We start from the raw sequence: 138,957 nt of genomic DNA on the forward strand, positions 1-138,957 counted from the left end.
TGGACATTTCTATAGCCTTGCTGTAGTTGGGACATTTTCATCGCGTTAGAAATGCAAACTTGCAACTTAATAAATTCCCTCCTTTAAAAGCCGTTGTTTCTGGTATATTACATTCCGGCAGCTGGTAAACCAGAACAGCTCCTCCACTCACCTCCTTGGCCAGGTGCCCTTGTGTACAGAACAATCTATGCGACAGTCTGGAGCATCCCTGCTGCCTTTCCTGAAGCTATTTCCTCCTTCCTTGGTGACAGTCTTTCTGCAAGAGCCCCGTCCTTCAGAGGGGACTCATCAAGGGCCCAGCTGCAGGGGATGAGGCTTATTGGTCCGAGGCTGAGCCAATTCCAGGGTGGCAGGAGTGGTCCCGTGGGCAAGTGGGCATGGGACTCAGCGTGTGGGCACATGGCACCATCTTGGCCAATGAGATAAGACCTGATATGAGCCCAGAACCTGTTTTCTATATTCAGCATGGGGTTGGGGGGAGGGGGCAGGGGTTCCGTGCGTGGATGGGATGGTTGGGGGCGGGGGGCAGGCAAGGCCAGAGGGGAGGATGAGTAGTAGAAGGCGGGAGCCTCACCCCCACCCCACCATCCTTGGACCCTCCATTGGTCGGCATCTACTTGGCCAATGTAACCTAAAGGACCATTTCAAACTTTCTCCCAGCCTCTCCGGCAGCCTCAGGTGAAGTCACTGCTGTGGGTTTCAGTTGCCCCCACTTCCCCCATCGAGGTCACCTGTGGGCTCTGCTCTCAGACTGGAAGCCTCGTAGGGTCGGGACTGGATCTGGGCCACCCGAGACTGTCCCCTGGCACAAAAAGGAAGCCTGGTGAATTTTTGCAACTTTATTATGGAATTTTCAACTGGCACAAAAGTTGATGGAGAAATCCGTGATGCCCCCTGGGCCCATCCTTCAGTTTTCAACACTCTCCCTATCTCATTTCAGCCATACCCCACCCCTGGCTTTCTCATTTAATCTGTACGCACTTCAGTTTGCACCTCGAACGGGTAAGAATATTTTTAAATTCATGTTACATTTATAATAATCTGCTGTTACCATACCTAAAACTCAACAGTAATCCCTGACTATCATATAATACCTGATTATCATATAATACAGATAATCCCTGATTATCATATAATACCTAAACTATAAATGAGAGTTTCTCTGATCGTCTCAACTGTATCTTTTTGTAAATTTTAACCTACCCCCCAACACACACAGTGTACAGGTGGGAATCCCCAGGCTTTCCACCCACAGCTTATATACACGATAGCTTCACGCTCGATAACGGCGAAACTTTTACTGCCTATGTACATGTGCCATGTACTTTTTATTTTAATAACAGCTTTATTGAGATATAAATCCACATCCTACACAATTTACCCATTTAAATGTACAATTCAGTGCTTTTTATTATATTCACAGTTGTACAACCATCACCGCAATCCATTGTAAGACGTTTTCATGCGCTCCCCCTCGCCCCCACATTCCTCCCTCCCCCCACTCCAGCCCCCAGCAATCACCAACCTACTTTCTGTCTCAATGCATTTGTTTATTCTAGAAGTTTCCAATGAATGGAATCACACTATATATGGTCTTTTGATCAGGCGCACTGTTTTAGTCCTCGAGAGGTTGTCTTAGTTGGCCAGGGGGGCTATGACAAATACCACCCAGGGGCAGGCTTAAACCATGGTGATTCTGCCTCTTGCAATTTCTGGGGGCTGGAAGTCCAACAGCAAGGCATGGCTTTCTCCTGCACTCTGTTGCCTTCCAGAAATCCTCCATGGCTTGGTGTTCTCTCTTTCCCGACGTCTGTTTTCTGCTGGCTTCTGCCTTTTACTTCCATGTCCAATTTCCTTTGCTTGTAGGGACCCCAGTCACAGAGCTCCAGCGCTGGGGGACTGTGGGGGGCCTTCCCGGAGTTGCCCACTGGCTTGGTGGGCGCAGGCTTCCCTTTCACCAGCCATGAGGATGGGCCCAGACGGGACCTTCGGGTGACAAGCCCAGTGAGGACACCCCGAATCTCACAAGCACCAGCCGGGCAGAGTGCTGTCACCCTGCTGTGCGCTTCAGGGTGGGCTCAAGCCCCTGGGATGGCTTTGGGGGACACCCACATCCACCGGGGATAGGTTCAGTCCAGGCCCAAGCATCTAGTGGATGCTCTTTTCTTCTGGAAAGATAGCTCTCCCATCATCTTAACGGGATCTGAGGCTTTCAGTGACTTAGAAATGAGAAGCCGAGCTACTGCTGTATTAGGGTGTGGCTGTGCCAACTTTTAACCGATGTGTGCTGGATTGAATCTTGTGGACCCCAGGAAAGCTATGTCTTGTAATCCTCATTCAGCATTGCTGGCTGGGAGCTTTATGATTGTGTCCGTGGAGATGTGACCCACCCAATTGTGGGTGGTAACTTTTGATTAGATAGTTTCCATGGAGATGTGTCTCCACTTAGTCAAGGTGGCGTTGCTTACTGGAGCCCTTTAAGAGAGAACCATTTTGGAAAAAGCTACTGAGCCCACAAAGCCAGAGACCTTTGGAGATGAAAAAGCAAAACGCCCTTGGGGGAGCTTCATGAAAAAAGAAGCCTGGAGGGAAAGCTAGCAGACATCGCCACATGTTCTCCCAGTTGAAAGAGAAACCTCGAATGTCTTGGCCTTCTTGAGCCAAGGTATCTTTCCCTGGATGTCTTAGATTGGACATTTTTATAGACTTGCTTTAATTTGGACAGTTTCACAGTCTTAGAACTGCAAACTAGCAGCTTAATAAATTCCCCTTTTTAAAAGCTGTTCCGTTTCTGGTATATCACATTCTGGCAGCTAGCAAACTAAAACAACCTGTAATTAAGCTTAAGGAACCACATGGGCAGAGCTTCTGGCAGCTTCCCCATGTTCAGTCATGTCACTCTGCTTGTCTCAGTCCTATGGTTCTCCTCCTAAGGGACCCTTGGTTCAATACGCTGAGTAGGGACCATGGCCCTGTACCAGGGCAGCTGGAATCCACTGCTTTCTAACCTGCAGGGGTGCTAAGCTGTGAGTGTTTTCTTCCACTCTGTGGTTGTTCAGGCCATTCAACTAACATGCATGAAGCACCTACTATGTGCTCGGTGCTGTCTGAAGTGCTGGGGTGCAAGATTTTTGTCTTCAGGGACCTCAAAAAGTTCCTTCTTGCTTTCCTTCTGTCCCCTCTGGTGAGGGGCTGTGTGGGGGGGTATCTTTGAGGGACCTGCAGACTTCTGCTTTGGCACCGACATGCCCACTGGGAGCTCAGAATGGACTAGTTGAAGGAATCAGGGCAATCACTTGTCAGGGCCTTGCCAACTTCTGCTTTGGCCCTTGTGAAATGAAAGCTCACTTCTTCGAAGCGAGGCACTTCGAACACAGAGAACAGAGCTGGGCTCCTCTTGGACTCTAAACAGGTCGGATCCAGGAAGTCCTGCTGCCTCTCCATTGGGAGTACAAGCCAGGTGTGGTCCCGGGCACGTCATGAATAATCAAGATGCTCTTATCATGGGATGTATTAGAGATAGGACATATTCCAGGAATCGGGGCAAAGTTCAGCTAATTCTTGATTATACAGCTCCCCACCCGTGGGGACTAAGGCAGTGAGAGAGAGCAGGTTTTTGTCTACCAAGACAAGTCTGTAAGGGACAGCACATCTTAGCCTGGTTCTGGCACCTTGGGGCCTACCTGACCAAAAGGGGAAAAGAAATGTAAGAAAATAAGGTATTAATGGCTAAGAGAGTTCAGATAGAGTCAAGAGGCTATTTGGAAGGCTATTTTTATGCAAGCTTCAGCTAGATATTGCTAATTACCAGAGTTTGCCGAACCCCAACCAAAACCATCCCTGTTAACTCTAAAGAATACTTAGGGCACTGACACTTAACAAAAATTTCACACACTAAGATTACTTTCCAGAAACCTACAACCTCCAGATGGGTTCCTGGGCCAGATAAGTTCTGAAACCCAGGGGGCCAGCCTCTCCAGAACATCAGCTAGTTCCATCCCCCTATCCCATATTACCGACACCCCTTTCCTAATATGAAAATGTTAGAATGGGCAGAGCCCAAACACCCTTAAGAATGAGAGAAGGATCAAAGGAGAAGGAGTTACAACAGAGAAGATAGGATTTTCAAATGAATATGACTGCTGAATCATTACATTGATATCTCTTTTAGTCTCCAATGTCTTGAAGCAGCTAGAAGGAAAAACCTAAAATTGTGGAACTGTAACCCATACCAAACTCTGAAATTTGTTCTATTACTACTTGTTGCAATGTTCTCTGAAATTTATTGCTTTTTTGTATACATGTTATATTTCACAATAAAAAATGTTTAAAAAAATGAAACAGGTGACATTAACTTTTTTAAACGTTTTTTTATTGTGAAAAATAACACGTATACAAAAAAGCAATACATTTCCAAGTACATTTTAACAAGTAGTTATACCACAGATTTTAAAGTTTGGTATGGGTTACAGTTTCACGATTTTTCATTTTTATTTCTAGTTGCTCCAAGACACTGGAGACCAAAAGAAATATCAATATATTGATTCAGCAGTCATACTCATTTGTTAAATCCTATCTTATTATACTCATCTTTCTCTTTTTTCTTTTTTATGAAAAATAACATATATACAAAAAAGCAATAAAGTTAACTTTAATACTGTATTAGTACCCCCCCAAAAGAAATAGCATATCTTCATTTTCAATTAATTAACTTGATTTTTAATGCAATTTTATTGGGATATATTCACATACCATATAACCACCCAAAGTATATAATCAGTGGTTCACAGTATATTGCATAGTTGTGTATCCATCACCACAATCAGTTTTTGAACATTTTCACTGCTCCTAAAAAAATAAAAAGAATGGAAGGAACATGGCGACGTCTAATTTGTTAAAGAACAGCTACTAGGGGAGTAGAAACGATACAGAACAGCTCCCAGAGCCACAACAGAGATAAAAAAGACAGTGTACCCCATCCTGGAACGGCTGACTGTCTGGGAGAACCAGCTCCGGTGAGATCGCCGAGGGGTGTGGGCTTTCCCGGGCGGGGCGGCAAGCGGCCGGAGTCCCTCCCTTCCTCCTTCCCAGGCCAGCTGGCAGAATTGGGCAGGCGGTCCCTTCAAGCCGCGGCGGCTGGCGCCCCCATCACGCGAGGCCCCCCGGACCAACTGAGAGAATTGGATCGGAAATCCCCAGACCGCGGAGAACGGGGACCGGGGGGGCCCCTTCCAAACATGTGACTCCCCGGTCTGGCTGGGAACGGTGCACTCTCCCGGGCTGTGGCGGCTGGCACCCTCCCGCCACGCTTGGCACCCCAGGCCGACTAGGAAATTTGGACGGGCGCTGTCCCGGGCTGTGGCGGCCGGCGACCCTCCCCGCGTTCGGACCCCCGGGCCGGCTGGCACTCTTCCAAGCCGCTTCAGCTGGCGAACCTCCCCCACGGCGAGAGTTTTCCAAAGTTAAAGGACCCACAGCACCTTTTACTGATGGGACCCGCAGACAAACGTGTGTCACGAGCGCCACCTACTGGGCAGGATAAGAAAAACAGAACCCAGAGATTTCACAGAAAAATCTTTCAACCTGTTGGGTCCAACACTCAGGGAAATCTGACTAAATGCCCAGACGCCAGAAGAAGATAATGGATCACGCTCAGAAAATTGAAAATATGGCCCAGTCAAAGGAACAAACCAATAGTTCAAATGAGATACAGGAGCTGAGACAACTAATGCTGAATATACGAACAGAAATGGAAAACCTCTTCACAAACGAAATCGATAAATTGAGGGAGGACATGAAGAAGACATGGGCTGAACAAAAAGAAGAAATAGAAAAACTGAAAAAACAAATCACAGAGCTTATGGAAGTGAAGGATAAAGTAAAAAAGATGGAAAAAACAATGGATACCTACAATGATAGATTTAAAGAGACAGAAGATAGAATTAGTGATTTGGAGGATGGAACATCTGAATTCCAAAAAGAAACAGAAACTATCAGGAAAAGAATGGAAAAATTTGAACAGAGTATCAGGGAACTCAAGGACAATATGAACCGCACAAATATACATGTTGTGGGTGTCCCAGAAGGAGAAGAGAAGGGAAAAGGAGGAGAAAAACTAATGGAAGAAATCATCACTGAAAATTTCCCAACTCTTATGAAAGACCTAAAATTACAGATCCAAGAAGTGCAGCGCACCCCAAAGAGATTAGACCCAAATAGGCGTTCTCCGAGACACTTACTAGTTAGGATGTCAGAGGTCAAAGAGAAAGAGAGGATCTTGAAAGCAGCAAGAGAAAAACAATCCATCACATACAAGGGAAACCCAATAAGACTATGTGTAGATTTCTCAGCAGAAACCATGGAAGCTAGAAGACAGTGGGATGATATATTTAAATTACTAAAAGAGAAAAACTGCCAACCAAGACTCCTATATCCAGCAAAATTGTCCTTCAAAAATGAGGGAGAAATTAAAACATTCTCAGACAAAAAGGCACTGAGAGAATTTGTGACCAAGAGACCAGCTCTGCAAGAAATACTAAAGGGAGCACTAGAGTCAGATACAAAAAGAAAGAAGAGAGAGGTATGGAGAAGAGTGTAGAAAGAAGGAAAGTCAGATATGATATATATAATACAAAAGGAAAAATGTTAGAGGAAAATATTATCCAAACAGTAATAACACTAAATGTTAATGGACCAAATTCCCCAATCAAAAGACATAGACTGGCAGAATGGATTAAAAAACAGGATCCTTCTATATGCTGTCTACAGGAAACACATCTTAGACCCAAAGATAAACATAGGTTGAAAGTGAAAGGTTGGGAAAAGATATTTCATGCAAATAACAACCAGAAAAGAGCAGGAGTGGCTATACTAATATCCAACAAATTAGACTTCAAATGTAAAACAGTTAAAAGAGACAAAGAAGGACACTATATACTAATAAAAGGAACAATTAAACAAGAAGACATAACAATCATAAATATTTACGCACCGAACCAGAATGCCCCAAAATACGTGAGGAATACACTGCAAACACTGAAAAGGGAAATAGACACATATACCATAATAGTTGGAGACTTCAATTCACCACTCTCATCAATGGACAGAACATCTAGACAGAGGATCAATAAAGAAATAGAGAATCTATATAGTAATCTATAAATGAGCTAGACTTAACAGACATTTATAGGACATTACATCCCACAACAGCAGGATACACCTTTTTCTCAAGTGCTCATGGATCATTCTCAAAGATAGACCATATTCTGGGTCACAAAGCAAGTCTTAACAAATTTAAAAAGATTGAAATCATACACAACACTTTCTCGGATCATAAAGGAATGAAGTTGGAAATCAATAATAGGTCAAATGCCAGAAAATTCACAAATACATGGAGGCTCAACAACACACTCTTAAACAACGAGTAGGTCAAAGAAGAAAATTGCAAGAGAAATTAGTAAATACCTCGAGGCGAATGAAAATGAAAACACAACATATCAAAACTTATGGGACGCAGCAAAGGCAGTGCTAAGAGGGAAATTTATTGCCCTAAATGCCTATATCAGAAAAGAAGAAAAGGCAAAAATGCAGGAATTAACTGTCCACTTGGAAGAACTGGAGAAAGAACAGCAAACTAACCCCAAAGCAAGCAAAAGGAAAGAAATAACAAAGATTAGAGCAGAATTAAATGAAATTGAAAACATGAAAACAATAGAGAAAATCAATAAGATCAGAAGTTGGTTCTATGAGAAAATCAATAAGATTGATGGGCCCTTAGCAAGATTGACAAAAAGAAGAAGAGAGAGGATGCAAATAAATAAGATCAGAAATGGAAGAGGAGACATAACTACTGACCTCACAGAAATAAAGGAGGTAATAACAGGATACTATGAACAACTTTACGCTAATAAATACAACAATTTAGATGAAATGGACGGGTTCCTGGAAAGACATGAACAACCAACTTTGACTCAAGAAGAAATAGATGACCCCAACAAACCAATCACAAGTAAAGAAATTGAATTAGTCATTCAAAAGCTTCCTAAAAAGAAAAGTCCAGGACCAGACGGCTTCACATGTGAATTCTATCAAACATTCCAGAAAAAATTAGTACCAACTCTCCTCAAACTCTTCAAAAAAATCGAAGTGGAGGGAAAATTACCTAATTCATCCTATGAAGCCAACATCACCCTCATACCAAAACCAGGCAAAGATATTACAAAAAAAGAAAACTACAGACCAATCTCTGTAATGAATATAGATGCAAAAATCCTCAATAAAATTCTAGCAAATCGTATCCAACAACACATTAAAAGAATTATACATCATGACTAAGTAGGATTCATCCCAGGTATGCAAGGATGGTTCAACATAGGAAAATCAATTAATGTAATACACCATATCAACAAATCAAAGCAGAAAAATCACATGATCATCTCAATTGATGCAGAGAAGGCATTTGACAAGATTCAACATCCTTTCCTGTTGAAAACACTTCAAAAGATAGGAATACAAGGGAACTTCCTTAAAATGATAGAGGGAATATATGAAAAACCCACAGCTAATATCATCCTCAATGGGGAAAAATTGAAAACTTTCCCCCTAAGATCAGGAACAAGACAAGGATGTCCACTATCACCACTATTATTCAACATTGTGTTGGAGGTTCTAGCCAGAGCAATTAGACAAGAAAAAGAAATACAAGGCATCAAAATTGGAAAAGAAGAAGTAAAACTATCACTGTTTGCAGACGATATGATACTATACGTCGAAAACCCGGAAAAATCCACAACAAAACTACTAGAGCAAATAAATGAGTACAGCAAAGTAGCAGGTTCCAAGATCAACATTCAAAAATCTGTAGCATTTCTATACACTAGTAATGAACAAGCTGAGGGGGAAATCAAGAAACGAATCCCGTTTACAATTGCAACTAAAAGAATAAAATACCTAGGAATAAATTTAACTAAAGAGACAAAAAACCTATATAAAGAAAACTACAAAAAACTGTTAAAAGAAATCACAGAAGACCTAAATAGATGGAAGGGCATACCGTGTTCATGGATTGGAAGACTAAATATAGTTAAGATGTCAATCCTACCTAAATTGATTTACAGATTCAATGTAATACCAATCAAAATCCCAACAACTTATTTTTCAGAAATAGAAAAAACAATAAGCAAATTTATCTGGAAGGGCAGGGTGCCCTGAATTGCTAAAAGTATCTTGAGGGAAAAAAACGAAGCTGGAGGTCTCGCGCTGCTGGACTTTAAGGCATATTAAGAAGCCACAGTGGTCAAAACAGCATAGTATTGGCGTAAAGATAGATATATCAACCAATGGAATCGAATAGAGTGCTCTGATATAGACCCTCTCATCTATGGACATTTGATCTTTGATAAGGCAGTCAAGCCAACTCACCTGGGACAGAACAGTCTCTTCAATAAATGGTGCTTAGAGAACTGGATATCCACATGCAAAAGAATGAAAGAAGACCCATATCTCACACCCTATACAAAAGTTAACTCAAAATGGATCAAAGATCTAAACATTAGGTCTAAGACCATAAAACAGTTAGAGGAAAATGTAGGGAGATATCTTATGAAACTTACAATTGGAGGCGTTTTTATGGACCTTAAACCTAAAGCAAGAGCACTGAAGAAGGAAATAAATAAATGGGAGCTCCCCAAAATTAAACACTTTTGTGCATCAAAGAACTTCATCAAGAAAGTAGAAAGACAGCCTACACAATGGGAGACAATATTTGGAAATGACATATCAGATAAAGGTCTAGTATCCAGAATTTATAAAGAGATTGTTCAACTTAACAACAAAAAGACAGCCAACCCAATTACAAAATGGGAAAAAGACTTGAACAGACACCTACCAGAAGAAGAAATACGGATGGCCAAGAGGCACATGAAGAGATGCTCAATGTCCCTGGCCATTAGAGAAATGCAAATCAAAACCACAATGAGATATCATCTCACACCCATCAGAATGGCCATTATCAACAAAACAGAAAATGACAAGTCCTGGAGAGGATGTGGAGAAAGAAGCACACTTATCCACTGTTGGTGGGAATGTCAAATGGTGCAACCACTGTGGAAGGCAGTTTGGCGGTTCCTCAAAAAGCTGAATATAGAATTGCCATACGACCCAGCAATACCATTGCTGGGTATCTACTCAAAGGACTTAAGGGCAAAGACACAAACGGACATTTGCACACCAATGTTTATAGCAGCGTTTACAATTGCAAAGAGATGGAAACAGCCAAAATGTCCATCAACAGAAGAATGGCTAAACAAACTGTGGTATATACATACGATGGAATATTATGCAGCTTTAAGACAGGATAAACTTATGAAGCATGTAATAACATGGATGGACCTAGAGAACATTATGCTGAGTGAGTCCAGCCAAAAACTAAAGGACAAATACTGTGTGGTTCCACTGATGTGAACCGACAGTCGAGAATAAACTTGGAATATGTCATTGGTAACAGAGTCCAGCAGGAGTTAGAAACAGGGTAAGATAATGGGTAATTGGAGCTGAAGGGATACAGACTATGCAACAGGACTAGATACAAAAACTCAAAAATGAACAGCATAATAATACCTAATTGTAAAGTAATCATGTTAAAACACTGAATGAAGCTGCATCTGAGCTATAGGTTTTTTTTTTTTTTACTATTATTATTACTTTTATTTCTTTTCTCTATATTAACTTTCTATATCTTTTTCTGTTGTGTTGCTAGTTCTTCTAAACCGATGCAAATGTACTAAGAAACGATGATCATGCATCTATGTGATGATGTTAAGAATTACTGATTGCATATGTAGAATGGTATGATTTCTAAATGTTGGGTTAATTTCTTTTTTTCTGTTAATTAATAAAAAAAATTTTTAATTAAAAAAATAAAAAGAATGAAAAAAGAAAAGAAAAAGAGCACCCATAATATCCCACACCCCTTATCCCCACTATTACTTATTTTTTTGGTCTTTATTTTCTTACTCATCTGTCCATGCACTGGATGAAAGGAGAGCCAATCACAAGGATTTCACAATCACATGGTCACACCTTAAAAGTCTTTCATCTGAGTAGAATATATGGGATAATAATAATAAATAAATAATAGGAGGAAAAAATGTTAAATTTATTAGATTGAAATGCTAATGATCGGTGAAAGGGAGGGGTAAGGGGTATGGTATGTATGTTTTTTTTCTGTTTTCTTTTTATTTCTTTTTCTGAATTGATGCAAATGTTCTAAGAAATGATCATGATGATGAAAATACAAAAAAAAAAGTCTTGTGTCATCAAGAAACAAGGTACTGGATGACAGTTCAACAGTTTCAGGTTCTGCCCTCTAACTACTCGGATACATCAAAAACTAAAAAAGGGATATCTATATGTTGCATAAGAATAACCTCCAGATGACCTCTTGACTCTTGATTAACTTGGATTTGATGGAGGAAGAGCCCTTGTCTTGCTAAGCTGGCAAGAAACTCAGCTCAGTTACTTCAATGTCAGAGCAAGATGTCAATATGGAATTTATTTTGCGTGGTACTAAATCGCTGGTGGCCTTGGCCGGGTCCCAGCAGGAGATGGGCCACTCGCACTGGCAGCGTGAGGACAGCCCAGCGGGAATGAGAGAGCTGAATGGCCCGTGGGCAGGGGTAGAGAAACAACCAAGGGCCGGTGCAGCTCCCAGGTTCCAGCAACAGTGGGGAGCTGTGCCCATCCCTAGGACTTCAGGGGCACAGAAGGGAGACTAAACAACCTGTTAGGCCTGGAGGACAGGACCCCTCCCCCCCATGTGACCTACCCCTGGGAAGTATTTCAGAAAGCCTCTCCCACCCCATTCCACTCGGAAGCCTGCATTCCCTTCACCCTCCAGCAGTCACCCTCTTGAGGTAACGTCTCATCGCTCAACCTCCACCCTCTGACAGTCACAACCCTGCATAACTAAGGCAGTGTCTGAATTCTGAACTTCACCAATGGAAGGCTGCCAACTCCCAAAAACCCACCGATGAAAATCTGCCTAACCTCTACCCCCAACTCCCTACCCCAAGCCATAAAAACCCTATCCCGGGCCACCTCAAGGCAGCTATTTCTCTCTCTCTTTAAATGCTGCCCAGGCGGCTCTGTTCCTCCCCGAAATAAAACTTTGCCTGAACTTCTTTGCCTCATCTTTGTTGAGTCTCTGCCAAGTTTGCCTTTCACAACCCAAATTCACTCTCCTTCCTCCCTCCAGTTTCTGGACTGTGCTCCCCATTGAGCCTTACTCCAGGGCGACCTGTACGTGCCTTCAGGTCAGCTTCCCAGGATGGAGAGAGGTGAAGAGCAGACCTGGGAGGGGGCAGAAGGAAGGCACCAGCTCGTGGGGATTTTATTTGACCCAGAGCTGCGGTTGCCATTGATTTCTAACTTCTATGTTTCACTCAGGCCCATGGTCCCTCTGGTCCTGCTGGCTTGAACTCCTCTCTGGAGGGATGATTAAGGAAAAGGTCCTGGTTAAGGTCACTCATTTTGAAGAGGAGGAGCTGGGCCAGAGAGAACAGACGCAAGGAAAGGGGAGTGGGCCCAAAGAACTAAAGGGGAGGAGCTGGGAATGGAGGCTAGAAGTCTGTGTCAGGCAGCCTCCAAGATGGCCTGCAAACACCCATACCTCCTGGGGTGCACGGCCTTGTGTAGACCACCCCATACACACAGAGTCCCCCCGTGTTGAATCAGGGCTGTGCAATCAGTACGATATGGCAGAAGTGACAGTGTATGACTTTTAAAGCTGGGTCAAAAAGGGCACTATTGCTTCCCATTTCACCTCTTGGGTTGTTCTTTCTGGAGAAATCTAGCAGCCATATCGTGAGGACACTCAAGCAGCTCCATGGAAGCCTGTGTGGCGAGGGGCTGAGGCCACCCAGCCAACAGCCAACGCCAAGAGCCAGTCATGGATTCAGGTCTTCCAGCCTCGGTCAAGCCTTCGAGTGACAGCAGCCCCAGCCACCACCTGACAGCAGCCTCACTGGAGACTCTGAGTCTGAACCACTCAGTTAAGCTGCTCTCAGACCCAGTGAGAGAGTTGTTAGAAGTAACAAGGCTTTTGCTTCCTGGCTGTTAAAACAAATACCATGCAGCAAGTTGGTTTAAAAATGGGAATTTGTTGGTGCACAGCTTTGAAGCTAGAAGTTCAAAATCAAGGCATCAGGGTGATGCTTTCTCCCTGCAGACTGTGGCATTCTGGGGCTGGCTGCTGGCAATCCTGGGTTCTTGGCTTTTCTGTCACATAGCAACGCCCAAATTTCATTCAGCTTAATAAAGGACTCTGGTACTAGGAGTAAGACATATCCTGATCGAACTGGACCACACCTTAAAACAACCTCATCAAAAGGTGCTACTTGCAATGGGTTCATTGTGATTGGGTTAAGAACACAGTTTTCTGGAGTTCAGAGCTCCAAGCCACCACACTTTTGGGGCAAGTTGTTACACAGCTATAGATAGCCCCCTCCCCTTCTCCCCAACTCCTTCTCCTCAACTTCTTCTCCTTCAAAAGCCTACTTCTGCTTTCTTTAACCTCTTCCAACCCTCAACCCACACTAAGATGACTCTGTCACGGGATTTATGGAAGCAGACTGAGGCCCCGAAATGGCTCTGAGAAGATATAATATATTAACGTATGAAAGAAAAGGTGGTTAACTTCAGAAGTAAGCCAATAAATGGAGATTAAAAGCAGTAAGACATGTGGTTGGGTTTACAACAGAGAAGAGATTAGGTCAAAATGTTTCCTAAACCAGTGCACGGGGGTTCTACGGAAATTTTAAATGATTGTCAATGATTCCACGTTAAGAATTTTTTAATATTCAAAAAGGAACATGAAAGCATTAAAAATACTGGTATTTCCATATTTTAAAATATACTCAACATAGGGAAACCAGCATTGCAATTGCTTAATAAAATTTTTGTCCATATTGAGGTTTCTCAAGGCACATTCGGTCCTGGGGGCTCGGACAGAGCCACACAGGTCACTGCCAAGATGGCTGTGACGCGGGTCTCCATGGCCCCTTGGGGTCAGAAGACTTCCAGAACATGCGGACACGTGTCCAGCAGTCTTGGCTGCTGCAGGGTGAGGCCTGGTGCCAAGGCCTTCCCACATCCCAGGGTGCTGCCTGGCCCCCCGACTCTCTCCCGTCCACACCAGCGAACTCACCCTCCCCACCCACGGTAAATCCCTGACCTTCACCCTCTCCTCCTCCACAATTCCGTTCCCCTCACACTCCTTCAGGACGAAGCCTGTAAACCCAAAGCCTGCATTCTTAGCTGCCAACAAACAACAAACAAAACACTGGTTCCTTTTTACTTGAAGGCAAGAAGGACTTCGTGGCCCAACTTTCCCAGCAAGTGAATGTAAAAGATACTTCTTCTACCTGCTGGTGCTGCAAAGGAGAGGGGACACTGCACCTCCATGTCAGCGGCTCACACTCAGCTCAGGCTGCATGGGTGCTGTCATGGGTGCTGTCGGTGGAGTGCCTGCCGGGGGGTGGGGTGGGTGCTAATGCTGCCCGGGCACCCCCTTCTCAGGTGGCACACTTCCCAGCCGGGAAGCGGCAAAATTGGGCAACAACTCCTGGAGTCGGTGCCCTCCTCCCGCCCGCCCCTCAGGGTGCCAGGCCCAGGCAGGGCCCAGCCGGAGCGTCTCAGGCCGGCCCCAGGTCGGCGGCAATGCCCACCCACTCGGGCAGGAAGGCCGCCTGGGGCCTGAAGACCCTGCGGAAGCGGGAGCCGGGCCGCGTGAAGTTGGCCAGGTAGACGGTGTCGCCGCCCGCCAGGTAGGCGGCCCAGAAGCCAAAGGTGCCGACGGTCACCACGGTGTGGTTGCACTGCGTGAGCAGCGCCAGGTCCCGCGCCGGCGAGCCCTGGCGGCCGTTGCCGGCGAAGGCCACGTCCCCCCGGGAGGCGTCAATGTGCCGGCGACACCAGGCCATGTCGTCGCTGCTGACCACGAAGACGGGCGCGCGGTGGCGGGCCCGGAACCAGCCCAGGGCCTGGCGCAGGTAGCCTGGGCCGGCCAGCACGCCGTCCCACACGCGCGGCATGACGTGGACGTAGTCCCCCCGGCGGACGTGGACACCCACGAAGGTGGCCGGCCGGCTCCCGTTCACCCGCAGGCCCCGCAGGAAGGCCTGGGCCTGCTCCCGCACGTGCTCATGGAGGCTGAACTCCTGGAGGATCTCGGGCCGGAGGTGGTGGTAGAAGGTCCAGGAGCACGGGTAGCCCGTGAGGCGCACGAACTCACCCGGGATGCGGCGGTACTGTTCCTCCATCCAGTCATGCAGGTGGTAGTTCTGCCAGCGGATCCTGCTGGCCACACTGTCGTGCAGGACGGGGAGGCTGATTCGGAAGATGGGAGCCAGCGCGCTGTGCATCCGGGAGGGGATGGAGGCCGGCCGCCCGTGCATCTTGGCCAGCGCGTACAGCGTGGCGTACTCACCCATCTGGTTCCCCAGGCGGCCCTGCGCCTTGACCGTCCACAGGCCCTCGCGGGGGAGGCGATCGGGGACCAGGTCCACGTGGACGGGATGGGCCCAGGGCTCCGGCAGCGGGGCCAGATGCCAGTGGCAGTGGAAGATGACAGACGCCACGAAGACGGCAAAGAGGAAGAAGAGGTTGGAGAGGGAAGGGCGCGTGGCCCAGAATCGCCTGATGGCTGCAGGGAGGACAGAGGGCTTAAGTCAGGGGGAGGGCTGGGAGGAGGCAGGTCTCCTGCCTTCACTCGCCCCACCCCTGAATTACTCATTGGTTCAATCCAGCCAGTCATGTTTCCTGAGCCACATAGGGTAGGTCCCAGAGCAGACATTGGAGCCTTTCCACCTGGGTATGAATCTGAGCTCCCCTTCCCAGTGCTGTGTGACTTCAGGCCAGTTACTTAACCTCTCTGAATGTGAGTGTCTTCACGCATTAAAGAATAATAATTCAGCTGAACCACTGGAAACTGCCAATACTTGGGCACATTTTACCTATGCAAACAGTTTTCTCACAGATTTCAATCTCACAGAATGGCCTGAAGGGGTTGCATGAGGTCTAAACAAGGGAATATTTGAAATGTCCTTAGAGCAGTGCCTGGCAAACTAGGAAGTGATCTGAAAGGGCTGCAAAAAGCACACATCTCCTCCCTGCCAGGTACCATACCAGGGGCAGGAAGCCAGCAGTGAACAAAAGGGACACGAGTCTTTGCCCCGCAGAGCCAACAATCTATTAAGGGGATACAGCACATCCAGCGGCAACCCTGAGCCCCATCTAAACCCCTGAGGCCGATTTAGCGGGGCACCTCCCCACTCTCCATCTCTCCCTCCCCTGGCTCCCTCAGATTTGGCGTTCTGCAGGCCCACCTCAGCTCTCTTCCTTCCATATTCCTGAGCTCCTCACTTTATCAGCTTTGGAAAATCTGGAAACTCTGGGGCCCTCTCCAAATATCACGCGTTTCACATGGGTCCCCGGTGAGGTCAACTAGAGGTCACTCCAGGAGGAGTGTGATGTCATACTCCACCCACTGGGCAGAAAGCAGGGCCAGGCTCGCAGTTTTCGTTTCCCAAACGCCAATTAAATCTACCTCCGAGCCCCTCTTCTCTCTGAGCTGGTGAGAAGTCTGTCCCAATCAATACTATCACGCTGCCTGCCAGACTCAGAAGAGGTCGGGCTTCGACCTCTCGCCACGCTCCCTGCCCCGGCCGAACTGACAGGTGGGCTCCAGAGTTGGGGAGGGCGGGCAGAGTGGGCAGGAGACAAAGGCTTCTTGGGAGAAGGGCCCCGCGCTTGCTTTAATGCGCTGCTGTCCCCACCTTGAAATCCTTAATGAGTTCTGGAAAAGGGACCGCACATTTTCCTTTGCACCGGGCTGCAAACCCCATGGCAGGTCCTGCCGCCACCCTCTGCCTTCTCCATGAGTCTCACGCGCTCCCTCTCCTGGCTGCTCATCAGCCCCAGCGACTGCCAGTCTCTATCTTAACCTACAATCCCATGGAAATCATCAAGGCCTGTGCTTGTGAGGGGCCAACCGCACGCCCGGCACCAGCCCCAGCTCTTACCCTCCAGGCCCACCATTCCCTGTCGGCAATTCTCATAAAGGTCGGCAACAAATCCCAACCCGGAGGAACTCATTTGGGGGCAAAACCTGGCCCTGAACGGACCTGTGGCTTTTTGTGGATTTGGCTTACCTTGATGTGAACATCCATCTGTTTGCTGCAGAAATAACAACACATTTGGTGACAGGATGCTGCACAGAGCTCACCAGGTGTGTTATGTACTATACAGGATATGCAAACATAGATGTTTCTGGAAGGCATGCGGCCCAAAGAGTTTCAGATAAAGAGAGCATGGGCCTGCTTAATTCATTTAGTTCTTATGCTACCCACCCCACCACCACCATGAGGAAGGCACATTTTATCCTCTTTTAACAGGTGAGAAAACTAAGGCACAGAGAGGTTAAACAACATGTTCAAGGTCACACAGCTAGCAGAGAAGTGGAGCCTGGATTTGAATCCACGCAGTGTGACTCAGGAATCTGCTGGGGGTATGCAGTCTCCTCCCAGCATACACTGGCGCTTAGGCTGTCGGCCCAGTGACATGTAGGCTCTGGTCACCTCTGCCCCTTGGGGCCTCTGGGGTCCCACTGTGCTGAACCCTACAGAGCTGTGCCCATGAGGGCAAAGGTCTCCAATACCTAAGGAATCTCCCCCCAAAGTGCCTCCTTCCCAACTTTGGGGAACTGTTTCTTCTCTGGTCTTGCTACTTCCATCCTTACCCTCAGCCCCAGGCGCCTCTCAAGAGGCTCAGGCTTTTAAGAAAAGGTGAGGAAAAATCGCCCCTCCAGAGAACATCAGCTTAAGAAGCTTCTTGTTTCCAAGGGCGAGGGGGGGGGACGAAGCAGTGAGACCTAAACACTATTCCAGAATGTTCTCTGACAGCAACACTGACCTTTGCACTGGCCAGAGCGCCCAGGGGACTCCCCCAGCCCCTCCAGCTCTCAGCCCACATGTACCCTCCTGAGCGAGCCCTCCGGGCCACCCCAGGGGCATGCCCCGTCCCCAGCCCTCCCCATCTTCTTTTGCCCTAAAGCACTTGTCACCCTAACGGTCCACAGTCTTCACCTTTGTTACACTGGTGGACGCTAGGCCGTGAGCCCACCAAGGGTGGGGTCTTGGTGTTTGGAGCCTGTGGGAACTCAGTTAGATACTGGCTGAAGGAATCAGCTCAACGGAGAGTGCACCTTGTCACCCTTTCCCTCAATGCTTTGCAAGTCTGTTTGAACCCACCCCAGGCCTCTTCCCTGCCCGCTGACTCCTGGCCCCTCTGCCAAGCTCTCTGACTCACTCCCTTCTTTCCAGCCCGTGACCCCTGTTCTTGCCCCACCCGCACTGCAGCGGGGCCTCCTCCAGGGTGGCGCCCCCTGAGCCAGGTCCCTGAGCTCTTTCCTCGGCTATGCTCCCCAGACCCAGGCAGACCCAGGGCAGCTGATCCCCACATCCCTGTCGGGCCCAAGCCCATGCAGTGTCACAGTAAATATTGGGGACACTCAAAGCCACAGCAGGTAACGTGGCCTGCCCTCCTGAGGCCTCTGCTTTGCCTGGCGGGAAGTACCTGAAAACATTATTTTCCTAACTCGAAACCACTTCAATATATGAAGGAGTCAAAGGTAACTTGGCATGAAATTTCACAATGGAAACACTGAGGCCTGGTGCAAGATGACCCTTGGGGGGGCTGGCTCTGAGCCAGTCCCCACGCCCCCTGGGGCTCCCTGCTTTCTCCCTCCAGCCGCTGGAGCCACAGAAGTCCCAGTTGCTCCCACCGCCTCCACCTCCTTCCCCACGTTTCAGAAACCAGCCGGCAGCAGGGCGAGGTCTTTGGGTTTCCTGGCAGCTGGATGATCCCTCCAAGTGCAGATTTTGGGGGGCTTGAAAGCGACTGACCTTGAGGCTCATTTACCCCACAGCTGACAGAAGGTTCTGGAGGGCAGAAGGGGCTGGGCTGGGGTCGCTCGACCAGAGGCCGAGCTGCACTCTGAGGGGCGCCTTCCCGCTGACCCCACGGGACTGGACGAGAGCGGGGCTGAGCGGCTCGGCGGGAGCTGCGTGCATGTGAGAGGGCACCCCACCCGGCCCCCACCTCCCTGGCCTCCTACCTTCCTTGAACCTCGGAGGCCCCCCTGCCCGGGGCTGTCCGGCTGCGGGCTCCTTGCAGTCGCTGTGAGGACCCACGGGGTCGACGGCGCTCGCATCCCGGGTGGCGAGGCCGGCGGGGAACCCTGCGGGGAGAGCCGGCTGCAGTTGGTGAGGGGATTGGGGCGGGGTGGGGGTGGGAGCGGGGGTGGTGTAGGATTCTGCGTGCTTGGCGCTCCCGCCCAGAACCCCCACTAGCCTGGGGCTCGAGAACAGCCACTCGCCACTGCAAAGCGCCCAGGACTGCCGGCCGCCGGGCTCGGCAAAGGGGAGGGACACGCGAGGAGCCACGCAGAAGCCTCTTCTTGGGCACAGGTTTGACCAACGTCAGGGACCCAAAGGTTGGGGGCAAGGGGAGCATAAAGAACTGGTTGAACGGAAGCCTGGGTTCCAAGTGGACCCCACGGCACTCGGGGGCAGGGCCCTGATGGACCTTGCCGGATCCCAGGTTGATTCTGCTTCTTAATGTGGGGAGTGTGTGGGGGGCTATGGGGGAAGTTGGGGAGGGATACAGACCCCAGAGAGGCTAAGGGCTGGGGCTGCGGACGTCTGGGTTCCTTAGCATGCAGGGGCCACTTCTGGAACCCCCCCCACTGGCTCCCCACAGTGTTAGGGACCAGAAAGTGGCAGCCCCTGCAAGAGGGGCAGAGGGAGGTGAGGGGTGGTCTTCATTATGGCTGGCGCTGAGGGATGGGGGCAAATGCCCGCCAAAGGAGCACAAAATGGCGCCAGGCTCCCTGGGCGGGTAGCGGGCGCTGCCCCACCTCTTGGCAGGGGGGCGGGGTGTCCACATATGGCAACAGCAGTGGGGACTCAGGGGACGTGAAATCAGGCTCGGGGAGATGTCGTTCTCAGCTCTTAGGGGGACTCGGAACCTGGGAGGTGGGGTCTAGAGAGGCCCAGAGACCCCCAAATCTAGAGGGAGGTCCTCCTTAGGTGGCGCCAACCCAGAAGGGGGAAACTGAGGAGTATTAGAGCCAGGTCCTTCCTAGCTCCTGCCATTCAGGGGGCTTGGACTTCCACGCCCGTCGAGCACTCGGCCCTCTCGCCCTCCTGCTTTCCTGTCTCCCTCTCTTCCCTCATCACCCACCGTCCCCAACATCTGTCGTCCCATCTGCTCTGGGGACCTGAGGATGGGTGGAGAATGGGGGGGCTCTGAGCCGCAGATCCGGGGACCAGGATGGCAGGCTGGAGGTGAGGCGATCAGAAGGTCCTTAGAAAATCGACGCCAGGGCCCCCAGCCCAAGCCCTCTGGCTCCCTGCCCCCACAAGGGTCCTGCGACTTCCCCTTAATCTCCCCATCCCTTTCTTGAGGCGATTCTCTGGGCTTTGCACCTGGGTGGGAAAGGGTTAAGGGTGGAGGGCTGGGGTGGGTGGCAGGGGGCCTGCTCAGCGATAATCCCCCCTCCGTGCCCTGAGTGTGGAGAACACGGTTAGGGCCCCACGTGGGAAAGGGTCTGGTCTCTGATCCCTGGATCCCCGTGGGCCGGGACCGCGGCTCCCGCTTCAGACCCCCTCCCCTCCCTGGGAGCGTGGCCCTGGCCTGTTGCCTCCTGCAGGGCTCTACACCTGCCTGTCCTGTGCCCAGGCCGTGCCACCTGCAACCCTCCGCTCCTGCCCTCTCCTCACTTAGACCTGCATCCCTGCTCTTTCTCTCAGCCGTCTGTGTGTCTGTGCCTCTCTCCCTCCCTTCTGTTTCTTTGTCTGTCTCTCTCAGTCACCCTCTGTCACCACCCTGCCAGCCGTGCTCCCTACCCCCGCCGCCACCAGCCACAGACCCGCTCTCTGGCGGTCCCTCTCGTCCCACCCCATCCCGGCCCACCCCCCTCCCCAGGGCCCCCTGCCCCCTCGACACTGACGGATTGCTCTGGGGTGTTAAGCTACGGATTAGTTCAGGCAAAATTCTCAATTTTGCTTGCGTTCTTTCCCCTTTGGGTTATGTAAACAGTAATTCTCCCCAGATGGAACTATTTTCCTCGCTTAGACACCGGGGAGGGGGCTTGGGCTGGGCTGGGGTGGGGTGGGGTGGAGCGCTGGGGCTCCACAGAGAGCCACGGGAGCAGGTCGGGGGCTGAGGGCTGGGTGCCAGAAGGGGCAGCCTGAGACCCAGCCCGGCCACCTCTGCCCTCTCCAGGTGCCTGCCTCTGCGTGGATCATGCCCCTGACCTTTGCCCTCTTGCTCCTCCTGAGCCAGACTGCTGCGGACCCCTGCTATGACCCTGGGGGTCGTGCCCGCTTCTGCCTCCCGCCAGTGACCCAGCTGGCCGGGGTGGCGGCCTCCTGCCCGCGGGCCTGCACCCTGTCCACGGGAGCAGCCTCCGGCCCTGGGGCCTCCTGCAATGGCAGCCTGGCCCTGGCCCTGGGCGGCCCATTCCTCCTGACGTCCGTCAGCCTGCGCTTCTGCTCCCCGGGACCCCCGGCCCTGGTCCTGTCTGCGGCCTGGGCCACTGCAGGTCCCTGGCGGCCGCTGTGGAGAAGGCCCGCCTGGCCTGGGGCCTTGGGGGGCCCCGAGCGGGTGACCTTCCGCGCCCCGCCAGGCCCGAGGGCCAGCATGGTGGCCAGCCACCTCCGCGTGGAGTTTGGGGGCCGGGCCGGGCCGGCAGCAGCGGGTGTGAGAGGGCGCTGCCAGTGCCACGGCCACGCCGCCCGCTGCGCCGCCCGCGCCCGGCCCCCCCGCTGCCGCTGCCGCCACCACACCACCGGCCCAGGCTGCGAGAGCTGCCGCCCGTCCCACCGCGACTGGCCCTGGCGGCCGGCCACGCCCCAGCACCCTCACCCATGCCTGCGTGAGTCCCGGGCCTCCTCGCCCATCACTGGGCCCTGTGACTCCCCAAGGGGGCCGGGTGCTCCCCCGACCACCACCACGGCTTGCTGCTTGCTCCTCCCCTCCCTGCTTCGGCCAGTTCCCTCTTGGCCTCCCACCCCCCCATCCAGCTGCCTGTCCTGCACCTGGTGGCGGGTGGGTCTGGCCCTCAGATGGCCAGCTGCCCACCTGCCCACTCAGGAGCCCACTAAGGGGCTCCAGTCTTTTCTCAATGTCCCCTGATCATGACGATGACGGGGGTGATGATGATATGACATTTCCCTGGCATCCAGGGCCTAGCTTGCCAAACGCTATGGGGCGCCAGGGCAGCTGCATAGTTCCCAACTCCTACAGGGAAATATTTCTTTGTTAAATATATATGTATCCACCACCTGCCACATGCCAGGCAGGGACTGTGGCGAGGCCCTATTTTACAGACACAGAGACTGAGCCCAGAGCGTGACGGTCGCTTGTGCTCATCCAGCCTTGGGAAGCTGAGCTCTGGGGGCCCAGCAGGGCTGGCCCAGCTCTCAGGGGCTGTCACACAGCATTCCAGGGCAGAGGGCAGGGGCATGGCATGGCTACCCAGCCGGTGGGATGGCTCCTCTGCCCGCCCAGCAGGGAGCCTCAGGGAAGTGACCTAACCTCTGTGCCTCCCTTTCCTCCTTACAGAGGGACACTGGCAGCACTGCCTGTACAGGCTGTAATTATGAAGCTTTCAAACGAGCCCACTGGGGCTTTAGGCCCAAAGGGAGCGCTCTCAGCATCTGCTCATGTCCTGCTCCCCAGGGGAAGAAGGTGGGGTCCACCAGGGGGACCTCCTCAGGGGGCCAGGCCTTCCTAGCTTCACCTCTGCCCCGAGCCCTCCCCCACCTACCCACCTCTTCACCCCACCCCACAGAGCTTCCAGAGTCTGGCCCCTCTCTGCTCCCTCCAGCAGGACTTTCTGCGACTCCCCAGCCCTCCTCCTCCCACCTCCATCCTGCAGCCGCCCTGTCACCAGGCCCCAGGAGTAGCTGCACGGCACACTCAGACACACGGGAGCGCCCTCAACTTGCCCCTCTCTCAGCCTCCCTTGTTCTACAGCTGCCCCTTGCCCACCTCTGTTTCTTCATGTGAACCTACTTACAGGCCTCCCCGCGCTCCTCGGCTCCCACTGTGTTCTCACCCCTCTTTCAGGACTCCCTGGAGATTGCTGTACTCCCTGGTCCACCTCAGGCCTGTTCCGCTTTGCCCAGGGACCACCCCCTTGAGTCAGATCTGATGCCCCCCACCCCTGCACGGAGCTGGGCTTTGGGCTGGGGAGACTCACATGGCCTGTGGGTGACACGGGGCTCACCCTGGGCCTGGACAGGGCCTGGGAGCCGGGGGGGGCCATCCCTCTGAGGATCGCCTTGTCCCCCGATGCCGAGCTGGGTACTGCCCTCTGAGGCCCCACCTGGGTAAGAGGGACAGGGCTGTGATGGAGAAGGGTCTAGGCAGGTGGGCTCAGACGAGCGTCCATGGCTGAGCTGCACGCTTTTCGGACATCAGCTGAACTGCTCCCCACCTGTCAGAGTTTTCCGGGGGGCAAAGTGAGGGGAAGTGATACCTCGGCAGGAAAGAAAGATTCCAAAACTTGGCTCTACCTGCTCCTAATCTGAATAGCACTGTCATCTCTGATGCCACAAAAACCCTGAGGGCCCAGAATTGAGGTTCCCACGGGACAAGGAGGATACTGAGGCTCAGAAAGGAGGAGATGGCCCCCTCAGCTCCCTGACCTTCCCACAACTCCACTGGATGCTCTGGATCTGCCAGTTCATGACTTTTATTAGCAAAACCTCCCTAAAGCCAGGGCTCTCCAGAGAGCTGTCCGTGAACCGCTGACGTAAGCATCTCACTCTGGGGTGCTTGCTGTAAATGCTCGTTCCTGGCCCTCCCTCCCCCCAGCAGAAGCCCTGGGGTTGGGCCCTGAAATCTATGTGTTTTGTGCTTATGTTTCCCCAATATTTCTGACTAGTAAAGACTGAGAGCACTGCCTTAAAAAACCTGATCCAACACCCTAGAAAAATGCCTGGGCTAAATAATCCTGTGAGCTGGGGGAGAAGCGCTGGGGTGTGGCTGCTTTGAGCACAGAGCTGGAGGTCGGAGGGCCTGGGTTCACATCCTGGTACCAACTAACTCCTGGCTGCATTAAGTTGGGGAGGTGACTTGATGTCTGTGTGCCTCAATTTCCACATCTGTGACGCGGGGAAGGCGACCGTGCCAGCCTCACAGAGCGGTGGTCAGGACGAGATGTGTCAGGCTCTTAGCACCCAGTGCTGGCACCTAGAAGAGCCCCAAGTGAGAGGGCACCTACTGTGCCAGGCCCTGGGGGAGGCGCTTTATGTCTATTTTATCTCATTTGATCCTCTTGAAGTAGGGGAAGGAAACTGAAACTGAGCTGCAGAAAGCAAAAATAGCTTGTCAAGTAAGAGACATGGTCCTGGGGGTTCTGACTCCAGCCCTGGGGCCACGGCCTGCACCCTGCTTCACATGTCCCCAGTTTCACATGGAAATTCAGGAGGTTCATGAGACCCCTTGATCTCACCCCACTCTACTCCAGTGCACCCATTCTAAAGATGAGAATGAAGAGGTTCTGGGCCCAGGCTTACCCCTCTTTTACATCACCTCCTCACTTTATTTCCCTTCCTGAGGGCAGCAGGGAAAAAGCTGGAAATGGCAGTACAGAAAGCCCGGCCCTGACGGTCTCCCTGTCCCATCTTGCTCCTAGCCTGCTCCTGCAACCAGCACGCCCGACGCTGCCGCTTCAATGCTGAGCTGTTCAGGCTGTCGGGCGGCCGCAGCGGAGGTGTCTGTGAGCGGTGCCGCCACCACACAGCCGGGCGGCACTGTCACTACTGCCAGCCGGGGTTCTGGAGGGACCCCAGCCAGCCGATCACCAGCCGTAAGGCCTGCCGGGGTAATTTGGGACTGAGGCTGGGCCTAAATGGGGAAGGAGAGAGGACGAAACTTCTGGGTCTAAGGGAAAAATGGGTTGGTGGACTGGACCCCTGGTCCAAAGGATAAGGGGGCAGGGCTCTGGGAATTGGGATGGCGCCCAGACTCCTGGGTCTGAGGGACGAGGGCCGGGGAATCGGGATGGAGCATCAGGGTCCCAGACACCCCACACCCCCAGCTCCTCTCCTCGCGCAGCCTGCCAGTGCCACCCTATTGGGGCAACAGGTGGAGCCTGCAACCAGACCAGCGGGCAGTGCCCCTGCAAGTTGGGGGTCATGGGCCTCAGGTGCAACCGCTGTGGTCCTGGTTACCAGCAGAGCCGCTCCCCCAGAATGCCCTGCCAGCGTAAGTCCTGTGGCGTAGGGTCACAAATCTGAGGGGAGAGTGGGAAGGAGACTCCCCAGGGCTCTAGTTGGGCAAGTGTGGTGAGGCCAGGGGCCCTGGCACGTAGAAGCCAGGGACTGGAGGTTGGTTTCCAGGTCCTTGGGGAGAAGAGGACTGCAATTCCAGACTCCTGGGTCAGAGAGACAAGGTGGCTGGCCTGGATTCCTGGGTCCCAGTGAGGGAGCTAGGGCCCAGGACTCCATGTCCTTGGGGGATGAGGGCAAGGGTGCTTGAATTCTTGGACCTTAAAGGAATTGGCACTTTGGATCTATAGATTCCTCAGTGAGTAGGCGGGAACTAAGGGACTAAATTTCTCTTCTGGTTTCTCACACAGGAATTCCAGAGGCTACAACGGCCTTTGCTACAACCCCTGGTGCATACAGCTCTGGTAAGCCGGGCTGGAGTGGAGTTCCCGGGTTGCAAGAGGAATCAGGGATGGCCTAAGTGGGGTCCTAGGTAGAAGTGCATGGGTAGGGGTGAGGGTGGGGGCAGGAATGGCCCACTGAGCCCAGGCGCAAAGATTCGGGCACCAGGGACAGAATGCCGTGGCCTAGGCCTCAAGAGCCCACTGCAGTCAGCCCGACCCTCCCCAGACCCTCAGTGTCAAAACTACTGCAATATCTCGGACACCAGGGTGCACATGAGCCTCCGGAGGTTCTGCCAGCAGGATTACGGTGAGTGCTGGGGAGCAAGAGGGCCAGAGGCTGGACAGGTGCTCTGATGGCCGCCTGCAAACACTCTCTTCTCTGGCCTTCAGTTCCCTTACCTTAAACGGGAAGGGGTTCCTGATCAAGGATCTGATGGGACAGAAGACAAATTGGAGGGCCTGGGGGTCAGTGTGGGGAGGGGGCTGCTACCTTCCTGTATCTGCTGTTCCCTCATGTTCTTAGGCTTGTAGAGTTTCATTGACCATCTCCTATAACCTTACATCTCTGAGGGAGGGGACTGGCGACCTGGAGATGAAAGGAGAAAGGAGAGCTGGTTGAATGAAAGGACCCTTACCTTGTCCTGCTAATCTCAGACCCTTTCTGCCTCCCTTCCGGGCCCAGGCATTTGAGGCTCAGCTCCACTCCCCTTCCCACCATGATTCGAGTTGCAGGGGATGGGAATCTTGGTTCCTTTAGACACCCAGGAGTTTGGCTCAGCCCACAAATCTAGGACACCAGCCCCAGATACTTCCCTCAGTGGCCTAGGGCTCCAGATCCCTCCTGTCTAGCACAGGAATCTGGTCATTACTACCCTCAGGCTTAGAGCATACCCACATACCCCACTTCATCTCCAAGTCAGGGCAAAGAAAATACCCCCTCCTTCCCCGGGGCCTCACTTCTGACCCCAACCGCACTAAAAAACCCTTGATTTGCTGTCCCCTGAAACCGCCACCTTTTTTATAATTCTGGGATCTTGACGCCAAAGCGGCATCCACCCTGCGGTCCCTTCTCTGTTGGGCTTCCCTCTCCAGGGCACACCGACAGCACAGGCCCTTCCACTGGCAATCGCGGAGCCCCACCCGATCCCTATAATCCCCGCCCCCTTTAGTCCCTCCTGGCCTCTACAGGGGTCCCTCCCACAGGCCCCACCCCTCACACCTCGGGGCCCGCCCCTCCCCCACGGGCCCCCGGGGAGGCCCCCCCACCGCCTGGGCCTGATCCCCCACCCCCTCCCCGCAGTCCTCCGCGCGCAGGTGCTGGCGTCCGAGGTGGCGGGCCCGGAGTGGCAGCGGCTGGCGGTGCGCGTGCTGGCCGTGTACAAGCAGCGGGCGCGGCCCGTGCGCCGGGGCGGCCAGGAGGCCTGGGTGCCCCGCGCGGACCTGGCCTGCGGCTGCCTGCGCCTGCGGCCCGGCAACGACTACCTGCTGCTGGGCAGCGCGGCCGGCAGCCCCGACCCCGCGCGCCTCGTCCTCGACCGCCACGGACTTGCGCTGTCCTGGAGGCTGCGCTGGGCCCGGCCGCTGCGGCGGCTGCAGCAGGAGGAGCTCGTCGGGGGCTGCCGCGGCCTGTGGCCCCCGACACCCGGGCCCGGGGCCGGAACAGCGGAGCCCGCGGGAGCGGCCTCGAAGCGGAACGAAAGCCCGGGCAGGCGACCCTGAGCCGAGCCTGCAACCTCGACGCGCGTCCCTCGGCGAGCGGCCAATCGGACGCCGCGGCGCCTGACGTCACCATGCGTGCGGCCGTGCCCTCACGTGGCACGTTTGACAAAAGGCGGGAAACTGCAAACAGGAAGCTCGGTCCAGGCCGCCGGTTCGTTGGCCGTGACCTGTGCAGCTGATCTCCACAATAAAGTCTCAAATCTTGGGGGACTTCTGCAGATTCCTGATGGGTTCTGGGAGGGTCTCTAAGGGGCAAATGAAGATTCCTTGAGTAAATCTAGGGGGTCAAAATGAGGTTACAACTCCAGGCATTATGGGCCAGCCAGCGAAGGGCATGGTAGCATGTCGCTGGGAACTGGTCAGACTCCTGTTGCCTGATGACTGATTGGCCAGAAGTCCTGGGGTAGGGGAGAGGGGGGATGTGCCTGGAAAAGGCAGGAAATATGATAAAGGATGGGACAGCAGAAAAATCCCAGAACTTTCAGTTCATGACAGACCTAAGGATAGTCTCTGATAAAGGGATTAAAGGACTTGGAGTGAGTGTCTGAGGAGGGTTCTGACAGATTCATCTGGTCTTGAAGGGCTACCTAGACCAGTCTCTGAGAGTAGCCAACTAGGAGCCACAGATTGTTGTACTGTCACTTGGTGCTAAGCAGAGTTCTATTCCTGTCCAACAGTTGGAGATCTACAGGCTCTAGCTATGGGCCTAAAAAGGCAGGAAGCACCTTGGAATGGAAGATTGTCCTAGCCTAGGACCTTCCTTGCCACTCTGACTTCTATCTGCTGCACCCACAACCAACCACACAATTCCAAATCTGGGCAGTCTTTGCATAAGAGGCACTGAGGGAGTATTTGAAGTGCAACCCCGTTCCTTCCCTGAGAGAATAGTGGGCCTCTCAGCCATGGGGAGTCAGAATGGCCATGACGTCATAAGGTACTAGGCAGAGAGGAAGATGTCCTCCAGCAAATGTTCTGGACATGCTCCTGGAGAGACTGAAAAAGACAGGAAATAGCCTCCAGGGGGCTTTCCATTGGTCAGGTTAGGCTTAGCTCTGTTGGCTTCATGCAACACTTGTTCTATGAAGATTGGCAAGGTGCTGTTTTCCACGTAGTCACTCAAGGACCAGGCCAGCACCATCTTGTCACTGCACCAACTGCAATTCATAGCATCCCTGATCACTGTGGCAGGGAGAGAGCAAGCACTCCACACATGCCATTAGATGCTTTGGGGGAAGAATGGCTCAATGGTCTGGATTACTCAACATGGTCCCACCCGATTGGGTTAAAGTGGGGAATTAGAATCCTCTCATGTGTGCAGAAAGAGAGGAGCCCTTGCATTCGTTTTCCATTGCTACCATAACAAATTACCACAAATTTAGCAGCTTAAACAACACACATTTATTACCTTAGAGTTTTGTAAAGGTCTCATTGGGCTTAAATCAAGGTGTTGGCAGACATTCCTTCTGAAGGCTCTAGGGGAAAATTCATCTACTTCCCGTTCACAGCTTCTAGAGCTGCCCACATGCTTTGGCTTGTTGCCTTCGTCCCAAAGCCAGCAACGGCAGGTCGGGTCTATTTCACACTTCAAGTTTCTTCTGCTTCTTCCATTGTCACGCCTATTTGTCTGATTACAGCCAGGAGAGCTTCTCTGATTTTAAAGATCTTTGTGATTTCACTGGACCCATCTGGATAATCCGGGAAAACCTCCCCATCTCAAGGTCCTTAACCACACTGACATCTAATTGCAAAGTCCCTTTGCCATGTACAGCAACATATTTGCAGGTTTTGGGGATTAGGGTATGGGTGTCTTTGGGAACTGTTATTCAGCTGAACACACCTGAGTATAGGTGAGCACTAGAATTTTCCACCATAAGGTTCTTCTCAAATCTCACAGCATCAGGACATTCCCTGCCACCCTGATTTCTGTCCTTGACACCCACAATCAGGCAAGTCCAAATGTGGGCAACCTTTGCAGAAGAATCACTGAGGGCATACTTTGAGGAAATCTCAGAGGAAGGGCTATCACTCAAGATCCATTTGGACCTGAGGAACCATGGTCCTTCCCTGAGGGAATAGTAGAACTTTCAGCCAATGAGGAGTCAGAATGGGCCACGATGTCATAGGGCACTAAGCAGAGAGAATGGTACCTGAGCACTTCTCTAACCACACTAATTTGATCGCATCGCCCTCCAATCATTCTCTCTTCCTTTGCCCTGCTTTTTCTTGTCGGCCGTTATCATCACCTCACATATAAAATAATTGTCTATTTGTTTAACTACATCTGTCTCTTCCACTAGAACAGGAGGTCCATGGAAGTAGGGACTTTGTTTTGTTCATATCTATATGCCCTGCACCCAAAAAGATTCCTGGCATATCGTAGATGTTCAGTTAATATTTGTTGAATGAATAAATGGCTGGTCTAACTTTCAGTCTGACTGAATTTGAAGTGGTGCCTCATGTCATCTGTATCATTAGGGTTCACAGAAAACCCCAAATAACAGTGGCTTAAGCAAAAAGTTTCTTTTTCTCTTATATAAAAAAGTCCAGGCACCAGGAACTGTCTAGCTTTCTTTTCTGACATCCTTAGAACAGTCTTTTTCCTCGTGGCCCAGCATAGCTGCCAGTGCTGCAGTCATCACATCTATGGACTTTGTCCATAGGTCACAGTATGGACAAAGTCCAAAGGACCCAAACAGCTGACTTAAAAGGATGTTTATCATTATCCCTGTTTTCATCTCATTGGCCAGAATTTAGTCACATGACCACACCTAACTGCAAGTGAGGGTAGATGTGTAGCCTTTAATGCTGGGCTGTCTTAGATTCAGCTAAATAAGGTATTTTGTTATCAAAGAAGGAGGAGAGAAAGGATATTGGAGAAATCAGTACGCCCTACTTTACACCAGTCCCTCAGCCAATTTGAACCCAGCATATTCCATGACATCATGAGGTGCTGGGCAGAACAGCCTTTTGGCATTTCCTGGAAAGAGCTGCTGAAATTGGAAGAGGGTGATGTCGTGGTTTTCCATACCATCTCCTGCTGCCCTGACCTCAGGCTTGCGTCTGTTTCTCTCACTATTGTTACCCCTGCCCCCAGGACATAGTAGATGCTCAATCAATCCTTGATGAATAAATAGACAGCTCCTATTATTATCCCCATTATAGAGACAAAGAAAGTGAGGCTTCCGGGGGGACTCAACCTTGAGGTGGGGTGAGATTCAAACCTGGGTGGGTTTGGGTTTGGCCAGAATCTCTAAACACCTCTGATGAAGAAACTGAGGTTCAAGGAGGTGAAGAGATGTAGCAATGGTCACAGGGCAAGTAGCTCAGTTCTCTAGAGCTGCACCATCCACTCCTGCAGCTGCTAGCCACCTTGGGCTGGCCTCAGGATTCTCATCTGTAAAATGGGAATGATGCTAGCAATAATAGGAAGTAATTCACAGGGTCTATTATGAGGATTAAATTAGTTAATATATACAATAGTCTTAGATCAACAACTGGTGCACAGTGAGAGTGAAATGAGTGTGTCGTTGCTTTGACTATTTGAACACCCAGTGAGTGGCTTTACCTCCCCCAGGAGAGGAGAGCACAGAAGGCGAGAACACAGATCAGGGAAGATTTGCTGGGCTCCCTGAGGGAGTGGGAGCTGAAGGCAAGGAGGCTAAGAGGGGCTGTGGGAACCGCTGAGTCCTGCCCTGCTGCCTCCCTGCTAGGGGCCAGGGCGGTTGGAGATGAAAGCTTGGAGCAGGGTGGGCCCCCGGTCACCTCTGACCCCCGCTTTGTTCCCAGAGCCCAAGGCGAATAGGCGTGAAATCCACATCTGGGACTCGCCTCCAGCCTGCGTGCCCCCTCCCCCTCCAGGCAGCGAGCCCAGTCTGTGTGTGTGCACCCAACACTTCAACAGAGGGGGCCCCTGCACACCTGGCGGCCTCGCCGAACGGCTTCCTGGAGGAGGGGGCTCCTAGAGTGCACAGGGGTCTGCCTAGGAATTTACCCAGCAGAGGAGGAGGGAGGGGAGCTTGGCTTAGAGGGAACCACTTGTGCACAGATCAGAAGGCCAGAGTGCCTGATGGGGTAAGAGAAAGGGGGAGGAGACTGTGGATCCTGTGTGTCCAAGACTTGTTCGGCCTCAAAAGCCAAGCTGGGGCTGTGTGGGGATGGACTGGAGGGAGAGAGGTGGGGGGAGCAGGGGACTGAAGCCCCAGGTGGGAGACGATGCATTCTGAACTGGGGTTGGGGTTATGGGAACAGAAAGAGAGTCAAGAGTTAAATGTCACCTCCACCAGGAAGCCTTCCTCTTAGCCCCCATGTAACATCTTTTTTTTTTCCTCACCCATGCCTGAATGCCCACAGTCCCTCTATTTCTATTTCATTCACTCATTTAACTATTCATTCATTTGACATATTCTCCTGAGGTCTTCTTGGAAAATGCTGCCACTGATAACTGCGTCAGACCCTGCCCAAGGGGCTCCCAGTGGGGTGGGAGAGACCAGGGCACACTCACACCTCAGGGTGACATTGGACAGACAAGGCAGCACAGGGGACATCATGGAAGCCCAGAAAAATGCACCTGGCCCAGGCTGGAGGATCCGGGAAGTCTTCCTGGAGGAGGTGAGTCCTTCCCTGAGCCTTAGTGAAAAATCCAGGCATCTCTCAGGCAGAAGGGAGTGGGTAGATTCTCTGGGGAAAGATGTCAGGTGCCTGGATTCATTCAGTCATGCATGATTTCTCTCCTGAGCTCCCTCCACCCCACACTCTGTGCCAAACTCTGCTGGGGACTCAGAAAGGGGTCAGGCCTGAGCTCAGCCCCCAGATAGGCCCTCAGGCGACACAGCCTCTCAGCAGCATGGTCTAGGGTTTTTTTGGAGATGGCACGGGGCATTGGGAATGTCCCCAGCAGGCACTAAGCCAAGCCTGGGGAGTCAGGGAAGGCTTCCTGGAGGAGGAGAGCCCCGAATTATAGGAAAAGACAGCTCTTCCTGCAGTGTCCATCCATCTGCCTCTCCCTCTGCGTTTCTCCAGTGCCTTCCCTGCCTCTGCCTCTGTTTTTCTCACCACCCACCCCCAACCCCAACTCCCGACTCTGGAGTCAGCTGCCATAATAACTCATCACCACCTGGGTGGCTTAAAACACCAGAACTTGACTCTCTCACAGTTCTGCAGGCCAGAGCTCCGGAATCGAGGTGTCGGCAGGACCTCACTCCCTCTGAAGGGTCCAGGGGAGAACCTGGCCTTGCCTTTTACAGCTTCTGGTGACTCAGAGCGTTCCTTGGCCTGTGGAAGCTTTACTGCCCTCTTGGCCTCGCTGTCGCACCGCCTTCTTCCCTGCATCTCAGATTTCCCTCTGCCCATCTCCTATAAGGATTCTTGTAACTGGATTTAGGTCCCATCGGACAATCTCGGATGAGCTCCTCTTGAGGTCCTGAACTTAGCACATCTGCAAAGACCCTTTTTCCAAGGAAGGACAATGCACAGGTCCCAGTGGGCATAGCTTTTAGGAGGCGTTCAACCCCATCCACCTTGGACGAGTCATTTCCTTCTGAGCCTCAGTCTCCTCATCTATATAATGGGGCTATTGCTCACCCCACCTCATGGGGCAGCTTCAGGGGTTGAAATGCAGCTGAGGGTGTGCAAGGAACAGCCCGGGACATAGGAAACTCTCAGTCCAGGGTGGCTCCTTTTTCTTTTTCTTTTTTTTTTAATTTAACTTTAATTTAAACTGTGTTCAAACTTACAGGAAAGTTACAAAAATAATACAAATTTCATACGGAGAAGTTCATCATACCCCCCCCTCCAACCCACCCCACCAATCTGAACTTTTTTGCCACATTTGCTGAATCATTGTATCTTATCCATCTCTCTATCCGTTTTCTGAACACCTGCATGTACGCTCTATACATCCTGCTCCAAGAACAGTTAATATTGAGGGTTGCTCCATTTTTTACTGATTTGTTTCTCCATCGGAGCTGGGACTCTCTGCCAATCCTTTCCTGACAGTTTCCCCTCTCCTCTGCAAGTGTGCCTCCAGCACGCTTGCTCCATTTCTCTCTTTGCTTTTTCTTCCCTGCTCTGCCACTTCCTGGCTGTATGGCTGAGTCACTTCTACCCCTTGAGCCTTGTTCTGTAAAATGGGATCATAAATACGTGAGTTTTGTACACGCGATTTCATAGAAAACAATAAGAACCTGGCATGGCACATAGTAGGTGCTTCATGCACTGGTGGTTATTACTGTGCCATGGTAAGGATGATTGTGATGAGGAGGAGGAGGAGGAGAAGGAGTTCTGTTTGTTCCGATGAACATGCCTGGCCTCCTGCCTCCACACAGTGCCCTTGGCCTTCTGTCTCTAAACACATTTCTGTGTTTCTGAATGAGCCTCATGGGTCTCTAAGGGTCCATCTTGCTCCATTTCTCCATCTCTTCCTCTTCCCACCTGTGGAAGTTTTTAAATAAGACTCCAAATTATTTGATCCTTCTTCCTTCAAGAGGTGGAAACTGATTTATTCCCCTCAGAGTGTGGGCTGCACATAGAACAAAGCGGAAGCGATGGCCTGTGGCCGTGGGATAAGCCAGACGTGTGCAAGGAGCCCAGGCGAGGGCCCCTGCCCATGGGCCTGCAGGTGAGCTTGGAAACGCATCTTCCAGCTTCCAAGGTTGGCCCTGGCCAACTGCTCACAGCATCTTTCCAAGGCGCCTGGAGCCAGGGCCAGCCAGCAAAGCAGCGGCCCCCAAATTCCTGACCCACAGAATCTGTGGAGTAATGTTTGTTGGTTTGGGCTGCTGTGTTTGGGAGGAATGCGTTATGCAGCGATGGATAATGAATATGTACCTGTCTTACATGCTTTCTCCTTGCTTCTCTCTGCTGACAATCTCTTTCTCCGCACAGGCCTCTATTCATAGAGGTGTGCCCGTGTCTCACTTTGCCGAGTCTCTTTCTCTCTAGCACTACGTGTGTGATTCTCTGTATCTCCCTCTCTGCCTATCTTGCTATATGTCTGCCTCTTTCGGCATCTCTGTCTCTCTTTAAAATCTGGTGTCCCTCTGTCTGCTTTCGGATCTCTCTATGTCTCAGCCTACTTCCTCCACTGCCTGGCGTCTGGTTCTTCCATGTCTAACCTGCGGTGTGTCTCTAAGTGTATGTCCCTAGTTCTTCCTCTGCTCCATCTGTATTTCCCGTATTCTTTGTTTCCCTGTTGTTCTGGGTCTCTGCAGTTGTGCGTCTGTCTCTCTGAGTCTCTGTCTCTCTTTCTCCCCGTGCATTCCTCTCTCCCTCCATCTGCACATCTCTCCCGCCTGGCATCTTGCTCTGGCCTCCCTGACCTGCAGCCTCCTCCGCCATCTCTCCCTCTGCGCGTCCCTCCCTTTCCCAGGCCCCCGCGGTGCCCCGACTCACCTCCAGCTCCCGCTTCCCGGCCCTCCCGGCCCCTCCTCCCCGCCATCCCTCCCGGGATCTCTGTCTCCCCCTCCTGGTCGGCGGCGCTCACCGCTCCCAGGTCTCCCAGGGGATCCCCCAGCCCCGCTAAAGCCGCCCCGGGCGAGAACCGATGGGAGCCCAGGGGCAGGGGTGGGGGCGGCGCGGGCTGGGCAGCCAGGTCCCCTCGAGCCCCGGGATCGCCGCGGCACCGGCTCGGAGCCCCGGGACTGCCGCGGGCGATGCCAGCTCCACCTTAAGCGCCCCTTCCCCCTCCTGCGGAGGGGGGGGGGGACTGGCCGCCCCCGGGCCCCAGGTGGGCCGGCCTCCTGCCCCCAGGGCCCCCCAACGCGGCCCGGAGCTGGAGATCAGCTCCACCCCTCATCCCCAACAAAAAATAAATTAACACCGAGAGAGAGAAGAGAGGGCGGGGGAGGAGAGAGAAGAGAGACAGAGAAACTGAGACAAGAGGCTGGAGAGGAGGAGGAGGAGGAGGGGAGAGAGGGAGAGAAGCTGGAGACAGAGAGAGCAGGAGGTGGGGAGAAGGGAGAGTAGGCGAAGGAGGAGGTGGGGAGAGAAGCAGGATGAAGACATGGAGTTAGGTGGTTCCAGGGAGCTGAATGAAAAGAGAACGAAAAACGGGGGGGAGGGTGTGGATTAGAAATCAGGAGGTAACCCGGAGTGGGGTAGGGGGAGAAGCCAGAGGCTGAGAAAGGAGTAGGAAGACCAGGAGACAGAGGGTGCCTGGAAGGTTGGGAGAAAAGAGGAGGAAAGAGGGAGGGAGAGAGTGGGAGGTGGAGAGAAGAAGGGAGTGGGTTTGGGGAGTCCCGGTCCCCCGCTGCCTTGGTTGTCGGGGAGCTGGGAGTCCCTGTGGGGAGGAGAGGGAGGTTGGGAGTCCTGGAGGGACAGGGTCCCAGAGAGAGGGGAGGAAGGCGCTGAGTGGGGGCCGGGCAGGGCACTGGGAAGGGGGCGCTGGAAGGCCTCCTGGGGATGGGGTGTGCAGTTCGTCTGAGCGCCCCTCGAGCGCTGGTGCTCTGGGCCGCACTGGGGGCGGCAGGTAAGATCTGGGGAGGGGATTGGGTAGGAGCCCCCGAGGGAAGGGTGGGGTGGGGGCGGTGCAAGGAGAGGGGCTCCGGCTGCTCTCTTCCCAGCTCACATCGGACCAGCGCCTGACCCCGAGGACTGGTGGAGCTACAAGGATAATCTCCAGGGAAACTTCGTGCCAGGTGCAGCCAGGGCGGGGTCCCCGGAATCCGGAGCCCCCCGGCGCCAACTCCTTCTTCAGACCCAGGAACCTCGGGCTCCGGCCCCCTCCTCCCTCGGGCCGGGGAGTCCCAGCCCCCCCCCCCCCCCCCCAGGAGCCGGGCCCCGACTCGGCACCCAGCGGCTCACCCTGGGACATTATACATGCGCATTTCAAGTAGTGAGTGGGAGTGAGCGGAAGGAGAGCGGGTGGGGTGGAAGCGTGTGCTGGGTTTGCAGGGAAGGAGGCGGGCCCTGGCTTCCGATGGGAAACTGGAGGTCCTGTGGCCGCATTTCTCCGGGCGTCCAGCCCTCTCTGACAATGACGCGCCCCCACACATTGGTTATCTAGCTGCGGGACCAGGGAGGATGAAAGAACTACGGCTCCCATGGGCCTCTAGGGAGGACGGCCTACAGATGGGTGGGCCGGCAGCCCTGCGGCCTGCTGGGAGCTGTAGTTTCTTCCCCCATGGCTTAATTTAAGGTGGGGTAGTTTAAGGAGAGGCTGGAGGTGCTGAAGGATCTTAGGCAAGTACTCTTAAGATTCTTCTCGGCCCAGGATTCTACATCCCAGCCCCCTCCTCCATCAGGCCAGGAGTCCAGGCCTCCCAGCCCTCCCTCCCTTGGGACCCTGGGGTCCAGCCCACCCTGCCCGCTCACCAGATCCCAGCACTGGGACTCAGTTCTTACATCTCTCTTCCCTCCTCCCTGCCCCTCCTCCCGCCAGGACCTCCGTTCTGGGGCCTGGTGAACGCAGCCTGGAGTCTGTGTGCTGTGGGGAAGCGGCAGAGCCCCGTGGATGTGGAGCTGAAGAGGGTCCTTTATGACCCTTTTCTGCCCCCACTGAGGCTCAGCACTGGGGGAGAGAAGGTAAGGGGCCGGGGGTGGGGTGGGGTGGTGGTCGGGAGGGCAGGTGGGTGGCTGAAGGTGGGAGGCCAGCTTGGCGAAAGGGGTACGTAGGAGCTGGGTGGAGAGGAGGTGCTGGTAGCTGACAAAGGCTATGGTTTCTTCTGCCTAATGAGCTCAGTATCAATTCCTGAGACACTGGGGTTTCAAAGAGAGAAAGAGTTTATTACTGCGCTTGTAGGACAGGAGCAGATGGCCTGGCAGCCCAAAATCTGTCTTCCCCAGGTTCTGGGAATTCAAGGTTTTTAAAGATTTTAGTAAGGGCAGAATTACAATTTCAAATAGCAAATTCTAAGCAGAAAAGGACAAGGTGTTATCATTATCATTTCAATAGGGGAACATAATGGGAAAGGAGGAGAAGCAGAGCTATCACTTCGATACTAAAGGTGTAAACCTAGAGGAAGGGAGACAAGTTATTTTTCAATAGCAGAGCCTAGCGGATATGATTTACAAATGTCCAGGGCTGAAACTAGTTAGTGGCTGACTTCTAACTCTTCATTAGCATTAGGGCCTTTGTCCTATGAGAAAATGACCAGATAAAGGGTATAACAGCTCTTACAATCACAAAGGCACAAGATGAGGGCTGTTACAATCAATTCAGATATCTGGGCAGCTTAATTATAGTTTAGGGCTTTCAGGTATTCCCCTCTGTCTGCTTCAATATCCCAGAAAGCAAAAAGGAATATCTATATAATGATTCAATAACCAAAATCATCCCTTAAATCCTGATTTCTCAGTTACAGTGCCTTACACTCTAAAATGACTCTTCCCTCCCCAAACGTGGCTTCCCCATCTTCTCATCTTCACGGAAGAAAGAGTAAAACAGGACCCTAGAAGCTTGTTAAGTCCTTCTAGTCCTCACAACAACCCGATGAAATTGGTCTATTATTATCCCTACCTATGGATGCAGAAACTGAGACTGAGATTAAGTTACTCGCGTGGGGTCATACAGCTAAACTGGGCCAGCACCTCCCGGCAGTGTGGGCCCAGAGTCCATCTCTCACCCACTTGGCAATACCACTTCTCATCACTTGGCTGTTCCAGCCAAACACCACGGAGCCATACCAGACCCCATCCCCTCCCTCGTTCCCCATTCCCAATCCATGCTCTTTTTAGTCTCCTGCTAAATATCATTCAAATGCTTTCACTTCTCGCCCCCTCCACCCTACTCTTGTCCAGGCCACCAACCTTTCACGCCTGGACTTGTGGCCTCAGCTGGCTTTCTCTAACCCCCTGCAATCCTTTCCCTATGCCATGGCCAGAGAGATGTTTAATCAGATCAGCCCACTCTCCAACTCAAACTCTTTCCACTAGGATAATAATACTAGCAAACACATAACAGCACTGAATTTGGGCCTGACATTGTGCCAATATATTATCAACATTCAGTTATAAATATATTTTTTACTATAGATGTATTCAGTTATAGCTAGACTCCATTAATCATATGAATACAAAACACCCCTTCACTGTTCGCTGCCCTCCACAACCTGGCTCCCACTGTCATCGTCTCATTCACTCCAGTTCCTCTGTCTTCTTCGCTGTCGCTAAAACAGGCCACCACAGGGCCTTTGCACTTGCTGTTTCCGCTTCCTGAAATGGCCTTGTCCCTGCTCTCTGCAGTTAGCCCCTCCTTATCCTTCAGGTTTCCATTCAAATGTCAGCTCCTCAGGGAAGGCTTTCTTGCCCTCCTCCATCTAGACTGAGTCCCGATACTTGTTTTCCTTGATCCCAGTTTTCCTTCACTGTGTGCACACAGGACATAATAAAGCAGTTACTTCTGTGATTATTTGCTGTCTGCCTTTCCCCCATTAGAACATAGGCTCTACTTGGTCCAGGAGTTTCGTCTCATTGTTCACTGTCCTGTTCTTGGCATCCAGGGCATATAGCAGAAGCTCAGTGAGGAATTCAACCAGTGCGGAGCTTCCACCAGGGGCCAGCACAAGAAATTGGCCAATAGTTGCTCAAACTGTGTTGAATGGCTGAATGATTGTTGGAAGTGGGAAATGTGGAAGGAGAAAGACCTCCTCTGTGTGTCCTTTGACAACTCCTGCCTCCCTCACGGTGTTACCGGACAAAGCCATGAGTTCTTCTGCCCAACTTGCTCAATAACCAATTCCTGAGACACCAGGGTTTCAAAGAGAGAGTTTATTGCTACACGCGCAGTAGAAGAGCAGATGGCCTAGCGGCCCGAAATCTGTCTCTCCAACTTTAGGGAATTCAAGGTTTTTTTAAGGATTTTAGCAAGGGGAGATGAAGTTATGACAGTTTTTTCAAATAGCAAGTTCTAAGCAGAAAAGGAGACAGTGTTAATGATTATTTCAATAGGGGAATATAATCAGAAAGGAGGGGAGGCAGAGCTATCACTACTATACTAAAGGTATAAGCCTAAAAGTCAGGGAGACAGGTTATCTATCTTTCGATAGCAGAGCCTAGCAGATATGATTTACAAATGCAGGGGCTGACATTAGTTAGTGGCTGACTTCAAACTCTTCATTAGCATTACAGCCTTTGTCCTACAAGAAATGACCAGATAAAGGGCTTAGTAGCTCTTACAGGCACAAAGACTTTTACAATCATTTCATATATCTGGGCAGCTGAATTATAGTTGAGGGTTTTCAGGTATTTCCCTCTGTCTACTCCAATATCCCAGAAAGCAAAAAAGGAATATGATTCAGTAATCAAAATCATTCTTTAAGTCTTGATTTCTCGGTTACAACAGCTCCGGGGAACACTGTACAATACAGGGCGCCACGTCTCCTTCCTGCCTGCGCCCCGGCCAGTGGTCAACGTGTCTGGGGGTCCCCTCCTCTACAGCCACCGACTCAGTGAACTACGTCTGCTGTTTGGCGCGAGGGACGGCTCTGGCTCTGAACACCACATCAATCACCAGGGCTTCTCTGCTGAGGTGACAGCCACTGACCTCTGACCCACAACCCTGGTCTTGACCTCCACCCAGTTCCTTCCACTTCACCTTTCACCCTCTTCCTAATGCCTGGGCCCACACTCCTCCATCGCTATGATCCCCAACCCTCACTCTGACCTGGGACCCCAGAGGTGGAGCCATCCTCATCTCCCTTTTGCTGGGAGCCCCCCCCCCCCCCCGCCCAACCTCTGTGCCCCCTCCCCCAGGTGCAGCTCATTCACTTCAATCAGGAACTCTACGGGAACCTCAGTGCAGCCTCCCGGGGGCCCAATGGCCTGGCCATTCTCAGCCTTTTAATCAATGTAAGCGAAGGCAAAATTCTAGGGAGGAAGGAGCCTCCTGGCGGGGAGGAGGGGCTTGGAGCCGGCCTCCTCACCCTGCACCCCCCACACAGGTGGCCGGCAGTTCAAATCCATTCCTCAGCCGCCTCCTCAATCGCGACACCATCACTCGCATCTCTTACAAAAGTAAGTCCCCCGTGGTGTGGGGAGGGGAGGTGCAGCACGTGTGAGGAGGAGGGGCGGGGTTCAATACGGGCACCCCTCCTCCTCCCGGCCTGCTGTGTCCGCAGATGACGCCTACTTTCTCCAAGACCTAAGCTTGGAGCTCCTATTCCCGGAATCCTTCGGCTTCATCACCTATCAGGGCTCTCTCAGCACCCCGCCCTGCTCAGAGACTGTCACCTGGGTTCTCATCGACCGCCCCCTCAACATCACCTCCCTCCAGGTGACCCTCTGCCCCCTGGCCTGGGTACCCGATACCCGCACCCCAGCAGGTAGGAGGGAGGGTCCGACGACCGTAGGGGTCGGCTGAGGCCCAGCACGTGCGCCGAGCCCCCTCCCCGGGGGCGGGGCTTCCGTGTGACGTCACCAGGGCCATTCCCTAGTCACTCCCAGTTTCCTCCCCCCTCCCCACGGCAGATGCACTCCCTGAGACTCTTGAGCCAGAACCCTCCGTCTCAGATCTTCCAGAGCCTCAGCGGGAACGGCAGGCCCCTGCAGTCCTTGGCCCACAGGGCCTTGAGGGGCAACAGGGATCCCCGGCACCCCGAGAGGCGCTGCCGAGGCCCCAACTACCGCCTGCATGGTATGGCTCAGTCTGTACCCCTCCACGTCTTGGTTTAGCCCTCCGTGTCTCCGCTGGGGGTCTCAATCCGAAACAGTTCTTCCAGTTCTTCCCCCACCTTTGCAGCTTCTGTATGGCCCGGCTTTGGAAGCTCTCATTCCCCCCTTCTCCCTCTGTGTCAACTTGATATGCACCGTACCCAGCACACCTCCCTGCTATCGAGCAGAGCTGGTCCATGATTTGTCTGTCTTCTTCATTGCCTTGCAAGCCTTGTAACTTGGTATAGAATGGTGGCTTGTTAGTGGTACAATTCACGACGGGTCCGTGGTATAGTAGTTCTTACCAACCATGGCTCAACAACATGGTACCGTCTGGACTCCTCTCTCCATTTGGTACAATCCTATATTGTCCCCAACTTCGTACATTCCCTTTCCCTGCCCGGTTTAGCCCAGCGAACTGACGGCCCCCTCTCTGGCTTCTTAACATGGTACAGCCTATATCCCCCCCATGAATACCTTCACTTAGTTCAGCCTAGTGCTGGAACAGTAACATCCCTACTCCACCCTCGTGCTGGCTCCCTGTGGTTCAGCCCAGGATCTCACCATTCTCCCTGCGCTCAACCCTAGTACATTCCGGCTCCCCCTTCGCAGCGTCCCTGTGGTCGAGCCCTGGGGGGAGGGGGAGGTCATGGTGCCCTGAACTAACTCCTCCCACCCCCACCGTTGTCGTGTGTCTTACAGTGGATGGCGCCCCTCACGGTCGCTGAAATTCCCCATCGAGGATTGTACTTACCTGTCCCGAGCCTCCCTTCAAGGGGAGGGGAGTCACCCACAAAACAAAGCTATTAAAGGGACAGAATACTTCTTGTTTCTTAGTGGTCTGATTCTAAGCGCGGTGGGAAAGCATTTGGGTATTAAAGAACAGCCTTCCTGAAACCAATCTCCCACTTGCTAAACTCGCTCCTCGGCTTTTGGCTTCCTGTTTCTCCAGTCATTTGGACCTGCGACTCCTTTAAGCGGCGCCTCTCTCCCCGCCCCCTCCACCCCCTCCCTCAGACAGCACGCGCGGAGCCATGTGCTTCCCCTTCCCGCTCGCTTCATTGGCTCAAACTGGGTCACTGTCCCGCCCCCAGGGCCGCTTTCCATTGGGCAAATGTAGGTCAGGGTCCCGCCTCCCTCCTAAAGGCAAGGCAACTTCACGCGCTAAGCCCCTCACGCGCCCTCCCCGGCCTTGGCGGGTCCAGGGCGTCCCATTGGCTGTGCGTCTCGAGGGGCAAGATGCGATTGGCTCGCTCCAGCAGCCGGAGGGAGGCACGCGGCTCGGGTGCATGGCCAGAGCCCGGCTGGGTTGGGCGGGCGCGTGCGGGCGCTGGGAGGAGGGGCGCGCGCTGTGGCGTCGGGTGTTTTGGTTTTGGTTTTTCTTCCGCGAAAGAAGTAAGTTTTCTTTGGCCCCTCCTCAAGGCGGCCGCCTCCTCCCACCGCCTCCTCCGCCCCTCCGCACACACCTCTCGGTGCAGATTGCAAAGCGCCTTTCGTTGCGAGAGAGAACCGCAGATTTTGCAAGAGCCTGGCTCGCCCACCTTACGGAAGGAGCGCCTTGTGTCCCCTGGCACCTGCGGTCGCCAAGAGCCGGCCTCCTGATTGGGTCACCCCCTCACCCAGACCTGCATGGTCTCCCGGGACCCTCTTGAGTTGCACGTTTGCACCGAGGACCGCAAATCCCCGTCGCTCCGAGGATTTGCAGTGTGCTGGACACTGGAGGCTTGCAAGCTCCACTCGCCCGCCCCCGGGCAAACACTCGCCCGAACCACAGGAGTGTGCCGCTGACTGGCAGGCCCAGCTCTTCGCCTCTCCATGAGCCCGTGAGCCTGGGGGCAGGTGCCCGGCGATGGCGCGGCCCGTGAGCGACAGGACCCCGGCCCCCCTGCTGCTGGGCGGCCCGGCCGGGGCGCCCCCTGGCGGGGGAACGCTGCTTGGGCTGCGGAGCCTTCTGCAGGGGACCAGCAAGCCCAAAGAGCCGACCAGCTGTGAGTTCTAGCCCCAATCTCACCCAATTCAGACATCCGCTCCCTTAGGGATTCAAGAGTCGGGGTCCACCATCAACCCCTGTGTGCCAGGAGGCCATCCTCCCAGCCTTTATCCATTGAATTACTCCGGTGTTTAAGCTCTAGAGCTCCCAGCACTCAGGACCCAAGAGTACTGGATCTCAAAGAGGAGCCAGGAGTCCAGGCCTCCAGCATCCCCCTCCCCGAAGACACAGGGCTGCAGAACCCCAGCCCCCTCTGCTTCTTGGTCTTGGGAGTCTGGACCCCGCACCAGGGAAGGGAGGGGGTGTGTCCGAAGCTCACACGGTGGTGACACGGGCTTGGGCGGGGCTTCCTGGGGTCACATGGGGCCTAGGGATGAGGAATGTGCCCGAGGAGTAAAGCCCCTTCCTGCCCCTTGCTGAGGGGAGGGGAGGGGAGGGGGAAGGGGCGCCAGTACGCTGAAGGTGTGGGAGGGCACGACACAGGAATCACAGAGCTGTCCTTTTTTTCTCTCACCTGCCCAATCCTCCACCTACCTTGTTTGTGCCCCCCCAATTCTGGACTTCCACGACCCCATTCTTTATGTTTCTGTCTCCTCCCCACTCTGGGTCTCCGTTCCCATCTCTCGCTCTGCATCTCTGTTCTTCCTTATCTCTGGGTCTCTATCCTCCTCCCCATCCTACCCCCTTCTGAGTTTCTGTGCTGGTCTCTCTTTGGATCTCTATCCCTTTCTCCATCTCTGTTCTCCTCTCTAAATCTGCCCCCCCCCCACGCTCCTCCTCCTGTCACTGTCCTTTCTGTCTCTATCCCCCTTCTCTGAGTCTCGGACCCCTCCTCTCTCTGGGTCTTTGTCCATTCCCCGCTCTGTCATCCCCCTGGTCTGTCCCCTCTGCCTCTGGGTTTCTGTACCTCCGCCGTGTGGGTCTCTAACCCCACTTCTCTCGGGCTCTCTGACTCGGGGTCTCTCCGCCATCTCTAATCTCTCCTCCTCCAACCCGGCCCCGTCTTCCCCTGGTCCTTAGGTCTCCTTAAGGAAAAGGAACGCAAGGCGGCCCCGCCGGCAGCCACGGTCCCCGGGCCGGGCCTGGAGACGGCCGGCCCGGTGGATGCCTCAGCTGGGGCAGTGGTGGGCGGCGGGTCCCCACGGGGTCGCCCGGGGGCCGTGCCTGGCCCGGGCCTGTTGGCGCCACTGCTGTGGGAGCGGACACTGCCGTTCGGCGACGTGGAGTACGTGGACCTGGACGCCTTCCTGCTGGAGCACGGGCTCCCGCCCAGCCCGCCGCCCTTCGGCGGCCCGTCCCCGGCGCCCTCGCCCGCGCGCACGCCCGCGCCCTCCCCGGGGCCCGGCTCCTGCGGCTCGGCCTCCCCCCGCTCCTCGCCCGGGCACGCCCCCGCCCGTGCTGCCCCCGGGGCCGCCGGCGGCCACCGTGCAGGTGCGGCAGCGGAGGCGGGGCCTGGGAGGGCGGGGCTGGGGTTCCGGGGGGCGCGGTTGGACGACTCGCGGGGCCGGGGCCGCGGGACCTAAGCTGTACGCCCGGAATCTGGGTCCCATAGAAGAGAGACGCAGGGGGAAGGGGCCGGGCTCAATATTCCCTCGTGGATCAGGGACTGGGTCTAAGGGATCCCTAGGGGCAGAGGGACTTGGGACCGCACATTCCAAGAAGCCTGCCAATAGGGAAATATCGTGGACGTTTCTGTGGGCGGATATTCGTAGACCTGGGGCTGGGAGCCCGGAACGCCGGAGTTAATTACAGGGAAGGGGACTGGGAAGTGGATCCAGGTTCTGGGTCCCAGGATAAGAGGAACTGGGATAAGGACCGCAACTCGTAGACCCTTTACTGGGGAGAAGGCAGGGGCCGGGTGCAGGTTTCTGGTTCCCCAGGTTATGGAGTGGTAGCCCCAATTCCTGGGCTGCAGCCCCGGGTCCCCGAGTCCTTCGGAGGCCAAGAAGTTGGGGATCTTGATTCTAGGTCCACTGATGCGGCGAGGGCCGATACTCCTAGATTCCCGGGAAAGGAAGAGCTTGGGATCCCAGAATCCTGGGTACCCGGGTGGCTGGGTGCTGGTTCTCCTGTGTTCCCCAGAGAGCAGGGGAACCTGGATTCTTGATGGCTGGATGTTGAGAGGAGCAAACTGAGTGAGAGCCCGAGACAGGAAGAGGAAAGATCTGCCCCCTCAGGCACCTTGGGGTCTCGAGGGACGGGCTGCAGGCCGGGCCTTCCTGGGCACATCTGCCCCTTAGTCCGACCTCTGGGCAGAGCCAAGTCCCCCTCCCCAATCGCACATTCCCCTGCCACGTGAGTCCTGCTCTACCTCCTCCAGCGTCTCGCGCACGCGCGTTCACGGGAGAGGGCGGGGCCTGTGGAACGTGAGGGCGCAGGCGGGGGTGAGGGAAGCAGGCGCCAGCACGTGACTGGGCCGGAATTCTGTGTCCTCAGCTGGCCCCGGTCTGCTTGCTCTTAAAGGAACAGGGACATTCTCTCAAGCCACAATCCCAGAAGTCCAGGGCTTCCTCCTCCTCTCTTTCCTAACCCTTTGGAAAGAGGAGCTCTTAGAGTCTAACTTGAGTCTTTTTCCATGCAGTTTATTCGTTTTCTCTGAACAGACTGGGTTCTAGGTCTTGATCAAGAATTCAGTAAGAAGGATGCAGACTAGACTAACAGAGAAAAACCAGCACGGAGACTTGCACTTAATGCAAGTCCGTTATGCCTGGGCCTCATTTTCTCTGTTTGTAAAAGTGAAGTTGGTGTCATGGTTTCTGAGTGTCTTTATGCTTCAGGGATCCTTCATGTTTTAAATCAGAGAGGTTGATCCCTGGCACACTTTGTTAGTTCCCAGAAGGTCCTTTCTTGTGGTAAGAGGAGGGTGGCTAGGACATGACACTTGAGAAGGGACTAGACTTAGGGATCTCTCCTCCAAAACAAATACCCACTCAGGTGGTCATTGTCTCCCTAAGGCCTGACCTCTCGTGACACACCAAGCCCTGTGGACCCAGACACGGTGGAGGTGCTGATGACCTTTGAACCCGACCCAGCCGATCTAGCCCTGTCCAGTATTCCCGGCCATGAGACCTTTGACCCTCGGAGACATCGCTTCTCTGAGGAGGAACTTAAGCCCCAGCCCATCATGAAGAAGGCAAGGAAGATCCAGGTGCCAGAGGAGCAGAAGGTAAGTACAGTAGGGTGTGGGACCCAGGCGGCCTCCAGCCAGCCAGTGAGGTTTCCTGGAAGTGTGGCCTGGGGTTTGTGTTGAGATCACCTTGAAGGTTCTCCTGGCCAGTGGCCGAGGATCAGTCCTCCTCGACCACCTGGCAGCAAAGGGGAAGGCGCTTTGGCTTGAAGTTGATGAAGATGGAATCACCGCAGGTTTTAGACTTGGCCAGTCCTACCAGACCCAGCTGTGTAGGCTTGAGGATTCTCCTGTCGTATAGGCCTGAAGCAGTTACTGAGGCTGAATGGGGCCTGTTTGCTAAGAACATCTAACCTTAGCAATGAAGTCTTGGCCTATCTCTCCTTTGCAGCCAGCCAGGCTGGGGCTGGGCTTAAGCCCTCTGACTCAGGGTGTCCTTAGGAGTAACTGCCTCTTCCTAGGATGCAGACTTCACCAGCCCTTCTAGGTCTTGTGTTCTGGATTCCTCATAGAAGGAAGGCCTGATTCCCTCACAGAGCCAAAGGCACATTCTAATTTGGGGTGCTTAGGGCTGCAGCTGCATCTTCTTCATTTCCTTTCTTTGCCAGTTCTGTAGTCTCTCTCAACAAGGGGCACCTGGGCTTCTCAGAAGACTTTTGCCCTGCCTTTGTGTAAGAAGCAGCCACCTGATGCAACTAGGACAGGCTGGCTGACTCTCCGAGGACCATAGTTTTTTTCTGCCACAGGGCCCTGTTGCTAGGGACTGGATTTTCCCAAGCAACCAGGAGCTAGGTTTTAATTAAGGGAGGAAGTGGGGGCAGGTATCTCACCCTCAACAACCAAATTCTGGGATTGTAGAACTCTCAGAATAATCCTGACAGGTGGTCTTGGGATGAGTACCATTGTTAAGAGGCAACTCTTCTAGCAATCAGAGCCTGTTGAGGAGGAGTTTGCTCCCTAGTCCCATTTCCAGGCCAGTGTGTCTGTCAATTGGCCATGGGCAGTGGGACCACTTAACCCTCATTTTTGTTTGCTAAGGGGTGCAGTTGCCTTGGCAACCAGATTCTCAAGGGGCCCATCTCTGAGAGGATGTTAGGGGATACCAGACTGCGTGGCTAGGGGCCTAGGCTTTCCTTAGCAACCATAATCTGGGAAAGGTGTGGAGCAGTGCTTTCACTGGTAGAAGCCCTCAAACCCTGAAGGCCCTGTTGCTAGGGAACAAGCATCCTTAACAACTAGGAGCTAACTGCAAGCCCTTAAGTGGAGAGGGCTTGGATCTGCTTTGCCCAGTAGAAAGTAGAAGCCCAGTTGCCCAGGGGTGGAGAATTTCATGCCTCAGCTGTTGCTAGGGGTCTGCCCTCCTTAGCAGCCAAGTTCCTAGAAGGGCAAACCCTTGGGTACCCATCTCAGGGGAGACCCATATCCCCTTAGAATATCCTGGTGGGCAGGAAGCCCTGAGGTTCTCAGAGGCCCCCTGGCCTTGAAGGCACAGCAAGCAAAGCCAGGCCTCCCTCCCTCTCTGGCTGGAGCTTGGACCTCTCAGGACCACAGTGCCCTTCTACCCCTACCCCTAGGATGAGAAATATTGGAGCCGGCGGTACAAGAACAACGAGGCAGCCAAGCGGTCCCGCGATGCCCGACGGCTCAAGGAGAACCAGATCTCAGTGCGAGCAGCCTTCCTGGAGAAGGAGAACGCCCTCCTGCGGCAGGAGGTGGTGGCTGTGCGCCAGGAGCTGTCCCACTACCGCGCCGTGCTGTCCCGCTACCAGGCCCAACACGGGGCGCTGTGAGGCTGCTGCAGCCCACCGCTGGAGCTCATCTCCACCTTGCTCTGACTTGTGTCCAGACGCCTTCCTCCTTTCCTGCCCTGTGGCCCATGGGCCGTTCAGCTGGGTGCCCCAGGGACGTGACTGATAAATACATTTATATTTTTAAGAAAAAGCGAGCCTCCCGCCTCCCTCGTGGGGGCGGGGAGGAGCCTCTGTGTGTAACCCCCCCCACCCCGGCCGGTCGAGGAGCCCATCCCCCCACCGCCTCCGTTAACACTATCCTGAATAAATCTTGAGAACCCAGAGCCAGTGTTGTGGGGGAGGCGGCAGCCCCCTGGCCCGGGTTCGAGGCCCGCGGCTCGTGGGCAGGTCTGAGCTGCGGATCATAAATGGCAGAAGGTCCCCAAAGCCCGGTCCCTCGCAGGGGCTGCCGGATGGAGAAAGGGGCGAGGGTCTGAGGAGAACGAAGCGAGCGCCTTTATTGCATAGACCTTTTCAATTGCTTTGAACTCTGGGAACAGAGACGGTGGGACGCACTTGAGACAGAAGACTGGGGAGATGAGCTTCCCGCCCCCACCAACGGGAGAAGGAACTTCTAGTGCAAATAGGCGTCGTGTCGGGGAACCTGCCCCTCCTGGGCTGATTGGCCAGTGAGGTGGAGGCACCGGAATGGACCGGGTTGAGCCCCGGCCCCGACGGGCCAATTACCTAAGGCCTTTTCCAGCCGCTACTTTCCGGGTCCCGTCGGCGGGCGGTGCGTAGGTGAGGCTCCGCCCCCAGCCGGCCTAGGCCGTCTGCGAGCCGAAGGCGGGGCCTAGCCTGAGCCCCGCCCCTCAGGTGGGCCCCGAGCTCGGACTCCAGGCTCTTTCCCTACCCTACCCCCCACCCCCATGGCCAGGCACCACCTTCCGGGTGTGCCCATATCATCAGTAACCGTTGACGCCCGTCCCCCTAGAATTCAAGCCACCCTCCTGCACGTTTGGTCCCTTGGGGACGAGCGCAATCCTGAGACGCGGGTCGGGGCCCTGCGGTTAGGACCGCCGCCCTAACGCTAGCAGCTAGGCCCCGCCCCCCGACGGGTTGCGGGTCAAACTCAAGGCTCGCGCCCAGGAGCCCCGGGCGGCCCAGTGAGCAGGGTGCCGAGGCCCGGATGCATCTGTGCCTGCAGCGGCCCGTACTCCACCTGCTCACCGTCCACCGTGAGCACGCCGCGGGGCGTGAGCGGCTCGAGGCGGAAGGCATGCGCCGCGGCGTAGCTCAGCTGCGGACAGCCCACAGCGAAGTGACTCCCGCGCTCCATGGCCAGGAAAAGGCGCAACAGCATAGCCCGCGAGATGCCGCTGCGCACCCAGAACAGGTGCACCAGGCCGTCGTCAAAGCGGGCCTGAGGCGCCACCACCAAGTCAGCGCCCAGATGGCTGGGCGAAATGGCCAAGATGAGGACAAAATCTCCCTCCAGTGTTACCCAGCCGGATGGCAATGGGCTGCCCAGAGGAGGCAGCAGGTGGTCTGGTGGCCCACAGGTAGAGTTAGCTACTGGGACATCAGGGGTGGGAGGCGGGAACCCAGGGGGTGCAGGCATTTCTGAGGGCTCCTCGGCCATGGGTGAGAGGAGAGCTTCCCCGGGGGAGCCTGGAGGGGAGGGCAGCAGCAGGTCAGGGGACAGAGGGGCATCCCCAGCCCCACCCCAGTCCTCGACTACTTCTGGGTCCCCACCGTTGAGGGACAAAATAGGCAGGGGTTCAGGTGAGCCAGGGGAGACCAGGGGAGGTTGAGGCAGCGGAAGGGGCAGGTCAGACACTGAGCGGTGCAGGGGTGAGTGGGCCAGAGGTGGGGCTGGCCCCGGGGCCAGAGTCAGCTCTGACTTAGTGCGGGGCAGGCTGGGATTGGGGCCGGGTGAGGCAGGCTCCACGGTGGCAGGGAGGTAGGAGAGGCGTCCACGGTAGGTGTGTAGTGTGGCCAGGCCCAGCACAGTGCCCAGCGTGAAGCGAGCACTGCCCAAGGCCCTGAAGCGCTCACTCTGGATGTCAACATCTGATACGAAGCCCCAGGCCACGGCCAGGAAGGAGAAACAGCGGGCACCCGAGGCCAGCGTCACAGAGAGCAGGTCCAGGGGACGCTCACCACTGTGGCAGAGCAGCAGCGAGCAGTTGAGCAGCAGCTCAAGGCCCAGGGCTGGCTCGAACCTTCATGGCCAGAGATGGACAGACACGTGAAGGGAAAGAGCAAATGGGGGTGGAGTGAGAGAGAACCACAGCGGGGAGGTCTAAGGAGAATGACCCAGCCAGGCAGGGAAGCAGGGCCCGAAGACTGGGGATTGGGGTGGGGTGTACATGGCCCTGAGCCCACCCACCACCATTTGGCTGCCTGCACACAGCCTTTTCTGATGGGGCCATTCTCTGAACATTCACTGAGTGCCTACTGCGTACCTAGCAGTTCTAGGCTTTAAGGATACAGTTGGGAACAAGACAAGCACAAATGTCACGTCCCAGAGCCCCACTTGCTGAGCAGATGGGCTGAGAGGGGAGAAGCTGTCTCCCCAAGGTGGGTGCTCCCTCCCATCACTGTATCCTCAGTTTAGGCCCAGCCCGAGGCAGTACCCGACAGGGGTGTCCTACCTACCCCCCATGCTGGTTCACCGCTCCAGCCAGTGCATTGCCCGAGCCGCAGGGGAGGATGCCCACGGGCATCTTCACGGCTTCCTTCCAGTCAGGGCGGTCCAGGAGCCCATTCAGCACCTAGAGGGTGGGATGCTCAAAATTTGGGTCCTCGGCCTGGCCTCTGGGGTCACCAAGGACTCTGGATTGGGGGGTAGGGGCCTCCGGCCATACCTCATAGAGCAGCCCGTCTCCCGAGAGTGTGACGATGCCATCCCACTCGCTCAGGCTCAGCCCCTGGACCAGCTCCCGGGCGTGGTTTTGTCGTTCTATTGAGAAACCAGGAGGTGAGGCTGACTGTTCCACTGCACCCCCATCCTAGGACCCAGGAGACCCATCCCCCATCCTCAGTATCCCCGAGCAGACCCAGAGTTTGAGACTTGGGTCTCCCAGACACCACTCCAATCCTGACACCACAGTACCTGTCTGGATGAGGTTGAAGGACAGGCCAGCTTCGGAAATCATGGGCAGCACATGGTTCTTACACCATTGCCAGGCCAGGCCCCGCCCCCCAAAGGGATTGACCAATAGGAGCAGCCTGGGTGCCCGTGGCAGGAGGTCTGAGGTGATCTCTGCAGAGAGAGGGGAGGGAGTCTACAGAGGCCATAGACCCAGGCCCCACACCTCAGAAGCAGTAGCTCCCAACAGCCCCTGATGGAATCAGTGGAGAGCTGGCACAGGGCCTGCTAGGAGGTGTAGTTTGTTCTCCCAGCCCACACCTGGGCAGGCCCAGATTTGCTGCCCCTCCCCCAGCCCCAGGTGCTCTGAGAAAAGCAGAGCTTGGGTGTCTAATCCCTGTGCTCTTTGGACCTACGTGGAAGAGGAGAGCACAAGGACCTGTGGTTTCCACTTCTCCCTCCTGCACACCTGGATCCCAGGATCAGGTTACTCCATTGTGAGACTCCCTCCCTGTCCCAGGCTCTTGGGGCTCCAAGGCCCAGCAGGAGCTTGGAGGACCAAGGAGGGCCCAGGAGATGGGGAACCTTGTACCTTTACCTTCCTGCTCCAGCTGAGCACCCTGGGTGGGGCCTCCACCCCCAGGAAGCCTTCTCTGACCCCCTAGAGGTTGGATGAGATGCCACTTTCAGCACCTAGGTGCCCCATGGGAGCTCAGTTAGCACCTGGTGGTGGCTGGTCACTGAACACTTCCTAGTCTACTGTCTCCACCGGCCTGGGAGCCTGTGACTCACCTGTGGTCAAGACCCAGGAACGAGAGGAAGGGACAGAGATCGGCAGGGAGGGGGGAAGTGGGGACAGAGACCCAGAGGGGAGAGTCCAAGACCTAGGGTGGGGTGTGTGCAGAGACAGAAATCTAGCGAGAGACCAGCAGACATCATCTCTCTCTGCTTGTCTTTTGTTCCTTCTCTAATCTGTCCCTGTCTGCATATCAATCAGTCAACAGGGACCTAGAGAGAGACATCAGACAGAAACACAGAAAAGCCGAGACAGAGCTGCCCACAGGAGAAGCGGAGACACCAAGGTGGCCCTAGGGCAGGGTGGCTGCCCAGCACCTCACCCCCATCCCCAGGCAGCGGCAGCCCACGGAGCAGACACGTGAGAGCAGTCGCCCAGCGCTGGACCTCAGCGCGGTTCTCCTCGTAGCTGGCCGCCCCGTCGGCCCGGAAGGTGCGTGTGGCTCTGCGCCGGCCCCCGCGCCGGCCCCGCGGGTAGGTGTAGATGCTGAAGAAGGCCGCTGAGTCGGAGGGATTGCAGCTGCGTAGGGTGCAGCAGCCTGAGACTTCGGCCAGTGGGACCAGGCCACCCCGGGGCCGTGCTTCAGGCTTGGGGCGCAGCTGCTGTATGTGCAGGGCGTGTGGCGTGAGGGTGAGAGCAAAGCGGGGGCCATGGGCTGGGTAGGAGCCGAACTCGCCATGCAGCAGTGGAGTGCTGGCGGTCAGTAGAGGCAGTGGCAGGGCCATGGCCCTGTGCAGGGCACTCCCGGCCCCGTGGCCCAGTTCCAGGTCAGCTCCTGCTTTGGCCTCTGTGGAAAAGGAGGAGGGCAGGGGTCAGAGTCCAGGACCACCGTGGGGTGGGGAGGAAAGGCGGGAGGGGCAGGGCCTGTGGACAGGAGGAGACAGTGAGGGCGGTGACAGGAGAGATGGGAGCATCAGGGACAGACTGGCTCAGACAAGTGTGGGGAGACCCTGGGGATGCAGGGCACCAGGGAGGCCAGCCTCCTAGAGAGTCCAGAGACCCAAGCATGCAAGCATTCATTCGTTTATTCCCTATGTAATTATTCAGTATCTTCTATGTGCCAATCACAGTGCTAGGCTCAGTGAATACAGCAGGGAACAACGACAAAAATCCCCTCTTGTGGAGTTTATATCCTAACTGGAAGACAGAAAAGCAAGATAAAGATTTAAGGATATGGTGTTTGGGGTGATAATAAGGGCTTTGGGAAAACAGGGCTGGGGGGGGGGGCGGTGGATGGCCTCACGATAATGCAGATGCTCTGCAAAAGCCAGAGAAACACACGGAGGGCGTCACCTCCAGAGGGAGAAAGCATGGCAGAGAGACACAAAAACACAAAGAGAAAGACGGATAAGATCTGCGAGCCAGAGAAACAGTGAGGGGACATCACAGAGAGAGTTAGAAGGGAGAGAAAGACCGGGCAAACAGGACAGGCAGGAGGCTGGGGACAGATGGCCAGACTAAGGAAGAGGTGCCACACAGAGAGCCTAAGGGGTCAGAGAGTGGTAGGGGCCACATTGCAGGTGCCTGCAAGGGGCCAGGGCCAAGAGTGGGCCCCCAAGCACTGACCTGGGCACTGGGCCGCCTGCTCTCCAGGGAGGGGGTGGAAGCCAGGACTGAGGTCCCCTCCCCAGAGGCCCTGCCCTTTCTCCAGTCTCTGCCTCCCACCTCCTCCTCCTCCTTTCTGTTCACCTTTGTTCCTCACTGCCCCACCCAGGTACCTGCCAGGCCTGTCTCTCACCTTCCCGGGGCCCTAAGCTGCCCGCACACCCCTGGATCTGTGGACTACCCTTAGATGCCACCTCTGCCCCGCCCCACTTCCCCGCCATGGGCGGCTCCCTCAGGCCCAGGGTGCCTGCGTCCCCACCCCCCACTGTCTGCGCTGACCCCATTCTGGAAGCCTCAAGTCAGGCTCAGGCAGAAAGCCCTAGCCTCTCCCAAGTCTGGGTCTCTGGCGTGGTCTCCGTCCCCCGACCTCACACAGACACCCCAGGTTTGGCCCCCAATCCTGGTCTCTGTTCTCAGCCCCCCACCTCACACCCGGTCTCGGGCCTCCATCCCTCCCTAGGTCTCTCAGTCCCGGTCCTGGTTCTCCATCGCCCACCCCCGGAATTCCAGTGCCAGGCCTGCATCTCCGTTCCTCTTGGTCCCTCAGACCCCCAGACTCCGGTCCCTGTCCCGACCCCCGCACCCTCCTCACACGCCGGGTCCTTCTCCAGGCGGCCCCTCGAGTTAGCACCCACCGCCCCCATCAGACCTGGGGGAGGGGGGAGGGTGTGCGTCGGCTCAGCCAATCGTCGTACGGCCTAATTGAGCCGCACCAATGAGGGCGCGTGGGGGGCGGAGCCAGTCGACTCGCGAGCTTGGCGCAGGGGCTGGCCGCGGGAGAGCCGGAGAACAGGGCGGGGTGTCGCACTTCGCGAGACCTGCCGCCACGTGAGGGCAGACACAAAGCAGAGAAGCGTCACGGCTCCATTACCAGTGCCTACGCCGCCATCTTTGTTAAGGGCAAAGTGGGTCTCGGGTTCTCTCTCTCTTTCCCCTCCCACCTATTGAGTTTAAAAGAAGAGAAAGGGCGTGGAAGAGGAAGCTTTCGGCTAGAGAGAGCTTAACCTTGCTACAAGAACACAGTAACGAACACCCAGAGGATGAGCAAGGAAGTACACAGCAAAGACCCAGAAAATGACAGAGAGGAACAGATAATTCCGGAATGAAAGACAGGGAAGACTGGTTCTGCAGTTCACAGATTATTAACGTTGGGCTAGAATCACAGCAGAGGCAGCATGAGATAAACATCTGCTTATTGAGTCACCCAGAATCCTTAGCCAGCCAGAGACAAAGTTTGGAAGTAGAAAGATCTCAGAGAGGAGGTGAGGAGTGGGGAGAGACTGTTGAAGTCCCAGAGTCTAAGAGGTACTGAAACTGAGAGACAGAAAGCACAGATGACAGAGAGAGGCAAAGAGATGGTGATATTGAAAGAAAACAAGCCAAGGATGTATCAAAAAACAGACAGGACTACAGAGAGAGAAAGACGCGCAGAAGGAGACAAATAGAAAAAGTTCAGTTATTGCCAGTGTACCGTGCATCTCACCTAAAGTGGTAACAGCACCACATAGTATGTGCCAAAAAATAATCTAGAGGGAGCGGGTGGAAACCCAGTTAGAGGGAGAGACAAGGAGACATGCAACTGAGTTTATGACCTCAGAAGAAAGAAAGGCAGAGACACAGACCAAAGAGGCTGAGACTCAAAGATAGACTCTAAGTCATAAAGACGAGGGAACAGGAAGAAAGAGGGAAAGAAAGCAGAGATGAGGATCTCAAGTGCCCACAAACTCGCTGTGTGACCTCAGGGAAGCCTCTGGCTTCTTGGGGCCTTGGCTGCCCTGTCTGTGAAATGGAGAGAAAAATAACCACACCAGCCTGGACAGAAACTCTGCAGTCCCTGACAGTCAGGTCTAGCGTGATGTTTTCCGTGGTGTCCAGTGGTGTCCAGATCTTACCTTCGGATGGGCCCTTACCTGGTCCGGCTCCTCCTCTGTCTCAAGGCATCCATTCATCTGCGAGCCCTCTCCTGGGTCATCACATCAGCATGACACTGGGCCCTCGGGTCCAAGGCCTCAAGGGAAAAGGAGCAAATAGTCAGGCCTAACAGTTTGGACCTGACTCTCCAACTCTGTGGAGAACAAGGGAAATGAGTAGAAGTGTGGAGGACAGGCTCTTCTAGATTGAGTATGAACTTCCTCAAAGGAGAGAGAGGATTGTTCCTTCAGTCTGTCTGGCTGTGCTCAATATCAGATAATGATAAAGGCTAATTTTGTGTCAAGCACTTATGCACACAGCATTGTCAGAAGCACTTTTATTAAGTCATATATCCCTGGGAATCATCCTTTAAGGTGGACTTGTTATCCCCATTTTACAGATGAAGAAAGTAAAGCACAGAGAGGTTATGTAGTAGAGTCAGGATTTGAATTTGTTTATAGCTGACAGGGCTCTATCACGTTGTCTTTCTGTGCCTGTGCTTCTCTGGTTCTCCATCTCCCCCTCTAGGTTAAGGCTCCATCCCACCCCTGGGTCTCCATTTCCCACCTCACACCACCCCCCTATCATCATCTCCGACCACTTTTTTTTTTGTCCTCCCATCTCCGGGCTTCCATCTCCCCTCTCCCCTAATCTGTGTCTCCCTTTCTTTAAGTTTCTTCCGTGCCCTTTCTCTGTGCCCATCAAACTCGCTAGGTGTGATGAAAAGGTGAACCTCTCTGATGGGGAAAAATGTAGTCCCAGGAGAACGAAGTCTGGAGAGGAGCCAGGAGTGGGAAATACAGAATGCTAAAGGCTCGGCTGTAGCAGAAGATCTTAAGTTAGACCTCATATAGGACTTCCTTAACTGCGGCCACGCCTGGGAAGTGCCCGTCGGGAAAAAGGCAGAAGTGAGTCAGAGAAGAAAAGGCCCAAGGCGTAGGGTCAGAGGTTTCGCCAGGTCCGGACTACCCCGGCCAGCTCGAGACTACCCCGGCCAGCCCCGCCTCCTCACCTCCAGTAGTCGGCCCGCCGGTCCTCCAGGCGCCACTGAGAGGCGGTCGGCGTCGGGCCAGAGCGTCACCGAGCGACGCGGTCGGCTAGCTGCGTACGGCATCTCTCTCGCTCCCTTTTTTCCGGATGGCCATGGAGAACAGTGACTGCGTAGGGCTAGAGATGATCCCCAGCTGCTGGCCCTTCTTTCCGTTACAACGTGCTCGTTCCCCGGCCCTATTCTTCAATCGCCTGTCTAGTCGGTCCTCCTGTTCACCATAGAGAGAACCGGCTCGTGGTAGAGCGCCGAGTCGCGTTCGTGTGACGTCACGCAGGCGCCACTCGCTGGACGGCTTTCCCCGCCCACACCGGCCGCTTTTTCTCTTTCCTGACCTGGCGAAGCAGGAGGCGCCATCATGGTGAGCGCGTTTGGTGGCATCCTGGGCTCGCCCATCCGCCGCCATCCGATGCAGTTCTGGGCCGGGGATGTGTCGGAGGGGGGCAGGGATGACGGGAGTGTCCAGGAGAGGCGACTCCGTAGTCAATGGGGGTTGTTCTGGAGGGCCGAAGGCTAGGGTTGTGTTAGCCCCCGGACCCACCGGCCCTACTTTATCGTCACCCGCATTTTGACCAGATGGGCAAACGGAGGTTCAGGAAGCTTTAAGTAATTTGACTCGGATTCCAGGGCCCGTGGTGGAACCAGGATTCGGACCCAGGCGGCATGACCACCTAGGCGCTTGCTTTTGCTGCCTCTGTCCGTACCTGTCAATCCCCATCCTGGGGTGTTGGGTTCGGAATGGAAGGCCGAGTTCCCGGGATTTGGTGGCCAGCCCCTTGTGGGTCTCAGCTCTCTGCCCAACATGCGATCTTGGGTAACGCCTTACTTTCAGGTCTGTGCCTCAGCTTTTTAATCTGTCCATTGGAAACAGTAGATCTGTCTCACGAGTTTGAGTTTGGGAAGAGAGAATTCATAGGAAATGCTTATCATGGGGTCTGACTGTGCATAGTAAGTGGGGTGTAAACAGTAACTTCAAACCTTTAAGTGCTTTACAGTTACTCAGAGAAGCAGAAGGGATGCAGTGGAAATCGCGGGCTCCCTTGTTTCCTTAACTCTTTAATTGGGGATAATACAGTATGGCTCTTAGGGTTGTTGAATTCGAGGAGATAACTGCATGAGAGGTAGTTCTGGTATCGTGCCCCCTGTAAGATTTCGTTTTGTTACTGTGATTTAGGGTCTACTTTTGGTTTGAATAGGTTGGATCACTTTCTAGGTGAAAGAGTGGTTTTAGAGAACTTAAGCAGTACTTACCTAAGGTAGATAAGGAATTTCTTAAAGTTTGGGTACAATATCATGACTGCTGTGTCAGAGTTTACTACATGCTGTGTGCAGCGTGGTGAAGGCTTTGCATGTAGAATTAGCCCCTATTTACAGAGGAGTCATCGAGGCACAGAGAATTTTAGTGATTTTCTGAGAGGTCTCCTGCTTATAGAGCTGGGATGTGAGATTTTTTTCTCCAGATGCCTGAGTCCCAGCTCCATCTTAGAAATAAATCATAATAAGCGGTCTGTCAGATCCATGATTTGGGTTCATGGTCACCCCTTTGCCCCCACAGGGAGTTGACATCCGCCACAACAAGGACCGAAAGGTTCGGCGCAAGGAGCCTAAGAGCCAGGATATTTACCTGAGGCTGCTGGTCAAGGTGAGGCTGGGGCCCAAGACCCCTGGGAAGGGCCGTCGGAGAATGGCGCCTCAGGGACCCCGTTCTAGCCTTTGGCCTGCAAAGGAATCTGACACCTCTAGTTCTTTCCCTGTGCTCATCGCATCCAGGGAGTCGCCAGGGTTTTCAGCCTCTGGGCTGTATAAAGCTGGGGGGTGGGGGTGAGATTGCTGGGTCCATGGAATAGGGATGAAGTACTGTGACCGTACGAACGCTTTTTGCCCAAACTGATTTCTTTTCCCCTCCCTTCCAGCTGTACAGGTTTCTGGCCAGACGAACCAATTCTACCTTCAACCAAGTTGTCCTGAAGCGGTTGTTCATGAGTCGCACCAACCGGCCGCCCCTGTCCCTTTCCCGGATGGTGAGCGCTAGTGTGGGGAGTGCAGCAGAGGGTGGGGATTTGGGGCTGGTGGCCCGGGCAGCAGGTGGTTGACTGCATCCTGTGGTGGGTTTATGGAGCTCTTGGCCTGGGTTGTGCCTGAATAACCTGAGGTCTGGCCCCGGACTCATTTCCCCAGTTTGAGGTGGGGTGCTTGCAAGAGGCTCCCTCGCAAGAGCGTCTCAGGCTATGTACATGTGAGCACAGTCAGTAGGAGAGAGGGGCTGACTGTTCTGTGTCTGTGTTTTCTCATGTGGAGCTTTTTCCAAGCTAGACCTAAGTTGAGAGTCCTGATGTGGAATGCAGTGGGTTTAAGCACCAAAGGCGTTTTTTTCTTACTGCGTGTCTCTTGACTCACCCGCTCTCTATCCCTAGATCCGGAAGATGAAGCTTCCTGGCCGTGAAAACAAAACAGCTGTGGTTGTGGGGACCATAACAGATGACGTGCGGATTCAGGAGGTGCCCAAACTGAAGGTGAGTTGGGGAGAGCGCTGGGCTGCGGTGGATGGGTCCAGGGCTGAGGGTGGAGTCGGGCAGACCTGGTTCAAATTCCTGCCCTGCTGGGTGGCACATGGGCATGCTCCCTCTCTGTTACCTCCGAGAGAGGCGGGCATCCTGCCTGTGCAGTGGTGTTTAGGACACACGGGGGTTGCCATCTTCCAGCCTGAGATTCAGCTGCTTTCTCAGGGTATGTTCAGGTGTCGAGCAGTAAGAACTGCCACTCCCCACTAGGGAACCCGGTAACCATCGGGTTATGGGTCACGAGGCTGAGCGGGGCAGTGGAGGGAAGTGCCAGCAGCCTTAGGGTGGCCAGGTGGCGGGTCTGATGCTCTGTCCTCTCCCTCAGGTGTGTGCACTGCGCGTGAGCAGCCGCGCCCGCAGCCGCATCCTTAAGGCTGGAGGCAAGATCCTCACCTTTGATCAGCTGGCCCTGGACTCCCCCAAGGGCTGCGGCACTGTCCTGCTCTCAGGTGAGTGAGGCTTGGTGGCTTCTGGCACAGGAGGGGGTGACTGGGGGCTGGTCCTTGGCTGATGCACCCCTTCCCCCCATTCCCCAGGTCCCCGCAAGGGCCGGGAGGTGTACAGGCATTTCGGCAAGGCCCCGGGAACCCCACACAGCCATACCAAGTGAGTATGAGATCCCCACTTTGGCCCCTAGCTTGTTCCCTCTGCCATCCCCATGGCCACAGCCCTGAGGTCGGGCCTCGCCACCCTTTAAGCTGCTTCTGCTGTTCCTCATGTGAATCCAGCGTCATCGTGCACACGTTTTCCTTTAAGACTTGGTTGGAGATAGATACCTTGAGATGCAGATGGTCCAGGCTGGGGGGATGGGGCCCTGCTCAGGTCGGGGTGCAGGCTCAGCTTTTTGCTTGGCCAACTTTATGTCTCCCCTGGCCTGGTTCAGGTGGGCAGAGGTGTCCCTCCTGGTCCCCGGGCTGCCCCTGTTAGTGCCTCGCATCCCGAACCCGACATTAAGGAGGTCCTAAAGGCAGCCCATCAGATGGACTCCTCTTCCCTCCTCTCCCACAGACCCTACGTCCGCTCTAAGGGCCGGAAGTTCGAGCGCGCCAGAGGCCGCAGGGCAAGCCGTGGCTACAAGAACTAGCCCCAGCAGATCCTGACGTTATTAAACCAATTTTGGATGCCGACAGTCCTTTGTGTTGTTACTCCAGGGGCAGGGTGTTGGGGGGGGGGTGGGCCTGTGTGTTGGCATGGAAACTAGCCAGGCTGGATCCCCTCCCGCTAGGGGGCGGGGTGGCCCGGAGCACCCGCTGGTGCGGACCCTGCATCTTCCCCTTACTGCCCCAGGTGGACTCCCACAGTCCCCGCCTCCTACCCAGGCGCCAGGTGTCGGGTGCTTTCCACACCTGCTGCCTCTTCCGAGCTAGGCACGCCCACCCTACTCTCAAAGGACCTGCGCTGCCCTCTGCAGAGCTTCCTGGCACTGGGGGGATGGTGCTCGGGGCGGGGCCTCAATGGGGGGGGTGCGTGGGAACAGGCAGGGTGTCCCCCTCCCTTGGGACCGGGAAGCCGTCTGACGAGCGCTGGCCTCCCCGGACCAGGAACTGGGTGAGTGTGCGGACCTGGGCTCCACACCCCCAATCCTGACTTGGCCCACCCCCTCCTGTTGACACAAGGGGCCAGGCTTCCCTAGTACCAGACTGAAGCTGTATGAATGAGGCAAGGGCCAGAAGAGCTCAGAAATGCAGGCTGGAGGGTTGCCGGGGTGAGAGGAGGCCTGTGAGCCCAGCTGGGACTCCGCTGGGGAGCTGGGGGGTGGGGGCTGGCCTGGCTCTGCCCTGTGGTGCCCTGGCTGCCGTTTGAAGGGAGGGGGCTTTACTATCCGGAGGTGGGTGGGGTCAGGAGCGTCATAGGTGCTGCTGGGGCTTGGGAGGGAGAGGACAAGGTAGACTGGTCCTTGGTCAAAAATAAGTGGGCAGTCAGCTGGCAGGAGTTACTGGGACACAGGCTGGCTCAGCTCGGAACTACAGGCATCCAGAAGCAGCTTGGTGGTGGGGGGGAGTGGGCAGCAGGTCTGGGGGACCAGGGCCAGCTCATTGGACCCTCAAACCTCATCGGGTTGTGAGGTCATGGACTGTCTTTCTAGGACTGGGAAACCCTGTAGGGCGCATGAGCGTCTACTGCAGCCACCCCAAAGGCTGTGAGGGCACATGGGGTGGGGCCCTAATTGACCGGAGGGGACAGAGGTCTAGGTGTCTGACTAGGAAGTCCCAGGACAAAGTATTTCTCTAAGGCCTGGAGAGCAGGATTAATGGGGTGGGAGTGGAATGTTCTGGATGGTAAGCTGGTGGGAGCTGGTAGACCAGCCAATGGGTTCAAGAGAGTGAAGTTAACAGAAGCAGTCAGACAGCTGGAGGGGGTCCTTTGGAGGTGCTCTTGGCCGTGACCACACTGGTCTGCCCCGCCTTTAGTCAGAGACAGTTGCAGGCAGGCAGGTATGCGTTGAGTAGAGATGGCTGGGACAGCTGGGTGGACGGCATGACTGGTTAGAGATGGCTGAAGGGTCCATTGCTTGCTTGGGGACTGTGTTAGGTGATCAGCCTGCCCAAGAGGTGGGACAGCCAGACCTCAGAGACAGGTGGCAGGAAGGCCAGGTACAGCCCGGCTGTCACAGCATTGACCAGCGGCGGGTGGGCAGGCAGGCAATTGGGGCATTTTGGGCCATTGATTATCAGGACGGCAAAACAGGGACACTCGTGGGGAGCCCTTTGGACGCTAGCGGAGGTGCCTGGAAAGCCTCAGATGGGCGCGTAGAGGCCGCTGTCCTCAGACCCGTGGTGGTCACTTGTCCGGAGACAACCAAACGCTCGGGGACCCAGCCTTGCGGTCCTCCCACCTGAGTGGGCACCATGGCGGCCTCCCAGCTGTCAGGGGTGGAAGGAGAGGAGTTGGGGTCCGGGGAGCTGCCCCTGACCAAGACCAGCCCCGGCTTCCTGTACTCGGAGGGCCAGCGGCTGGCGCTGGAGGCCCTGCTGAGCGATGGCGCAGCAGCCTTCGAGGACTGCGTCTGGCGCGAGGGGCTGCGGCCCTTCCTGAGCAGGGACGAGGTCCAGGGCCTGGCCGCGGCCGCTAAGGACAGGACAGCAGCCAGGCCCGAGCCCAAGGAAGCCGGCGCTGACGGGGACGCGGGCAGCCTCACCTACTGGCCGGGGCAGTCCGAGGATCTGGCACCCGCTCTGCGTCTGGGCTGGCCTGAGGACGTGGCCTGGAGGGGCATCACACGGGCCCAGCTCTATACGCAGCCCCCCGGCGAGGGCTGCCCGCCCCTCAAGGAGCTGGTGCGCCAGGAGATCCAGGCCGCCTGCAAGGTGGGTGCCGCAGGGGCCCGTCCCCAGACCCGCCAGCCCCACACCCGGGTCCTGGACCTGGCACCGGGCCATGCTCACCCTTGCCCACCCAGGGCAGGACCCCACCCTCCTGACCCCCAGATCTTAGGATCTGGCATCCTTACCACCACAGAGCAGGGATCCGCAGCCCCTCCCCAAGACCTGAGTGCCCTCTGGTGTCCATGCCACCCCTGGACCTGACCATGGGGCCCCCAGGCCTCAGGCGTCCATGCCCTGTTCCCATCCCCTACCGCCCCATTCTCAGGGACCGCAGCCCCGCTGAACCCCCAGCTTCTGGGCTAAGTGCTTGACCTGGTTAGCTCCCCTAATTCTCACTACAGCCCTGTGAGCTAGGGACGGTCGTTATAGAAGCCCATCGAGGAATGGGGAAACTGAGGCGCCAGGAAGTTAGGCCTCTTGTCCATAACCGGCCAAGCGGGGATTTGAATCCAGGCCCGCTACCCAGCTCTGCTTGCAAGACATTGGCGCTCGGCAGCACCCAGCCCCCAGCTCCAGGGCATGCCCGGGTACCCACCCTGACCCCCAGACCAGGGCGGCCATGTTCTCATGCAGAGCAGGGGACCATGCAGGCTTGTGATTTATAATGACACTTTCCCAGCGATGAGGGGATGGGGTGTCTGGAGGGCCCCCTCTGCCTCATTAGCTGCAGGCCCCATAGGAGTGACAGCCCCTTCTCACCTGTGACCAGGGCACTCCCCGGCACCCCCCCACCTCTGAGTGCCTCCTGCCCCAGGCCCCGCCCACATCCCTGCTTCCCACTCCCAGCTGGTGGCCGTGGTCATGGACGTCTTCACGGACCCCGACCTGCTCTCGGACCTGGTGGAGGCGGCCACCCGGCGCTGGGTGCCCGTGTACCTGCTCCTGGACCGCCAGCAGCTCCCCGCCTTCCTGACGTTGGCCCAGCAACTGAGGGTGAACCCCCAGAACACTGAGGTAGGGGTCGGGTCCGAGGGGCTCCGTGGCACTGGGGCAAGTGCGGGTGGAGCTTTCCATGGGGTGGCGGGCCGTGGAGTTAGGGGTATCCCCGGGAGACCCCCTGAGGCATTGGAGAAGCTGGCACAGACCTTCTGTGGGGTCCTGGGCCACCAGGGAGGGACCCCGAGTCCCCAGCACTGAGCAAAGGCGTCTCCCCCAGAACCTGGACGTCCGCGTGCTGCGGGGCTGCAGCTTCCAGAGCCGCCGGGGACAGTATGTGAGTGGCAGCGTGCGGGAGAAGTTTGTCCTGCTGGACTGCGACAGGGTCCTCTCCGGGTCCTACAGGTACGGCTCCGCCCCTGCCACCGTGTGGGCATAGCACCTCCCGGCACCCTGCTCCCCAGGCTCCCTCCCCTTTCTGAGCCTCCGGTGTTCCCATCTGTAAAATGGGCCCAAACGCCTGCCTGTTTTGTGGCCTTGGGGACATGTCTTTCACTCTCTGACCCCGTGTTTCCTTATCTGGAACCCTGGACCCAGTTTGGGTAGGAGACTTTCAAAGTCAGGAGGGCCCGACACCCCATCCCAGCTCTACCCTCCCTAGGTGACTCTGGCTCACAGATGTGCTCATACCCCTCCTCTCCTCCCCTAGGGGTCCGGTTCCACCTCACCTACTTGCTAGCTTTGTGATCTTGGGCCTGGGCCTCCCCACTCTGAACCTCAGTTTCCCCAACTGGAAAGCATGTAGGATGACAGCCTCAGGGGCCGTGGACAGTGGCCAGCTCTGTCAGTTCTTAGCTGTGTGATATCGAGCAAGTTGCTTCACCTCTCTGTGCCTTGGTTTCCCTCTCCAGAGACCAGGATAATAGAATTAAGTTCCTCCAGATCAGGGTTTCTTAACAGTGGCGCTGTTCACATGTGGGACCCATAGCTCTTTGTGGCGGGGGGCAGTCTTGTGCATCGCAGCATCTCTGGTCTCCACCTGTCAGATGCTGGAAGCACCTCCCTCTTCCCAGTTATGACACCCAAAAACATCTCCAGACACTGGTCAAGCACCCCGCTGAGAACCATGGTTTTAGATCAGTGGTTCACCAGGGGACTCATCAAAGCACCAGCTGCCGGACCCCATCCCCACAGTTGCTGATTTCAGCTGGTCTAGGATTGGGCTTGAGATTCTGCCTTTCTAGAAAGTTCCTGGTGGGTGCCGATGCTGCCAGATGTGAGGGCCACACTTTGAGAACCGCTGGCACGGAGACTCGGGTTGGGCATCTCAAAGAGTTTCTGCATCCCGGCTTCACGGGGGAGGGGACAGGGTGGGGTGGGGTGGCTGTGAAATAACGGTGCCTGGGAAGGGCCCTGCAATGAGTGCTCCATCAATGTCAGCTGGCATTTATTTCTTTTTCCGTATTTCATCAACTCTGAGGTGCCACCAAGAAAGAGCAGCATCTAGTTCTTTTAAAATACAAAATAGACCAATGAAATCTAGAACAATCTAACCGACCCACCATGCCCCCTCTTTTACCTCCCCCCACCCCCCGTCAAGTTAGGTGCCAAGGGTGCTTTGCTGAGCCACTGGGCGCCTGGTGGACAGCGCCAGCAAGGATGAAGCTGGGGAGGGCTGCCAAGGGTCTCTGGGGGGTCGGGTGGGGGGACGAGGCAGAGCCCGACGACGGCTCCTAGGCTCCGGTCCCCCCGGCGTTCCCGGCGGCTACTGGAACAGCAGCAGCAGGCCGCTCAGCGCCAGGCCTGTGGCGAGTCCCGCCGTCCGCGCGCCCGGGGGCCGGGGGGCCGCATTGCACATGTTGCCGACGCAGCAGGTGGTGACAAGGGTGTAGGTGACGCCCATGTAGCTGACGGGCTGCTCGTGGCCGCAGGAGGTGGCTTGTACACAGCCCTTGTTGGTGATGGTCCCCACGCCGGGGGCCATCCCGTAGCCCGTGAAGCAGTCTTCCTCTTCGCCGCACGTCATGTGGATGCTGGGGCAGGTGTGCGAGTCCGTCACCTCGCAGAAGTAGCAGTCCTTGATGGCCATCGTGCCCGGGGACAGGGCCATCAGCAGCAGCAGCAGCCGGCCGAGGACCATGGCCGCCGGGCGGCGTGGGCGGTGGGTGCCCCAGCCAGGCTGTGGGCTCCCCGAGGGGACCGCCGGATGACACTCCCCGCGCCCACGGGCAGTGCGCCCCTCGCGCTGACCTCCCAGGGTCAGTGCTCGGAATGTCCCCGACTCCCAACGCTCAGTGTCCCTCTCGGGAGCTCCGTCTCTGGCCGTGGATCTCAAAGTCCCCGGGTCTCAGAGGGTTCCTGGGATGGAGACAAGCCAGCAGCTGCAACCCCGCAAGGGTCTTTATGGAGCGGAATGGGGTGACCTCACAGAGCCTTGGGGGTACCCACTGGCTGCCTGGGGGGGAGGGGTGCGTGAGGTCATAGGTGGGGGAGGGGTCCTGGGCCACCCCTGGGCTGCCAAGGCCACTGACTTGCCTGCTGGGCTGTGTTGGGGGGGCAATGTCCCATCTCCCGGCTGGGGAAACTAAGGCCCAGCAAGAGAAAGGGAGGTGTCCCGGGTCCCCCCGAACCGGACTCAGCACCCGGATTCATTTCATTCCAAAGAGGCCGGGCGTGCAGGAGGGTGTCCCCGAGCACCTATTGTGTGCCAAGGCTTGTGCTTGATGCTTTAAATCCTTGCCGCCGTGGAGCTGGTAAAGGCGAGGGGACAGCGGCCAGGAACACGGGCAGCTCTGCCTGTGCTCTCTCACTGAAAACTCCTACGCTGTAACTCCAGGTTATACAGTTGGGGGAAACTGAGGCACAGGACAGGCACCCCCAGAACCGGGCATACAGCGTGTGCTTGATAAATGCAGTCCCTCCAGGAGGCCGCTGAGTCTGCAAAGTGTCCCTGGGGTAGTCAGAAAAACCCACCCGGCCTTTCTCCAGGTGGGGTCAGGGCAGAGCCCAGGTGTCATATCACTCAGGTGTGCTTCTTGATGGTCATCTCCATGTCTGTTAACTTGGGAGGTCCTCAGACCGGCCCTCTGGGGTAGGTGCCACAATTGTCCCCACTCAACAGAAGGAGAAGTTGAGGCTGGGGGGCCACGGTGGGACTTGCCTGAAGTCACACAACCTGCCCTGAGAGCAGGATGGGGACCCGGGATGGGGGGGCAGTGGGATGGGGGTTCAGGCCTCACCACAGCCCCTGTGCCCCCAGCTTCACGTGGAGCGACGCGTGCTTGCACCGCGGCCTGCTGACGCTGCTGACGGGCGAGATCACTGATGCCTTCAGCCGCGAGTTCCGGACACTGTATGCGGCCTCCTGGCCGCTCCTGCCCGCGCCCAGCCCCGGCCCCTTCATCAGTGTCCTGGAGGGGCTGCAGCTGACCCCCAGCCCGCACCGCGTGGTCCGCCGCTGCTCTGTGGCCCCCGCGTCGCCACTGCCGCCTGACAGCCCGCAGGCTGCCCACCACCTGGCCACCTGCCGCGTCCTCCAGGGGGACAGGCGGGAGCCCCCTGGCAGCCCGGGGCCGGCGCTCAGCGACATCCTGAGGAACGTCCAGCGCGCCCGGCCCCCCAGCGGCCCCCCAGCCCGGCCCAGCCGCTCGCTGTGGGACCTGAGCCGCCTGTCCCAGCCATCGGGCTCCAGCAACGGGGACAGTGAGTTGAGACCAAGAGGACGAGAATGGGCGACGCTGGCCGAGGAGTGGCAGCTGAGCCCAGAGAGGGTAAGGCAGTGGCTTGGGGTGACACAGCAGACCTGGCTCCAGGGTCCCTGCTCTGGAGAGGTGGGGGCCCCGACCCCATTCCACAGGAAAGCACAGCCTCTCATCTACGTTCCTAAGTGGGCCATACGGGACAGAGACCCTGAGAGCCCTGGGTACGATCCCAGCCTGGGGATGGGGACGTGCTTTCCTGAGACCAGAGTCCTCAGCCCGTAGATGGGCTGAGCCATCGTCCCCATTCTCAGTTGGGTTGGGAGGAGGAGAGGTCAGAGAGGACAGAATGAGATAGAATAATAATAGCGTAAGTTCACGGAACAGAGTCTATTTTTATTTATTCCTTTCCGTCCTCCTCCCAGCCCCGCGAGGCCATGCTGGGCCCCCCTCTTTACGGAGGCAACTTGCCCAGGGTCACTACAGCAGCCTTGTGCCATGTGCCAGGCTCCAGGGCAAGCACTTGCACGACAGGGATTTGATTCCACCTTCACCACGACCCTGCCATCGGAGGGCGTCGCTCAGCTTCCCACCCACTCGGTTCCAAGTGGGGAAACTGAGGCAACAGGGAGGGACTGGAACTCAGCCCTGGATGCCTCCCTGGCCGGATTTTAAGTGCTCTGTTCTCCACCTTCCTGGGTCTGAGAGGCGCAGGGGAGTGGGGGAGGGAGAGAGAGTTAGGGGAACTGAGAGGTCTCCTGCGGACTCTGGACGGGTGACATGCTCTCTCTGGGCCTCAGTTTCCTCAGCTGTAAAGTGGAGCCAGGGGTGAGGAAGGAATGTCTCTGGAATCACCTTCCTTGGTGAATGCAGACACTCACTGCCTGGAGAGGGGAGAGGGGTGGGCGGGGATGGAGGCAAGGTCCTGGCCGCCATCTGTCCGAGGCCGCCCTCACCCAGCATCACCTCCTTTGGCAAATATTTGCTTCCCCACCGCTACCCCCTGCAGCTGCCGAATGCCTCCTGTTCCACCCCAGCTGCACAGCTGCAGGTGGGAATACGGCTCCTTACCCCCTCTGCAGGTCTAGGGGCCCCTCTAACTACCCCGCCAGGGCCTTCTCACCTCCACCCTCTCCTCCCTCAGCTCCTTCCTTCCTTTTCTCCTCCCTCCTGCCTCAGCTCCTGCCCCTCTCATTCTTCCTCCTGCTCCTTCTCCATCCTTTTCCATGTCCCTCGGTTTCTACCCCCTCCTACTCCCTCCCTGGTTTGGGCCATGGGAGCCTCCCCTCACCTCTCTCTCTCCCTCCACAGCTCCAGAAGTCGTGGGACTCCAAGGACACCCCGGCCAAGGCGCTGATGCGGCAGCGGGGTGCTAACGGGGGGCCATGGGGTGAGGCAGACCCCCCCTCGCTGGCCTGGCCCCAGCCCCGGATTGGCCCCCTGCCCCGGATCCCAGCCCGTCGCCGCCTGCTCCTTCTGTCCCCATCCAGAAGGTGGCTTGGGGAAGACCCTCTCTCCAACCCCCCACCACCCACAGGCAGCCGCAGCTGGCAGCCAGCCTGGGCCACCCTGGCAGGACTTGGGGGCCGGCCCTGACAGGAGAAAAGCTAGAGCTGCTGGCCCACCCAGTGCCACATCAGAGCGGGAGGGCTTTTCTGTCTTTATTTCTAAAACCTGGGCAAGCCAAGTACCCACTCTAGGCCTGTGGAGAAAATAAGCGGAAGGTCGGAGAGGAGGCCCGGCTGCGAGGCCCCAGGCTGGCAGGGCGTGGGGTGAAGAGGGGGCGTTCCCGGGAGAGATCATGCAGCTTCCTGCACCCTCCATTCTTGGGAGCTGGGGGTCAAATGAGCTTAGCCGCAGGGAGGAGAGCTCTCAGGTGACCAGGAAGTGGTGGTGGGGGTGGGAGGTGATGTTGCAGGATAATCAGGACTGGAAATGGTGGGACACACCTGCTGGGGGTGGGGCGGCGCCATGGAGAAGGATTGGGCAGGCGCCAGGAGCATTTTGTGGGAGCTAAAGGGGTGGGGTTTACTGGGGTTCTTTTTGCCTCTGCTCAGAATAAAGCTGCTTAATGCCAGAAACTTGTATTTCCACAGCCTGGTCCTGGGCCCAGGAGGCTGGGCAGCTGCTGACCCTGGGAAGTCAGATGCCCAGCGGGGCTCCTTGCAGCACCTCTGCCTCTGGGCAGGCCTGAGTCACCTGCGCTGCTGGATGCCACGTGGGGGAGGGGGCCCACCCTCCCAAGGCCCTCACGCAGCTGCGGGAACCCCCCAGCCCTGTCCGCCCCCAGATGGCCCCCACCCTCGGCACACAAAGGAGCAGCAGCACCAACAGGAGCCATGTGTTTATTCTCAGGGTCGTGGGTGGGGGGTCTCAGGGTCCTGGACTGGGCTGGGGCTGGGGCTGAGCTTGGGGTCCTCCGGGGCCACGTCCCAGGGGAAGGCTGGCAGCCCCCGCATTTGCTCGTGGTAGACGCGGTCGAAGGCTTCACTCTGCGCCACAGTGAAATGGTTCTTCCAGTCGCCGCAGACCCCTGAGGGGTGGGAAGGGGTGAGCAGGGGTGAGGGGCCTCCCAGTGCACTGCCCCCACCCCAATATTCCAGCACCCTCTTTCCCACCTCCAGGCCTGTGCCTGTGATGTTCCCTGCGCCTGCACGCTGTCTCCCTGCCCTGGCCCCTGCCACCCCTTCCATTACAGGCATCACCTCCCCTCCCCAGCTTCACAGAGTGGGGGGCCTTCCCTGGGCTCCCACCTGGCTCCACTTTGCCCCCTTAACCTCGCTTCACAGGGACTCCCACCCCACCCCACCCACCCACCACTGCCAGGGCCCAGGGCACCCTTCTCCCCCACCCTCTCCTTCCCTGGTCCCTACTCAGTGGGCTTCCTGCCACTCTTTGTCCCCTCTACCTCCTGATTCCTCAAATCTCTCTGCTCAGAACATCTGCCTTCCCCTCTGCAGAGGCTCTGGGGGCAGGGATGAGAGGTCTCATAGGGGCGGGGGTGGGGGGACTGGGTCCACAGTGGAGGGAGGAGGCCCAGGCCCAGGAAGGGGCAACTGGACTCAGAGTCGGGATGCCCAGGTCTTAACCCAGAGCAGTTCTGGTGATACCACCTCCCTGCCTCAGTTTCCCCACCTGTAATCTGAGGGAGTGGGCTGCAGTCTCTAAGGGTTTTTGCAGCTTTTTTGAGGGCTCTGTTGGGGGGCGTCGTGAGGGGGACCAGAGGTCAGCTTCGACTCATCTTCCACAGTGCTCATGCCACCTCTGCTGCGACCTGCCCCGCTGTCCCCACAGGCCCTACGCACCCTCCCTCACTGCTCTGCCATCAGTTCCTTACCCCCCAGCCACCAGGGACAGCAGGGGGCTACAGAGCATGGCGGGGCACATCCCCGGGCTATCCAGACAAGGGCTTCCACCCCAGCACCATCCTCACCCGGAATGCTCTGGCCGACGTCATCCGGGGCAATTGGGGTTTTGGAAAGTACATACACCACGTCACAGGACCCCTAAAGAGGCTGGGGTGCTTCCTGTGGGGGTCTTAATAGCGGCCCCCCAAAGGCATCCACATCCTTATCCCCAGAACGTTTGGCTCTGTGCCCTACTGGCAAAAAGCATTAAACTGAGGATCCTGAGTGGGAGAATATCCTGGAGCATCCGGACAAGTTCAGAGGAACCCAAGGGTGATTATAAGTAAACGACTAGCAGAGGGGAGGCTCAGGGACGCTGCGCCACCAGCTCTGAAGGTGGAGGAAGGGGGCACGAGCCCAGGAACATGGACAGCTTCCAAAGCTGGAAGACCCAAGAACGGGATACTCCCTGGGCCTGGGAGAGCACAGCCCGGCCGAGCTGGACTTGGCCCAGCAGCTAACTGTAGACCTCACAACCCCAGGGTGTGAAAGAGCGTGTCTGCCCTGTGTGAAGCCGCGGAGCTGGTGGTGATCTGTAGCAGCAGCCCCAGGAGGCTGCTACACTCTCGCGGCCAACCAGCCCATGGCCAAGCACATGCCCTGTGGACGAGCTGCTCCCGGCAGAGCCCTCTGGACACAGCGCTGGGCCTGAGAGGGCAGAGGCATCGAGCTGGGGGGTGCCACACGCCAGGTGTGGCCTCAGTCACTGAGTCCCACCACCACCGAGACCCAGACAGCTTAAGTAACCTGCCCACAGGATGTGGCTGGCCAGCGCCTCGGCAGCCCCTCACCTTTCCGGAGGAAGGTTCCCTGGCGGTGGTCCAGCAGGCTGGGGGGCAGCAGCGTGTAGTTGGACATGGTGTTGGCCTTCATGGCCCCGAAGTCAGAGTGAGCCACGACAGAGCTCAGCGCCTCCTCGCTTAGTGGCCGGCCTAGGAACTTGCAGATGCGCTGCACAGAGCCGCGGAGGTCCTGGGGGCAGGGGCAAGGGGTCAGGGGGGCCGGGCCCACCCATGGCAGAAAGAGAGGACCTGGGCCCTGGGTGTCCAGGTCCTAACCCATGACTGTCAGGGTGAGTCTACCTCTGCCTCTGTTTACCCACCTGTAAGCCAAGGGTGGCCTATGATGATTAAGGGTTTTTGCACTTAGGACATTTTGGGGGCTTCTGTAGGTGGGAGGCTGGGGAGGAGGTCACAGCAGGGGACTGAGATCAATCCAGCACCTTATCCAGAAATCATTCTCCCTCAGGCTATTAATGGCCTGGGCCCCAAACCCCCAGGGTGCAAGCTCGGGACAGTCCCAGGGCCAGGCCTTCCTCTCACCTCCTGCCCCTATCCCCAAAATGGGACAGCCCATCAGCTCCCAGCTCCTCTTCCGTCCTGCCCTGTCCCCTCCTCTCTGACCCCAGGGCGTCAATTCAGGCTTCAACCTCTCCCCTCTGGACCCTTGCCCCAGCCTCCCTCTCCCGCAAGGCCGGCCATCCGTCCTCTCACAGCCCCTCTCACGGCCAGCCTCAGAGGGGTTTTCTGCATGCAGCACTGAGCTCACTCCTCCCCAACTTCCAGCCCTTTTGTGGCTCCCAGGCCCTGCCTCCTCCCCTGCTGCCTCCCCTTTCCTCTCAAGCCTTCCCTGCATTTTCCTCCCTCCAGGCCTTTGCACCGGGTGGCTGTAAACAAAAACACCCTGCACCACCCTTCAGGATGCCTTGCCTGTCCACCTGGCCAACTTCCCCAGCCAGATGCAGCTCAAACGTCTCCTCCCTCACGCCACAAGTTGCAGGCTGAGTGCCTACTATGTACCAAGCCCCTCATGGAGACCTGTGCCCATCCCGCCAAAGGCCTTGCAAGGAGGTGTCATTACCCCAACTGGGGAAATTGAGGCCCAGAGAGGGGAGGCTACTTGCCTAAGGCCACACAGTCAGGGGGCTCAGACTTGGGTCCCTGAAGCTCACACTCCTTCCCTCTACCTGGCTGCCTTCCTTGATATGCAAACCAACCCTCTGGGCAGCTCCACCAGCCCCACAGCCCTGATTTTCCAGGTCATTCCTGGTTTCATAACCCTCCATGCCTTTATCCCCTTGAACCATGGACGTGTCCCAGAAATTCTAACATGTTAGCAGTGCCTCACACTCAGGGGCATCCTGGGAGCCCTATTGGGCTGCGTGGCCCAGTTTCAGGTATGGAGAACAGTGCTTGATGGGAAAGTGGGGGTAGGGTGAGGTTGAAACCTTTTAAGGATTTTTCCATCGAAAATTTTTATCAGGGTTGGGGGAAAATATCTGAGCAACCCAGACCCACCGGGGTCTGCCGTGCAGAGCGGTGTGCTGGGCAAGCCAACAACCCTCTCTAAGCCTCAGCTTTCTCCTTTCTGTAACGAGGAGGGTAACAGCAAGACGATGAACTGTATGACACCGCCGTTTCTCCAGATCACAGCTGGCCAAATGTTGGCAATTTCATGTAGTTCGAGCTGACACGTGCATCTGTCCAGACTTCTCGAGGACTATGGGAGCTGATCCGTGCTCAGTATTTGGTGTCCGGCCTTCGACAGCCACTGGCTGTTATTATTCTTAAAAATCAGAAGCTAATCACTCAGACTCTACCTGCCAGCACCTTTGGTGCACCTTGCCGGGTGGATTCAGGATGCCATGTCCTGCACTATATGTTTTGCCATTTTACCCGCCAATCCTCACAACACTCTCTGACTCTCACCCATTTTAAGGATGAGACTTTTGAGGCTCTGAGATGAAGCTGGGATTTTAACTTTGTGGGACACAAAAAGTCCAGGCTATTTTCATTACAAAAAGTACTGACAAAAAGGATGCAAAAAAATTCATGAAGCAGGTATGAATGGAACATGTCTGGGCCTATTAGGGGGCTCCGCCCCCACCCAGGGTCCCTACCTCTCCGAACAGCTCTTCCTTAAAAGCCACAAATGATTGAATACATTCACTGTGGGATGTTCTGTCTAAAATCCCAGCATCCTCGTGGTCAGGCAAAGCTGTAATCATTCTGTATGCCCCTTCTTCCAGGGAGCCTTCTCTGATTACACCAGTCAGAAGACACTTCCCTACCAGAGGCCTATCCCAGAGATGCGTAATGGAGTCAACACAGGGCCCCAGTCTGACCCCACTGCTTCCCTCTGCTTTTCAAACTGTGACCATCCTTGACGCTCCTTTCCCAACGTGACATGGCTTCATGCTTTTCCTCTCACCTCCCTTGCTCAGAGACTGCCCATGGCTCCCACCTCCTCAGAGAAAAGCCACAGTCTCACCATGACCTCTATTCCCTCAACCCTCACCCCTCCTCTTCTCCCACTCAGACCCCATGGGGCGCGTGGCCCTCCTTGGAACATGGAAGCACAGTCCTGCCTCAGGGCCTCCGTACCTGTTGTTCCCTTCGGAGGGAATCCTCCCCTCAGGCACCCCCACGGCTCACTCCCTTCTCCTTCAGGCCTTGGTTCACATGCCACACTCCCGGGGCCTCCCAGACCACCCTGCTTAAAATCACACCCACTGCCTTCCTGAGCCCCCTTCCCTGCTCCCCTCGCACCAGCTGACCCACTACAGATGTTACTCATTTGTTCCTGCTGCATCTCCTGCTCTAGAAAGTCAGCCTGTTTCGCTCACTGCTGTATCCCAGCGCTTGGTGCCTTGGGAAGCAGAGTGGGCCAAGGAGGCCCCTGCAGGGAGAAATGAGGGGGTGATGCCTGGCAGAGGCAGGCTGGGAACTCACCTGCTGGAGCTCCTCGTAGGTGATGAAGAGGAAGTTCTCTTTGCCCTGCATCCGAATCCAGCCCTTAATGTGGTCGAACCAGGAGCCGAACTGCACTGCAGGCCAAAGGGTGGGTGGGGTGAGGGGTGGGCAGCAAGGCTACCCTCTCCAAGGGCTCCGTGGGGTCTCCCCAATCTGCTTGTGCCCCAGGCCTGGGCCCCACTAGCTGGACGCCACCCTCCTGACTCCCAACACCCCACATCCCTGCCGAACCAGCTCTTCTCCCCACCCCATCTTGGGCAGCCCCTGGCCATCCAAATAACCCCTGGAGGCAGCCTAGTCCCTCCAGCCTCGGTCCCCCACTGTGATGGCCCTGCAAAGCCAGGGTCTCGGACAAGAACAGAGAGAGGGACGCAGGGCTCAGGGGCTTTGCCTTTGTTAGCTTCTGGCACACCCCAGCCCTGTCTCCCTCCTCTCCCTGTGTATCTTTCTTACTCTCTGTCTCCACCTTTCTGCATATATGTCTCTCTGTTTCTCTCTTTTCCCAGTCCCTCTGTGTCCCTGTTTCTCTGTTTCCTCTGTCGGACTCTCAGTTTCTCGTTCTCTCCCCATCTCTGTATCTCTTACTGTCTTTTGGTCTCTCTCTTGGTCTCAGTCTCTCTTTATAACACCCTGTATCTACTCTTCTCCCTCCACTTTCTCTCTTTCCAGTTGGACCCTCTGGAGGCTCCTTTCCCACCCCTGCTCTGCCCAGGCCTCACCTTCCCCACTGAGGAAGTCATGCAGGAACTGGTCAGGAGTGCCGGGGTCCTTCAGCTGCCTGGCAATCTTGGAATAATGATAGAGGGACACCACCACGTCCCGGGGATTCCGGCCCATGTAGATCACCTGCATGCACATATTGAGGAGGGAGGAGGTGGCATCAGCCACAGGCAGGATCCTGGACCCTCAGGCAACTTGTCCTTGAGCCCTCTCTCTCCCGATCCCACAGCAGGAGACACTCAGTGTAGACTTCTCAGAGCACTTCCCAGCTAACAGTAGCTCAGACCAGATCACTGCATCCCAGAAGCTGGGTGAGCTCCCTCCAATCACGTTCTAGGGAGGAACCAGTGCAGGGACAATTTGGCTTTGGGGGATAAAGAGAAGTAAGGCACGGGGTTCAGGATGGGGTCAGTCAGGACAAGACCAAGCTGGTTCCTCCTTTCAGTTTCCACAGCCCAGACCCCAGCCTCCTCCTTTCCTCCCTGGCCCCAGGCGAGCTTTCAGCACCCACAGCTGGCCCCGCCCTTCCTGCTCACAGCCCTTCGGTGGCTCCCCAGTTGGAGGCCCCAATTACCGGGCTCCAATCTCTTTATCAGCTTTATCTTCCACAACCAACCCATTTTGGCCTCCAGCTCCACTCCAGCCCCATCAGACATGCCCCTCCCTGACAGCTGCACCTTCTCCAAGACCCAGTGCCGGCCACTGGGACTCCAAGTCACCCCTCGCTGAGCCCTGGGCCATCTCCACCAGCTCCTGCTGCCCTTGCCTGCTCAGGGTCTGTGGGCAGCCTCGTTCCCCCCCACACAGGGCTTGCCCTCAGCCCCAGGGCCTGAGCTTCGGTACAGAGCCCGGCCCACAGACGGCTTTGGCACATGTCTGAGGGCGTTACAAAGGCATAAAAGAAAGGAGGGTGGACAAAGCACCCAAATAAGAAATCCAAGGGAAACTGCATCACAAACATGACTTCTGATGTCAGACCTCATAATGCAGGGACACCCCAGGGCTTCTGCCTGGGTCCCCTTCTCTGCTCTGACTACACTTGCTTCCTTGGTGAATCGGCCCAGGTCCAGGCTCTAATGACCAGAGACAACACACAGACAGACTGCAAACAGATGTGTGGGGCCCAGACACTCTCCTCAGGCCCAGACTCGCTGTCTTATCGCCATGGCAACTCCCCCAACAACGGAGCTCCCGAACTTCCCCAAGCCTGCTCCTCCCTGTCCTCCCCACCGCAGGGCGAGTTCTCAGGCCTGCTGAGAGCTCAGGCTTCCAACCATGGAGTCGCCCTTCACTCCTGTCCTTCTCTCACACCCACCTCCTACCTGCTGCAAGCCCTCTGGGCTCCACCCAAAGCCAGCACCTTCTCTTCACCTCCGCAGCCAGCAGCCTGGTCCAGCCACCAACATCCCTCCCTCCTGGACAGTCCGTCACCGGCTCACTGGCTTCTGCTCTTAGCCCAACCCCAGCACACACAAGGTCTGTTCCACACCTGGCCGCCAGGGGATGCCTGAGACCCTCTCGGTTGGCTCCTATCCCAGAATAAGAAGCAAGGTCCGGGAAATACCATCAAAACCACTATGACAATAGGCTAAGCCTACTTAAAATTAGGCCTAAGGGTCACCCCCAGGAGAACCTCTTTTGTTGCTCAAATGTGGCCTCTCTCTCAGCCAATATGACAAGCAAATTCACCACCCTCCCCCTGTCTATGTAGGACATGACTCCCAGGGGTGTGGACCTTCCTGGCAACGTGGGACAGAAATCCTAGAATGAGCTGAGACTCAGCATCAGGGGATTGAAAAAACCTTCTCGACCAAAAGGGGGAAGAGACAAATGAGACAAAATAAAGTGTCAATGGCTGAGAGATTCCAAACAGAGTCGAGAGGTTATCCTGGAGGTTATTCTTACACATTATATAGATACCACCTTTTTAGTTAAGATGTAATGGAGAGGCTGGAGGGAATTGCCTGAAAATGTAGAGCTGTGTTCCAGTAGCCATGTTTCTTGAAGATGATTGTATAATGACATAGCTTTCACAATGTGACTATGTGATTGTGAAAACTTTGTGTCTGATGCAGTTATCTACGTTAATGATGACGAGCAAAACATATGGATTAAAAATAAATAAATAATAGGGGGAACAAATGTTAAAATAAATTTAGTAGATTGAAATGCTAGTGATCAATGAAAGGGAGGAATAAGGGGTATGGTATGTATGAATTTTTTCTGTTTTCTTTTTCTGAATTAATGCAAATGTTCTAAGAAATGATCATGATGATGAATACACAACTATGTGATGATATCATGAGTTACTGATTATATATCAAGAATGGAACGATCATATGGTAAGAATATTTGTGTTCGTATGTTGTTATGTTTAATAATAATAATAATAAAAAAACCCCACCATGACAATCATCATCACCCCCACCAGGATGGTTATTATTAAAAAAAAAACAAAAAACTGAAAATGACAAGTGTTGGAGATGACAGGGATACAGAGGAACCCTCGCATTGCTGGTGGAATGTAAACGGAGCAGTGGCTGAGGGAAAAAGCTTGGAGTTTCCTCAGAAAGTTAAGTGTAGAACTGCTGTATAACCTGCAACCCCCCAGGAAAGTGAAAGTAGGGACTTGAACAGAAGCTCGTGCATTGCTATGCATCACGGCATATTCATAACAGCCAAAAGGACGAAGCTACTCAAACTTCCACTCCCAGATGAAGGGATAAACAAAATGTGGGTACACACAATGGAATATTATTCAGCCATAAAAAGGAACAAAATTTCAATCCATGCAACATGGATGAACCTTGAAAACGTGATGCTAAGTGAAATAAGCTGGACACTAGAGGACGGATATTGTGTCATTCCACTTACAGGAAACAGCCCAGACAAGCAAAGTCATAGAGACAGGAAGCAGACGGCAGGTTACCAGGGGCTGTGGGAGGGTGGATGGGGAGTTAGCGCTCAGTGAGGACAGAATTTCTGCGTGGGGTGACGAAAAACTTCTGGTAACAGATGGTGGTGATGGCAGCTCAACATTGTGAATATAATTAACATCACTGAACTGTACACTTGAAAGCGGTTAAAACGGGGGAGATTTTAAGTTGTATGTGTTATCAAAATGAAAAAAAAAAAAAAAAGCCTTGTTTTCAGCATGGCCCACCGGGCCCCGCACCTTGGTCCCTGGCACCTCTTGGCCTGGTTTCTCCTCCTCTCCCCTTCACACACTTGGCTCTGGGCTCAAGGGCCTCCTCGCTGTTTTCTAGACAGGCCACACAGCCTTCCACTGCAGGGCCTCTGTACCTGCTCTTCCCTCTGCCCTCACCATTCCTTCCCGACACCCCCGTGGCACCCTCTCTCACCTCCCAGGTCTTTCCTCAAATGGCCCTTCTCACTGAGGCCGTCCTTGACCACCCTATTTACGATGGCAACCCCCCCACCTAACCTATCCTCTGTCCCCATGGGTGTCTACCACACAGGACCCACTAACCATTTTCCTTATTCATTCCCTCTGTTATCTACCGGTTCCTTTTAGAACTTGAGCTCTGTGAGGGCAGGCCTTTCCAGAACAGGGCCTGGTCTACAGTGGGTGCTCCATATATACGTGTTGACTCAATTAATTAATCAGGCTCCCTCTCCCCTCCCACCACTACGCACAAGCACAGGCACATACAGACACAGACGCATGTACACGCACACACATGCAACCCCTCCCGCTCCCGCACCTTGGCCTTGGAGTCGAAGAAGGCCTTGGTAAAGAGCTGGATGGGGAGATGAGAGCTCATGAGGCGGGGGCTGGTCTTGTACGGGAGGCTGAAGGCACCCATAATGGTCTCACACCAGGGCGCCCGCTCCCAGATGGGCACCGAGCGGATCCAGGAGGCATCCCCATCCCTCAGGATTAGGCTGATGATCTCGATCATCCAGGAGGTGCCTGTCAGGAGAAGGAGGGCACATTAGTGAGAGGTAGGAAGGGATCAAGAAGAAGACAGAATCGGATTCATGGCGGCTGCATTTCCTAATCCCTCTGCCACATATCTTTTATGTTTCCTTGCCACCAGCAGAGAGGAGAGGGCTGACTAGCAGCGTTTTCAGAGCAGGAAACCGAGGCTCAAAGAAACAAGATCACTCACCCCAGATGGAGAAGCTGGACAGACACAGTGATCCATCTCCCCAGATAGCGTGAGCTATTTGCCTGACCCCATTTCATTTTCCCTCTGGGAACATTTCCCAGGCCCCGTGCAGCCACATGGAGTTACACGACAGCACAGGCCACGGAGGTGCCCAAAGATGCAATGTGCAGCCATTTCCAACCCAGGTCCATAGAAACTTCTCACGCAACCCTCCACTCTCTCCTCTCCCTGCCCGCGGATGGATCCGCAGACTCCAGAGGAGACTCTGGAGACTTCTGGGGATGGAAAGCCATGAAATGGAAGGAACCCGCTACCCAAACGTCCCCCACCAGATGAATGGATAGACAAAATGCGGTCTGCCCATACAATGGAATATCATTCAGCCAGAACAAGTGACAAAGTTCTGCTCCGGGCTACAACATGGATGGGCCTTAAACACACAATGCTGACTGAAAGAAGCCAGACCCAAAAGGACGGTATCCTAAGATTCCACTTAGACAAAGCAAATTCATAGGGACAGAATGTAGATTAGCAGTTGCTAGAGGCTGTGGGGTGGGGGCAGGGAATGGGAAGTAACAGATCAATGGGTCTGGGGTTTCCTTCTGGGGTGATGAAAAGTTCCGGAACTACATAATGATGATGGCAACACACCATTGTCAATGTACTAAATGCTACGAATTGTACTCTTTAGCTAAAATGGGAAGTTTTATATTATGTGTATTTTACTGCAATATATATATACATAAAGGAAGGGGATAGGATCTCTGAGACTTCATGGAACCCCTCCTTCTCTTCATCCATCTGCATCAGATGGGGTTCACAGGATAGGAAATAAATTTCCATGGGTTAAGGTGCAGAGATTTTAAGGCATATGCAATAGAACAGCCAGCACTATTTTAATACATGGAAAAAGCTGGATTTGAACCCAGGTGCGTGGACATAAAAGCTCAACCCTTTTAAGTGTCCCCTGCTTGAGTACCCTTTCATTTCTGGGAGCCACAGAACCTCACATGGGAAGAAGGGGCCTCATCCATTAACCCAGTTCACAAGTTCAGATCCCAGGAGACCACAGGCAGGTCAGCTGAGGGATAAAAATACATTCAACAATGACCTGTCCTTAGGATTATACTGGATGGGACTCTAACTACCGCCCTGTGCCAGTTATGAATCGACTGCTTCTCTGCTCCAAAGCCACTCTTCTTTGCCCGTTCTGTGACACTGGAGCTAGACCCTGCCAGCATTTCTGCTTGCCAGGCGGCTCAGTGCTCCCCTCTGTCGGTAGAGGGCGCTGGAGGAACATGACATGATGCTGGGGTTTCTCTTCAGGCTTCCTGGGTGCTCCTCTCAGGAAGTGGACAGCAGCCAGTGGTGCAGGGGACACGCAGTGGCACCACCCCAGAAGGCAATGTTCTGACCAGTCTCCCAAGTGTCCTGGCAGACAAGTTCCTGCTTGCCCACCCTAGCTGGGGCCCTCAGAGAGCTTCCCGGCCATCACAGGGGCCACGAACAACCTCCAATGGAGTCCAGATGGGGTGGGAGCGAGTAGGGTCCCTCTTACAAATCTGTCTTAGGAGCTCTGCTTCAGCCCCCGAGGTAGTGGGAGCTCCGAATCACGTATTCCTGTATCCTCTGGAGTTCTCTTTACTTCCGGGCAATTGGTTCCCTGTGGCTTGTTAATTATTTATATTAAATGTTCCTGTTCAAATTTCCTGTTTCTGTCTCCTTTCTGGATCATGAGATACCATGAAGTGATGTAGCAGAGGTATTGGGTTTTCACAGCCCATTCTCTTCTTTTTGTGTTCGTATCAGAACTCCTAATTTTTAGCAGGGCACTCCGGCACCCAGCCAGAGACCACATCTCCCAGTCTCCTCTGCAGCCCAGTGAGATCACGTGACTAAGCTCTGGCCCATGAGATGTGAGCGGAAGTGATAAATGCACCTGTGGGTCGTGCCTTTGAAAGGCACGCTCCCCCCACCACTCTCTTCCCTTTACTGCTGGCAGCATTATGGAGACAGTGTCAGTACCAAGGGGAGTACCTAGCAGAGGCCAGCAAGCCAGAAGGAGGCTGCCTCCTACGTGACCGCTTGGAAACGAGTCTACCTGTATAGCCCACCTACCTCAGGACTGTCAAGGGAGGGAGAAATAAGCTTACTTCTTTGGGTCTATTTGTTATAGTAGCTCAACCTGTAACTTTAACTAATATAGGAAGGTCCTGTTAGTACCTTCTATGTCAGAGATGAGGAAATCAGGGGTCTGGAGACATTACAGGTCTTTTCCATACTTCCTGAGGGAGCACTAAGGATTTAAACCCAGCTGTGAATAACTTTTGGAACACAGGTTTCTCCATGGAATACTGTCTTGATAGGCTTGAAGCATCACCACAGATCTGACCCTATGTTAATCCCCCAACGACCAGAGTCCATGCCATTAAAATCCCAATCATAGAATGACGAACCATGAGTTCAAAGAGACCTCAAATTACAAAGCAACCTAAAAAGCCAAATACATTTGACTGCATAATTTCAGAATAAATCTGAATGGAAAAACCTATTATGAACAAAGTCAAAAGACAAATGACCATCTAAGTAGGGAAACATGCATAATTCATAATGCACACAAGGGTTAGGTTTGTTAATAGAAAAGAGCTCCTACAACGCAAACAAAAAGCCAACAACTCAACAGAGAAAAAAAAAAAAAAACGGACCACAGATAAGAATAGATCAATCATAGAAAGGGAAATATATAGTTCTTTACAAATCTAAAAATATGCTCAACTAGACTAATAACAATGGAAATGCAAATTAAAACCACACTGACATTCCATTTTTTCACGGACCAGTTTGGCAAACATTTAAAAGCCTGATTCATGATGTTGGCTGTGGTATGAGAAACAGGCCCCCTCAGACCCTGTAGTTGGGAGAACAAACTTCTGTATCTAAGTAGGGATACTAACTCCATCAAAATTACAAATGCACAGAACTTCCAATCACATAATTCTACACGGAGGAATTTATCTTACCTATTGATACAAACAGATGCAAATAATGTATGTATAAGGTTACTCAGCACAGTACTGCTGATAAAGACAAAAGTTTGGAAAACTCTAAATATCAATCAGTAAGGAATGTGTTAAACAAGTATTATTGCACATCCACATTCTGGAATACTGCAGAGCTGTAAAAAAAGAGAAAGCTCTTTGTTTAAAGTTCTAAGGGGATGATATCAAGGTGTAAGAAAAAGAAATTAAAGAAAAGGAGAGGGCGGGCCGCGGTGGCTCAGCGGGCAAGAGTGCTTGCCTGCCGTGCCGGAGGACCCCGGTTCGATTCCCGGCCCCAGCCCATGTAAAAAAACAAACAAACAAACAAAATATAATAAAACAAGAAAATGTTTAAAAATGTTTCCCTTTCTTCCTCCCTTCCTTCCTTCCATCCTTCCTTCCTTCTCTGTCTTTCCTTCCTTTCCTCCCTCTCTCTTTAAAAAAAAAAAAAAAAAAAAGAAAAGGAGAAAAGCATAAACAACATCAAGATGTGGAATGGCACATATGTTAATGTCTCTGGACAAAAGTAAGAAATACGTACATTTTTGCTCATCTCTGCAAGTTTGGAAGGATACACAGGGCAATACCAGTGACTGTGGGTAGAAAGAGATCTCTCATTGTAAACTTTTTGTTCCTATGAAATTTGGAGCTATGAATGTCTCTAGAGAGACAAAAAGTAGATCAGTGGTTGCTTAGGTCTTGGAGGTATGGGAGGGATCAGAGGGTGAAGGCTAAAGGTCATGGGGTTTCTTTTGGTGCTTATGAAAGTGATCGAAAATGGATTGTGGTGATGGCTGCACAACCTGTGAATATCCTAAAGCCAGTGGACTGTACACTTTGAATGGGTGAATTGTACAGTGTGTGAATAATATCTTGATAAAATATTATACAAAACCCCTCATGAACTCTGTACACAAGGATGAATGCAGTATTTTGAAATTTATCAAAAAAAATATTTTGGAAAAAAAAAAAGTCAAACAAGTTAACTCCATCAACTGAGAGAAAAAAAACAAAAGCCAAAGTCTGTCTCTTCTCTGACTAAAGCCTTCCAACAGGTCCCCATTGTTTGGTCATCACAGACCTTCACCTTAGCATCTACCCACACCCCCTCCAGCCTTTCTCATCATTCACTCCATCCCAACCTCACTCACCTTCTCTTGTCCCTCCAATTCACCATGCCCTCTCCCACCTCAGGGCCTTTGCACGTGCTGGTCCTCTGTCTAGGACTTCCTTCCTAGGGTCCTCCTCAGCACCACCCAGACCCTTCTGCATCTTCCATGTCCTAGTGTGAACAAGCCTCCCAGGAAGCCTCCCTGATCCCCCAGACCAGGTTGGTTTTGCCTCCCCCTGCTCCCTACCTTCAATGCTTCCTGCACCCTTCCTTGGTGGGACTCATTCTGACTCCTAATTATATAGTAATATAGGTGACTGTGCATTTAAATAAAGCCTGTCTTTCCTAACCGACAACCGTCTTTCTTGTTCAGAAGTGTGTCTCCATGACAAGTGACCAATAAATAGCATGTCAATGAGCAAATGGAGGAAAGAGCCTCCCTTCCTTCTTTCTTGCCTATCTTCCTTTCATCCACTCTTCCATTCTTCCTCCCTCCCACAAATATTTATTAACCGCTTATTATGTGCCAGGCACAGTTGCTGGCTCTAGGAACACAGCAGTGAACAAGGTAGACTAAAATATCAGCAACCACAGATCTCACCTTCTTGTGGGGAATAAATAAATAGAAATATGATAGGTGCCAGATAATGATAAATGTCATGAAGAAGGGTAGGTAAAGGGGATGGAAAGGGACAGGAGGCAGGATGGGAGAACTGTCTTAGCTAGGGAGGGCCGGGAAGGCCTCTCTCAGACCGGGAGGAAGAGTGGGAGAAGGCCATGTGGATGACTCAGGGAAAGGGCGCAAGTGGCTGAGGGGCCAGACAGAGTCAAGATCCACCCCCCTGGCTGTTTGCTCTCCCTTCTCCCCGGATGTCCCATCCCCATTCTTCCACTCTCCAGGCCCCAAATGTACCTGACTTGGGGTAGGTGACGATGAAGGTGTCGTCGTCCCGCACATCGCGGGCGTTCTCTGCGATGCTGATGCTCTCAGAGGAGTAGATGCCGACGGGGAAGGGGATACCCTTGTACCTGAAGTATTCGCCTTGCAGCTTCTGGCTGTATAAGAAGGCAGGGGAGACACCATGAGGATAAGAAGGTAGGAAGAGAAGGGCAAAGGTCGCCCGGGGGCCTGCGAGGGTGTGAGACCAAGGTCCCCGGAGTCTGCATGGAGGGTTAAGTTGTACAGCTGAGGCCTCCCAGACTCACGTCAGAAAGTGGCAGAGAAATCTCAGGATTGGCGTGAGAGGTGAGCAAGGAGGGGGCCCCAGGGGGCGATGCCCCTGGCCAATGCAACCTTGCGGAGGAACTTAGGCTCAGCCTCGTTTCTTCTTCTGCAAAATGGTGGTGGCAACGGTGCCCGGTGCTTAACGCTTTCCATACATTTTATGCTTCCCCCCAATCCTGGAAGGCGGATGTTCAGTCGCCACCCCATTTTACCCAACGAGGGCCCCTTCTCACCCCCACCCGGCTGCTGAGGGGCAGTGCCCGCGTAGGAAACCACGGGCAGAGTCATCGCCACGCTAAAGAACGCCTTCAGCTTTGAGCCTCTCACACTCGAGCTGCTTTTCCAACCCTCAGCCCCATCCAGCAATGTGTTCACGTGGCCAGACGCTTCAGTCACAATTTTCAAAGGTGAGACAGCCTCAGAGCAATCGAGGACGTCTGCCGCCTCCCGCCATTCCAACCTCCCCAGAATCTCGTATACCGTGGCGTGGGAGGCGATGAGTATTTTGGGGATAGGGCTAACGGGAGTTGGATTGGGAGTACATTGCGTCTAGCTTTAGTGTGACACTGATGAGCTTCGCAGGCACGTCGGGGGTACTGTTTGGGTGACCCGGGCCCGGATGCGTGCAGACGGCCGCCACGACGTAAAGGCGCAGGGACATAAGCTGTATCGCGATATTACGGCGGTTGTGTCGTGATGTTATGCTGTGGTATCGCGAATTACGGGAGTAGTATCGCGATGTTTCGTGTCTCAAGGCTGCCGGCGCCGCCAGGGTCTAGAGCCGGAAGGTAGTCTGAGCTATTTTTCTAGAATGTTCGTATATTTCAGAACATAGCAGACTGCCTCCACCATGTGGCAGGTTGCTGTGATTTCTTTCACGTTCCAGACAAACATTTCCTCTACCTAATTTTGCAGTCGCAACTGTTTTTTCTTCTAAACGGTCTAAACTGGCCCTCACAGCGGGTCTGCCCCATGGTAACTACTCTGTGCTATTTTTCATTTGCGTCCCTTTATAAGAAGATAGACTGAAATTTCAAAACTATATGTGTGTGTTGGTTATATTGAAAGGATATAGCATAACATTACTAAGAAGTTCCATTTTGGGGTAGTGAAGAGAATGTTACAAATAATTGTTTTATCAGGGGAGTGTTGGTCTGACCGCCCAGAAGCTCGAGCATAACGCTGAGTGAAGGGCGGGGGACGCGCAATAGCCCACAGAAATTCAGAAACAGGGAAAAGTGATTTCTGGGGTTAGAAAGCCAGATCTGGTTCCCCTTGGTGGGAGGGCCGGGACAGGGTGGGGACGGGAGGGGACTCCTTGGGGGTTGGGTACAAGGCGGTGGGTGGGTGCCCGTTTTGCACACCTCTGTGGTGGTACTCTTGTGAGTTTTATGTTAATAAAATATTAAATGAATGAATGACTAAAACGTTAAAGGAAAAAAAGTCTCTCTCCATGAAAACAAAAATGTTCTTAAAAAGGAGGCCGAATGTTGGGGTGGAAGAAGTTGAAAATTCTGCTGGCTTACAAAGACCTTTTCCTTTAGTTTCTCCTCAACTGCTCAGTTGACGTCATGAGGAACCTGCGGTCCATAGAGGGCTGCAGCTTGCGCTGGGGGCACCATTGTCTTTGCTGAAGCCCTCCATTGGCGTCAGCGATTTGAGGGATAGGGAAGAGTTTCCATGAGACCTGGTGCTGAGGGATGTAGGCCAGAGATCTGTGCCCTTGCCTGGGGTCGCAGGAGAGCTCTGCGGAACCGGAAGGTTCAGCCCAGTCTGCCGGAGTTCCCAAAGGGCAGGGCCCTGAGAGGGGCTGGGAGGGCGTCTGTGGGGGATTCTGGGTGCACTGGCCCCCTTCCTCCCTGGGGTTTGCTCTGGAGAGGGCAAGAAGAGCTGGTTGCTGCATGGGGAACTTTGTGGGTCCTACTTCCTAGTACCCAGACTGATACAGGCTTTGTGGGTCCTACTTCCCAGTACCCAGACTGGTAAGAGCTCGTTGCCAGCTCCGAGTCTGACTTTGCCATTTTCCAGCCGAGCGGAGGGCCTTTTAATCTCTCTGTGCCTCAGTTTCTCAATTGTAAAATAGGGGGTAAGAGAGGTGATACAGTGTCATGTTCTCAGCACAAATTCTAGAAAGCCAGACTACATAGGCTTGAATCCTAAATCCCACCAGCTGTGTGACTGTGCCTCAGTTTCCTTACCCATAAAAACGGGATAATAACGTTCTTTACCTCATAGGGTCGTGTTCAGCAGTTAAATGCTCAAACTATGCCTGGCACAGAATAAGCACTATATAAATATCTGCTAAATTTAAAAATAAAAATGGTTAAAATAGCACCGGGTTTGTAATCTACATTCAATACATCTAGGCTAAAATTATTATTGTTGTTATTATATGCAATAATAGAGGCAACGCTGGGCATCACGTGGGCTCAGAAGAGGTTCTTGGCACAGCCTCTGCACACAGGAAGTGGTAATTACTGTAATTGTTTGATGATGTAACCAGTTACCCATCGGTAGCGGTGGTAGAATTCGTGATGTCACTGGTTACCAGGCAGGTTTAGCCCAGTGGGGGAGAGCTGTGAGATCATCAGTTACCAGGCAGATTTGTAGCTCCGAGTCTGTGGGTCACACGTACCATTTCCACCCTCGGGCAGTGCATCCACCACTTTGAGCCTCAGTTTCCTCATTTGTCCCTGGGGATGATGGTAATCTATACCTCATGGTTTTAATCCTACCTGAGGATTAAAAGGGAAAATATATTTTAAGCACTGGGCTCAGGAAACGGAAGCTCCTTTTACGGTTATATTTTAGTCTTTGGTCTGGCCAACAGCTGCTTGAGGGAGCAGCTTCCTTCCAGTCTTACAGAAAAGGAAAATGGAGCCACCAAATGGGAAAGATCCAGGGCCGTGTCCTTCAGGAGTCCCTGAGATATTCACTGAGTGAATAAATGAATGAATAGGAGAGCGCCCCCTCTTCCTGCCACCCACTCTTGGCACTTACTGTCTCCTAATTGGCCATCCAGACCTGGCCCAGGAGGCCAGGGTGGAATGTGGAGTGTTGGGACTTTGTTGGTGCTCACCCAGTATGTAAGGGAATGAATGAAGGCACGCATGCGTGAGCCTGTGACAGGGACCAGGACAAGAGACAGGCAAAGAGCACCTGTTGTAGGTCCTTACATCTGCCTCGGTGGTCCTTAGTCCACACTGTACTTTAGAATCTCCTGAAGGGGATTTAAAGACTCCCAAAGACCAGAATCCCCTAAGGGGCCTTTAAAAGCTCCCAAAGTCTGGACACCCCAGACCTGCAGCAGTCGACCCTCACCACTACACTCTCTGAGCCCAGAACAGCCTGCCCACCATGGCTAGCTGCTCAATCAATAATTGCTGTGGCATGAACAGGGTAAATCTGGGGATTTCCTTGCAGGTTACGATGCTAAGGACAAGAAAATGGAAGTTCTGGCTATGAAGCCAGTGCAGGGCAGAGTTGGGATATGAACCCTGGTTCCTGGGGCAGGCTCAGCCCTCAGGCAGTTTCTGTCTCACCTGCCCCATGTACCCCACGTCTCAGCCCCAGCCCCCAGTCATGGCGCCCTCTTCGCATCTCTGGGCCTTGGTACCTGTAGTTCTTTTTGCCAGGAATGCAGGCCCTCCTGCTCCCCACGCCAAGCAGGGAGGCCTCCAGCTGGATTCCTGCTTGCCTGTGTCCTAAGGCAGGCGTGGTGCACCTCCTGTCCCCACCTCGTAAATCAAATCTGCCCCCAGGGTGGCCTTCCCTCTCCCGGGGTCACAAGCTTGTTTTGTTCCCAGGCCACGTCCTCAGCCTGGCATGTGGGCTATAGGGCTGTCGCTGAATTTATGCGGAGGAATGAAGGTGATGATTGAGCTGGGTCAGAGAAGGAGGACCTGATGGCAGGGTCAGCTGACAAAGCTGCAGCTGATGTGAAGGGGTCTACTAAAGACCCCAGGACATGTAGGACTCTTAAAAACTGCATAGCAGCATCTCAATCCTCCCCTGCCTTCCTCCAGAAAACATTCGGCCCCTCCTCTCCATCCCCCATGGCCCTGGCCCAGCTCAGGTCACCTTCTCTCACTCACACCCTCGGTCCAGCCTCCACCCCAGCCTCCCTGCTTCCAGTCCAGTCCCCAACTGCCCCTGCCCCTCCCCTTCTCCCCAGTGCCCCTCAGCCCAGCACTTAAGGCCCCATTTAACCTAGATCTGCCTGCTCATCTGGCCTCATTTCTTCCCAGATGGCTGTAGTCACACCCATTTCTCCGAGCATTTCCATACTTCTGAGCCTTTGCACACGCTCTTCCTCTGCCAGGAATGCCTTTCCCGCCTCCTCTCTCTGCCAGCGTCTCCACGGTCAAGACCCAGATCACATCTCAGCTCATAAATGCAGACTTCCTTAACCGATGGCCCCCAACCCTAGCCCACTGGCCCTGCCCTGTTTTTCCCTTCCCACTTGTCCCCGTCTCAGCTTCTCTGAAATTTAAAATATTACCTTGATTATGCATTGTTTTCCCTGTTTGCATGTAATCTCTATGAACCCAGGGTTCTTTTTTGTCTGATAGTTTGTTTAGTGTGTCCAATTTGCTGATCTATTTGAAGTAGCCCCCACAGGATGGCCTTCAGGGAGAACTTCAAAAAATCAGTATTTGCTAAAGGAATACAGATCACGCTAATAACGATCCCTGGCGTTCACCAACTGGGTAATGGACCTAAACCCATTTATTCTGAGGCCGGTGGGGTTACCCTCCCTTTGCACAAGTAGGAAAGGGAAGCACAGAGAGGTAGAGTCACGTGGCCAGTGTTGCACTACGGCAAAGGGCAGGGCTGGGATTTGAACCCAGACAGTATGGCTCCAGAGTTTGAACCTTTCATCATTCTGGCTGCTACGTGACCTAAGGGAACTGTATTTACCTCTCTGAGCCTCTGTTTGTTCTGGCATGAAGTGCCTTTGGGAGTGTGTTCCTTCAGTGCAGGGGATGTGAGTGGTTCCAGAAATGCGGATGAGTGAGGGGAGAAGGTAGGAAGATAAAAGACATGGGTCTGACCTCAGGCCACTCATATAGCCTCCTTAAATGTCAGCTTCCTCCTGTCACAGGACTATTTAACTCCTAGGGGCATATTCTCATATATCATATCCTATTATATTATATTATATTATATTAATTCATGTTTGCGTGTATACAGCAGTCTGTTCCTTTTTATGGCTGAGTAGTAGTCCATTGCCTAAATAAACCATAGTGTACATATCCATCCCCTTTGTTAATAGACACTTGAGCTGTTTCCAGGTTTTTAAAACAAAACATTGTGATTGTTCCTGGACGAGTCCTTGTGTGGACATATGTTCTCATTTTTCTAGGATAAATAACTAGTAATGGAATTGCTGGATCATACAGTAGGTGTCATGCTGTTTTCATTATAGTACTTTTATGTCAGTTTTAATAACAAGAGGGCAAGTTCCTCCTCCCCATTTTTTCCCTTGGCAGTTCTTGCACGTGTAAACACCTATATCTATAGCAATTCTAAAATGGGTTTGCCAAAAGAACCCAGTTGAGATATATATCACTTTGATGTATGACTTTCCTAATAATGAAACTCAAAGAAATCTAGCTAAATAAGCTAATTACTCTCTGCAAATTCTCCAAGGGCTTCATTCCTAATGAGCTTCTGCACTCATTGTCTTGTGACTTTGCTGGGCTGTGAGCTCCTTGAGGGCAGGAGCTTGGTTTAAAAGGAGGCGTTGCCCCTCCGGTAGATGCTGGGCTTTGCAGGGTGTTATAGGATGTGATTCACATGCAGCCTGCTAAGGGAGGTACTTATCAGCCCATTTTAGAGAGGGGGAGACTGAGGCTTTGAGCCATGGAGTGTCTCACCCACCACACCCACCCCGTGGATGACACACTTTGGGTTTGAGGTCCTGGGCTCTGTCCCTTAAACCCCATCAGGCTCACTGCACATCCCTGTCAGTCTGCACTGCCCCACCTCCACTCCCCACCTCAGCACAGCGTCACACAGCATCAGCTGCTCTGCCAGGGCAGCCAGTGTTGTTCTGTTCTCACTGTCAAGTTCGACTTGTTCCCTAAATCCTCCATGCTCCACCACACCACTGAGCCGCTGAGCCCACTGTGCCTTTTGCCTGGAGGCTCTCAACTCCTCTGTCTTTCATTTCTCTCTATTCTCTTTCTCTTCTCTCTCCCCGCCCTCGCCGTCTCTCCTTCCAACATACATCTATTAAGCTCCTACTATGTGCCTCCTCTGGCCCTTGGGACACTCACGGTTGTCTCCAGAAGATGATGCGGTGATGGAAATGCATCTATCCTGTGCGGTCCCAGGCGAGGCCGCCCGCCACGTGTGGCTGCTGAGCGCTTAAAACGGGGCGAGGGAGCCCGGGGAACCTAATCTCTCATTTTATTTCCTTGTTATTCCTGTGAATCTAAACGAGCATGCTCAAGTCAGTTGTCGGAAACCATTTAAGCAAGGCTAGAACAACCTGGGTTTTCAACTGTAAAGTTGATGAGATCTAAATGCAGATCGAGTGTTTCTGATGAAAAGCCAGCGTCTGAATTGAATAAACACACGCCAGACTTCAAAGGCTTAATGGGGCACACACACACATACACACAAAATGTAAAATAGCTCATTAATAGTACTTTTTTTGGTATCGATTACCTGTTGAAATGACAATATTTCGGCTATGTTGGGGGGAATAAAATATAAATCTAAAGTGAATTTCAGGCATGACTTCTGTACATCTACTATAGCTCTAAAAAGTAAATTTAAAAACCCGGCAACATTGAGTTTTCCAAGCCAAAAAAAAAAAGTTAATGTCACCTGTTTATTTTACTTCTTTACTTTTTTGTTCTTAACATGGCTGCTAGAAAATGTTTTCATATGGGGCCTGTGTCATATTTCTACTGGACAGTGGTGACTGGGAGAGTGGACAGACCATAAATAGGCCCATCATCCTTATCAAGTCCCCAGGAGAAGGGATAGCCAGACAGGGCCCCCCTCTTACTGTAGTTCAAAGCCCCTGGCTGGTCCGTTTCTTTTGCATGCAGGTTAAGAGCTGGGTCTGGGGATTCCTCTCTGGGCCTCAGTTTCCCCATCTGTAAAACGGGAATCCTAACAGTGGCTGCGTCACAGCATTAGGAGGATTTGATGATCTCATCCCAGCCAAGCTCTGGGAACAGGATTGCAATTAGGACCCTTCTTTGTGCCGTCCCCACGCTTTCCATGACCTTTGTTCCCTGCTCCGGAGGGGTCATGGGCATTGGAAAAGGAGAAAGGAAAACCTTGTGGACACTGACTCAACAGAGGGCAGGGGGTCTGGCCGACTTCCCAGATGTGACAGCCACCTTGCCCTGCACGGAGGGGCCCAGCTTGCGAGTGGCCCAGGTGGGATTCGAACTCGGGGCTGCCTTCCTGGAGGGCAGTGAGACAGGGACGTTATTGCCTGCACAGGGCCAGGTCTCAACTTTCCCTGTGGCCTTGCCTCTCCTGAGGCTTCTGCTCCAGACCCCCGTGCCAGGGTCTCTGTCCTCCCCCACGGTTAGTCCAGCTCCCACCACCTTTCCTGGCCTAGGTCCCACGTCTCGCCCCCCAGAGCCGCCCCTCTGCAAACTGGGCAGCAGGGTTCCTTCCAGATGTACCCTGGATAGTCTCACTTCCCAGCCTTTGTCTCTGCCCGTTCCTAGGCTAGAGTGCAAGTGGGAGCTGAAAGCACCCTGCCCTTCATTCTTGGAGCCTGGGGCCCTGTACGCATCTTTCTGGAATTCTCACCGAGGCGCCTGGATCGTCTAGGGGAGGCCCTGAACCCCCCTCCCTCCTCCTCGTCTGCCCACATTCCACCCAGGTGGCCAGGTCCAATGTCCGATGATTTATTTCTTGTTTGGAACTTTTTTTTTAATCCCCGTCTTGGAAAAGGACGCCCAGGGACTGGCAGCACTGTCGCCATAAAATCACTCGAGTGGCTCAGACCTCTCTTGGGAAAGGAGGGGCAGGGGCTGTAAAATCAAGGCTGGCATCTCCAGCCATAAAGGGTCAGAGAGAGAAACGTTCCCCGGCCCCTCCCCTGCACCAGCACCGGGGACTCAAAGATCAGAAGGAGGGAAGGGGCCAAGGCCAGCCAGGGTCCAAATGTCTGACTCGGCTCTCACCAGGTGGGGCTGGTCGTGGGGCAGTCCAAGGTGCGTGAATGGCAGAGAAGTGTCACCAACCCAGGGGAACCCCGCTAAGTCCCTGATCTTCCTCCTCCCCAAATTCCTTTCCTGCTCGCCCAGGAGTGGCAGATGAAGCCAGGCTGCCCCAGCCCTGGCCAGGCCACACTTGAGGCTGTGTGACTTTGGGGAAGTTACCCACCCTCTCTGACTCTCCGTTGCCTCAAATCGTAATTGGGATAACAGTTCACTGTTTAAATGGGATAATCGCAGAGGGTTGTCATCAGGATAAAAAGAGGTGATGTGTGGAGGGCGCTGAGCAGAGAGAGGGCTCAAATAGTGTAGGGATTGGCCAGTGACTCTGCCACCTGTAACTGGTGATAACTGCCTCTGTCTTGCCTGCCTCCTATTTCTCTTTTCCTCTTAAAAATGTCAATTGTGCCATTATTATGCTTTTAAAATCTCTTTGGTTTGAACTAGGCCAAATGGAACTCAGATGCAAATTCTAAAGCAAATTTCATTTATGCCAACCACTCCCCCACTCCAACCCGAGAACTAGAACATTCCAACCTGAACTCCCACCACGGCCGCCCCTGGCTTCCCTGAACCAGTCTCTGTCCCTCTACTCTCAACTTCCCTTCCCAGCATGCCCTGCTCTCCAGCACCTGCCCTCCATCCCTGACTCATCCCCTTTGCGCCCCAGCTCAAACGTTGCCTAATCTCACCTCCATTCATTCCTTGGCATGACTTTCAGAGCCTTCCTAAATCCCCTGCGTTAGGGAACAGAGATAATTCCGGGTCCATCCCTATCTACAAACAAGCCAACATTTGGGGGCTGTGGGCTGGGGATTGAGGTCAGAAGAGTGAGCAGGGACCTGCCATGGGGGCTCCCTTACCCCAACCCCCACCTACCCCGCCCCAGCCGGGAATCTTAAATTGCCCAGGTTGAGAAGGACTTTGCAGAGAGGGCAGAGATCCCCCTACCCCGCCCCCTCCCAGGCCTAAGAAACTGCACAGGAAAAGGTTTGGTGGTGGGAGAGCCTGGAAGCCGTCAGGTGTGGGCAAGGCATTGAACAAGGCCGGGAGCAGGGGCGCGGACAGGCCAGTTGGGGGCCTGCTGCCCTGAAGTCCACACTGAGGTTTCCAGCCACAGCCACCAAGGCAGAGGAGGTAAGGAGTATGATGAGGAGATGAAAAGACATAAGAGGTGGGTCTTGGCCAGCAGGAGTCCAGCCCCCTTAAATCAGAGCAGCTGTCCTGGTCTCTATTCTGTATTTCTGATGCGGAATAAGATTTCTCTCGGGGGAAGAAAGCTATGACTTAGAAAGATTTTGGAAACCATTGCCATGGGCACTGGTAAGCCATAGAAGGTACGGGAGCTGGGGATGAGTAGGGATTGATTTGGGGATTATGAAAAGCTTCTCTGGGAGTCCTGACAGAGAGAACCAGATATGTAAAGGCAGTAGGTCAGGGAGCAGTCAGGTGCAGTCAGGGAATTTGGAATTTGACATAATGGGTTAGTTGGAGCCTGGAATGCAGGAAGGGAGGAGATTGGCTTGGGGGGGTGGGCGGAGTCAGAGCACCAGGGCCTGGAATGTGGGTTTGAGGGGCTTAGGTGCTGGGGAGTCACAGAAGAGATGGGAGCAGGGGAAGGGCAGCTCTGGGCTGGGGGGTGGGGGGGGCGGGGAGGTGGGCTATACCGGATAGGAAAGCAGGAGGCAGAGAGGCCGGGTGGAGGCTGGGGTGAGGGTTCCAGGTGGGAGAGAAAGAGGCACTGCGGTGGGGACAGGCCTGAGGTGCCTGCCTTTTCACAACCTGGGGTGGCCAGGGGGGCTGAGTAGCTGGGAGAGACTTGCCTGGTGGGAGTGCAAGGGATTGAGGATATAGTCTAGACTTGCTGAGTGACCTTGGACAGGCCGCCTGCCCTCTCTGAGCCTCCATTTGCTCATCTGAGAAACAGGGCCAGGGGGAGGCCCGTGGAGGCGGTACAATCAAGGCTGGCAATGAAAAGGAGGAACCCCAGGCTCTGGTTTCAGATCCGCTGCTAGCCACGGAATCTTGTCACTTTTAGCCTCAGTTTTCCCATCTGGAAAGTGGGTACCAAGAAACTGTCTGACTCATCACCCATGGCCTGAGAGAGCTAAGGAGATGGGGATCACTCTGAACTGACAGCTTCTGTGAGGGCTGGGGAGTCTTTGGCAGATGCCCCAAGCTCCCTGGGGGGCAGGTTCTCCATCTGGGACTCAGCTGCACACCCAACCCCTGTCATCTCTGCTCTGCCATCTTCCCCCTTGATACTGCTAGGTGGCAGATCTATCCAAGGGAAATTATCCCGATTTGAATCCTTTCTGGGGTAAGAAATGGAGATACAACAAGTTCTTCTGTCTCCAGAGCAGCCACAAAGTGCCCTAAGCCAGGGAGACAAAGGCTGTCTGTTGACAAACAGAGAAACTGAGGCCCCGAGAGGGACGGGGACTTTCCAGGCATCCCAGCTGGTGACTCAGCCCAGCCTGAGTACCCCCACTCCCTTCGCAGGATGGCCCTGAGCAGCCACCCAGTGACCGTGGGATGCCGGGTGTCACCTCTGCAGCGGCTCCTGGCTCTCCCCGCGGGCTCCGCACTCGCAGGGCCTGGGGCCACCTCCCCGGGGCTGAGGGGGGGGGGTCTCCGGGCTCGGGCCCAGGCTTCTTACCTGATCTTGGAGATGTCCTCCAAACGGGAGTGCCACAGCTCCGGGATCCGGGTCTCCGAGGCTTCGGAGGGCCAGTCCATGGCAGGCGGGCGAGGAGGGCGGGGAGGGGAGGACGGCGCAGGGAGCAGGCGGCACGGGGGCCAGGTGTGCGCTGCGGCAGCGTCTGCCACCTGGGGAGCCCCGCCAGGTGCCTACCGCGCCCGGCCCAAGGGGAGGGGCAGCGCCCAGCCGGTTCTCCCAGCTGCTACCCACGCCTCCGACAGCAGGGAGAGGCCGGGAGGGAGCCTCCCTTCTCCCAGGGCGGGGAGGAGCGGCGGCGGGGCGCGCCCTGGGTGCCTCGTGCGCGGCCGGGTCCCGGGAAGTGGGGGGTGGGGGTGGGGGTGTAGCGCCCGCCCAAGTCCGGCCGTGACGGCCAAGTCTGCGCTCCCCGGAGCCTCGGTCTGCTCATCTTGCCAACGGAGCTGCCCCTTCCCATCTCAGAGAGCTCATTCATTCATTCATTGGTCAGTCAGTCAGTCAAGAACTATTTATTGAACATCTAAAGTCTGCCAGGCCCTGGGGAACAGTTGGGAACAAACAGGTAGAAACTTTGCCATCCTGAGCTGAGCCTGTGAGGGGCACACACAGAAGGAGGCCCAGAGACAGAGGGAGATGCATCCAGGTCACAGCGGCACAGAGGGGGAAAGGGAGAGCGCCACAAGAGACACCAGGAGACCAAGCAAGACAGAGACACACAGAGGGTCAGAGGCAGAGAGAGACACGGGGATGTAACATAATCCCCAGATGCTACTGGGTGTGGGAGTTTTCAGGTCCCAGCACCAGTTCGAATCCCAGGTCCTAACGGCCCTTCTGTGCCTCGATTTCCCCATCCTGGGATGCCGTGGAAGTACTGGGGGACACATTTCTCAAGTTCTCAAGTTGGGGTGTCTGGCACACAGTCAAAGCTCAGCAAAACCTTTCTGCTCCATCCCCCAAAAACCCTGGGAGTACCCACCTAGAAACAATGCTATTTTTATGGAACAAAAGGAAAATGTGTACCTACTCAAGAAAAACCATTTCTTTTCTTTTTTGTAATTTTTATTAATAAGAGCAATCAACATCAACATGGACATTCTTAACGTATGAACATTCCATACATGGTGTGTAATCAGTGGCTCACAATATCATCACATAGTAGTATATTCATCACCATGATCATTTCTCAGAACATTTACATCATCCAGAGAAAGAAATAAAAAGAAAAAAGAAAAAACTCATGCATACCATACCCCTCCCTCTCATTGACTGCTAGTATTTCCCTCTACCCAATTTATTTTAACATTTGAAGAAAAACCATTTCTGAGCAGATAAATCCACCCAAGGAAATAAGGATCCCTGTAACCCTCCCCCTACTCACAGGAGTAACCACCTCGAATATTTTGGTGTTAACTTTCTAGAAATTTCTCCTTATTTTTCTAGTGTGTTCCAGAGAAAATTTGGTCAGATGAATAAATGCAAAAATATCGTTGTTTTGCATTTTATTCAAGGACCTTTTACTATGTCCCATGTGTTCTTGAATAGGCAACCGGGGTGCCAGACTCACCAATAGATGCAGAAAGGGGGCTCAGAGAGGGAAAGTCACTTGTCAGAGGTGGCTCAGCATTCTGCCCCTGCTTTCTGTGGGTGGGTGGGGTGGGCGTCCTGGGGCAATGTGCCCCTACAGTTCATGCGCTCAGAGCTCCCTCTCCAGGACCCCAGGCGAGGGGAGCCTGCTGGCCTAAACTGAGTTTGAACCAGGCCTCAGCAACTTTCACTCAACCTCCAGGTTCTCATCTGGGAATGGGGCTCCCTCACAGGCCGGATGTGAGGGCCAGAAGGCCAGCTCTTCTGTCTAGGGGCTTCTGGACATCCTAATGGTGCAGGGCTGGGATGATACTGAGGTTCCCTGATGTCACAGATGGCGGGGGGAGGCGAGGGGGGGTGGGAGGACAGAGACACCTGCCAACCAAGCTCTCAAGCCTTTGCACCTCCTTTGTTCTACCTTCAATGACCCTTTGTTCCTTAATCTGTGAAGGGGATGATCCTGCTCTGTCCCTCCCACTGACACCAACACTGAAAGGGTCCCAGGCCCCCTACACACCCTGGTACCAGATGGGGCCAGAAGCCTCGAGTTCCTGTGGGAAGGAAGGTCTGGAGGGAATGGAGTGCAAACTTGGGGGTAGGGACGCAGGCCTGGGGGCCAAGGAGATCCAGAAAGACCCAATGAGAGTGTAGCGCAAGATGTTGAAGGCAGATGGAGGCCCTGGAGCTGTGCCTAAGGGGACAAGAGCAGGGAGTAACCACACAAAGCAAACCCAGAGTCCAAGGAAACACCTCTGCCTCAGGGCCTTTGCACTTGCTGTGTCCTACTGCCTGGCATGTTCTTCTCCCAGATTCCTGAGACCTTTACCTCCTCTGTTCTTCCAAGTCTGCCAAGTCAGAAGGCCTTTCCTGACTCCCACCTTTTGCATTCCTCTCCCACCAACATCTCCATCCCCCTTCCCTGTGTTATGCTTTGTCCACAGCACTCATCGCCATCTGGCAACCTAAAGTTTTACTCAGTGGTGTTGTTTACACTCTGACTACCCATAAGACTGTCAATCCCACGAGGGCAGAGCTTTTTACATGTCTTGTCTCCTGCCCTATCCCCAGGGAAGTGCCTGGAACACGTAGACGCTCAATAAATGCTTTAGTGGACTGAGGGAATCATCGCAGAGTGGCAAGGAATGAGGGATGGAGGTGGTGTGCGGAGGAATCTGCTGAATCCCTGAAGAAAACGGAGTGAGGAGCTGGGAGATGAAGCCTTGATTCTGGGGGCAAGTGGTCCAGACTTCTGAGGAGGAGCTGGGAGACATCAGAGCTACCTCTTACCCAACAGAAGAGGGGAGGTATGGTAATGGAGACCACCAACCCCAAAGGAATGTATGAGGTTGGGGGACGGGGAGACATAGGTGGGATGGGAAGAAGTAAGTGGGAAACCCAGGGCCAGCTGGGGTACAAGGAGAGAAATCACATATCCAACCGTCTACCCATTGAGCCATCCATCAAACCATCCATCAAACCATCCATTGAACCACCCATCAAACCATCCATTCCTCCATCCATCCATCCATCCATTATCCATCTATCCAACCAATCTAACTACCTTCTTTCTTTCCTCCTTCCCTTCCTTCTTTCCATTGCTCCAACTAATATAATGGGGAAGCCTCCTCTGAATCAGGAGCTGGCATTGTGCCCATAAATAAGCAGTAATTAAACGGGGCTTAGAGCTGTGCTGCCAACCACATGTGACCATTGAGTTCTAGAAATGTAGCACGTGTGATCAAGGCACTGACACTTAAAATTTTTATTTAATTTTAATTTCAATATAGAGACAGAGCAGCCTAAAATATTTCCCCCTAAACTCAACTTTTTTTTTCCTGTTAACCACTTCTATTAATTATAGCACATTTTGACTGCGAAATTCAGCTCCGTTGGTTTGCTAAGACTACATTTTACTTTAACTGTTGGAAATTGGCCTTTAGCATTGATATACAAAACATGCAAACTCTTTCAGGGGTAATTTTTATACTGTCACCTATGGAAATGAGGATGTTTTGGATATATTGGGACTAAATAAAATATATTATTAAACTTAATTTCACCTGTTTCTTTTTACTTTTTTATTGTGGTAAAAGGCACAGAACATAAAATTTACCATTATTGACATTTAGTGCACTCACAGAATAATGCAACCATCACTGCTATCCAGTTCTAGAACATTCTTCAATCACCCCAAAAGAAAACCCTGTATCCATTAAACAGTCACTCCATTTTCCCCCTCCCCCAGCCCCTGACACCCACTAATCAGCTTTCTGTCTCTATGGATTTACCTATTCTGGACATTTCACAGAAACGGAATCACATTCTCTGTGACCTTCTCTCACTCAGCTTCATGTGGTTCCAGCTTCATCCACAGTATGGCCTGGGTCAGCGTCCATTCCCTTTAATGGCTGTTTTTTTCCTTTTTTCTTTAAAATGGCTACTAACAAGTTTAAAATTGATAGGTATGGCTTGTGTCCCTTTTGTATTGACTCTGCTGGCTCGCGGTAAATTCGGGGTGCTTGGCAGCCGCTCTGGGAGCGCTAGAATGGCTTCCCAGGAGAAAGGATGCCCCACCTGAGAAACCGAAAACAGAAGGGGTGTCCGGTAACCCGGGGGACCTGAGCAGATGGCAGGGTTGGCCTGGGGGTGCCTGGGGTCTGGAGGCTGGGAGGTATTTCCTCCACGCCAAGGCAGGGGCACCTGGGCATGCCTGGATCCCTGGGTGGGGGCCAACCGTGGGGCGTCCAGGGGGCTTAAGGGGACCAGGAAGCAGGGCCGGGTGGGGACGGGCTAGGCTTGTCAGCACACGCCTTCCGCCCCCGCGAACCCCAGGGAGGACAAACACATCACCCGTGTGTGCCACTGGAGGCACGGGGTCCCCTCTGCCCCGACCTCAGGAGCTGACTGTGGAAAGGGGGACAGGAAGTGCTCTCCCCAGCAGGACTGAGAGCAGACAGCCAGGGTGGAGGGCTCTCCCATGCCCCACGCACCCTGGGCACCCCATCTGAATTCCCGGGGAGCCCTGGGATGTGCCGCTTTGCTCCCGGTGCTCCGACGTGGGCAGAGGGAGGTCACTGGGTCACGAGGTCAGGCCTTCCTCACCCTTGGAGCCCGACCTTCCCACTGAAAGCTCGGGATTGCCCATAGGGGATGCGGGAGGGCCCAGTGGGAGGGGGCGGCGAGGTGGGCCACCCACACCCCGAGTCGGGGAGGGGTTCGACGTGGGGGCAGTGCAGGGGTCTGAGGGAGGTGGAGGCTGAGACCCGGGCCTCTGGGCTCCCGAAGGATATGAAACCGGTTCACCTAGACTCCTGGGGCTGGGGGTGGGTGGGGAGGGGCCGGTCATGGGCGGCAGGAGATGCCCCGTCGCCGGGGCTGCCCAGGGCCCCTCTGACGAGGAAACGAAGCCACCCGGGCCGGGTGGGGTGGAAGGAGGGCGCCTGCACCCTGGCCTCCCCGCCCCCAGCCTGCCTTCCACTCCGCGGGCGCGTCCGGGATGCGCAGCGTCCCAGAAACCTCCTGCTCCGCTCCCCACCCCATTGCTCCATCTCCCGGGCTGGTACCCCGATACCCGTGCCGCCTCGCCCCTCCCTCACACCCCGGCCCTTCAGCTGGAGGCGCGGGCCCCAGGCTGGGTCTCCTCTCCGGAATGAGGGGCTGAGGACTGGGTCCCCCAGGAGTGAGGGGAGAGGGGCTGTGGGACCCCCGGGTCTGAGGGGGAGGGGCTGGGGGATTGGACCCCTGGATCTGGGGGAGGAGGAGGGCCTGGGGGTTGAGGAGGTTGGGTCCCCAGTCCCCAGGGCTGTGAGAGCCCGAGCTAAGTGAGGCTCCTGGGGTTGGGGTCCTGGCGGCCCCCGGAACACAGGCGCCTCCCCTCCCCCCCGCCTTCCCCCAGCACCATCCTCACCTGTCCCCAGCACTCGCCTCTGCCAAGATGCCAGGACCAGCCAAACCAGCTGTGCCAGTTGGGCATCCCCATGCCCCCCCAGCTTCTCCCCTCCCTGCAGTGGCTCCCGGGAGGCCGGGGCCCAGCCTGAGGGTGGTGAGGAGGTGGGAGGGGGGCGGGCTCCAGTGGGAGAACAGGATGCCCCAATCTGTGCCTCATCTCTTGGCCTCCCGCTGCCCGGCCCGGCCTGCCCCTCCTTCCCGCTCCTTCCCGCTTCCTGCCCTGGGCAGGTGACACTGCTCCCTCTTCCTTCAGGGACTGGCACTTCCTCCTTGGCCCTCTGTCCCCAGAAAACCTGCTCCACCGAACATCCACCCTGCCCTTCCTGCCCCGGCTGCCATTCACTCATCCACTCACTCGCTGGCTCATTCATTCATTCATTCATTCATTCATCCGGCAAGTCCTCCGAGCGCGCCCTCTGTGCCAGGTATGGGGCGTACAGGGCTGGAGCAGGCATGAGGCTGGTGTCATGGAGTCACGGGCCCCAAGGCGGTCTGAGTTCAGAACTGCAAGTGTGCACCCACATGCCAAAGGGGCTTGGCCGCTGAGGTTCAGACCAGGATCTCGCAATAGGAAGATTATCCCGGGTCACCTGGGAGCCTCACCTAGTCACAGGGTCCTCTGGAGAGGGAGGCAGGAGGGCCAGGGCAGGGAGGGGTGTGATCTGAGGATGCCACGTTGCTGGCTTTGAAGACAGGGCAGCAAGTGGGGATGGGGGCTGACTAGCAGCCAAGGCCCTCCTTTGTGCTCATTTGTTACAGCAGCGGCGGGAAACTGAGGCAGTCCTGAAGGAGAAAGACGACAAGCTGGGAAAAATGGTGCACAGCAGAGGGGATGACAGGGCGCTGGGCCAGGACCGGGGGCTGTTTGGGGGGCGATCTGGGCAGGGGAGTGAGCAGAGAGCCAGGCGGGTGGGTCCCCGGGGGAGGACGCTGTTGGCGGAGAGCAGCCTTGCAAAGGCCCCGCCAGGAAGGTCCCTCGAGGATGCGGATCCGACAGCGCCATCGTATTGATCAGAAAATGATGCCCCATTCTCAGAGGAATTTTTAAAAATGGGAGCCTGTTATTGCACAACCTTTAAAACCGTTTGTGGTTTTCCCGCAGGGAGAACTTTCCAGGCAGCAGTATAAATAGAAAGCACGGCAGAGCCAAGGAAGGCAGTGAGCGGGGCTGGGAGACTGGGGAGTGGGGATGGGTTGAGTTAAAAACTAAGAAAGCATCTGAGGGAGGTGAGGGAAGGAAAGAGCATTTTGGATAAAGGCCCGAAGCTCGGAGGTGGGCCTGTGCCTTTCAAGATGGAGAGACCACGGGCAGGAGCTGGGGCCAGTGCCGCTTCTCCTCTGACCCTGGGCTGATCCCTTGTGCTGCTCCCTCCGATGGGGCAGGCTCCCTCCTGGCTCAGGGACACAGTTGTGTCTTGCCAACAGACAGAACAGACACTATGACACAACCAGGAACACCCTGTCACCTGAAGATAAAACAGTCAGAGTTTTATTGTATTTGTTAAACTCTGAGGTAGCGTCGACTCACCGCCAGGCCGGTCCCCAAGATTTCGTCCCCGCTGACTCATTCCATCTCACGAGCACCGCATCCGGGCTCCGCTCTCATAACCCGGATTTACAGGCGGGAAGTGAGGTACAGAGCGGCGCTGTCACCTGTCCACATATTGGAAGGTGTTGTCAGTAATATGGGGTAGAGAGATGGCACTAGCTGATGTTCTGCAGAGGCTCGGCCCTCTAGGTTTCAGCACTTACCTGATTCGGGGACCCATCTGGAGGTTGTAGGTTTCTGGAAGGTAACCCTTGTGCATAGAACTTTTGTAGAATCTTATATCTTGCCCTTGGTGTTCTTTAGGATTGGCTGGGATGGTTTCGGTTGGGATTTGACACGTTATGATGGGTAGCCCTGTCTAACTGAAGCATGCATAAGAGTGACCTCCAGAGTAGCCTCTTGACTCTATTTGAACTCTCTCTGCCACTGATACCTTATTTGTTACAGTTCTTTTCCCCATTTTGGTCAGGATGGCAATGTTGATCCCACGGTGCCAGGGCCAGACTCATCCCTGGGAGTCATCTCCCACGTCACCAGGGAGAGTTTCACCTTGGATGTCATGTCCCATGTAGGTGGGGTGGACGGGGGCGGGCAATGATTTCACTGGCAGAGTTGGGCTGAGAGAGACTGAGGCCACATCTGAGCAACAAAAGAGGTCCTCCAGAAGTAACTCTTAGGCATGCCTATAAGTAGGCTAAGCGTCTCTGCTACATCCGGAATCTTCCCAAGAGCAAACCTCAAGGTCAAGGGCTCGGCCTATTGATTTTTCCCCAATGTTTGACACAGTGTCAGGGGTTTCCCTGGTGTTAAAGTTTAATAGTCTTATATTTTTTTCCCATCCCTAAGGGACTTTGCCAATACTTTTTGATTATCTGCTTAATATATTCTAAGATATATCCAGGCATTACATTAAGCTATACAGGATTAAAGACCCTCATTCTTATTCTGGGCTCCCTGTGTTTTGATTGTTTAAATGAGCTAAGCAGACAGGTTGAGTTAGATTATGTGCTACACAAAATTTAAGTTCCAGACATGGACAGCTTCTTTTTTAAAATAATTTAATTGCAGGTTTAAAGACTGTACAACAGGACTGGATACAAAAACTCAGAAATGGACAGCACAATACTACCTAACTGTAATATAATTATGTTAAAACACTGAATGAAGCTGCATGTGAGAATGATAGAGGGAGGAGGGCTGGGGACATAAATGAAATCAGAAAGAAAGATAGATGTTAAAGATTGAGATGGTATAATCTAGGAATGCCTAGAGTGTATAATAACAGTGAAATGTACAATGTACAAATTTTAAAAATGTTTTTGCATGAGGAAGAACAAAGGAATGTCATGATTGCAGGGTGCTGAAAATAGATGGTAATTAATATTTTAAAATGTCACCTTATGTGTGAGAGTAAAGCAAAAAATGTTTATTTGTTACAAAATTTATATTTTGACTAGTGCATTTCCTAATATAACTTATGTAGATAGTTTGATTGAACGCCCTAAGTACTTGGAGTTTCAGGTAGGACATGAGATTTTGTTGGTTTGTCCAGAGTGATGCCCCGATGAATCCCAGAGTGATTTGATCAGTGAGTGGAAAAGTATTTGCAAAGCCCCCTTCGGGGAATGGTGAGAACGGGGAGAAATTCAACTTCCCCAAGTTGAATTCTTGATATTCTCACAAGCAGTGTGGACAACCAAAGCTATAGGCTGAGCCCCCACTCTTGGGGTTTGTTCATATGAAACTTAACCCCACAAAGGATAGGTCAAGTCTACTTAAAATTTAGGCCTAAGAGTCACCCCCAAGAGAGCTTCTTTTGTTGCTCAGATGTGGCCCCTCTCTCCAGCCAACATGATGAGCAGTCTCACCACCCTCCCCTTCTCTGCGTGGGACATGACTCCCAGGGGTGTGGACCTTCCTGGCAACGTGGGACAAAGATCCTGGAATGAGCTGAGACTCAGCATCAAGGGATTGAGAAAAACCCTAGAATGAGCTGAGAATTAACATCAAGGGATTGAGAGAAACTTCTCTACCAAAAGGGGGAAGAGTGAAATGAGACAAAGTGTCAATGGCTGAGAGATTCCAAACAGAGTTGAGAGGTTATCCTGGAGGTTATTCTTACGCATTAAGTAGATATCACCTTGTTGTTCAAGATGTAATGGAGAGGCTGGAGGGAACTGCCTGAAAATGCAGAGCTGTGTTCCAGTAGCCATGTTTCTTGAGGATGATTGAATAATGATACAGCTGTCACAACGTGACTCTGTGATTGTGAAAACCTTGTGTCTGATGTTCCTTTTATCTACCATATCAACAGATGAGTAGAACATATGGAATAAAAATAAATAATAGGGGAAACAAATGTTAAAATAAATTTAGTTTGAAATGCTAGTGATAAATGAAAGCAAGGGGTAAGGGGTATGGTATGTATAATCTTTTTTTTTTTTCTGTTATTGTTTTCTTTTTCTGTTGTCTTTTTCTTTTTCTAAATCGATGCAAATGTTCTAAGAAATGATGAATATGCAACTATGTGATGATATTAAGAATTACTGATTATATATGTAGAATGGAATGATGTTAATATGTTTGTTGTTAACTTTTTTAATTAATAAATTAAAAAAAGAAAATAATAATTTAATTGTAGGTTTAAAGAAAAACCGCCCCCACCCCCACCCCATTTTTCACACTTTGAACTAGTGTGGTATTTTTGTTACGATCGAAGGAAGATTTTTATAATCGTACTGCCAGCTGTAGCTTACCAGGACTCATTGTTTGTATTGTACGGCCCTATGTTTTTAAAAAAAGTATTCTAGTAACATATAAACAACATACAATTTCCCCTTTCAACCACATTCAAATATGCAATTCAGCCGTGCTGGACAGTTTTTTCTTTGAATCAATATACACTTAGTCATGGTAAAATACATAACATAAAAACCATCTTCACCATTTTCAGCGGACCAGTCTTTGACACTAAACGCACTGATGAGACTGTGTAATTTCCGCCACTATTTCCAAGCTGTTTCCATCGTCCCCGACCAAAACTCGTACTCCTTTAGCAACAATTCCCCATTCCCCCTTCCCCTCACCCCTGGAAACCCCTATTCTGCTCTCTGTCTCTTTGAATTTGCTTATTCTAAGTATTTCATATAAGACAGATCATACAATATCTGACCTTTGGTGGCTGGCTTTTTCACTCAGCATGAAGTTTTCAAGGTGAACCAGTGTCGCAGCATGTATTAGCACCTCACTTCCTTTTACGGCTGAATGCTATTTCCTTGTATGAACAGACCACATTTTTTAAGGGGTTCCATTCATCCGCTGATGGGCACCAGGGTTGCCTCTACTTTTGACTGTTGTGACTAATGCGACTATGAATATTGGGGTACAAATACCTGTCCAAGTCTCAGCTTTCAATTCCTTGGGGCCATGTACCTAGGACTGCAATGGCTGGACATACGGTGACTGTTTAACTTTCTGAGGAACGCCACACCGTTTTCCACATCAGCCGCACCATTCTTGCCAACAAACGTACTAGGGCTCTTATTTCTCCACATCCACATCAACACTTGTTATTTTTAATTTTAAAAATAATAACCTACCTACTAAGTGGTATCTTGTAATTTTTTTTTGCTTTTAAAAAAAGGGGAATTTAATAAGTTGCTAGTTGACAGTTCTAAGGCCGAGAAAATGTCCTAATTAAAGCCAGTCTTCATTGTACTATCTTTTTCTTTTCCGCATGGGCAGGCACTGGAAATCGAACCCGGGTCTCCAGCATGCTAGGCGAGAGCTCTCTGCCTGCTGAGCCACCGTGGGCCGCCCTTCATTGTACTTTAAATTCTCAGTTCTTTAATGGCTAATGAGGTTGAGCATCTTTTCACATACTTTTGGCCATTTGAGTATCTTCTTAGGAGAAATGCGATTTCAAATCCTTGGCCTATTTTTTCTTTTTTAATTGGGCTGACTGTCTTTTTTTTTTTTTTTTTTTTAAAGAGAGAGGGAGGAAGGGAAGGAAAGACAGAGAAGGAAGGAAGGATGGAAGGAAGAAAGGGAAACATCTTTAAACATTTTCTTGTTTTTTATTATATTTTGTTTGTTTGTTTGTTTTTTACATGGGCTGGGGCCGGGAATCGAACCGAGGTCCTCCGGCACGGCAGGCAAGCACTCTTGCCCGCTGAGCCACCGCGGCCCGCCCAGGGCTGACTGTCTTTTTGTTGTTGAGTTGTAGATATTAAACCCTTATCAGATGTTTGCTTTCCAAATATTTTCTCCCACTCTGTAGGTGTCTTTTCACTTTCTTGCAAATGTCGTTTGATGTGCAAAAGTTTTTAATTTTGATGAAGTTCCTTTTATCCGTTTTTTTCTTTTGTTGTTTATACTTTGGTTATAAAATCTAAAAATCCATTGCATACTGCCGGGTCCTGAGGATATTTCCCTGTGATGTCCTGTGTCTTATAATATTAGCTCTTATACTTGGGTCTTTGATCCACTTGAATTGATTTTCATACTTGGTGAGAGGAAGATGTCCACATTCACTCTGTTGCTTGTGGATTTCCAGTTGTCGCAGCGCCATTTGTTTAAGAGACTATGCTTTCCCCACTGAATGTGTCAGCAGAGCTCAGCTGACACCAGCGGACACCGGGACAGGCTCCCAGTCCAAATCCAGGTTCTCAGCACTGGAAAGAATTCAAGGATGAACAAAGCAGATTGCAGCAAACAGCAAAGTGTATTTAGAGGCCAGTACACGATGGAGAGACCGCCGTAGGTGAGCTCAAGGTAGAGACATGCCCCGAGAAGACTGGGTTTGGGTTTTTACAATGCTGGGGAGCTGAAAGCTAGGTGTGGAAAACTCCCAACTTAACAGCGAAAAGTTTCCAATTCCCCTTCTTGGCAAGACCCCCTCCTTCCTCTCTCTTTTTGTTTTTCTTGACTGAGTCCGAGTACTGGGGCAAAACCCCCCCATGCCTTGTGCACCTACCTTGTGTTAAGCAGTTTCCTACAGAGCTTGTCTCCTTTTCAGGCTGCAGCTTAGAATTTGATTTAACCCGTTGACTTCCGGGCAGGGCCGAATGATGCCTCTGGTTTAGGATGACCTATTCTAGCCTGCCTCAGCTCCCCCTGGAAGGATTTTACATCCTTCTTCTTCTTTTCTTTTTTTATTAATTAAAAAAATTAACAACAAACAAACAAAAATATTAATACATCATTCCATTCTACATATATAATCAGTAATTCTCAATATCATCACACAGTTGCATATTCATCATTTCTTAGAACATTTGCATCGATTTAGAAAAAGAAATAAAAAGACAACAGAAAAAGAGATAAAACGATAACAGAAAAAAAAAGATTATACATACCATACCCCTTACCCCTTGCTTTCATTTATCACTAGCCTTTCAAACTAAATTTATTTTAACATTTGTTCCCCCTATTATTTATTTTTATCCCATACGTTCTACTCTTTTGTTGATTTTTTTATTGATTAAAAAAATTAACAACAAACAAAAATATTAACATATCATTCCATTCTACATATATAATCAGTAATTCTCAATATCATCACATAGTTGTGATGTCAATATCATCACATAGTTTTAATTAATAAAAAAGAAAAGAATAAGGGTGTAAAATCCTTCCAAGGGGAGCTGAGGCAGGCTAGCTGTAGATAAAAGGAGCATCCGACACAAAGTTTTCACATTCACAGAGTCTCATTGTGAAAGCTATATCATTATACAGTCATCATCAAGAAACATGGCTACTGGAACACAGCTCTACATTTTCAGGCAGTTCCCTCCAGCCTCTCCATTACATCTTGAACAACAAGGTGATATTTACTTAATGCATAAGAATTACACCCTTATTCTTAAGGGGAAGCTGAGGAGCGAGGGTCTGGCTGGTTAGGGGCAGAATCCGACTGCCTGGACGTATAATTCTCTTTTTTATTTTATTAGAGACTGAGTGGGGTCAATCCTGGCTCGTGAATGTGGTGCATTCGTGAGTGACCATTCGTTTAGATCGAAAGGTTTTGCAGCCTGTTTGAGTAAAAATTAATAAAGAGTCTAAAGATACAAGGGTGAAGTATAAGTAACAAGAAAATTGCTACTGCGGGGGGGCATTTAAAGAGGAAAAAACTAAATAAATAAAATTAGGGATTGTTTTTTTTTAACAAGTCCCAGATATCATCTGCTGGTTGGTGATTCTTGGCTTGATCTCTAAGCCATGTGGCGTGATTGAGTATGGCTTTTATGCTAGTCTCAATTTAGCTGGGGGTGTTAATATAGAAGCAACAGGAAGTATTAGCTGGGGCACGCATCCCTCCTTGTTCCACCAAGAGATAGTCTGGAGGCTGAATGTGAGAATGATAGAGGGAGGAGGGCTGGGGGCACAAACAAAATCAGAAAGAAAGATAGACTATAAAGATTGAGATGGTATAGTTTAGGATTGCCTAGAGTGTATAGTGACAGTGACTAAATGTACAAATTTAAAAAAGATTTTTGCATGAGGAAGAACAAAGGAATGTCATTACTGCAGGGTGCTGAAAATAGATGGTAATTAATATTTTAAAATTTCAACTTATGTGTGAGACGAAAGCAAACAATGTTTATTTGGTACAAAGTTTGTATTTTGACTAGTGCATTTCCTAATATGGCTTATGTAGATAGCTTGGTTGAATGACATGAGTACATGGAACCTTGCGTAGGACATGAGGTTTTGTTGGTTTGTCCAGAGATGCCCCGATGAATCCCAGAGTGATTTGATCAGTGAGTGGAAAAGTATTGGCCAAGTCTCCTTTGGGGAATGGTGAGAACGGGGGAAAACTCAACTTCCCCAAGTTGAATTGTTGATATTCTCACAAGCAGTGTGGACAACCAAAGCTATAGGCTGAGCCCCTCTTGGGATTTGTTCATATGAAACTTAACCCCACAAATGATAGGTCAAGCCTACTTATAGTTAGGCCTAAGAGTCACCCCTAAGAGAACCTCTTTTGTTGCTCAGATGTGGCCTCTCTCCAGCCAACACAACAAGCAAATTCACCACCCTCCCCCTGTTTCCGTGGGACCTGACTCCCAGGGGTGTGGACCTTCCTGGCACAGAGGGACAGAAATCCCAGAATGAGCTGAGACCCAGCATCAAGGGACTGAGAAAATCCTCTTGACCAAAAGGGGGAAGAGTGAAAGGAGACAAAGTGTCAATGGCTGAGAGATTCCAGAGTCGGGAGGTTATCCTGGAGGTTATTCTTATGCAATAAGAAGATATCACCCTGTTAGTCAAGATGTAATGGAGCGACTGGAGGGAACTGCCTGAAAATGTAGAGCTGTGTTCCAGTAGCCATGTTTCTTGATGATGATTGTATAATGGTGTAGCTTTCACAATGTGACTGTGTGATTGTGAAAACCTTGTGTCTGATGCTCCTTTTATTTACCTTGTCAACAGATGAGTAGAACATATGGAATAAAAATAAATAATAGGGGGTACAAATGTTAAAATAAATTTAGTTTGAAATGCTGGTGATCAATGAAAGGGAGGGGTAAGGGGTATGGTACGTACGGTTTTTTTTCTGTTTTCGTTTTATTTTTCTGTTGTCTTTTTATTTCTTTTTCTGAATTGATGCAAATGTTCTAAGAAATGATCATGATGATGAATATGCAACTATGTGATGATATTGTGAATTACTGATTATATATGTAGAATGGAATGATCACATATTAAGAATGTTTGTGTTTCCTGTAATTTTTTTTAAATCAATAAAAAAATTAAAATAAAAAAAGAGATAGTCTGGGGCATACAATGATGTAACACTCTTTTGGCTAGAGAGTCTGGGATTTTTTCTTTTCTTTTTTATTTTTTGCATGGGCAGGAACTGGGAACCAAACCCAGGTCTCCAGCATGGCAGGCAAGAACTCTGCCTGCTGAGCCACCGTGGCCCACCCAGATAGTCTGGGATTTTTAAGGAGTGGTAAATACTGGTTTGAGTCTTGTGCAAGGTTAGCTGCAGTAGAAGTAACAGTTTGAGCCACCCCAGTGTTATAAATGCTCATTGCTAAGGCAACAAGCTTACCTATGAGGGGGGTGACTCCCAGGAAAACAACTGCAGATGGATTAGAATAAAGGTGGACGTTTTTCAAAGAAGGAATTACAGAACGTACCGTCCGCACGCCTAATGTGGTGTTAGCACTGGACACTGGTTTGCAATACCCTGACCTTGTTTATTTAGGTCAAGAAACATAGTCTCTTTTCAAGGCATGTTTTTTTGGGGTAAGGCGGTGGGGTGGGGTACTCTTTTTTTTTTTTAAACGTTTTTTTATTGTTAAATATAACATATACATAAAGAAAAGAAAAAGAAAAGCAATGATTTTCAAAGTACACTTCAATAAGTAGATACAGAACAGATTTCAGCCTTTATTATGGGTTACCATACAACTATTTGAGAGATTTTTCCTTCTAGCTGCTCCAAAACACTGGGGGCTAAAAGAAATTTTTTGCATGTGTGAAAAATAGCATATTACTAAAAAGCAAAACATTTCAAAGCACATCACTATAATTAGTTGTGGACCAGATTTCAGAGGTTGGTATGGGTTACAATTCTACCGCTTTAGGTTTTTACGTCTAGATACTTGGAGACGGAAAGGAATATCAGTATAATGACTCAGCAGTCTTACTCATTTGTTAAATTCCACCATCACCTTTGATCTTTCTCCCACTCTTTAGGGGTATTTGGGCTATGGTCATTCTAACTTTTTCATGTTGGAAGGAGCTGTTGCTAATATGGGACACGGGGATGGAACTAGCTGTTGTTCTGGAGAAGCTGGCCGAGGGGTTACTTTCAAGTGGGGATGGTTTCGTGGAATCTGGCGGGAGGTGTGGAAGTTGGGATTGCACGCCACCGTGCGTTAGCACCCAGCCTCCGTCCAGGCCCCTTCCCCATCACGGCTGGTCACTGAGCTCATTGGAATCAGGCTTGCAGCCCAGGTAGGGAGAAGAGTTTATTACTTTCCTTTCCACCAAGGAAGGAGTGAGAGGGAGTACTCTGTGCTGGAAGGTGTTGTGACATCTTGGTCTTTTACTACATGATTTGTTTGACTGAGGGTCTAAGCGGCAGGTTTGGAAGGAGGAGCTGACTCTACACATTGTGGCCTTCCCAGAATGCCAGGGCCACATTCCCCCATCAGTGGAGATGGGCTGGATGCAGACAATCGGGCGGGGGAATGATTTGTTGGCCTTAAATAGGGGGTATTTTAGGCAAATGGACTCATTAACTGGCTGCACTCCTGGCCAGAGGAGCTCCTGAGAACCTCCAGTGGGTTGTCTGCAACAGACTTAGCAGTGGGAGACATTATGCCCTTTAATAATATCTGATGTTACTGGCCCATGGGTTTAGACCTAGAATTCCCAATAGCAAAAGAAGCTTAAGGAAGAAACTAAGATTTAAGGCTAAGTTAGCCATTTTTCAGGCTTAGAATAAAATTCACACATATTTTTGCTTTCTTTTGGCACAGAAATTTCAACCTTCCCAGGGGTTGGCACTTGTAGGCTTTCTCTTGGCCAGGAGGCTCAGCTGGTTTCTGGGAAGGCAGCACGAAGTCCCGCTGACTTCAACTGCTGTAGGAGTAACAAGAATTACAGTGTTAGGTCTCTTTCATTTTGGTCCCTGCTGGGCCCCGGGCTCGTTTTCCTGCCAGGTTTTAACCAGTACTGAGTTCCCAAGTTGTACTTTGGGAAAAGGGGAATTTGGCTCTGGTGGAGGAAGGAGCTGAGCTCTCAAATCTTGAAAGAGCTTTTGAGTAGTATCTGGGGAAGTAAAATACTTTGTTAGATAGTGAATTTCTAGGTTCAGTGCTAAGTTCCGAGTTAAGAAGGGACTTCAAAGCAGCACTTCAAAGGGGCTCAATCCGAGGGGTTCCTTCCCTGCTAGGCGCGTCCTGAGGGCGTCAGAGGGAGGTTAGGTATCCCAGATCCCTTACCCCTCCCTCTCATTGACCACTAGATTTTCCGTCTACCCAATTTATTTTACCCTTTGCTCTCCCTTATTATTTATTTAATTAGTTTTATCCATATGTTTTACTCATCTGTCCATACGCTAGATAAAAGGAGCATCAGACACAAGGTTCTCGCAATCACACAGTCACATTTTAAAAGCTGTTTAGTTATACAATCATCTTCAAGAATCAAGGCTACTGGAACACAGCTCAACAGTTTCAGGTATTTCCCTCCAGGCACTCCAATATACCATAAACTGAAAAGGGTATATCTATATAATGCATAAGAATAACCTCCTGGATAACCTCTCGACTCTGTTTGAAATCTCTCAGCCACTGAAACTTTATTTTGTCTCATTTCTGTCTCCCCTACTTTTTTTTTATTAATTAAAAAAATTAGCAACAAGCAAAACATTAAGATATCATTCCATTCTACATATACAATCAATAATTCTTAATATCATCACATAGTTGCATATTCATCATTTCTTAGAACATTTGCATCGATTTAGAAAAAGAAATAAAAAGACAACAGAAAAAGAAATAAAACGATAACAGAGAAAAAAAAGATTATACATACCATGCCCCTTACCCCTCGCTTTCATTTACCACTAGCATTTCAAACTAAATTTATTTTAACATTTGTTCCCCCTATTATTTATTTTTATTCCATATATTCTACTCTTCTGTTGATATGGTAGATAAAAGGAGCATCAGACACAAGGTTTTCACATTCACAGAGTCTCATTGTGAAAGCTGTATCATTGTTCAATCATCCTCAAGAAACATGGCTACTGGAACACAGCTCTACATTTTCAGGCAGTTCCCTCCAGCCTCTCCACCACATCTTGAACAACAAGGTGATATCTACTTAATGCATCAGAATAACCTCCAGGATAACCTCTCGACTCTGGAATCTCTCAGCCACTGACACTTTGTCTCATTTCACTCTTCCCCCTGTGGTGGAGAAGGTTTTCTCAATCCCTTGATTGTTGCTTCCTATGAAACGGAACTCGAAGGATATTAAGGAATGATGAGAAAGAAAGAAAGAAAGACACAGACGGGCTCAGGGGGTCTGAAGTGTGAGTTTACTTCAGACAGACTTCAGACAATTTTATTCTTAACCAGATCCTGGTTATATACCACAGGATGTCAATAGGCATGCATGCATTTCCTGAGGGAACAGAGTTCTTATTTTTCAGTGTTCTTCCTTCGTACTTAAAATAACCATTTGGGATAAACAAACATTCTCTTCCTCCTAGACTGTCTTACATAAATCAGATAACATAAAGCAGCTCACTGCCGCCACCACCCTAATGCCATCTACTCCCAAGTAGTTTTGCAGGTCTTATGTTAATCCTATCTCCTACACTTGATGTTAATTCTCAGCTCATTCTAGGGTTTTTCTCAGTCCCTTGATGCTGAGTCTCAGCTCATTCCAGGATCTCTGTCTCACGTTGCCAGGAAGGTCCACACCCCTGGGAGTCATGTCCCACTCAGAGAAGGGGTGGGTAGTGTGTCTCCCCTACTTTAGGTCAAGAAGACTTTCTCAATTCCTTGATGCCAGGTCCCTGCTCATCCCGGATTTCTGTCCCATGTTGCCAGGAAGGATTAGACCCCTGGGAGTCATGTCCCACACAGGGGGGAGGGCAGTGAGTTCATCTATGGAGCTGGCTTAGAGAGGCCACATCTGAGCAACAAAAGAGATTCTCAGGGTGACTCTTAGGCCTAATTTTAAGTAAGCTTACCTTATTCTTTGCAGGAATAAGTTTCATAGGGGCAAACCCCAAGATTGAGAGCATGGTCTATTGATTTGGTTGTTCCCACTGCTTGAGAGAATATTAGAAGCCAACATTGTTTTAAAGTTCTATTAGTCCTTTTAACCTTCCAGGAGGATGGGGGAGACGGTCCAGGCGTGATGGAGACAGTACTTTATTCCGGGAGGCTTAGCCACTCCTGAGTTATGAAGGGAAGGCTGGCCCAGGGTCAGTTTGGACAGATATAGGCAAACCTGAATTAAGGGGTTATTTTTTTGAGAAGCAGTTTAGAGACAGTGTTAGCAATTTCTGTTCGGGTGGGAAAGGCTCCTCTGTATCTGGTAAAGGTGCCCACAAAGACTGATAGTACTTAAACCCTTGTCAGGGCGACGAGTGAGCAAAAGCAGACTTGTCCGTCTCCCCCTGGGGGGGCGACAGGGCAGGCAGGGGGGCGAGGATGCCCTAGGTAGGGCTGCTGCCAACAGTGCAGAGAGCACAACTCTAAGGAAGTTTCTTGATGGGTTTTTTTTTTTGCATGGGCAGGCACCAGGAATCGAACCTGGGTCTCTGGCATGGCAGGAGAGAACTCTGCCACTGCACCACCATGGCCCACCCTTCTTGATGGTTTTAACCAAACCTTTCCCCTCCAAAAATTCCCTGTGTGAAGTGGTGAGGAAATCTCTGGCCAGGTGGGAGGTTTGGAGGAGGTCAGGAGGGCTTCCTACTGGCTAGAAAGATCTCTCATTCTTTAATAAACCACCCATTTCCTTTACACCCCTATCCTGGGCCTTTGGCTGTTTCTCCCTCCTTTTGGGTGTGAGTTGGGGTGATGGGCACGAGATAGGTCTTCGGAACCAGCACTAGCATCGATAACTGACAGAGCTGTGGCTGGGCTCTGTCATTCCCTTTGGGCCCCAGGGCACCAGATTTCTGCTGCCCTTGGCAGTGAATCACTGTGACCCCCCCTGGGCAGCTCTAGCAGGTGAGGGATCTCCTGTCTATGCCTGACACGAGACTTAGCACTGGTGAGTAGCCCTCTGTCCCTCCAGATAGTAGGGTGAGCATGCCACACAAGAAAACCATGTTCAGAATTAGGATCGAGGTTAACTTTCTTTCCAGCTGCTAATGTTAACCCCCAACAGGGGGCACGGAGTTTGGCCTTTTGGGTTGCCTGTCCCTGGGGACGATGATTTTGCCTCTATAGCTCCCTGTAGGCAAACGATAACATGTGTCGCCTTTCTAAGTCCTCCTTTCGCAAAACTATTCCTGTCAGTAGAGCGTTTTAGCTCTGGGTCATTTAGGGGTTCATCCTGCATATTTGGTCCGCTAGAATATTCTTGAGCCAGTGTTTCTGCCACCCCAAACCAGCTGACTTGGACAGCTGTACCCCAAGGATTCAGGGACAGGCCGCCCCCCCCCCTTTCGAAAACGGGTTAGCACGGAACCTCGCTCTCCTGTGGTTGAAATCCAGTCCTCTTCCTCCGTCCGTGGGTGATTTGTCCAAATGCAGAACTCCCTTGAGGACACCTGTACAGCCGAGCTCAAGGAGGGGGTGTCCCCTGGTCTGAGCTCACGGGTGGCAGAGTAGTTGGGTTCAAGGTAGCCCAGCGCTGAGTTTGGGGAGTATTTGGGAGCTGGACCTGATGTTTTAGGAGCTTGTTGTTAGAAAGCCACGGATGTCTTTTTGCCTCTAAACCACCTTTAGCTTGGTGGGGGTAAGACAGCTAAAGTTGTCCCCATGCCAGCTTGGAGATCTGCTCTTGGGCCGTGGCATCTAACGGCTCTGAAAAGTTCACAGAGCGCTGGGGGATGTGCCCAAGGTTTGGGACCAGGACTCATAGTGCTGCTTCGTTTTCATCCGTCACATATAGGGAAGAGGGCTTATTTGGGTTTGGCAGACTGGTAAGACCGCCTTTAGGGAGACAAGGCAGTAGGCTGTCCTGGTCCCCAGCTCGGTGGGTTACTTTTTAGCGCCCCCTACGGCTTCGCACATGGAGGCCGTGACTTTTTTTTAAATTGGGGGATTTAGATGCTGCAATATCCTGCCTCTCCTAAGAAGGTCCTTAACTGCCTTTTTTTTTTTTTGGTCTCAGGGAATGGCCCTGAGAGTATAGTCTGGATTTTTTCTTTTTCTTTGTTTTTTGTAATAAGGAGCATTCCCCAGGGGCGAGGACAATTTTAAGGTACTTTTTGCAAGGCAAAACCTGGTATCCTTGTTCAGCTAGGAAAGTAAGGGCAGTACAGGTGTCCTCAAGGGAGTTTCTGTGTATCGACAAATCACCCATGTACGGAGGAAGAGAACTGGATTTCAGTCACAGGAGAGCTAGGGCCCGGGCTAATGCATTTTTAAAAACATGGGGTCCCGGTGTCTCTGCCCATGCACACACACACACAAAAAGTGGGGCCTGTCCCTGAATCCTTGGGGTACAGCAGTCCAAGTGAGCTGGGATGGGGGCGGCATCTTCCGGACCCTGACACTGAAAGGCAAACAAAGCAATCTGAGTCTGGGTGTAAAGATTCACAGAAAAAACAGCTTTTTTAAATTAAGCACAGAGCACCAGTGGGTGAAGTGCAGGGTTTTGTAGAGGAGGGCGGGCAGGGCGTGACAAGTTGGTGCATCTTAGACGCAAGAGCTGACAATCCCAGTTGGCTTTCTCACACGTAGGATGGGGGATTTTACAGGGGGGCTGGCAAGGAACAAGAAGCCTACTTTAAAAAAAATTAAGGATGAGCGGTGGGATGCCTTCGGTATTCTCTTGTTCACGGGTTACTGTCTTTTTTCTGGGAAACAGGCGGTCCCTCCAGCACTGCATGGTAAAAGGAGAGGAATGCAGGCTGCTCTCTCTGGCAATTTCATTTCGCAAATTTTGGGGTTAACTTGGCTTTTTAACTCAGCAGGATTGGGCTCTAAGGAGTCTTTGGCTTTAACTATCATAGACTTAGAGCTATGATGCTTTCAGGTCCCGACGTGAGAGACAACCTGCTAACTGCACCCGGTCACCCACCGCTTTGCGTAAATCTCTCCCCAGAAGCGTGGGGGTTGTTACGGTACTGTCCACACTTCCGGATGAAGAGAACACTGCCAATTCAACAGCGGGGAGGTGGGCAGGGCCCTGAGCCCAGGGCTTCCCTTCTACCCCTACTATGGGATGAGCTTCAGAGAAGACTGGGCCAGAGAGAGAGGTGAAGACCAGACAAGTGGCTCCTGTGTGGATTAAAATTCAGCGGTTTCAACTCTGCAAGTGAAATCATTGCCTTCCCCCCTGTGTGGGACATGACTTCCAGGGGTGAAAGTCTCCCTGGCGACGTGGGAGAGGAGTCCCAGGGATGAATCCCGACCTGGCACCATGGGATCAACAATTCTATCCTGACCAAATGGGGGAAAAGAAGTGTAAAGTATCAGTGGCTGAGAGAGTTCAAATAGAGTCGAGAGGCTACTCTGGAGGTTGCTCTTAAGCAAGCTTCAGGTAGACCTTGTTACTATCATAACCTGCCAACCCCCAACCAGGACCATTCCAGCCAATCCTAAAGAACATCTAGGGCAATATATAAGATTCCATGAGGGTTCCAGGCACCAGAGAAACTTTCCAGAACCTACAACCTCCAGATGGGTCCCTTGTCCAGATAAGTCCTGACATCTAGCCCAGCCTCTCCAGAACATCAGATAGTTCCATCTCCCTACCCCATATTAGTGACAGACCCTTCCAATAGCAAAAATTTAGAATTGTCATAGCCCAAACACCCCTAAAGAGAGGTATGGAAAGATCAAAGGTGATGGTGGAGTTATACATAGAAGATAAGATTTAACAAATGAACATGAATGCTGAATCATTAAATTGATATCTTTTTTAGTCTCCAGTATTTTAGAGCAGCTAGAAGTAAAAACCTTAAACTATGAAATTGCAACCCATGTCAAACTCTAAAATTTGTTCTACAACAAATTGTGGTGCTGTGCTTGGAAATTTATAGGTTTTTTTTTTGTATATATGTTATTGTTCACAAAAAAAGAAGGGAAATAAAAGTTGATTGTGATGATCAAAAAGTATTTAAGCCCTCTACCCTCCTATATTCTGGAGCAGTTAGAAGGAAAAATCTGAGAGGATGGTAGGGTAGCCCATGACAAACTCTGGGATTTGTTCTGCAACCACTGATAGACGAGTGCTTTGAAAACTATTGCTTTTTTATTGCTTTGCTTTGTATATATGTTATACGACGCAATAAAAAAAGTTAAAAAAATTCGGCAGTCTCACCCACCACGTCAGGGGTCCCCGCGGCTCGTCTGGGGTGCTGTTCATCGGCAAGTTCCAGGGAGCCACTGTCCCCAGGCTCCTTCAGCTTAGGTGGGGGCGGCCCACAGGGCGCAGAGGCCTCGCTCCGCCTTCCGGGCTCCGCGCGCTCCCGGATCTGCCTTTCTGCACAGCGGGCACTGGGCGTCTTCTCCCGCCCTGAGGCACGACGGTTGGAAATGTCGCTTTAGTCCACACAGCAGCGGGGTCAGGCGTTGGCTGCTCACCATTTGCCGGGGGCAAAGAGCCTCGCTTTGTTTCAGTCTCTCCTTGCTCCCTTTTCCTCTGTTGCTCTGTCCCGGTTGTTAAAAACAGAAAAGGCAGCATTTATGAGCTCATGCATTCACGGGTGTTTGGGGCCCCAAGGACACCTTCCAGAACTTTCTCCGAATGCCTGGCCCTGTGAATTGGTCTTTATTATAATCTGGCCCTCCTCAAAGCATGGATTGCCATCGGTGTGCTTTGTCATGGCTCCTACTTACCTTCCCTGAAACAAAGCTGGATTTTCTTTGTTGCCCTGCCTAGTGCTTTGCAATATATTGCAGTCGACAGGTGTAACAATGCACTTTCTGGTACCTTCTATTAGGCACGCGATCATAGGGTCTCTCGCGGAGAGACCTCGCTGTTCCCTTTGACGGTTCCACGTGTTGGTTCCACGTCCCTTTGACGGCGCACGTGTTGGGGAGCGCTTTGCCCCCCCCACCCCCACCCCGCTCTGTGCCTGCCTGGTTGCTGTCCTCGCAGCTTGTCTGCAACCCTTTGGGCTTCAGCCCAGATCCTCTGCTTCTCCTTTGGAGAACAAGAGGAGGAAGAAATGTCTTGGATGTCTCCCCAGGTGAGCTCAGAGGCTAGGGCCAGGTTTTGTAATTCTTCCATGAACTCGGAGGGGTCCCCTGAGAACGTCCCCAGGAATCCCTCACACTGAGCTAGGCCCACAATTGAAAAAAGGTCATGCAGTCTCACAGTCCCCACCTCTCCATCAGCTACTTCTCTAAGGGGGTTCAATCCACCCACCCCTCCCCCAGAACCGTTCTCCTTCTTCCCTGGACGGTGACAATTGGCACCACTGCAGGTTAAGTCCCACTGGGCTCAAATAAGGGGGGGGGGGGGCGGTGCAGTAGGTTCAGGCGTCTCCTCACCCTCTCCCAAGGGAGGGGGGCCTAAGAGCGCCTCCAGTCCTGGGCTCAGGCTCAGGGTCTAGGGGTGAGGCCCTTCTAGGAGAGCAAGCTCGTTACTGCCTTCTCTCCCCTGCCCCAAAGGACTCATCCTTACATCTTCCTTTCAAGTAACAGACTTTGCATGTTCCTCTCACGGCCTCATCCTGGTAAAGGGGCAAAGAGCGGAGCATATGGGATTTCAGACCACTCTCCTTCGAGGCCACTGCTCCCCGTATTCTAACTTATACGGAGGCCAAATAACATTGCAATAGTTAAACAAGCTTTTTCTTTTTAGTTCACTGGTGGGGGGGGCATTCCAAGTCCTCAGGTGGCGTCCTAGGAGGCTGTCGGGCGGCCACCCGGAGTGCTGGACGCAGGCGGTCACCCGGAGTGCTGGACGCACGGCCCACGCTCTGAAGGAGAGAGACGCAGGGGAGCTCATTCGCTGAGGTCCAGCTCCCCGCGGGCCCATCAGCTGGCAGGTCCCTGTTGAAGGCCCTTTCCTCCTATTCTATTGTTTTTTTTTTTCAGTTCACACGGGCAGGCACTGGGAATCCAACCTGGGTCTCCGACATGGCAGGCGAGAGCTCTGCCACCGAGCCACCGTGGCCCATCCCCTTTCCTCCTGTTCTTGCTGCTTCAAGCCTATTCCCTTGGTCTCTGGTTATCCCTCTGCCAGTACCACACTGTTTTAGTTACTGCAGCTTTGTAGTGAGTTTTGAAATCAGGAGATGTGAATCCTTCAACGTTGTTCTTCCTTTTCAAGGTTGTTTGGGCTCTTCAGGGCCCCTTGCAATTCCATATATATTCGAGGGTCAGCTTTTCCATTTCTGCAAAAAAGGCTGCTGGAACTTTTTTTTTTAACTTTTTTTATTGTATAGTATGACATATATACAAAGCAAAGAAATAAAAAAGCAATAGCTTTCAAAGCACCCTTCAAAGAGTGGTTACAGGACAGATCCCAGAGTTTGTCATGGGCTACCATACCATCCTCTCAGATTTTTCCTTCTAGCTGCTCCAGAATATAGGAGCTAAAGGGCTTAAATACTCTTTTATCATCACAATTGACTTTTTCTTCCTTCCTTTTTTGCGAACAATAACATCTATACAAAAAATCTATAAATTTCCAAGCATAGCGCCACAATTACTTGTAGAACATATTTCAGAGCTTGACATGGGTTGCACTTTCACAGTTTAAGGTTTTTACTTCTAGTTACTCTAAAATACTGGAGACTAAAAGAGGTATCAATTTAATGATTCAAGGGCTACTGGAATTTTGAGAGGGATTGCATTGAATTTGTAGTTTGCTGTGGGCAGCATTGCCCTCTTAACAACATTAAGTTGTTCTAGTTCATGAACACTGGCTTTCTTTCTTTTTTTTTTCACATGGGCAGGCACCGGGAATTGAACCCGGGTCCTCTGGCATGGCAGGCAAGCGTTCTTGCCTGCTGAGCCACTGTGGCCTACCCAATACTGGCTTTTTTTAAAGGCCAGTCCCAAGGCCAGGGAATTTGGTGCTTCAGAGGTTCATGTGTAATGTCTGTCTCCTTACTGGTGTGCAGTCTCTGGATAGGGAAATCTGTCCATCTTCCTCGCCTCCGATGACCTGTGGCCACCTGGCGCCCACCCTTTGTCTCTCTGGACAACCTGGGAAGAATCCACGCCACTCACCTTGAACCCACATTTAATCAAGCCCCGTCTAGAATGGTGGTTCTTAGCCAGGGGCGACTTTGCCTCCCAGGAGACATTTGACAATGTCTGGAGACATATCTAGTTGTCGTGAAAATGGAGAAGGGTGCTACTAGCTTCTCGCAGGTAGAGGCCGGGCTGCTGCTTGTTAAAAGAAAAACTTTTCATGCAATTTAGGATCTCACAGCTTTATTGAGCAATACAGGAATCGGGCAGCATCCCGTTCAGAAAGTAGAGGGGGGCTCTGTCGAGGGAGTAAAAAAGGGAAGTTTGTACAGGGTACAAATGTGCCTTTTCTTTTTCCATGTTTGTTTTCTTTCTTGATTGCACTGAGATTCATTGGGAGACTGTTCAATGGCATTTAAGACCCTTGGAGTGGGGTTACTGAGTTGAGTGAACAGTGTGTACAATCCTCTCTCCAAGTCAGTGTGTCTATTATTTTCATTTTCATTCCATTAGAGGAGACAGTCCCATTTCTATCACCTTTTCCCTTTGATTAGCTATCTTAAGAGCACCCATCTGTCTTGACAAGGAATTTGAACAGAATCCTGAAACACAGTTTGTACTTTCCTAAAAAAACGTATAGGCTGATAATCACAATTAAAAGCATGAATCCAAATGGAGTGGACCAGTCCATTAAATCAAGACCGTAGGTCAGGGAATAGGTCTGTCGGTTGAAATGCTTCAGCCTGACATGGTGAAACACTTCACTTGTTCCTTTATGTTCAGATTATTTTTTTATTTATTATTAATTTAAAAAATTAACAACAAACAAGGAAAACAATAAGATATCATTCCATTCTACATATATAATCAGTAATTCTCAATATCATCACATAGTTGCATATTCATCATTTCTTAGAACATTTGCATCAATTTAGAAAAAAAAAAAAAGACAACAGCTAAAGAAATAAAACGATAATAGAGAAAAAAAGTTATACATACCATACCCCTTACCCCTCGCTTTCATTGACCACTAGCATTTCAAACTAAATTTATTTTAACATTTGTTCCCCCTATTATTTATTTTTATTCCATATGTTCTACTCTTTTGTTGATATGGTAGATAAAAGGAGCATCAGACACGAGGTTTTCACATTCACCGACTCACATTGTGAAAGCTATATCATTGTTCAATCATCATCAAGAAACATGGCTACTGGAACACTGCACTACATTTTCAGGCAATTCCCTCCAGCGTCTCCACTACATCTTGAACAACAAGGTGATATCTACTTAATGCGTAAGAATAACCTCCAGGATAACCTCTCGACTCTGTTTGGAATCTCTCAGCCATTGACACTTTGTCTCATTTCACTCTTCCCCCTTTGGTCAAGAAGGTTCTCCCAATCCTTTGATATTAATTCTCAGCTCATTCTAGGGTTTTTCTCAGTCCCTTGATGCTGAGTCTCAGTTCATTCCAGGATCTCTGTCCCACGTTGCCAGGAAGGTCCACACCCCTGGGAGTCATCCACGCAGAGAGGGGGAGGGTGGTGAGACTGTTTGTCATGTTGGCTGGAGGGAGAGGCCACATCTGAGCAACAAAAGAGGCTCTCTTGGGGGTGACTCTTAGGCCTAAATTTTAAGTAGACTTGACCTATCCTTTGTGGGGATAAGTTTCATATGAACAAACCCCAAGCCTGGGGGCTCAGCCTGTAGCTTTGGTTGTCCACACTGCTTGTGAGAATATCAAGAATTCGACTTGGGGAAGTTGAATTTCTCCCCACTCTCACCCTTCCCTGAAGGGGGCTTGCAAATACTTTTCCAGTCACTGATCAAATCTATGTTCAGATTCTTTATCACGGTCCCAGACTCACTGCCATCCATGCGACATTGTCGGTGGGCGGTTTGGACCATCTCCAGTCCCTCTGGTCGTCAAGACCCAGGTGCTCTGCAGTCAGCCTCAGCTGGGGGGCCTGCAGAGCAGAGGGTGGCATTCAAGCTGTGTTTTAACCTTAGATGTAGTCATAATCACTCCGACCAGGTCCTAGGTTCCCAGGGAAGGCATGATAATTCACATGAAAGAGGGGAACCCCATAAACATGTCAAGGGACAGAGGCCTTATCCCATTTTTGTCAATTTGAAGCCGATGTACAAAAGAGGTGAAGTCAGCGTTCTAACTGGCATGTAGGGTAGACAGCACACGCAGGATCAAAGGATCCAGCCCCATTCACAGGCAGCTAACAAACCATGCAGTGATTTGCAATTTACAAAGGGGGTGCAAGACAGCTCAGGCGCCCAGGAGAAGGATCTGAGAACCCACAGGAGTGCGCTACGGTGTCTGTTGAAAATTTTGCTACCGTCACCGTCCGTTTGATCAATGACAACTTCAAAAAGATTATTCTTCATCATAAAACTAGGCTGGTTTCATTCGATTTGGCCTGATTATTACCATAGGAACAATAAGAAAGGTGATTTAACCACATAAGCTTTTCAGAGTTGGCTTTGCTGGTACTTTTTATAAGGAACCTCCGATTGGGCTTTTGAAAGCCTCTGAAAACCTAAGGAAGCCAAGCCAAAAGCTGACACTGGATTTCACCCACACAACCTTTAGTTTGGGGTGGATTCTTATGCTTTACAGAAAGTGATCTTCTTTCCTGACCTGAAAGGTGGCAACCCCGGAGCCAACTTGGTTTTTCCAAGAGAGTTTTGTAAGCCCTGGCTCCACAAATTCAACCTTAGTTCCTTAAAGGTCTCAGGTCACATCTGATTCAATGAGCATCCCTCTCCAACATGACATTCCAGTCAAAGGGTTGGTTATAGGAGCCCGATCTCCAATTATGTCCTGTTTTCAAGGACAGATTCAAATGGAAGTGATGCAAATAATTATTTTGCCATAAGTATAAGTATATTCAAGAAGAATTTCTGCATTCTAGAGGGTTTGGGAGAAAAAAGATGAACATTTCGTGAATTAGAGCTAGTTTAAGGGAAAAGAGTAAAGGTTCCTCATATCTAGAAAACAGGACACCATCAGATCAGCAATAATGCAAAGATAACTATAGGCATTCTTCCAGCTTATTCAGTCCTAGGTAATCAGTCCTTGCCGCCAGTAACTTCATGAACCCATCGGCTTCTTTGTAGAGATCTGGAATCTTTGCTCAGTTGGCGATTGTGGACTCAAAGTTATTTACTTAAGTTCATGTTGGCAGAAGCCTGGGCCACAGAGTCCCTGCTTTAGCCCTTTCATAGTCTCTGACCCTTTCTGAGCCAGTCCTTTTTGTCGAAGATAGAGCCCTCTGGGCTGTAGCTGGTTGCAAGTATTTCGAGAGAAGCATCAGAATGAAAACTACCCACGAATATCAAAAGACTTCAATTGGCCACAGTTCACTTAGTACTGTTTTACAGAAAGGAACCATCCAATGACAGATGATTAAATATTATTTTGACAACTGAAATTATGACAATAACACAGCACTGTTGTCTAATATCAGGCTATTTCAATACCAGGACATTTCAAGGACATTGACAAATCTCTAGGAACTTTATAGAATTACTGAAATGTTTACAATAATAATATTTTACCCATGCAAATGGAACCAATAGAAGGTTAGAAAATCCTCTGGAACTTGACAACGCTTCCCCTGCAACTCACAGCATATCAAATAAACCTATTTCTAGCATCACTCCTTTTACAAAGTGAAAGAACAAATCCTTCGTGATTTTCCAGGGCCCTCCTGGAAAACCCCAAAGACAGTTTAAGATCAAGAAGACGTCATTTAGAGTTTGATTTGGGAATGGTGAAATGTCTAAAGCTGTCAAGTTTGAACATTTTCTTAAATAAGAAAATGGGGTACTGGGAAACAATATTTGATTCCTGTTTAACCAAAGCGACAATAAATGAGTTTAAAAGTCATAGAGAACTTAACATGATTGTAAAACAAAACAAAACAGAACAAGAGTTTCTTCAAAAGGATAAAACTCGTTCTCCAAAACAAGGAAGATGATAAGGCTATCTAAAGCACAGGTTATTATTTTGATAAGACAATGAATTTTTGCCTTCTGGGCAGATCATGCAAATGATTACAAAAAAACCTTTTACAACTTCTTACTAAGAGCAGACCAATAATCCAAGAAAATTTTTATTTTAACAAAAAGAAAACCAAATTCTAGTTCTACCTGAAGATATTGTCTAGTAAGAAAACTGTTAAAAATCTTATAAACCTAAAACAAATCTTAGCCAAATTATTTTTCTGCAAGCCTTCTAGAACTTTCTATATCCACATTCCTTTTTCACATTCAGCAATAGTCAGTGATTTTACTTTAGGGCAAAACTAATCCCTTTTTTCCTTAACAAAGCTCATCTTGCCTATCTTACATATTTAAGTTACCAAGAAAAGGCCTAGCAAACTGTTTTCAAGCCGCTATCCTACAAAATACAGTTACTTTTCTTTTTTTCTTTTGGAGGCGGGTGGTAGAATGTGGTCCGGGAATCAAACCCGGGTCTCCCGCATGTCAGGTGAGCATTCTACCACTGAACCACTCATGCACCCAAAACACAATTACTCTTGAAATAAAGTTTGCCAAAATGATAATTCAGTATGGTTAAACACACACTTACATTTTCCATCATCTTAAAGAGTTAGTAGGTATAATGCTAGCTTATTTGATGAGCAAATCTATATAAATTTAGGGAGAACAAACTCAACTAGAATAAAATTGTATGATTGTTTCATACTTAAGTACTGATAACTCAGAAGACATAGATGTTTTTATTTAATTAAACTACAGCCCCTTTTGTCCAGGGTTTTATGTGAAGTTGATTTATGCAAACTTAAGTTTTTTTTTAGAGTTTGGGTTTACTTCTACAAATATTCTTTTTTCCACAGGAAATATTAGAAGTTTGGTTTCATTTTGGAGGATTGATTTATATAGAAGTACTCATTTATCTTTATGCCAATTTTAGCAGGGCTCTTTTAAGGAGTTTTATATGTGAATGTGGTAATACCACCCAGAAGTAGGAAAAAATCACATGTCAAATGCAAAGACAGACACAAATAGAGAGCTTATAAGCTTTAAAAGTCTTTTCAGCCATGAATGAGACATAAAAACACAGAAACATAGAAATACAAAACCCACTAATTTATAAAAACAATCTTAGGGTCTTGCAATGTCTTAGTAGTATCCAAGTATCAATTAAAATAAGCATCCCATAGGTCAAGCTTACTTAAAATTAGGCCTAAGAGTCACCCCCAAGAGAACCTCTTTTGTTGCTCAGATGTGGCCTCTCTCTCCAGCCAACACAACAAGCAAACTCACCACCCTCCCCCTGTCTGCGTGGGACATGACTCCCAGGGGTGTGGACCTTCTTGGCAACGTGGGACAAAAATCCTAGAATGAGCTGAGACCCAGCATCAAGGGATTGAGAAAACCTTCTCGACCAAAAGGGAGAAGAGTGAAATGAGACAAAGTGTCAATGGCTGAGAGATTCCAAACAGAGTTGAGAGGTTATCCTGGAGGTTATTCTTACACATTAAATAAATATCACCTTGTTATTCAAGATGTAATGGAGAGACTGGAGAGAACTGCCTGAAAATGTAGAGCTGTGTTCCAGGAGCCACGTTTCTTGAAGATGACTGTATAATGATACAGCTTTCACAATGTGACTGTGTGATTGAGAAAACTTTGTGTCTCTGATGCTCCTTTTATCCACCTTGTCAACAAAGGAGTAGAACATATGGAATAAAAATAAATAATAGGGGGAACAAATGTTAAAATAAGTTTAGTTTGAAATGCTAGTGATCAATGAAAGGGAGGGGTAAGGGGTATGGTGTGTATATTTTTTGTTTTTCTCTGTTTTCATTTTATTTCTTTTTCTGAATTAATGCAAATGTTCCGAGAAATGATCATGATGATGAATATGCAACTATGTGATGATATTGTGAATTACTGATTATATATGCAGAACGGAATGATCAAAATAGGAATGTTAGCGTTTATTTGGTGTTTTTTTTTTGTGTATTTAAAAAAAAAATAGTCATCCCAGTCAACCTGTTTAATTCAAGAATCTTTTCTAAGATGAGCAGGTTTGTCTAACTTGAACTTTCACCATAACGGCTGGGCCAATTTTAGGCTGTCTTTGGTGTGATTTTCCCATTTTGTTAGCTTGGCACAGCTACTAGCCCCATACATTTTGAACATGTACTATGCCAGGTACCAGAGGTGGAGAAGCAAAGTTTTTAGAGTTTGAGGATCCAATCTTTACATTGTCACTTCTTGCCTGGTGCACAGGACAAAAGAACCAGCAGTAGCTAAGATGAAACTTCTGGCTGACCCAAAGGCCAGCAACTCAAACTCTGAGCCTTTTTGTCAACAGGATTGACCCACTAAGCCTTGGACTAAGAGCTGGTGAGATTGGAAAGCTCAGACACAAAGAGAGTGGAGCTGGGATCTGAGAGGGACTCGTCCTGCCCATGGGAGGCAGAAGGGAGGGTGGAGAACTCGAAGGGTTCACCAGGAGCCTTTGCCCATCTTTCTCGTTTTCTCCAGAGTTGTTGGTAGTTGCCTTTGGTCCCCATCTTCATGGCTGGAACTGTGCAAAGAAGAACTTTTCAGGCAGTTTAGGGTCTCAGAGCTTTCTGTAGCGATTCATGAATCGGGCAGCTTCCCACTCAGACCATCAAGGTACCTCTGTGGAGGGAAAGGAGAGGGGAAGCCCACTTAGGGCAACTGGGAAGCAAGTGAGGAAAGGTTCCGATTGGCTGACGTTTGATTTTACATGGTGGTGGGGTGGGTTGGAGGTCTTACAGAGTCGGGGACAGACGTACCTTAGTTAGTGTAGTATGTCCAATCCCCATATGCTCCCTTTCCTAGACCCAAAGTGTTTATCACCAAGCCTCGCTGATCTGCACCTCTGTGCAGCTGGTTCCATTGTTCTATTGTTCAGAAAGTCCTTGCAGGTCAATTGCTTTTGTCTTCTGGAATATCCTTTTCTTGGACAGGGGCCCCTCCCCTCAACGCCCAACGCAGGCAGCCATGTTATTTTACTTAACACACTCACCCCTCATCCTCCTCCCCCAAATGCACAGGACAGCACCCCACAGCATGCAAGGGTCCAGCCCCAAAGGTCAACAGTGCCAAGCACAATCCAGCTCTAGACCCACCTCCAAATTCACAGGACACACGGAGGAGAGGGATCCAAGATCAGCAAGTCCACGGGGAAAGAGACAAACCCAGAAGGTGGGACATTCCATATGGGATCACACAGCACACCTCTTCAGTGCCTCAGACGGTGAACAACCAAAGGGAATGGAACAGGGAACAAAGGTTAAAAATAAGTTGAGTAGATGGAAATACTAGTGGTCAAAGAGAGGGAGGGGTAAGGGGTATGGCATGTATGAGTTTTTTCTTTTTCATTTCTTTGCTGGAGAGATGCAAATGTTCAAAAAGATGATCATGGTGATGAAGACACAACTATGTGATGATGTCGTGAGCCATTGATCGTGCACCATATACAGAATGTTTGTATGTTTGTTGTTTACAATAAATTTTTTTTTTTATACAAGGGAAGGAACAACAGGTGCATGCATCAAAATGCATCGAATTAAGATTGATGGACATATCACTTTGTTAAAAATACAGCTTCTGTTCGAGGAGATGAAGAAGCTTTGGTGAAGGACGGTGGGCATGGTTGTGCAATATGGTACTGTAATGAACCCCGCTGAAGTCCATGCCTGAACGTGGCTAAAGTGGGAAATTTTGTGTTGTATTTATGTTATGAGGTAGGGTTAGAATTAGGGTGGAGGCGGGATAAGCAAAGGGCAAAACCCAGAAGCAGTCAGGCCTCAAGGAGGAAGAACAGCAATGAAAAGCTTCTGGCGGCCAAAGGACCTCACCAGAGTGAGTTATCTACAGAGAAGGATGGAGCCAACTGACCCAGCCAAATGCACTTTCCACCACCAGGCACTACCCTGGAAAGAAGGGAGGGTGGGAGAAGGAGCCTGAACAAGGGAGGGGGAGGGGAGTAAGCAAGTCAATCTATGAAAGCAGACTGCCCCACAGTGTGGGGTCCTCTCTCCTCTCTCTTCTGCCCTTGCGAGAGTGCCGGAATGTCTCTCACATGTGTACCTAACCAATTTTCTGTCTGCTTATGCTATGCTGTGCTGTGCCCTTGAATTCTTTCTCACAGCATGGCCAAGAACCGAGGAAGCCAAATCCGGCAACGTTACTACAATAAAAATTAAAAACAAATACTGAATTCTAGCTAATGATGTGCTTGCTGAAGGTTTTAGGAGTCGAGTGTGCTGGTTTCTGCACCTTCAAGATTTGTCAAGAAATAAGATGCCTGCCTATCAGAGAGGTGAGAATCTGAAAGACCAAGTGCTGGCGTGGATATGGAGCACTGGAGCTCTTGCACACTGGTGGAGGGAGCACGGGGTGCTACAGCCACTTCGAAAACACTTTGGCAGTTTCTTATAAACACTCGCTTATGGAACAGTCTAGCAATTCCGCCCCTCGGTACTTACCCAAGAGAAACGAAACCACGTGCAGGGCAAAGATGCACACAAACGTCCATGGTAGCTTTATCCTGAATCGCCAAACACTGGAAACCACCCAAACGTCTCCGACAGGTGAAACGGCTCAACGTACTATGGTCCAGCCTCACAAATGGTGCTCCTCGGGAGACAAAAGGAGCACCCCATCCATATACCCCACAGCACAGCTGGATCTCAAAATCATTCTTCTGAGGGAAGGAAGCTGGGCCAAACGAGAGGATGTACTGGATGAGTCCATTTATATAAACTTCTGGAAAATGCAAACGAATCTAGAGGGACCAAAATCAAATCAGCGGGTGAAAGGGAAAGGGGTGGGGAGGAGGGATTAGGAAAGGACAAACACAACGGTCCACACAAGTCAAAACTTATCATATTGCACACTTTACTTATGGAGTTTACTGTATGTCAATTATGACTTGATAAAGCCCTAGATAAATAAATAAAATCAAGCTCATCGACCCGTTTGCTTTAAGAAGGTAAAACTTACTGTGCTGGTCTGAATCTGTGGTGGACCCCAGGAAAGCCATGTCCTTTGATCCTCATTCGATATTGCCAGGTGGGAGCGTTTTGATTGTTCCCATGGAGATGTGACCCACCCAATTGTGGGCGGTAGCTTTTGATGAGATGATTTCCATGGAGGTGTGTCTCCACCCATTGAAGGTGGAATTGCTTACTGGAATCCTTCAAAAGAGGAAACATCTTAGAGAGAGTCCCTTTTTGTAGAGCCAGGGGAAAGCCAGCAGACGCCACCATGCTGGCCCCGTGACCTTCCAGCTGAGAGAGAAACCCTGAACTTCATTGGCCTCCTTGAACCAAGGTATCTTTCCCTGGATGCCTTAAATGGGACATTTCTATAGACTTGTTTTAATTGGGACATTTTCTCAGCCTTAGAACTGTAAAGTAGAAATTCCCCCTTTAAAAAGCCATTCCATTTCCGGTATATTGCATTCCGGCAGCTAGCAAACTAGAACACTTACTCTATGCATTATTGTATGATCGTATGTAAATTATACCTCAGTAAAACTGACTTAAAAAATAAGGATGAATGGGTAGATAGGTATTAAAACAAATAGAGAAAAGCAATTCCAATGATAGAATCTAGGCGATGGATACGGGGTATTCATTGTACTATTCTAACTCTTCTGCACGTTTGAAAATGTTTATATTAATTGGTGCATTTTGAAAATGTTTATATTAATTAGTCCCCCCTCCCACTTTGGGGGGACCACCCTGAGTGAAAAGAGACCAAGGAGGCTCTGGTTGAAATCCTGCTTCAAACACACCAGACTTCCAGGGGATGAGAGGGGACACTGGGATACAGAACAGGGATTCGATGTTGAGAAACCATTAACCTGAATTTTGGTCATATGGGGGGGTTGTCCTTATGTTTTGGGGACACAAAAAAAGTATTCGGGGGTGAGACATCCTATGGCCTGGGACTTGCTTTAAAATGTGGCAGCAAACAGACGAGAAGGGCGAATTCCACAAAAAAACACTGAGAGCAAAAAGTCAGATGCAGCAGAGCACAGGGGCTAAGCGATTCCATTTATAGAACGTTCCAGAACGAGCAAAAATACTCTATGGCGTTAAAAGTCAGAATAGTGGTTCATTGTGAGGACAGGGGGCGTAGTCTAAGTAAAGTCAGCCTTGCCTGCTTCACGATGCCCAGTGCAGTTTTTAATGTGGCGAGGACGTGGCACAGGTACTCAGTAAACGTTTTCTGAATGAATGAAAAAATATATATGTATAATTTCAGCCCCACCGCCCCTGGCCCACCAGGCCTCCCTGCTACTAGTATGCCATAACCAGACACCAGGGCCTCCACCCCAGTCTCCCTACCCTCCACCTACGGCCAGCCATCAAGTATTGCTCAGTCCCCCTTGGAAATATCTCCTGAATCTTTTTACCCTCTATTTCTTCTCTCACTTGTACTCTTTTTTTTTTTTTTAATTTTTTTATTAATCAAAAAAAAGAAAAGAAATTAACACAACATTTAGAAATCATTCCATTCTACACATGCACTCAGTAATTCTTAGTATCATCACAGATGTATGATCATCATTTCTTAGTACATTTGCATCGATTTAGGAAAAGAACTAGCAAAACAGCAGAAAAAGATATAGAATGTTAATATAGAGAAGAGAATTAAAATAATAATACTAATAAAAAAATATATATATAAAAAGGAAAAAGAAAAAACAAAAACAAAAGATACAAACACACACACAAACAAACAAAAAGCCATATTTCAGGTGCAGCTTCATTCAGTGTTCCAACCTAGTTACATTACACTTAGGTATTATTGTGCTGTCCATTTTTGAGTTTTTGTATCTAGTCCTGTTGCACAGTCTGTATCCCTTCAGCTCCAGTTACCCATTATCTTACCCTGTTTCTAACTCCTGCTGGTCTCTGTTACCAATGATATATTCCAAGCTGATTCTCGAATGTCGGTTCACATCAGTGGGACCATACAGTATTTGTCCTTTAGTTTTGGGCTAGACTCACTCAGCATAATGTTCTCTAGGTCCATCCATGTTATTACATGCTTCATAAGTTTAGTCTGTCTTAAAGCTGCATAATATTCCATCGTAGGTATACGCCACCGTTTGTTTAGCCACTCTTCTGTTGATGGACATTTTGGCTGTTTCCATCTCTTTGCAATTGTAGATAATGCTGCTATAAACACTGGTGTGCAAATGTCCGTCTGTGTCTTTGCCCTTAAGTCCTTCAAGTAGACACCTAGCAGTGGTATTGCTGGGTCATAATCCATTCTGCCATTCTATGTCTTTTGATTGGGAAATTCAGTCCATTAACTTTTAGTGTTATTACTGTTTGGATAATATTTTCCTCTACCATTTTGGCTTTTGTATTATATATATCATATCTGATTTTCCTTCTTTCTACACTTTACTCCATACCTCTCTCTTCTGTCTTTTCGTATCTGACTCTAGTGCTCCCTTTAGTATTTCTTGCAGAGCTGGTCTCTTGGTCACAAATTCTCTCAGTGACTTTTTGTCTGAGAATGTTTTAATTTCTCCTTCATTTTTGAAGGACAATTTTGCTGGATATAGGAGTCTTGGTTGGCAGTTTTTCTCTTTTAGTAATTTAAATATATCATCCCACTGTCTTCTAGCCTCCATGGTTTCTGCTGAGAAATCTACACATAGTCTTATTGGGTTTCCCTTGTATGTGACAGATTGTTTTTCTCTTGCTGCTTTCAAGATCCTCTCTTTCTCTTTGACCTCTGACATTCTAACTAGTAAGTGTCTTGGAGAACGCCTATTTGGGTCTATTCTCTTTGGGGTGCGCTGCACTTCTTGGATCTGTATATTTAGGTCTTTCATAAGAGTTGGGAAATTTTCAGTGATAATTTCTTCCATTAGTTTTTCTCCTCCTTTTCCCTTCTCTTCTCCTTCTGGGACACCCACAACACGTATATTTGTGCGCTTCATATTGTCATTCAGTTCCCTGATTCCCTGCTCAAGTTTTTCCATTCTTTTCCCTATAGTTTCTGTTTCTTTTTGGAATTCAGATGTTCCATCCTCCAGTTCACTAATTGTAGCTTCTGTCTCTTTAGATCTACCATTGTAGGTATCCATTGTTTTTTCCATTTTTTCTTCTTTGTCCTTCACTCCCATAAGTTCTGTGATTTGTTTTTTCAGATTTTCTATTTCTTCTTTTTGTTCAACCCATGTCTTCTTCATGTCCTACTTCAATTTATTGATTTGGTTTTTGAAGAGTTTTTCCATTTCTGTTCGTATATTCAGCATTAGTTGTCTCAGCTCCTGTATCTCATTTGAACTATTGGTTTGTTCCTTTGACTGGGCCATATCTTCAATTTTCCGAGCATCATCCATTATTTTCTGCTGGTGTCTGGGCATTTGATCAGATTTCCCTGGGTGTGAGACCCAGCTGGTTGAAAGGTTTTTCTGTGGAATCTCTGGGCTCTGTTTTTCTTTTCCTGCCCAGTAGGTGGCGCTTGTGGCAGTCGTCTGTCGGCCTGGGAAACCACGCGTGGAGGCGGGGGTCGCTGGCTGCCGCGGCTTGGGAGAGTGCCGGTCCTAATTGCCTAGCTGGCCTTAGATGCCAAGCGTGACGGGAGGGCCCCGCTATCCAACGTTCCCAGTCAGACCGGGGAGCCACGTGCGTGGAGGGGACCCCAGTCGCCAGCCGCCCCGGCCGGGAAAACGTGCGCCCCTCGGGTATCTCACCGCAGCGGATTCTCCCTGCCCTTTCAGCCGTTCCAGAATGGGGTACGCTGTCTTTTTGGTCTCTGTCGTGACTCCGGGAGCTGTTTCATATTGTTTCTGTTTCTTTAGTTGCTTTTCTGGAGGAGGAACTAAGACCCGCGCGTCTTACTAAGCCGCCATCTTCTCTGGAAGTCCTCACTTGTACTCTTGCCCCCTCTCTCTTTCTGGAGGTCTGACCCTAGTAAAATGATTTATTTCCCACCTGTATTGCCAACTGTCCTGGAGTCATAGTCTGGATTCAAGTCTCAGCTCTGTGCAGCCTTGAGCAAGTGGCTTTGCCTCTCTGGGCCTACGTTCCCCCTTTGTGAAATGAGGAATAGTATCAGCGCCTACCCTAAAGGGATGTCATGAGCATCCCCATGTCATCAGTGGACCATTAGCCGAGTTAATATTTGCAAAGGCTGGAAAATGCCATGCCCTACCCCGAGCGTGTGAATATGTGATCTTACATTGCAAAATGGACTTCCCGGGCGGCCACGATGGCTCAGCAGGCAGAGTTCTCGCCTGCCATGCCGGAGACCTGGGTTCGATTCCTGGTGCCTGCCCATGAAAAAAATAAAACAACAACAAAAAAACGAACTTCCCAGGTGTGGTTAAGGACCCTGAGATAGGAATGCCACCCCGGATTATACAGTTGGGCTCGATGTCACCACAAGAGGGAGGCCAGAGGGTAACGAAAGAGAAAGAAGCAGAGATTAGAGTGAGGCAGCCACAAGCCAAGGCACGCAGGCGGCCTCGAGAAGCTGGAGGAAACAGAGCAGGCTCTCCCTGGAGTCTCCAGAAGTCGCGAGCCCTGCCCACACCTTGATTTCAGCTTGGGCTCCTTCCACCTTTTGGGTATTGTAAATAATGCTGCAATGAACTCTGGTGTACAAGTTTTTGTTTGGAAACCTGCTTTCAATTCTTTTGGGAATATACCTAGGAGGCAGCTGCTGGGTCCTATGCTAACTCTATGTTTAACTTTTTTTTCTTTCGGCATGGCCAGGCTCTGGGAATCGAACCCAGGTCAATGCAACAGCAGGCAAGAACTCTGCCTGCTGAACCACTTGGCCCGCCCTATGTTTAACTTTATGAGGAATGGCCGAAATGTTTCCCGTAGTGGCTGCATCATTTTACATTCCCACAACAATGCACAGGCATTCCATTTTCTCCGCATCCTCACCAATGCTTGTTATTTCCTTTTTTTTTTTTTTTAACCCCATTACTCTAGCTATTCTATTGGGTGGTGTTGTAGTTTGCTAGCTCCAGAATGCGATATACCAGAAACAGAATGGCTTCTAAAAAGGGGAATTTAATAAATTACAAGTTTATAGTTCTAAGGTCATGAAAATGTCCAAATTGGAGCAAGTCTATAAAAATGTCTAAACCAAGGCACCATCAAGAGGTTACCTTCATTCAAGAAAGGCCAATGAGTTCGATGTTTCTCTCTCAACTGAGAAGGTACGTGGTGAACATGGCGACGTCTGCCAGCTTTCTCTCCCGGCTTCTTGCTTCATGAAGCTCCCCCAGGGGTGTTTTCCTTCTTCCTCTCCAAAGGTCTCTGGCTGGTGGACATTTGGCTTCGTGGTTCTGTCGTGATTCTGCATTTCTCTCCTCTTTCTCAAAAGGAACTCTCTCCAAAATGTCTCCTCTTCCATAGGATTCCAATAAACGAATCAAGACCACATAGAATGGGTAGAGACACGTCTCCATCTAATCAAGGTTAATACCCACAATTGATTGAGTCACATCTCCAGGGAGATAACCTAATCACATCTCCAACCTGTAGTGCTGAATAGGGATTAGAAGAAACCACTGCTCTCACAAGATTGATTAGGATTAAAACATGGTTTTTCTAGGGTACATAATCCTTTCAAACTGACACAGGTGTGAGGTGGTATCTCATGGTGGGCTTTTTTTTCAATTTTTTAAAACTTTTTAATTGTATAGTATAACATATATACAAAGCCGAGAAAGAAAAAAGCAACAGTTTACAAAGCACTCTTCAACAAGTAGTTACAGGATAGATCCCAGAGTTTGTCATGGGCTACCATACTATCTGTTCTAGTTTGCTAGCCGCCAGAATGCAACACACCAGAGACAGATTGGCTTTTAATAAAAGGAGATTTATTTCATTCTTCAGAGGAAAGGCAGCTAACTTTCAACTGAGGTTCTGTCTTACGTGGGAAGGCGCAGGGTGATTTCTGGGGCCTTCTCTCCAGGCCTCTGGGTTCCAACAACTTCCCCCGGGGTGATTTCTTTCTGCATCTCCAAAGGCCTGGGCTGAGCTGCGAGTGCTGAGATGAGGTATGCTGAGCTGCTTGGGCTGTGCTACATTGAGTCTCTCGTTAAGCATCAGCCAATTAAGTCAAACATCATTCATTGCAGCAGGCACGCCTCCTAGCCCACTGCAGATGTAATCAGTGACAGATGAGGTTCACGTGCCATTGGCTCATGTCCACAGCAATAAAGTTGACACCTGAATCTAATCACCACACCCTCTTCTTAGATTTTTCCTTGTAGCTGCTCCAGAATATAGGAGGTTAGAGGGCTTAAATATTTTTTTATCATCACAATCAACATTTTTCCCTTCTTTTTTTGTGAACAATAACATATACACAAAAAAGCAATACATTTCAAAGCAAAGCACCACAACTAGTTGTGTAACATATTTCAGAGTTTGACATGGGTTACAATTCCACAATTCTAGGTTTTTACTTCTAGCTGCTCTAAGACACTAAGGACTAAAAGCGATATCAATTTAATGATTCAGCAGTCATATTCATTTGCTAAGTCCTATCTTCTCTGTATAACTCCATCATCACCTTTAATCTTTCCATACCTTTCTTTAGGGGTGATTGGGTTATGGCCATTCTAACTTTTTCATGTTGGAAGGGTCTGTCACTGATATGGGGTAGGGAGATGGAACTATCTGATACTCTGGAGGGGCTGGGCCCTCTAGGTTTCAGAACTTATCTGGACCAGGGACTCAACTGGAGATGGTAGGTTTCTGGTAAGTTACTCTAGTACCTGGAACGCTTTGGAATCTTATATATTGCCCTAGGTGTTCTTTAGGATTGGCTGGAATGGTCCTGGTTGGGGGTTGGCAGGTTATGATGGGTAGCAAGGTCTACCTGAAGCTTGCATAAGAGCAAACTCCAGAGTAGCTTCTCGACTCTATTTGAACTCTCTGATACTTTATTAGTTACACTTCTTTTCTCCCTTTTGGTCAACACAGAATTGTTGATCCCATGGTGCCAGGGCCAGATTCATCCCTGGGAGTATCATGGTGGTTTTGATTTGCATTTCCCCAATGCGTAATGATGTTGAGAATCTTTTCATGTACTTATCAGCCATTCTGTATCTTCTTTGGAGAATGTCTATTTAAATTCTTTGCCCATTTCTTTTTTTCAACTGAGTTGCTTATCTTTTTTGTTGTTGAGTTGTAGGAGTTATTTATATATTCTGGATCTTAAACTTTTATCAGATATATGATTTCCAAATATGAGCTCTCATTCTGTAGGTTGCTTTTTCACTTTCTGGATGATGCCCTTTGATGCACAAAATATTGTAATTTTCATGAAGTCCAATTTATCTGTATCGTGACAGGATAAATTCTCCAAGCCATGTTAAGTGATTTAAAAAAAGTTGCAGAACAATTCATAAGCATGGCAGAATTTTTATGTTAAAAAAACTACAAAAAAACTACTACAAAAAATACCCCCCCTGCAAAAAAACACACACACATATATATATAAATATATATATATATATATATATAATATATATATTTGCATGGGCAGGCACCTGGAATTGAACCCAGGTCTCCGGCATGGCAGGTAAGAACTCTGCCATAGAGCTACGTTGCCCATCCAAAAGCATGTATTTTAAAAGGTTCAAATTCAGGAGAAATTCTAGAAAAAAAAGTTGGCCAGGAGCTAGAACCCACAGATAAAAGGGGGTCCCCAGGAAAGATGTGGAATAGCCAAAGGTCTTTCCCTATATTGTAGCTTGAATATTTTAAATAATAATGCATTTTTGTAGTGCTAGTGTACTTTTTTTCCAAAAAATTAGAATAAAAGAAAGTCAAAGAGACAAGATTATATCCCAGTGGTTCTCCTACCAATAAGTAATCAATAGTGACAACCTCACACATTTTCTCCTGGTTTCATCTTGTTAGCATCTTATTATTTTCCTCCCAACTTTAATTCTTTTTGTATTTTATTTATGTATGCTCACACATATATATCACATAGAGGGGATGAGACTGCATATATAATTTTATAGTCTGCTGTTTGACACATGATTTTATTCACAAATAAGCATTTGGCCGTGGTATTTCAAGCTCTTCATAAACATAATTTTAACACCTGCTGAAGAGTCCGTGGATGGATTATAATTTTACTTCACTGGTCCCTATTGTTGTTCTCACTGGGATAATTATGTTTGTGCATAGAGCCGTTTCTGCAGCTTGGATTTGTTCCAGCCTTCTCCAGAACTGGAATCTCTGACCGGTCAAAGGAAGTAAACATTTTGTTCTGAAAATGATTTTCCTTTACATTTTACCAAAAATAAAAATTAAAAAAAAGGAACATGTGTTTGTAGAAACTACAAATAAGCAAAGAAAAAAATGAAAACCACTGGCAATTCTACCACCACGAGTTGCTATAGATCTTCTTATTAATTAAAAATTTTCATATAGATTTCATTGGCTTCTTGTTGTGAATGCATTTCATGGCATCTCCGTATCCTTCTTCTTTGCACTTAATATAGCACAAAATATTTTCCCATTTCATCTAAAATGATTGCATAATGTTCCCCAAAGCTGCATGTCTATAATTTACAGAGCCCTTTCTCTAGAATTAGATTTTTAACTTATTTCCTTTTTTTGTTGTTGCAAATAATGCCACAGAAAAAAATCTTTGTGCATAAAATTTTTGTGTATGTGGCAACATATATCCCTAACATAAAATTTACTGTTTTAGCCATTTTTAAGTGTACAAATCGGTGGCGTTAATTATACATACCATGTTGTGCAACCATCACCACCATCCATGACTAAAACTTTTTGTTTGTTTGTTTTGCTTGCTTGTTTGTTTTTTTTGCATGGGCAGCACCGGAAATCGAACCCGGGTCTCCAGCATGGTAGGCGAGAACTTTGCCTGCTGAGCCACTGTGGCCCGCCCCATGGCTAAAACTTTTTATCATTCAAAACAGAAACTCTT

The 138,957-nt window shown here is 51.5% G+C and overlaps 9 protein-coding genes across 11 annotated transcripts; 5 read left to right on the forward strand and 4 right to left on the reverse strand.

The window, feature by feature from the left end:
* Positions 1-14,229: 14,229 nt before the first annotated feature.
* Positions 14,230-17,296, reverse strand: LOC143660168 (galactoside alpha-(1,2)-fucosyltransferase 2-like). Its single transcript, XM_077133575.1, has 2 exons — positions 17,079-17,296; positions 14,230-15,700 (listed from the first exon to the last, which is right to left on the reverse strand). Exons 1-2 carry the CDS (start codon positions 17,149-17,151, stop codon positions 14,691-14,693), a joined length of 1,083 nt encoding a protein of 360 aa, XP_076989690.1. The 5' UTR covers positions 17,152-17,296; the 3' UTR covers positions 14,230-14,690.
* A 4,067-nt stretch (positions 17,297-21,363) lies between these two features.
* NTN5 (netrin 5) lies at positions 21,364-27,460 on the forward strand. Its single transcript, XM_077130454.1, has 6 exons — positions 21,364-21,994; positions 24,764-24,952; positions 25,186-25,335; positions 25,709-25,762; positions 25,968-26,048; positions 27,042-27,460. Exons 1-6 carry the CDS (start codon positions 21,364-21,366, stop codon positions 27,458-27,460), a joined length of 1,524 nt encoding a protein of 507 aa, XP_076986569.1.
* Positions 27,461-35,203: 7,743 nt separating this feature from the next.
* CA11 (carbonic anhydrase 11) lies at positions 35,204-41,873 on the forward strand. Of its 2 annotated transcripts, none has more exons than XM_077131254.1 (9): positions 35,204-35,924; positions 36,019-36,093; positions 36,837-36,979; positions 39,738-39,923; positions 40,148-40,243; positions 40,336-40,408; positions 40,513-40,667; positions 40,862-41,027; positions 41,747-41,873. In XM_077131254.1, exons 1-9 carry the CDS (start codon positions 35,858-35,860, stop codon positions 41,770-41,772), a joined length of 987 nt encoding a protein of 328 aa, XP_076987369.1. In that variant the 5' UTR covers positions 35,204-35,857; the 3' UTR covers positions 41,773-41,873. The 2 variants fall into 2 exon arrangements, with proteins under 2 accessions (XP_076987369.1, XP_076987370.1); XM_077131255.1 differs by lacking the exon at positions 41,747-41,873 and adding an exon at positions 41,454-41,732.
* Positions 41,874-42,351: 478 nt separating this feature from the next.
* Positions 42,352-48,235, forward strand: DBP (D-box binding PAR bZIP transcription factor). Its single transcript, XM_077131257.1, has 4 exons — positions 42,352-43,032; positions 44,055-44,465; positions 45,989-46,200; positions 47,736-48,235. The coding sequence occupies exons 1-4, from the start codon at positions 42,894-42,896 to the stop codon at positions 47,949-47,951; spliced, it is 978 nt and encodes a 325-aa protein (XP_076987372.1). The 5' UTR covers positions 42,352-42,893; the 3' UTR covers positions 47,952-48,235.
* Positions 48,236-48,385: 150 nt separating this feature from the next.
* SPHK2 (sphingosine kinase 2) lies at positions 48,386-56,595 on the reverse strand. Its single transcript, XM_077131256.1, is given in 8 exon segments — positions 48,386-50,116; positions 50,553-50,668; positions 50,762-50,856; positions 51,010-51,159; positions 52,104-52,541; positions 52,544-52,568; positions 55,297-55,394; positions 56,310-56,595. Coding segments are annotated over 7 exon segments (1,956 nt in total). The 5' UTR covers positions 55,336-55,394; positions 56,310-56,595; the 3' UTR covers positions 48,386-49,023.
* On the forward strand, positions 56,560-60,033 carry RPL18 (ribosomal protein L18). The gene is made up of 7 exons (XM_077131260.1): positions 56,560-56,706; positions 57,901-57,987; positions 58,259-58,366; positions 58,760-58,858; positions 59,232-59,355; positions 59,443-59,512; positions 59,915-60,033. The coding sequence occupies exons 1-7, from the start codon at positions 56,704-56,706 to the stop codon at positions 59,988-59,990; spliced, it is 567 nt and encodes a 188-aa protein (XP_076987375.1). The 5' UTR covers positions 56,560-56,703; the 3' UTR covers positions 59,991-60,033.
* Positions 60,034-60,346: 313 nt separating this feature from the next.
* FAM83E (family with sequence similarity 83 member E) lies at positions 60,347-68,521 on the forward strand. Its single transcript, XM_077131261.1, has 6 exons — positions 60,347-62,214; positions 63,019-63,186; positions 63,389-63,513; positions 66,368-66,814; position 66,878; positions 68,118-68,521. The coding sequence occupies exons 1-6, from the start codon at positions 61,756-61,758 to the stop codon at positions 68,400-68,402; spliced, it is 1,485 nt and encodes a 494-aa protein (XP_076987376.1). The 5' UTR covers positions 60,347-61,755; the 3' UTR covers positions 68,403-68,521.
* Positions 64,539-65,545, reverse strand: SPACA4 (sperm acrosome associated 4). Its single transcript, XM_077131262.1, has one exon. The coding sequence runs from the start codon at positions 65,246-65,248 to the stop codon at positions 64,874-64,876; it is 375 nt and encodes a 124-aa protein (XP_076987377.1). The 5' UTR covers positions 65,249-65,545; the 3' UTR covers positions 64,539-64,873.
* Positions 68,522-69,135: 614 nt separating the features above from the next.
* SULT2B1 (sulfotransferase family 2B member 1) lies at positions 69,136-95,217 on the reverse strand. Of its 2 annotated transcripts, none has more exons than XM_077131264.1 (7): positions 95,047-95,217; positions 83,881-84,023; positions 78,411-78,619; positions 74,685-74,811; positions 73,945-74,039; positions 71,005-71,185; positions 69,136-69,339 (listed from the first exon to the last, which is right to left on the reverse strand). In XM_077131264.1, exons 1-7 carry the CDS (start codon positions 95,124-95,126, stop codon positions 69,158-69,160), a joined length of 1,017 nt encoding a protein of 338 aa, XP_076987379.1. In that variant the 5' UTR covers positions 95,127-95,217; the 3' UTR covers positions 69,136-69,157. The 2 variants fall into 2 exon arrangements, with proteins under 2 accessions (XP_076987379.1, XP_076987378.1); XM_077131263.1 differs by lacking the exon at positions 95,047-95,217 and adding an exon at positions 84,735-84,872.
* Positions 95,218-138,957: the final 43,740 nt, after the last annotated feature.

Source organism: Tamandua tetradactyla, chromosome 16 (genome assembly GCF_023851605.1).
Source record: "Tamandua tetradactyla isolate mTamTet1 chromosome 16, mTamTet1.pri, whole genome shotgun sequence".
Taxonomy (NCBI): domain Eukaryota; kingdom Metazoa; phylum Chordata; class Mammalia; order Pilosa; family Myrmecophagidae; genus Tamandua; species Tamandua tetradactyla.

Bases quoted from the DNA above. Each gene is read 5' to 3' on its own strand.
- LOC143660168 (XM_077133575.1), bottom strand. From the start codon at position 17,151: ATGAGTTCCTCCGGGTTGGGATTTGTTGCCGACCTTTATGAGAATTGC. The intron at 15,701-17,078 runs GTAAGAGCTGGG...TCCTCCCTGCAG, and splicing joins GGGAATGGTGGGCCTGGAGG to CCATCAGGCGATTCTGGGCC.
- NTN5 (XM_077130454.1), top strand. From the start codon at position 21,364: ATGCCCCTGACCTTTGCCCTCTTGCTCCTCCTGAGCCAGACTGCTGCG. The intron at 25,336-25,708 runs GTAAGTCCTGTG...TTTCTCACACAG, and splicing joins CCCCAGAATGCCCTGCCAGC to GAATTCCAGAGGCTACAACG. The intron at 26,049-27,041 runs GTGAGTGCTGGG...CCCTCCCCGCAG, and splicing joins GTTCTGCCAGCAGGATTACG to TCCTCCGCGCGCAGGTGCTG.
- CA11 (XM_077131255.1), top strand. From the start codon at position 35,858: ATGGGGTGTGCAGTTCGTCTGAGCGCCCCTCGAGCGCTGGTGCTCTGG. The intron at 36,980-39,737 runs GTAAGGGGCCGG...CGGTTACAACAG, and splicing joins TCAGCACTGGGGGAGAGAAG to CTCCGGGGAACACTGTACAA. The intron at 40,409-40,512 runs GTAAGTCCCCCG...CTGTGTCCGCAG, and splicing joins CACTCGCATCTCTTACAAAA to ATGACGCCTACTTTCTCCAA.
- DBP (XM_077131257.1), top strand. From the start codon at position 42,894: ATGGCGCGGCCCGTGAGCGACAGGACCCCGGCCCCCCTGCTGCTGGGC. The intron at 44,466-45,988 runs GTGCGGCAGCGG...TGTCTCCCTAAG, and splicing joins CGCCGGCGGCCACCGTGCAG to GCCTGACCTCTCGTGACACA. The intron at 46,201-47,735 runs GTAAGTACAGTA...CCCTACCCCTAG, and splicing joins AGGTGCCAGAGGAGCAGAAG to GATGAGAAATATTGGAGCCG.
- RPL18 (XM_077131260.1), top strand. The intron at 58,859-59,231 runs GTGAGTTGGGGA...CCTCTCCCTCAG, and splicing joins AGGAGGTGCCCAAACTGAAG to GTGTGTGCACTGCGCGTGAG. The intron at 59,513-59,914 runs GTGAGTATGAGA...CCTCTCCCACAG, and splicing joins ACCCCACACAGCCATACCAA to ACCCTACGTCCGCTCTAAGG.
- FAM83E (XM_077131261.1), top strand. From the start codon at position 61,756: ATGGCGGCCTCCCAGCTGTCAGGGGTGGAAGGAGAGGAGTTGGGGTCC. The intron at 62,215-63,018 runs GTGGGTGCCGCA...TCCCACTCCCAG, and splicing joins AGATCCAGGCCGCCTGCAAG to CTGGTGGCCGTGGTCATGGA. The intron at 63,514-66,367 runs GTACGGCTCCGC...CTGTGCCCCCAG, and splicing joins GTCCTCTCCGGGTCCTACAG to CTTCACGTGGAGCGACGCGT.
- SPACA4 (XM_077131262.1), bottom strand. From the start codon at position 65,248: ATGGTCCTCGGCCGGCTGCTGCTGCTGCTGATGGCCCTGTCCCCGGGC.
- SULT2B1 (XM_077131263.1), bottom strand. From the start codon at position 84,853: ATGTCCCTGCGCCTTTACGTCGTGGCGGCCGTCTGCACGCATCCGGGC. The intron at 84,024-84,734 runs GTACTCCCAATC...CTTCTTATACAG, and splicing joins ACACTAAAGCTAGACGCAAT to CCAGAAGCTGCAAGGCGAAT. The intron at 78,620-83,880 runs GTACATTTGGGG...TTCTCCTGACAG, and splicing joins CGTCACCTACCCCAAGTCAG to GCACCTCCTGGATGATCGAG.